This window comes from Sorghum bicolor, chromosome 5, assembly GCF_000003195.3.
Source record: "Sorghum bicolor cultivar BTx623 chromosome 5, Sorghum_bicolor_NCBIv3, whole genome shotgun sequence".
NCBI classification, from domain to species: Eukaryota; Viridiplantae; Streptophyta; class Magnoliopsida; order Poales; family Poaceae; genus Sorghum; species Sorghum bicolor.
Genome location: NC_012874.2, coordinates 59,083,793 through 59,211,487, shown reverse-complemented (window position 1 = coordinate 59,211,487; position 127,695 = coordinate 59,083,793). Strand labels below are relative to the sequence as shown.

At 42.8% G+C, this 127,695-nt stretch overlaps 6 protein-coding genes, 1 long non-coding RNA gene and 1 pseudogene across 8 annotated transcripts in view; 3 read left to right on the top strand and 5 right to left on the bottom strand.

The window, feature by feature from the left end:
• Positions 1–4,579, top strand: part of LOC110435973 (retinoblastoma-related protein 2-like) — a gene marked incomplete at its 5' end in the record, with an annotated part of 10,485 nt that extends 5,906 nt beyond the window's left edge. The window contains 2 exons of the mRNA XM_021462098.1: positions 1,108–1,223; positions 1,323–4,579. Of these exons, the coding sequence (XP_021317773.1) occupies positions 1,108–1,223; positions 1,323–1,476 (270 nt within the window). The remainder of the gene's footprint in view (positions 1–1,107; positions 1,224–1,322) is intronic.
• Positions 6,171–9,270, bottom strand: LOC110435304 (nudix hydrolase 13, mitochondrial-like). 2 transcript variants are annotated; one of them, XM_021460749.1, is made up of 6 exons: positions 8,859–9,270; positions 8,613–8,782; positions 8,139–8,259; positions 7,852–7,935; positions 6,730–6,879; positions 6,171–6,620 (listed from the first exon to the last, which is right to left on the bottom strand). In XM_021460749.1, exons 2-6 carry the CDS (start codon positions 8,720–8,722, stop codon positions 6,429–6,431), a joined length of 657 nt encoding a protein of 218 aa, XP_021316424.1. In that variant the 5' UTR covers positions 8,723–8,782; positions 8,859–9,270; the 3' UTR covers positions 6,171–6,428. The 2 variants fall into 2 exon arrangements, with proteins under 2 accessions (XP_021316424.1, XP_021316423.1); XM_021460748.1 differs by having other exon boundaries at positions 8,613–8,770; positions 8,859–9,253.
• LOC110435538 lies at positions 26,138–28,745 on the bottom strand. The gene is made up of 3 exons (XR_002453259.1): positions 28,336–28,745; positions 27,281–27,412; positions 26,138–26,454 (listed from the first exon to the last, which is right to left on the bottom strand). It is a non-coding gene; the product is annotated as an uncharacterized LOC110435538 (long non-coding RNA).
• Positions 38,701–46,230, bottom strand: LOC8056977. The gene is made up of 3 exons (XM_002449573.2): positions 45,694–46,230; positions 40,852–41,502; positions 38,701–39,672 (listed from the first exon to the last, which is right to left on the bottom strand). The coding sequence occupies exons 1-3, from the start codon at positions 46,036–46,038 to the stop codon at positions 39,193–39,195; spliced, it is 1,476 nt and encodes a 491-aa protein (XP_002449618.1). The 5' UTR covers positions 46,039–46,230; the 3' UTR covers positions 38,701–39,192.
• Positions 51,845–58,025, bottom strand: LOC8064823. The gene is made up of 3 exons (XM_002449572.2): positions 57,605–58,025; positions 54,090–54,512; positions 51,845–52,735 (listed from the first exon to the last, which is right to left on the bottom strand). The coding sequence occupies exons 1-3, from the start codon at positions 57,977–57,979 to the stop codon at positions 52,214–52,216; spliced, it is 1,320 nt and encodes a 439-aa protein (XP_002449617.2). The 5' UTR covers positions 57,980–58,025; the 3' UTR covers positions 51,845–52,213.
• Positions 60,119–62,105, top strand: LOC8064822 (annotated as a pseudogene).
• On the top strand, positions 65,109–66,361 carry LOC8064821 (putative F-box/LRR-repeat protein At3g28410). The gene has a single exon (XM_021461789.1). It carries the CDS (start codon positions 65,380–65,382, stop codon positions 66,127–66,129), a length of 750 nt encoding a protein of 249 aa, XP_021317464.1. The 5' UTR covers positions 65,109–65,379; the 3' UTR covers positions 66,130–66,361.
• Positions 99,604–100,344, bottom strand: LOC110435972. The gene has a single exon (XM_021462097.1). The coding sequence runs from the start codon at positions 100,342–100,344 to the stop codon at positions 99,604–99,606; it is 741 nt and encodes a 246-aa protein (XP_021317772.1).

The following is a 127,695-nucleotide window of genomic DNA, read 5'->3' as shown; positions in this document are numbered from 1 at the left end:
GCAGCTATGGCAGTGGGCCCCATGGCCGCGTCCAGGGTATCGACTGCGGACATGGCACCTGGTGCGTCCTATTCTGCGATCGTGGCGTCTTGTGCGGGCGCAGGATCGGAGGTCCTGCCCACAACCATGGCGGTTTGGGCAACGGAGGTCTGACAGACCATAGCTCCCTACGGGCGCAGGGCAGGGGTGGTCGACCCCGGCGGGCGGCCCCTGCGGGCGCAGGCCGACTAGCGCGCTCCTTGCATCCGCAGGGCAGGGGCAGGCGGTCCCTGCGTGCGTCCCCTGCGGGCGCAGGCCGCGCGCGTCCCCTGCAGGTGCCCCCTGCGCGAGCACGCCAGACAGCGGGAGGGGGCCAAGGACGGGCGGTGCCGTCCCGTGCGCACCAGCCGCCGGCGGGCGAGGAGCCATGGCGGCGGCGGCGGCAGCGAGCTGCGCCCAGGTGTGGGTGGTAGAGAGAGGGGGAAACTGGTGGAAATAGGAGGGGGGAGGAGGGGGAGGAGGAGGCCGGCCGGCCATGGAGGTCCGGCGGCGGCGCACGCCGGCCAGGCAGTGGCTGGCGGCGGCGGCTGGTGAGGGAGGAGGAAGGAAGAAACCCTAATCTGATACCATGTTAGAATGTCTGTTTTTTCATAATTGGGCTTACCCTAACCAGGGTGGCCATATAGTTAGGGATACATGGGCCTCATGGGCCTAGCCTCATGGGCCTAATACTCATATACTCTAACAGTCCCAAGTATGGGGCAGGCTAGAGGTTAAGTCTCACAAGAGCCATAACACAGTAGTGTATTGTGTTGATGAATACCCAGAATTTTTCTAGGCCACTCCTTACATTTCATTAAATGCTGGGAATAATTCTTGAGAATCGGGATGGAGATTACCTAAGTTCCTTAGGGTTGGCATACCTTTCAATACTGCAGCTTGTTGTCACCACATTTCATTTTATTGTAAGTTATTTTAAGACTAGTCAATGCTGCTTTGAGGGTGGGTGGTATTGCTTCCACCTTATTGTCCACTTCATATCATAATAGTAATGCTGTTGAATCATTATCACTTAACTGTTTACTGCATTCCCTTTCCAATAACACATTCCTCTATGCCACTTTTCAGATGGATTTACTTCTGTCACCAAGTTCCAGGAGTTTTTATGCATGCTTTGGTGAAGGCACCCATGCTTATCAGAGCCCATCAAAAGATTTGGCTGCTATAAATAGCTGCCTAAATTAGTACGACTCTCAAAATGACACTTTCTTTTCTACAATATGAATATGATTTCATGTCTACAACACTAATTTATACCACTCTATTTCATGTTAAATTTGCAGTAGCGGCCGGAGATTAAGCAGTCGATTAAACTTTGACATGGTGAGCGACTCAGTGGTAGCTGGTAGTCTGGGCCAGCCAAATGGTGGTTCTACCTCCTTGGATCCTGCAGCTGCATTTAGCCCCATTTCAAAGAAGAGAGAGCCAGATACTTGATCAAATATAAATGGCGACCTCTCGTATATAGCTCACAGATCCATGCTCCATAGCAGTCTATTCTTCTGAATAAGTGGGTTAACTGGAGTGATTTAACATGTATGTGTTAGTGAGAAGCAGCAGTTTATAGGCAGCAAACTGTTTCAAGTTAGCTTTGAGGTTGTATCACTATTTCCCTGCTGATTGAACATATTAGACTGTAACATCCGCTGTGTAGAATGCTAATGAATCTTTAGTTTTCAGTGAGTTGACATAATAAATCCTTATCCTAGTTGGCTGGTTGTTGGGGAGACATTCATGATTCATCAGGGTTATATTTGGTTGTCAAATAGTACTGTATACTTAATTCATATCTTTCATATTTTTCACTAGCATTGACAACCCCAAATTGCTTTCCTGAGTAGGCTCTACTCTTCACAGGTATAAGTATGCCAAGTCTAAACTATTTGAATCCTTTCATATATTTAATTTTTTAATTACTCTCTGTTTCTGCTACTTTTGTACTGTCTATTTCCAGCTTCTCTATCAGACTGATGATTCCATATTCAGTACGCTGCAAGTGATTTGACATATGTGGGTATGTCTCATGTTGACTTCGTTGCTTTTGTATTGGTACTGTTGACTTCATTGCTGGTTACAATCAACCTTTACTGCTTTATATTGGCTTGCACAGCCAGGATGGTTGGTTTTCTGCATCAATCAATCCTTTTCTCAGGACACAAGATAATTCTTGTATGCTACACTTTCCAAATTGCAATTAATTCAGAAGTCTACCTTCTTTCATTCAGTTAGTTCTCAGCAATATTGAATGGATATGAATCAGTCGTTCCAATAGATGTTCATCTGGTTATTCCAAACAATCTGACATCACATCTCTTTCTGCAGGTGAGATAAGGAAAACCCGAAACGCTATCATCATTTAAAACATTGGCTCCTGGAAGTTCAGGTGATTAGTAAAGCTCCTTCATCTACATCTGTCATTGGCATGTACGGTAGAGTCCAGCAACTCATGTGATGACAGGAGTCGTCCTTAAACAGCAGCTGCTGTCAGTTTGTTCAGCGCTTCTCATATCTGATTGTATTGACCGAGAGCATCCACCTTGCCTTTTGGTACCAACTGAATGAGCTGCTGATGCCGATTCATCTACCCTACTAATGCACCAACATTTTCTCTTCTATGTCCACACCAAAAAACGTCTCCCGCTGAGAAGCCCCCTCTCCATCCACCTCAAAAGTGTACCCAAGAAAACAACTTTTTTCAAAATAGACTGTCTAGATTTAGTCTAAGTATTCTCTCTCTTACTCGCTCAAATCCAAGGGTGCAGATTGAACGTATCATCCTCCTCCTTCCTCCCTCTCTCGCGCCCGCACTCAGACCCCACGAACGCGGCCCGCGGCTAGGGTTTGATCCCTCACACCTCAGGTTTTTTTTTCTTTTCCGTCTCTTCTTTCCTCAAGCGAGGTGCACCCAAGCCCTTCCACCGTCCCTTGCGGTCATAAGTATGGATGCCCGCCATGGCCCCCCAGGCGTGCCGGCCGCCGCGTCCCTGGTCGGAGATCCGCCCCTCGTCAGCACCGCAAGGCCGAAGATCCAGTCTGGCAGCTCCATGGCGGATCCGCTGCCTCTTCGCCTACGAGTGGGGAGGTATGAGGGGAGGGGACAGCGCAGGCAGAGAAGGGCCTGCACTTATGGGCGAGGCAGCGCCACGGCTGTGCGAGTCCAGGTCTCCAGGAGGATGAAGAGCACGCCGCCCGTGCAGCCACCGTCGAGGAACGCTCGTCGCCCTCCTGCGCCAGCCTCAACGGCGAGGAGACCTAGGCGCACACTAGCCTTCCCGCGCCCGTTCTCCACCGGCAGCTGGATACCATGACCGCGCGACGGCAAACCTGCAAGGGTGCGCCTTCTACATCATCTTCACGGACAGCAAGCACCAGTTGTTCATCCATGCATAATTGTGAGTACAAGCCTTACATGTTCTTCCCTTGCTTGCATCTCCATCTCATTCGAAAGCGAACCACACTGCTCTGTGGGATACTGGGATGCCTATGTTGGGGTTGAAAAGGGAGCATATGTTTCTAATTGGGTCTGGCCATTATCGGGTGATTTGGGAATATGAGGTCGTTTGAGGGATTCGTTCTATCTTCTATGAACTGCTTTTCAATAGGGATGATGGGATAGTTCAGGACTCTGTCAATTGTATGAGATGATTGTAGAAATGTGGACTAAGCAGTGATTTTTGCATGATCAAAATATTTTGATTCAAAATCAGAAGGGGCAACAGGATGGTGCTAATGACTTAGAAAAACTGCATGAGAAGTGTTTGCAAGTTCAGACTTCTCTCCATCAATATTAAGGTACAGGTAGTTGCATTATTTCATCTCAATTCGTTCCAAAATGAGGAACAACAAACGTGTTTTGACTTTTGACACAGTAACATTAACTTGCAAAATAATATACTAGATATAATCAGCCAAGAAATGGCAAAACTGTGAGAGTTATTAGATTAACAAGGGAGAAATTGGATTCGATAATCGATACCTGATGGGTTGTTGGATTATAGGCTAAAAGGATTGCGCATCTGCCACTCTATCAGGTTGTTATTTCTTGTATCTTTCTTCATTTTAAAGTGAAATTGATCTACGCATTGGTAATAGTTGTTTTGGTTTCAGAATATGCAGTGGAGCAGATAGATGCACGAGATGCTGTGTGCTGGAACCGGAAGGCACTTGTTAATCAGATATATGCATTGGAATAGAATCTCTCTAAACTGAAATCTGTATGTGCATTGGCTGATGGGTGAATGATTTTCTTGTGCTTGCGCTTCCATAGTGGAATTGTGATTTTTTTTTTTTGGTTTCCTATGTTCGTTGTCTAGCTTGGCAGGTGATGTCTTGCTCGAGTGATCTAATTCCTTGACTGGGAAGACTTGGAACATAGGTGCTGGCTGGCATGTTTCTATTAAATTTTAAATCCATCGAGGATGCAGCTTAACCTGTATACTGAGGTGGCCATCCTACAAGCAGAATCCTTTATGCCCACGATGCAAGGGGCCATCTGAATTTATGCAAGCACCACTCTCTATTGATGGTGGCTCCATGCTTATCTAAAACGGCTTCTTTCATTTCTGCAGTCTAGATAGTGCTCTAACTATAGCTTTACGAGAAATTCTACTTAGCCTTTCTTTTGTCACAAAACAAAACCGTCAAAATATACCTGGTGATATTGAGATAATAAGGGCTGTCATTATTATATTTTACGATTTTTGAGAGAATTAATGGATAGGGTGATTGTGAAATGAAAGATCATTCTTAGTTTGGTTGTGTGGGCTTGTCTATTTTTCCATGAGTGAGATGACTAATATCTGCGAGACAGTGAATTTAGTTTTATGATTTATTTTTTCTAGATGCTACTGTAGTGTTAGCATGGGCAATATACTAGTCTGCATAATGGCAGATTAGGCATGGCTGTAGAATGAGATGCTTACCCATCTTTACGAGCTCAGGCCATGATTCCAGCAGCACTGTGACCTGCGGTGTAAATGTGAAGGCCCAGCAAGCACTTTCCAGGCCACATCAATCCTGCTTGCTTCTTGAAGATCCATTTTTCCTATGGTGCCACCTAAATAAAAGCCATTCTGACATGTCAACAGATTAGTGTTGGGTTGCCGTCATGTGGTGTTTAAGTCTCCGAGAAGGCGAGAAGTCATTGCTGCCAGCATTGTGATCGTCAGGCACAAAAGTACTCAAGTGAGAGCGACTTGTTGCCAGCAAATGGAGAAGGGCGATATAGGTTGATAATCAAGTTCAGTTCTCTGTATACAAGCCGCAGATTTTGTTTAGAGTTAGCTTTTGAGATTCATCATTTCATTCTTCTGAGATTCATCCTGTCATTTCACAGCTGTTTCTGTGTATTGTAACTCCTGAGTATGAGGAGAAAATTAGAATGCTAACTGACCTTAATTTTCACCGTATAATTTGCTATCATTTTCAGTATGAAGTCCTTGTCCTAAATTTTGGAATGTATCTGTCATGGGTATATTTTGTCTTAAATACTTGTCCTGCTGGTTTTATAGCATTTGATTTTTTTACATATTTTTAGTTTTGCACTAGCATTTTCTCTACCAAATCACATTTCTTGCTTTTGGAATGTGTTCTGGTTTTATAGCACTTGTCAGTTGTCACTGAATAGTGCATTGGATTCATGTGCTTCTAAATTTCCTCTTGTATTGTCTAATGCTCCTTTTGTACTGTATTCCATCAACTTGTGCATGGGACTAACGATTTCATATTCAGCGCACTGCCGTGATTTGACAGACGAAGCTTCTCCATCAGTTATTACACTCATGCCCTCGCCCGTGTTTTTTGGATGAGTATGCTGTGTTTTTTTTTGGACGAGTATGCATTTTGTATGTCACGTTTGAAATTTACTTTTACGATGAACAAATCTAGTTCATTGCCATTCAGTTCATTGTCATCACACAGATAGCTGAGTTGGAGAATATCATCCAGTATGCACTTCTTTTTGCTTGCACTGAGCTATTTTGTATTGCCCTGCGTATCCAGAGCAATCTATTTTCTTTTCTGCACCATTCAGTTGTGCTCTCAGGACACTGCATAATGATTCTTGTAGGCTTCAAGAACATGGTACAGTTTTCAAAATTGTTTTCCATTCATATAATAATGATAAAAACAAATTCCACAAATAGAACTTTAAATTTGTTAGCTTGTTTCTTCCAATTAGTTCTCAGCAACATGAAAAGGTTATTAATTAATTAAACACTAGAATTTGTCCTGGTGATTCCGCAAGGTTCTGACACTGCAACTCTTTCTGCAGGTGGGATTTGAAGCCTGAAACACTGAAACCATCATCGACATCTGAACCATTTGGCTCCTGGAACTTCAGATGACGAGCAACTGCCATTGGCGCGAGATCATCATCATCATCATCGGCATCAGCACAGCGCTACCGCCCCTTCGGCGGCAGCCGGCGGCATCACCATGAACAGGCTCGACGAGTCCACCAGCTCTGGCGATGGCAGAGGCCTGAATTCGTTGCTCTCGAACAGCAGCTGCTCCTTGAGCTTGTCCAGAGCTTCCCTCATCCAGTCGTACCGGCAGAGACCGTATGCCTCCTCTACGGGTACCTGAATATACATATGTGCAAGAACTGCATGAGCTGCTGCTATGAGATCAGAATCTGTGAAATGGCGAGCTGCAAGTTGCTGCTGTAGAATGACATGCATTCATGCTCACCCATCTCCTGCCGTGGGTAACCTGCTCAGGCCAGATTTCAACTAGCTCTGTGACTTGTAGTCCGAACATGAAGCCCTTGCAAGCCCCCTGAAGACCGCAGCTGTTCTGTTTGCTCTTGCTCTTGAAGATCCATTCTCCCAGCGGCGTTGCCTGAATGCATGAAAGCCATATTATTCAGCTGTTAGCTATTTATTTGTGCAGTACTGACAGTCCATCTCATGATTTTTCAGTCGTTAAATAAACTACTCAAAAGTAAGAACAATGCTGCTTGTTGCCAAGGAATCGATCGAGGAACAGATGTCTGTATTTTTTTTTACCAAAAAAAAAAAAAATCCAACTATTGATTCTCTTCCCATGCTCTCATTTATTAGTTATATATATCTCTCTTTCTCTGAAGTACATGTGAAGTACTGCTGGCAATAATGCTGATTATCCCCCATGTCAGCACATGAAACTCATGAGCACGGATTAAGCATGATGGTGGCCGTGCAGCTTATGGGCCCGGGGTTGTTGGCCACCTGACCATGCCTTGCCCATTGGTGTATTTGTTCCAACTGGATGTAGCAAAGAAAACTACAATTTTGGCCATGCTCATCCTGCTGAGCATCTTTTTCAATGGTTTGAAATCTTACACTTGAATAGTTGATGAAGCGTGCAGCACATTTTTTTTCTTCACCAAGAAGAAAATTTCCTTGCTACACAAAAATACCATTAAAGAGGTATAGGCGTGTAGCTAGCAATCTATGGTCTATGAGCTATATATAGAGGAGCACTAGCTTGAGGAACTTTTCTTAGGTGTGCTAGCCACTTAAAATTGACCGTTCTATCGCGTCCATCACATACCAAAATGACAGGCATGAAAATGACTCGGAAACATCCTAATCCTACTAGTCTACTACCATGCATATCTAATCTGATGGTCTAGAATGGCAACAGCAAAAATCCAAACATGCCACGGCACTAGAGCCAACAGAGTCCCCTATCAGCATGCATGATGCAAGCATAGACAAAATATGTCTTATGCTCTACTAATCCATCAGCTATAATGATATAATAGTATAAATTAATAAATAAACTGAGAAAACATGGCCACGTCAAGATGGAGTAGGTCAAGGCACCCACGCTGATAATGCCCTTGACGCCTGCTTCCTCGAAGGCCTCCCTGCACGCAGCTTCGTCGATGCTCTCGTCGTCCTCCCATCCACCCTGCAGCAACAACGAGCACCAGCCAAAACGACGCACATGATGTTACATATCACAAATAAAAACTTTTCATTTAATTTGCTCCTGATCTGACGAGAGCTTATATTCAGCATCATATGCATAATTGAGCAATTGTTCGTATTCTTTACATGCATGATTGATTAAAAGGGCGCGTATGGTATGGCCATCTGATCTTGCTGTCTCACCTTTGGGAAGATGAGATCGCTTCGCTTGGGCGTCGAGATCATGAGCACTTGCAGCCTGCCTAGCACGCCCTGCTGGCAGCTTTTCTCCCCAGCATCCTCCTTGACCACGTAAGGAACGCATCTGGTATAGGAAATCAAAAGAACATATATACATGATTAACTAATGTAACAGGATTACTACTATTTCATTGCATATACGAAGAGAAGTCCTTGTAATGTTGTTTGTTCATCATCGTCTACTCATTCTTGACCAAGCATTTATATTACATCTTCCGTAGCAAGTGAAAGCCTATATTTACATGTTCGTTCTTTCCTGTCCTTAAACTGTCCAGTTGTGATTTCATGTGACCCCTGTGAGTATTGGAGAGATCTATATATACCTTCCTGCCAAATTGCTAATCAAATGCTTGTAGAGCATGCTTAATAACAAGGTGTGCGTGCGTGATGTATATAGCAAACTAGTTAGTTTAGTACCCTGAGACAAGGCGGTAGCATCCTTCGTAGCGCTGCCGGAGCCGTCCCTGCCTTGCGCAAACCATGGCGGGCGTCAGCGGCGACGGCGACGATGATGCAGGAGGCGCCATCTTTTCTCTTCTCCACAGGAACAATCTCCTTGTTAACTGAACAAGAACCTACGCACACAACTACAAATCCAGGTCACAATCTATGCATAACAACCTCAAAATTAACATATATATCTATATAGGTTAGTAAGCTCACCTCAAGAAGACGAATCCAAGAACGATTCAACCTCTCCCTCATCACACCCAGAGCCTGCAGAGAATGGTATCCTTCCTGATGATGATGCCACAAGCTTCTCCCAGCTGCATGCCACTGACCCAAAGAATCTCTCCTTTTGCATTAGTCCACTAGCTCTGATGCTATTGGAGACTCTAGATTTGGGAGATATATACGGCTTCAAGATAAGCCACCCAAATGGCCAGAGGAGAGACTTAAGTTGATGGTGTATGTGTAATTGGATCGGAACCCAATTCTCCTGGAATCTAATCCTTCTATCTACTGATGACCTTAATTTATATAGCTAGATACCAGCTAGAGCTTTGGAATCGAGCCGATAGGGATTATATACAAAGTACCCAGAGGTGGCCTTCCTTCTTGATTCTACTGGTGCTTAGACCTATTTATAAGGAGAAGATGTGGGGCATAATATGCTTTGAACCCCCTTGGCTTCTTTGTAATCTCGGACTAATCCCTGCTTTTTCTTGTGTTTCCTCAGCTGGTCAATGGGTTGCAGGGATTTTTCGTATTGTGTCAACCAAACCATGTTACTAGGAAACCACCGATATGGACGAAGGATAGATCTTGGTCATATTGGTCATATATGTTGTCCGTTGGAGTTTATTACGGCTCTTCATTTGTACCTAGAACATCCATTTCCCTTGTCCGTTGCAACTAATTCTCCTATTATAAACAGAGAACGAATAGTCAATATGATGACCTTTGTTTCCACTAAACTACGTACCACACACCGTTTGTACATTAATGTGTATATTCTGAGTTACCTACCCAAGTAGAGCGTTACTTTACACTCTGAGGTTTCATTTGATAGCAATTTTGTATGACTTCCGTAGGAAAGTGTTTAGTTTTATGTGGGGGCTTGGCCTGGGTGGTCACCAGCAGCGTGGTGAGGGCAGCGGCTAGGGCAGGGGCAGTGACATAGCGGGGCAGCGACGTAGGGGAGAAGAGGGGGCAGCGGCACAGAGAGAGAGGAAGAAAGAGAGAGAAAGAGCTTTTGCCCCAAGTATTTATAATCTCTATGGGACTTGACTAGCAAGCAAACTAGGAGATCCTTATCGAACACGAATTCTGCTTTCCATCTTATTAACTCTCAACTTTCTATATTAACAAACTCTTTTTAAAATGATTAGAACTAGATATGGTAATCATAGATGATATGGAAGGAAACGACGGTGGCGGTGGCAGCGGCTGCACCGCCTCCACCTCTTGGGCGTGCCCCCCTTAGGGCAGGCCACAGGGCCCACCTAGAATGGCAGCTGGGGCGGCAGCACCCCCCTCCACGGGCCTTGGCCGGTGAAGGGTCGAGATGGCGGACTAGAGGGGGGGTGAATAGTCCTTTCTAAAACTTATCGCGTCGGCTAACCGAAACAAATGCAGAATTAAAACTATCGGTCTAGCCAAGACTACACCCCTCTATCTAAGTTCTCTAGCACCTTGTAAAAGATCCTAAACAAGCAAACAAGGTGCTACCTTAGCAAGAGCTCACCTAACCAATTCTAGAAGCAAGGTCACACAAACCTATGCCACTAGTACTTTGCAAACCGGGGAGCTCCTTCACAAACTAGTGAGGCAAAGCGCACAAAGCCTAAGCTCACTAGCAAGCTCAATAACAAGGCAACTAATGCCAATTAGAGAGCACAACTTACTTAGCTACACAAACTAAGCAATGTGACTAACAAGGTTACACAAACCAAATTAGTCACGCAAGGGAACTACTTCTAGCTACACAAGCAAGAAGGTAACTAGCAAGCTACACAAGCTAACTAAAAACAAGAGCAACTACACAAGCACAAGTATATGAATGTAAGAACAAGCTTGTGTTAGGGACTTCAAATCAACGGGAAGAATAATGTTGACACGATGATTTTCTCCCGAGGTTCACTTGGTTGACACCAAGCTACGTCTCCGTTGAGACAAGCTCCAAGGTTGCCGCCGGTCCTCTTGCTAGTGGTGACCCGCAAGTCACACTCTCCCACGTGGAGTGCTTACCACAAGCTCTAGCACTTGACCCGGCCGGACCACTTGTTGCTCTTCACGTCTCGCTCAACTAGAGTTGCTCTTCGCGATCCCCGCGGGGTGAGCACTGTACCCCTCACAATCTCTTCTCCGGAGCACCGCACAATCTCCTTGCGTTCTTCGACGGAGTCACAAGCCACCAAGCCGTCCAGGAGGTGGCAACCTCCAAGAGTAACAAGCAACACCGGCTTGCAACACGAACACCTAGTGCCACTCGATGCAATCTCTCAATGGAACGCACTAGAATCGCTCACTCACACAATCGGATGATCACTACCAAGCATATGTGAGTTAGAGGCTTCACTAGCACTCCCCAAGCATGGACACTAAGTCCCAAGGGTGCTCAGCACAAGCCAAGGCCGGCCACCACTTCTATTTATAGCCCCAAGGGCTAAACTAGCCGTTGCCCCTTCACTGGGCAAAACACGTGGGCACCGGACGCTCACAGAGAGCCACCGGACGCTCAACCCCTAGCATCCGTTGCTCAGGCGTCAGCCACGTGTCACTAGCCGTTTGAACATGACCGTTGCCGCCAACGGCTACTGCGCACGCGCGCCAGCACAGCACCACCGGACGCTCTACTGCGTCACACCGGACGCGTCCGGTGCACACCGGACTCGTGCGCAGAGAGCTCCGTAAACTCGCACGGTCACCGGACGCGAGCCACCGGACGCACCCTGAGTGTCCGGTGCTCACCGGACTCATGCGCAGAGAGGTTCACCAAACCGCCCGCACACCGGACGCTGAGCACCGGACTCACTCCGGTGCGTCCGGTGCACTCTGCGCCACAGACACCACACCAGACGCTCTGGACCAGCGTCCGGTGCTGCCAACACCAGCGTCCGGAGAAACACTCCCGCGACTTCTCCAAATTTCCCACCGGCGCAATAGAAAATATACACTTAATTTTCTCAAAAGCGCCGAATCCCGCCGAGCAAGCTCGGCGGGAGGGAGAGAGGAACCCACACCCCTCTCAACCCTAGGAACTCCACCTCCTTTGAAAAAGTGCCAACACCAACAAGTGTAAACCACCATGTGCATGTGTGTTAGCATTTTGTCAAACATTTTCCCAAAGGAGTTAGCCTCTCAACTTACCACGCCACTCGATCCTAACACGTATGCAAAGTTAGATCGCTCAAGTGGCACTAGATGACCGATATGCAAACAAGTTTGCCCCTCTTGATAGTACGGCCATCTATCCTAAATCCGGTCATAAACTTCTCTACACACCTATGACCGGTGAAATGGAAATGCCCTAGGTTATACCTTTGCCTTGCACTTTCCATTCTATCTCCCTCCAATGTTGATGCAACACATGCACCAACCAATCACCAAATGATATGATCCACTTCATATCATCACGTGACTTTATTGGTTCATCGATCTTGACCTTACTTGCTCTTCACCGTTGCCTCGGTCCATCGGCGCCAAGTCTTGCTCAAGCTTCACCGTCACACGTGGTCCCTCGCTTCAAAGCCTCTAACTTGCCCTTCACTCTTGCAACCGGTCCATCGAGCCAAGCCTCATCTTGATCTTCTCCACCTTGGTCACATGACTCCATGTCATGTCTCATATGCAATGAGCTCCTCCATCATCACATCATCACCTGTGGACTAATCTCCTGTGTATCTCACATAAACACTATTAGTCCACCTAAGTTGTCACTCAATTACCAAAACCAAACAAGGACCTTTCAGCCGGCATATTCTCGCCATTGCTGGTCACAACTGTATTAGGCGTGTGACAGAATTCCCCCCTTCTCTGCTCGACATGTCCTCACAGCGAAGTGCGACCCACCCGTTGACGCCATCGGGTGGAAGATCATTGTCTAGCTTAACAGCCTCCAAGTAGCAAGCCATGTGACCGTCGAGAGGGTTGGCGAGGATGAGGTTCGCACGTGTACATAGTGGTGCGAACTCGAAGCAGTACTGGAGGTTGCCGATGTAGCTGTAGAAGAAGTAGAGGATGTCGCCCATTCCAGAGCCACACGTGTCTCCGCATGTTACAAGAAGGAGAGCATGTGGTACCGAAGTCTCAATGTCAAATCGAAGCATTACCCATGGAGGCGCGAAGAAGCCATGAATATGGTTGTTGATGTCGAAACTGATGGAATTAAGCTGGGACTTGGTGCCATTATTGTTGAAGCCGAGCGTGTTGGCGGAGATGTTGTGAGGTCCAGCATGGAGCCGAACGTGCCCAAGTCAAAGACGCCTAGCGAATGGTGCTGAACGTTGGAGCCTGGGAGAAGGCCAATGTTGATGTTGTTAACATGGGCGAGTAGACAACCGAGGTTGTCAATGAAGACCACCGTTGCCACTGCTATAGGGTGCTAGAGCTACTGGGGATGGCCAAACAAGATGTGTGATGGCATCTCGTTAATCTGCTCACCTTGTGTTGGTGGTAGGTCGCTCCTAATGCCAACAATTGTATGTTGGCTGGGCTCCCACGATGGATAACTTGCAGAAGATCTGGTAGCAATGTTGATGCCGCCGGTAAGTAGAAGCGCCTGTCAAAGCAGATGAGGCCGTGGTCGATGGAGCAAGCCCAGGCGGCTTGACCCTCTATGATGGATATGGCGACCTAGTGGAGCTCCCACTGCTCCTAGATGGCCTGGCGGATGCGCGTGAAGATGATGGCATCCGAGTCATCAATGTGGTCGAGGGCGTTGGGGAGGCAAGCTCTGTGCAACTTGTTAATCATAGTGCAAGGGGAATGTGGTGGAGAAGGGTCTGCTGTGTGTACCACTAGGGGACACCGGGAGAGCAAGCACCATCGCAGGCGCCTAGCAATGTCGGGCAACATGGAATATGCGCAGATGCCCATTGTGGAAGTAGAGTATCTCCATGTTTGTGAAGTCCCAAGTGACACGCTCGAGGCTTGCTAGCAAGGTGTGCCTAACACCACGTCTGTTGTTGCTGATGTCAAGGAGGGTATCTTGAAGGAGGCACTATGGCATGGGACTGCGTTTTTGCACCCAACAAGTATGGTGGTGTCGATGCACTATTCCTAGAGGCTAATCGAGCGAGCGATGTTGATGTCGATGACGTTGTGCGTGGAGCCTAAGTCTACTAGCACCAAAATGCCTATGCTGTTTATCACCCCCTCGAGGTACATGGGGGAGGTGCCTTGGACTCTCGATTGGATCTTGTCAATCATCATCATGAGGCTGCCATCAGCCTTCTCTGGGTCATAGTCGTTGATGATGGCCTCTTCAAAGAGCATCTTGCACTTATGGCCGCATGCAAATGGCTCATCACAGTTGAAGCAGAGGCCGAACTGATGTCATTCTACCATCTCCTCAGCAGTTAAACATTTGAAGGGTTAGGGTTGGACACCGCAGCGCCTACTAGTATCGTCGTAGTCATCGTCATTGCGGGTGTCATGGCCATCTGTGGTAGAGGAAGGCACCCTAGCTTGGATTGTTGCGCCTTGTTTGCCTCAGCAACGATCGCCAAGCATTGCTCGTATGCCTGGGTGAGAGACAAGGCTGTCTCCATGTCCTGAGGGTTGAGTAGCTTGACATCTATCTTGAGTGGGTCCAATAGTTCGATAGTGTAGATGTTGACTGGCTTTCGTCTAGGTTGTCGGCACGAGCCACATGCGCTAGGAAGCGTTCCCTGTAGTTGTCGATGGTGCCTATCTTTCTCAAGGAAGCGAGCTCACCTAAGGGGTTGCATCTGGTCAGGGAACCGAAGTGCTCGTTGAGTCATGTCATTGTCCTACGAAAGCCTCATGTAGTATTGTTGAGCAATACTTGTGAGATGGTAAGACACATACCATGTTTTCTCGCTATCAAGAGTTCGCTATCCTTTGAAGAATTGCTCACATCGGTTGAGCCATGGGAGGGGATCCTCCTTGCCATCACACATTGCGAAGGCGAGCTTGTGAGGGTGTATCTCCAAGGTGGGGAAGGCACCGCTCCTCCGGGCGTGATCTTCGGTTTGGGCTCATCGTTGTAGAAGAGTTTGGCCTCCAATCTAGCAATGATTTATGCTATGGATTGTGTGCCGACCTTTTCGGTCTGCGTCTTGATGAAGTCACGATCGCCTTTCTCTATTGCCTCCTTGGTGGTCATCTCCAGTTGGAGTGCGAATAACTCCTCGCGCTCAAGGTCCGCGGTCATGTCCTTGGTCGAACGTCCCGTCTCCATGGTTGTGAGGTGGGTGTTGATGTCAGCGAGCTGTATGTAGACGGTGTCAATCTTGGCGAGGACGTCCTTGAGAAGTCGGCGAAGAGTTTCTAGATCTCTACAACGTTAGCCATTGCAGCAGCATAGGGATCGACTTGGATTCGTGATACCAGGTGTTATGGGCTTGGCCGGGGTGGTCACCGGTGGCGTGGTGATGGCGGCGGCTAGGGCAGGGCAACGACTAGGGCAGGGGCGGCGGCATAGGGGGACGGCGGCGCAGGGGAGGAGAGGAGGGCGGCACAGGGAGAGAAAGAGAGAGAGAGAGAAAGAGCTTTTACCTATCTATTACCTAATCCATATGATTACATATTTCCTAGTATTTATGGTCCCTATGGGATGACTAGCAAGGAAACCAGGAGATCCTTATCAAACACAGATTCTTCTTTCTATCTTATTAACTCTCAACTTTCTATCTTAACAAACTCTTTTTAAAATGATTAGAACTAGATATGGTAATCGTAGATGACGTGGAAGGAAATGGCGGTGGCAGCTGCGCCGCCTCCACCTCCTGGGCGCCCCCCTTAGGGCAGGCCATGGGGCTACCTAGGGTGGCAGCCGGAGTGGCGGCGCCCCCTCCACAGGCCTTGGATGGCCCGTTCTCGCCATTGCTGGTCGCAGCCCGTATTAAGCGTGTGGCACTTTTCAAAACACATATAAAAACAGAAGTCACAGGCTAATACTCAATTTGATGGAACACAATTCTTTTATTTGGTGGATTGATATTCATCAATTTGGAGGAAAACAAATTAAACTAAAATATGCAGTGATCTCTTATATGCAAGTCATCAGCAAGTCATTTTCTAAGCAAACAAGTCCACTATTCTCTGCCGTAACTTTTTACTAGTCATGCATGCATGCCAGGTGCTTTGCTAGTGAAGTGAAATATTTTATCTTCGCTGTTAATTTAATGGAGGAGGAAACTACTCGACACCTTCTTGCACCCCATTTTTTTCTCTTTTACCCATGCAAGCCAGCCACTAAGAAGTTGCAGAGGCGGTTATATTTAAACTCTGTTGTGCTCTCTGATCCCTTCATATTCTACTATCGGACCATTAGTTGGGAGCGTTCATTACTATTCCTCCCCACTAAGTTCAAGAGATGAATGACCAGGTTGCTTCCTTGCCTCATATCAACCCTGAATGTAAAAAATGGAGGGTCCAAGTCTACATATAACGTGACAAGAAACGCACATTGTGCTAATCAGATTGTGTGATCCCTTGTACCAAAATATGATTAAGTTTGTAGTCTTTCCCCAGACCATTGTTCTAAAACACTATTCATATAAAATATCTGAACTGTGTTCTATTTCAAAATAACATGTTTCTGTACTGTTGGTCAAAGTGTCATACCGAAGACTGTATGTAGTCAATACCCAACACAATAATAATATCTACGGTTAGTTATAACTCTATGCCTAGGGGGTTAACAATGTTTAGTTTAAAACCACATTAACCTGATTGAGAGAGACTTTTGGCTAGATGGCTATGATCACCTGACATTTTTGAGCAACCTTCAAACTAATCGCCACTCTAATTAAGGCCTTCTGTTTTGGTATAGTTTTGAACGACTCTGGCTCTTTGATATAGTGGAGGAGTTAGAGCCCGCGAAGTAAAAAATAGTGGTTTTATAATTAGCTCCTAGTTCATTTCGAGAAGAGAAAAAAATAGTTCTTCTCTAGTGTGCACGTGCACGGAGGAGCCAGACTCGTCCGGACATACCTAGACGAGGGGCATCATGATAATAATTTTAAGTGCCCCATTATTGCCACAAGAAGATCTACCTAGGTTTGAGTACATATGTTGGGGGTAAATGTTTTTTTTTGAAAAATTTGGGGGTAAATGTTGCAAGCAAGTAGATATATATCTTCTCAAACCAACATCCACCATATGTGTGCAGAGGCCATCTTTTCAGGCAGTGCAGCGCTGGCTCTCCCTCTCCCTGGAGAATAAGACACGGAGACGCAAGTCACAACGTACAAATTAACCAGGATGGATCGATGGAGTTGGTGCCTGCTGCAACTTGGCCACTGCTCGGCAAAACGGCGGTTCTTTTGACGGCTTCTGGCTGCTGGTCCATCCACTAATCCGTCTGCAGTGCACCCTCCTCTCACTTGTCCTCTCGTGGTGTGTGTATGCTTTGACTGCCTAAAAAATTGTCCTGGAACGGACAGAGGATAGGCTTGGTGAGAAATTTCGCGTGGCAGACCGGTTCAACCCAAAACCCATGATGTGCATGGCTCTCGATCCCTCTTTTGAATTCATCTGATCTACGGCGTTCCCCTTTGGTGTATGTTGCAGCACATGGACAGGAAAAGGACACAGAGTTCCTGCCTTTTCTTGAACTTTGGCTAGCTCTTTGTCACACTTGACAGCAGGAAAGGGACACCCTAGGGCGTCCACAATGTTACGTAGCGAGCTTACGTGGAGGTGAGAGATAAAAGCAAAGATTATTTTATATATTTTTATTTTTTATATATTATTGGACCCACATGCTTCATTCTCATATTTTTGGACTACGTTAAATAGATCAGATATTTATTCGTTATTAGGGGCTAGTCTCTTTCCTACCTTTTCCATATCCATGTAGCCAAATAGCAAGCTGTGGATGCCATTAGGGGTCTAACACTGTAGCATTTTATACAACTGTTCAGTTGAAGTGACAAGAGAGGATGAATAATGTGCTAGTCAAAATATACTCTTTGTCCGTAAAAAAATGCAATTCTCGCTTTTGAGAAGTCATGCTATTTGAACTTTGACTGAATTTATATAAAAAAAATATACTGATACAAAATAAATAACATTAGATTAGTTATAGTCAAGACATTTGAATTTTGACCAAATTTATATTAAAAATATTAACATTCATGATACGAAATTGGTACCATTGATACCATCAGATTAGTTTAGTTATATAATATATTTTCATAATAAATTTATTTAGAGATATAAATATTAATAATGTTTACTATAAATTTAGTTAAACTTAGAATAGTTTTTACCGATATGGTTTCTATAGAGGGAGTATATGTTCTGTCAATTCCTCGATAGATGTTCTGGTGGCCTTGTGCCCAAACGAGCTTATCTGCTTCCAATAGCAGTAGGGCCAAGAGGTCTCTGGTCTAAAAGACTTCTCACAATTAATCATCGATTTTCATAAAAGCCTTTACTTAATCTAGGAATCACTTTTCAGTGTAGTGGCGATATGATTCATATGTACATCAGGATTCAAATTCTGGTGCCCACAATTTTAGGAATAATTGAGTGTCTCAAATGGTTATTTGCAGTCGTTGCATTTTTTTCTCGAATACAAAAAAGGTTTGTGCATCTTTGTATTAAAATTGAAAAATAATGAAAGTTACAACGACGTGCCACGAACATGGCACACTAGAGTGTGTGTTGGGTTGTTGGAGGGGGGGAGGGGGGAGGGGTGTTAGTGTTATACAATTAGCTTTGCCCTCCCTAACGTAAGAAGATTATAGGGTACATTTCAAACTATGCGCACTATTAAACCGCACTTCCAACTGTGTGCATTCATTCCAAATATAATGAGAACTAAGATTCTTAATCCAACTCAATCTATCTTTCAAATTGAGTATATGGGTATGTTGATGGTGCTGTCGGCGTCATTCTTACCATCGAACCTAAGGCTACACATTTTGGATAAAAAGTATTTTTAGAGTATTAATACCGGATAATAATATAGCTTTACAAAATACTTTGTTTTTTTTAAAGATGTTGGGTGTTTAGATACAACATGCATTGTAGTTTTTAAAATCACGGTTTTGTCAAAAACCATAGGTTTTTTTGGAGTTTCTAAAACTCCACTCTCGACCTCCCTTTTTTTAAACCACGTTTTGTATGTCTCTAGATAATAAAATCATAATTTCGTAATGTCACATTTTCTAAAACTATATCCATCCTAATATGCCCTAAATGTGTAAAGAAAAAGCAGGAGTTTGAGGTAGTTACAAAACATTCTGTCTTTTAAATATTATTATGTTTTTTTCATATTGGAATGTCTCGCACTCGGAATTTTGAAATCTACATACCATTGGTGGCGATTTCTTTTTTAATTAAAAAGCTTGTTACAACCAGAAATATGAAATTGTGGTAAAAGGAAAGAAAGAAAATGTTGCATATGTGTATCTATCAAGAGAGTACTGTGCCACGTGTGCGTTGATACGCCCGCCCAACAAGTACGCAGCAAGTTCATGCTTTGTTCCCACTTCATGATCTGACGACGGGGAGCCAATAATAGAGCTCAAGTTTTCTACTCCACTTTATCTCTGTCTGTCCTGCTCACTCAAGATCGAGGATGAATTGAAGGTGACTAGATGATGGCTCAGGGATGTTCTTCCTTTACAAAAGGCCCTTCCATTTTCTACATATTAATTCCACATTGAAGCTCAGCTGCTCTAATCTTCTCTCGCACCTCCTGCATGCTTTTTTCAATCTCTTTTGTCAAGTTGCAGAGGATTGAAGATAAACTGCAGCCGCTCCTTTTTGCAGCCATGAAGTTTCCAAACGAATATGCTAATAATGCTGGTGCCATAGTCCACCTATACTGCAGATGATAATATTGTTTCTAACCAAGGGAAAAGCCCCTCGCCAAGGTTCCTTCAGTATCCACAAATAGAAGGTGTAAGTTGGTGACAATATTAATGTCATGTATATCCAACCATAGTTAGGTGCTGACAAGGTTCTAGAGCCTCATTAGTAGTTTCGGAGCCCAGCCTCCTAATAGCATCTCCAAGAGTTTCGAAAACACTCCCAATCTTGATTTTTTATTAGCAAGATTAAAAAACCATTGTCCAACAAATCCCTATCTTAACTCCTTATCTTTCCACACTTGGTAAAATTTGACTCAATTGCGTGGAAATATACCAGCGCATTTTTTACTGAAGTCAGCAAGGAAACTCTAGCCTATTTTTTTCATTTTTAATAATGCAGACCTGTTTAAATTCGTTTCCACGGGGAGTCGAACCCAGGTCTGCTGGTGCTACTTAGGTATTCTAACCACTAGGCTAAAGGCCCTTTCGCATATACTAGCGCATTGATCAGCCAGTTTGCAGGGTGGAAGGATGTGGGAAGAATATGGAGTAGGACAAGATTCTCAGTGAAAATATATAAGAGAGATTGAAAGTATAAAAGTGGTTAGAATGATTTGAAAAAAGTCTGGGATTTATGCAAAATTGTCTCCTATATTTTAGGAGCTAGGAAGCCCGAAAAATGTGCCACCAACTCTTTTTAGCCACTTGGAAAACTCATTGAGTTACCATTTATTTATTTATTTATTTATTTATTTATTTATTTATTGTACTGTTGGACAGATGCTCTAAAACTAGTACCTTGAAGAAAGGACTAGTAGTATCCCTTTTATTTTCATTTTATTTTCCAAATAAAGAGAGGGAGTACGTTGCCAAAACGAAGATTAAAAAAGAAGAGTAATTATAAAGGGAACCATCGTTGTTTGTTTTTCAAATGAACCTCATTAGCATTAGTTTTGTAAGCATATGGGCTCCTAGGTAAGTGGTAAGTCTTTCAGTGATTAATAACAACGTAGTTATAACTAACAAATTTATTCTAAAGGAACAATTTGAGTTAGACCATAATGGTATTGGGTTTGTAAGTAGGGATGGAACAAGCCACCCTAACCCTCGTGTGAACAAGGGAGCCCCCCCCTATCACCCACCCACCCACCACAACCCCCTCACCCAACAATTTTTTTCTGTGTATGGAGATGGGGAAGGGGAAATGGTAAAGAAGAAGAGAAAGAGGAAGAAGAGAAAGAAAAGACTATTAGTGTGCATCGGATCATTCGGTGCTCAGGTGTTTCTAGGATTTTTGGTAGTGACTACTCTTCAACTTCGAACCTACTTATTAAGTGACTCTTGGCTACCTGAGCAATACTGAAAGGTCCTAAATGGCTAGGGGTGAATAGTCAATAAAAATTCTCTATAAAACACTAGAGCAAGTTGTTAGTAACCTAAATGGCAAAATGCAAATTTGCTCTAGCTGTATATGGGTTGCAAGCCGCCTACACCAACAATTCTAGTTGCTAATATCACTAGGCACAAACAAATACTATGCTAGTGTTCTTTACAACTAGTGAACAAGCTAGCAAAGATAAAAACAACTGGTTGCAACTACGCTAAACAAAGCAACTGGATACGGCTAGCTGTAACTAAAAACTGCTAGTTACAACTAGTTTGCAAGAATATAAAGATGTGAGTGATAATTATACCGCAGTGTAGGGGATGAACCAATCACAATATGAATGCAAATTCATCATCGGGAGAATACCAATGGACAAGAGACGAGCAATTTTTCTCCCGAGGTTTACGTACTTACCGATCATCCTAGGCATTTGGTACTTTGGTTCGGTTTAGTACTTCGGTTCTTATGGAAATTTGGTTCCTCGGAGAATAGGTACCGATCGATTCCTTCTAAAAATCGGGACCAAGGAAATTCGGTTTCGGTATTTACCAAAAAATACCGAATTGGTCACATAAACATGTAATAGCAGGTTCAAAAGCTAATTTTGACATAATTTAGAAATGATTCATACAAAATAGTAGTGCCAAATACATACATATACAAGTTTACAAGATTATATGAGTAGAGTACCACATATACAAAATATAATAGACTAAAAATAGTGCTATTAATAATATAACCACAGTCAAACTTAGTACATTTTGGTAAACTCGGTTCCCCGAGGTAAAGTATTGAATTTACCTTGGTAAATTTGGTTCATAAAAATTAGAAACCGAACAAGGTACCGAAAAATTCCAATGAATCATAAAAGCTCTTAAATAAGGATTGGAAGCATGTTGAAGAACATTTTCAGAAGAAGTTGAATTGTTGGAGGAGTAAATTGTTGTCAATAGGAGGAAGGCTAGTCCTACTTAATTCTGTTTTAAGTAGTCTTCCTTTGTTCATGCTTTTCTTTTTCGAATTACCAAAACAGGTTCTAAAAAAGTTAGATTATTTTATATTCCGTTTTTTTGGTAGAGCAATGACCACAAGAAGAAATATACATTGCCTAAATGGGAGGTAGTCTATACACCGAGAGATCAAGGGGGGGGGGGTTGGGTGTCTTAAATTTAGATGTTCAAAATAAGTGTCTCATAAGCAAATGGCTTTTAGGTTTCTGAATGAAGAAGGGGTTTGGCAACAACTACTTAGGAATAAGTATTTAAAAAATAAAACCCTATCACAGGTTCAACACGTGCCTGGGGATTCTTAATTTTGGACTGGCCTTATGAAGGTCGAGGATGAATTCCTTTCATTGGGCAAGTTTGAACTAGGTGATGGCTCTTAGGTGCAATTTTGGAAGGATGCGTGGATAAAACCACGCCTTTTAAAATCAATCTTTCCAACGTTATTTAATATTGTTAGGAAAAAAAGGGCATTTGTAAGGATGGTATTATCTATAATACCGTTAAATGTGGCCTTTCGAAGATCCCTGGTAGGTGTTAATTTTACAAGCATGACACGAAGTGGTTGCTATGGTGGCTAATGTACAACTAACAAGCCATACGATATGAAGTTATACCATATAACACTTTAATATGGAAATTGAAGCTACCTCTTAAAATCAAAGTTTTCTTGTGGTATTTGTACAAAGGAGTTATTTTAAAAAAAAATAATTTAGCGAGAGAACAATGGCAAGGAGATAGGAAATGTTGTTTTTGTTCTTCTAAGGAGTCGATACAACATCTTCTCTTTGATTGTCATTTTGCAAAATTTGTTTGGCGAACTATTCATATCTCCTTTAATTTACCTCCTCCAACTGGTATACATAATACGTTTACAAATTGGTTACATGGGTTTAATAGAAAGTTAAATTCCAAAATTCTAGTGGGTGCGAGTGCAATCTGCTGGGTGTTATAGTTGACTCAAAATGAATTGGCTAGCATTTTTTCTAGATTTCTTATGGAATTTAACGACATTATTTTTCAGTGGTAGATTACGTATGCGGAGACAGCAGTGTATCTTTGGTGGTTGTCATTTTTTTCGAAGGTGCACATAAGAGTAGCTTATGCGAGTGCATTTATAGAGGTGAAGTGTATGCGTGTATAAGTGTTGCTGATTCAAAAAAAAAAAGATGATAATTAGAGGCAAAGGGGAGTAACTTTTTGGGATCGCAGAAGACAAAGCCGGGTATTAGTAAAAAGAAGTGCTAAAATGCAAAACAGTGATGGCCTTGTCTCACGTGTGAAAGGATCAAGAAAGGACCAAGACCCATTTGTTCTTTGGTTCGTTACAGGTAAAAGGTTCTATACCTATTTTTAGTCTTCTCCAACAACAAGACCTAAAAGACAACACTCTCTGCAAATGAGTCTCGATGAGAGATGATACCTAAATTTGGGTTATGTCTCTCCTAATACCTAAAATGAGTCTTCTGTATGGGTATTCTGTTGGAAGCTAGAGTTATTGTGTTGGAGATCTATTTTAGATTTGGGTTCCGAAATAGGTCTACTGTTGGAGACAGCCTGCACGTGCCTACACTTTTCATCGACATGTCCCCACCCAACTGAACTTAAAAAAGGTTTTGGATTTTAATACTGTAGTATTTTTGTTTTTATTTGATAAATATTGTCTAATCATAGAGTAACTAGGCTTAAAAGATTTGTCTCGTGATTTACATGTAAACTGTGTAATTAGTTTTTGTTTTCGTCTATATTTAATGCTCCATGTATGTACCATAAGATTCGATGTGATGGAGAATTTTGAAAAGTTCTTGCTTTTTTGGGTGAACAGGCCTTGTTTAGTTTCAAAAAAATTTGTAAAATGAATACTGTAGCACTTTCGTTTGTATTTGACAAATATTATCCAATCATAGACTAACTAGACTCACAAAATTTGTTTCGTAAATTACAAATAAACTGTGTAATTAGTTATTTCTTTTATCTATATTTAATGCTTCATGTATATGCCACAAGATTCGATGTGATAGAGAATCTGAAAAATTTTGCAAAATTTTTTGGAACTAGGTCTTGTTTACTTCTACCCAAGAACCCAAAATTTTTCAATATTCTCCATCACATCGAATCTTTAGACGCATGCATGGAATATTAATATAAACAAAAATAAAAACTAATTGCACAATTTGGTCGAAATTTACGAGACGAATCTTTTGAGCCTAGTTAGCCCATGGTTGGACAATAATTACCACGAACAAACGAAATTGCTACAGTGTCACGAATTTTTTTCTTCTACAACTAAACACGGCCAACAAGGCCTAAATAAGGCCTTAGCATGCAAGGCGTTTTAAATGTGACGGCGCGTACGACACTTGTTTAGACAAATGTGCTGCATTTGTAGATCGTCATGTCTGAAGTCTGATGAGCATTGGCTAAAACGTGAAAACTTCGAAGCGCTTTAGGCTAAAAATTCAAGTTCCTTCTTTTTAGATCCTGAAACTTTCACGAAAAGAAACCTCGCTCCTGTCTAATCATCTCTATTTGAAGCAGTCGTATGTTAATATTAGCTAGTTCAAAGTAAACTGAGATGGTGCTTTCAACCCTGAAACCAAGGTGGACGGCTGGGGCTTATTGTTGTTCTCAATGGTGACGCCAGACAGCGAGGTTCTGCTCTGGTAGGCAGAGGATTGAGCATCTGATTATCGACGCCTTGCAAGCATAAATCATTGCAAGTCAGCAATTGACAGGCTCATTATATTGTCGAGGCTGATGACTAAAGTGAAGCAGGCGATGAACTCCATGGACTGTGATTTGCATCCGTCGGACAGGTTCATCAGGGAATTCAAAAGGATCGGAGCAAATGTCAGAATTTCTTTTCTTTGTGCTTCCTCCTTGTCCTTAGATCGTGTAATGTAGCGCATGTGTTAGCAGAATAGCAGCGCCTGGTTGTGCATTAATTTCGAAAGATCACATCACATACTCCCTTTGTTCCTGAAAATTTTAATTCCTAGAATATGAGTAAGTCAATTTTTTTAAAAATTTGATGAATGTTATATAATTTGTTTGGCTGATAAGCCATGACAGAAAGTATTATTAGCTGATTTATTATGAGAGAAAAATATTACTGAATGGCTTGCAGATTCGGCTGATAAGGTCAAACGAACAAACAATATCTATGACATAAAATAATTATTTTATAAAAATATATTATATAATAAATCTAATGGTACTAATGTGGTATCATAAATCTTAGCGTTTTTTTTCTAGAAATTTAGTAAAAAGTTAAAAAGTTTAACTTAAGATAACTTTAGAAATTGAAGATTTTAAGAACAGAGGTAGTAGTTTCTTTATGATATTTAGAGTCAGATATGGGTAATGTTGGATGCGTCAAATATTGATAGCTATATCATAAATGTACTAGAAATTCAACTTTGAGTACTCGGTATAGATATAGTGGATGTTAAATGTCTGAAACTATATCGGCTTATTCAAAGAGGGTTTCAACTCTTTCGGAACGCACAGATATTTGTCCCATTTTCATTTATAGTCCCAAAACTGAAAGCATAACACTAGCACGGTTCGCACTGATGACAATAGTACTAAGGCCAGTCTGGCCTGATGCATATGGTCATCTGTAGGGGAAAAAAATGCCATCCAGGAACGACATTATTGTCGGCTATGTACATTTTTTAGACGAAAGAATCACTACTACAGTCAAGCACAGTAGGGACGGTTAAATATGCTCTGTAAGGGCGGCTGGTCTAACCGCCCTTATGCAAACGCTCTTACAGTGTATTCCACTGTAAGAGCGGTTCAACACCAGCCGCCCTTACAGTGGTCCACTGTAAGGACGGCTGGGAACACCAGCCCTTACTAGTGACCACTGTAAGAGCGGCTCGTGTTGAACCCCCCTTACAGTGGAATTCACTGTAAGAGCGGCTCAATCTAGAGCCGCCCTTACAGTTAGTTTTCAGCATTAAAAAAAATAAAAATTATAATAATCAAATAGAAGAGTCATATGCTGACTGCTCTATTTGATTATTGTAATTTTTATTTTATTTTTTGCTGAAAATTAACAAATCCAATCTAACCATAACACAACATATATATAATATCAAAGCTGACCACATCACAACACAAACATCAAAATCAAGTTCCATCATCAAATTTACAAATTCAAAAGTTGTATCATAACAAGTTCCACAAGTTTGTCAAATCCACAAGTCCAACAAGTTTCACTCTTTGTACAGATCTAAAAATCCATGAAGAAATCTATTATACTAGCTAGCTAGATTTGCAATCAAAATCCATCACTGAAGAGCAAGAAATAAGATCCTTGCCTTACAAGCTCAGGCTTGTAGAAGATCAATGGTGGCCTCGTCCTACATCTGGCTCAACTCTAGCAACAGTAGATCTCTGGCTTCCTGTGTTTAGAGGTGCAAAGAAATAAGAACTCAACAGTAGATCTCAAACAACCAAATCCTACTAGCATTACACAATGGATGATTCCATATGCTTGTTACTACATTAAGATGAAAATATTGTGACATGCTCTTTCAGTTTGCACTCAGAGGCACCAATGAATATGCGCTCCTAAGTTCCCTGTTTGATCCTACCTAGATGAGATAAAAACTTTAAACAAATACAACCATTTGATGATATCGTCTAAAACCAAGTTGACAAAGAAAGCAGGCAGTATGTGCTTTCCTAAAAAGCAGGGCATACCTTTATATATAAAAAAACAAGAATGTAGACAAATGTAAACATGTAATAGCCAAGAGAAAAATAATGGAAATATGCAAGTTAAGTAGATGAATGCTAGTATATGGTAGTTAACTTTCTAGAAATTTTATTTGAGCACAATGCAACTGAAAAGAGATAGCTGATAGTTGCAAGGCCTCACTACATGGTCAATTGCAGGGTCGGATCCAGGGTACATAGTTATTGATGTCACTAGTGTTAGAAACATGATTATTAGTATTGTTTTCTCATAACTCAATAGTAATATAGCCATGAATTTGTAGAATTTAATGCTGTCAAGTGAGAGCACAAAAAGACCCTGGTTCTGATGCTACTCAATTGCACAGAGATGCTTACTTAAATGGCATCACAGGAAAAACATGTTGTCCAACAAAATGTAAGAAACAGAAATAAATCAGCTTTAATTTTAAACATGTGTTAATGCTTCAAAAAACCTGGCAGTAAACTAAAAGCATCGCCTGTGCTCCAAGCAGTTGATCCTGAATATACCTCATATGTCACTATCCCACTAGAGGTTGCTGGTTGACGCAGTGTTGCCGTACACAGAGCGCCGTTTGCTCAAATTATGCATGTAGTGTGCGGGCCTTGTTGAGAAAAGGCCATAATTTTGGACGCAACATCCTGAAAATACAGAGATAATTTCGTGCATAATCTCTCATTAGATTGTCAGTGATACAGTACAACAAAATAGCAGGCTCAAAAAACACCAAGCCATGGATGCCAAGATAGAATCTACAGAACATTCTCCAAAATTTGTAAAATTATCCACTGAGCAATATGTTATACTTACTATACTAATGAATTCTGTAATATGTTGAACAAATGTGTCCTAATTTATTGATGGAACCGAAAACATGGGAAGTTTCACAACAGTTAACAGCAAGAGAAAAAGGTATAAAAGGATAATGCTAAAAATGCTGAAAAGACCATGCAATAAATGTTTTGAGCTTATTCTAGAAGGGAAAAAAGGCATATGGCTCTCTCTTGTTGCTCCTTTATTAGATACAGGCTCTCTCTTGTAGCAACAGCTAGATAATACACAGTGAATTTCTTTGACTAGGCCATGACTAGGATTAAAATATTGCAGGAAGAGAGTAGGGGTCTTGCCTCCATCGAAGTAGCAGCCACTTAGTTCCTGGCTCTTCACTCAAAGTTGAGGCCTTAGAATATTTGGTGAGGTTCATAGGGACACATTAGAATATTTCTTTTCCCTCTACTAAAAACACAAAGCCCCTTCCATGAGAAGAACCTCTGATTTGCTCTAGAGCAGCACAACAATTAGGTGCTCAATAATATTTTGGGCCAAGAAATATATGCTAACTATTATCAGAATAAGAACTAGCATTCCTTCTTTAGTAGAAAGCTACAATTGAAAATACTTGAGCCTTGGCTAAAACACTAACACAGGAACCTGTAAATCTAGAGCACATGAGCACTAAGGTATATATCTTTGAGTTACAAAGTTGCAGACTAGGTTAAAAAAATAAAGAAAGAACAGGAGGATGTGAGGGAGAAGGGAAAAGGGAGAAGGGAGAAGAACTCACTTTCAGATTACGGAGGGTTGTTGCTGGAGTCCAAATCCCCACACATCAGCATGCTCGGGCCTCCTTGGCTTGCCTGGGCGCCATGGCTGCCCAGCTCTGCACATCAGTGGAGCACGCCGTCGCCGCCACCCAACCTGCACACATCACATAGAAAGAAATCGATCGGGGGAAATCAATATATATCAACCATACTCCGTATAGATTGATTCTGGAGTAGAAATTCTTGGAATCCCCCAGCCACGGTTGTCGATCTGGTGGGGATATCTTGAAATCCATGGATAGCAGAAGGGGAAAAGAAAGAGGAAGAAGATTGAGAGATCACACAAGACTAGAGGGGGGGCGGCATCGTGCCTTTGAGATGCAAGGCATCAGGATGCGGCAGTGAGAGGTGGCGCATGACGGCAGGAAGATGGATAAGACTAGGGAGGGGATTTAGGGTTTGGGGCTGTATATATACGTCCCCAGAAGTTGAGTCTAGTGGGCCGTCGGGTTGGGCCTGCTGGGCCGGTTTAGTAGCAATTGGTATATATATATATATATATATATATATATATATATATATATATATATATATATATATATATATATATATATATATATATATATATATATATATATATATATATATATACCAATTTAATATAGGATATATTTATATGCCAATTTAATATATGATATATTTATATCATAATTATAAACTATTTCATATATATATATATATAGTTATTTTTATGATATATTTATATATGTAATTTCAAAGTTTATTTTTTAGAAAAAATATAAAAAATGCATGTAAAATATTTGATTTGGTCAAACAATGAAAAATAAAACACTAAATGACCTCAGATAATTTTTTTAGTATTTACAAAATAAAACTCATCAAGATCTAAATTTTTGTAATTGTCAACTTTTTATTTGACAAAGTTTGAACCATTCAAATTTTGAATTTTGAAATTTTGACACCTCTAGACCAGTTTTTGAAACCCTAGATGATATCAACTCGAAAAGTCATAAATATCAAGATTAGTCCATTCATTAAGATCTACATTTGATCATAGATCATTTTTGCATTTGCCAAAGTGTTAGGAAAGTGTAGTTCTAAATCCACAAGTCTCACATATAATTTCATAAAGTCTATATGTGATTCAGGACTTTGCGACTAGTGTTTACTAACACTTTCTCAAATGAAAAAATGAGTTATGTATCAAATGTAGATCTTGATAAGTTCTAACACCCTTGTATTTAAAAATTTTTCATTTGAAGTCATTTAGTGCCTCATTTGATCAAGTTTGACCAAGTCACATCTTGAATTTTAAAAACAAGTGACTAGAGTTTACTAAAACTTTTCCAAATGGTAAAATTAACTATGTATAGAATGTGGATATTAATGAGTTCTAACACCTTTGTATTCAAAAGGTTTTCATTTGAGGTCAGTTAGTGCCTCATTTGACCAGGTTTGACCAAGTCAAATCTTGAATTTTAACAAAAAGACGCTTTGACTGAACCGTAGATGATCTCAACTACAAAAATAGTGAATACAAAGAATGTACAGATCATCAAGATCTACATTTGGTGTAATAGCCAACTTCTCATTTGACAATGTTTGGACCACTCAAATTTTGAATTTTGAAATTTTCACAGCTACATGCCAGTTTTTGAAACCATAGATGGTCTCAACTTGCAAAGTAATGAATACCAATATTGGTCCACTCAGCAATATCTATATTTGATACATAGATCATTTTTGCATTTGACAAAGTGTTAGGAAAGTGTAGTTCTAAATCCACAAGTCTCACATATAGTTTCATAAAGTCTATGTGAGATTGACTTTGCGACTAGTGTTTACTAACACTTTCTCAAATGCAAAAATGAGCTATGTATCAAATGTAGATCTTGATAAGTTCTAACACCCTTGTATTCAAAAGTTTTTAATTTGAAGTCATTTAGTGCCTCATTTGACAAGTCACATCTTGAATTTTAAAAACAAATGACTAGAGTGTACTGAAACTTTTCCAAATGGTAAAATTAATTATGTATAGAATGTGGATATTAATGAGTTCTAACACCTTTGTATTCAAAAGGTTTTCATTTGAGGTAAGTTAGTGCCTCATTTGACCAAGTTTGACCAAGCCAAATCTTGAATTTTAACAAAAAGACGCTTTGACTGAACCCTAGATAATCTCAACTACAAAAATAGTGAATACAAAGAATGTAAAGATCATCAAGATCTACATTTAGTGTAATAGGCAACTTCTCATTTGACAAAGTTTGGACCACTCAAATTTTGAATTTTGAAATTTTCACACCAAATGCCAGTTTTTGAAACCCTAGATGGTCTCAACTTGAAAAGTCATGAATACCAATATTGGTCCATTCATCAAGATCTACATTTGATACATAGATCATTTTTGCATTTGACAAAGTGTTAGGAAAGTGTAGTTCTAAATCCACAAGTCTCACATATAGTTTCATAAAGTCTTTGTGAGATTTAGGACTTTGCGACTAGTGTTTACTAACACTTTCTCAAATGCAAAAATGAGCTATGTATCAAATGTAGATCTTGATAAGTTTTAACACCCTTGTATTCAAAAGTTTTTCATTTGAAGTCATTTAGTGCCTCATTTGACCAAGTTTGGCCAAGTCACATCTTGGATTTTAAAAACAAGTGACTAGAGTGTACTCCAACTTTTCCAAATGGTAAAATTAATTATGTATATAATGTGGATATTAATGAGTTCTAAAACCTTTGTATTCAAAAGGTTTTCATTTGAGGGAAGTTAGTGGCTCATTTGACCAGGTTTGACCAAGTCAAATCTTGGATTTTAACAAAAAGACGCTTTGACTGAACCCTAGATGATCTTAACTACAAAAATAATGAATACAAAGAATGTAAAGATGATCAAGATCTTCATTTGGTGTAATAGGCAACTTCTTATTTGATAAAGTTTGGACCACTCAAATTTTGAATTTTGAAATTTTCACACCAAATGTCAGTTTTCAAAACCCTAGATGGTCTCAACTTGAAAAGTCAAGAATACCAATATTGGTCCACTCATCAAGATCTACATTTGATACATAGATCATTTTTGCATTTGACAAAGTGTTAGGAAAGTGTAGTTCTAAATCCACAAGTCTCACATATAGTTTCATAAAGTCTATGTGTGATTCAGGACTTTGCGACTAGTGTTTACTAACACTTTCTCAAATGCAAAAATGAGCTATGTATCAAATGTAGATCTTGATAAGTTCTAACACCCCTGTATTCAAAAGTTTTCCATTTGAAGTCATTTAGTGCCTCATTTGACCAAGTTTGGCCAAGTCACATATTGGATTTTAAAAACAAGTGACTAGAGTGTACTACAACTTTTCCAAATGGTAAAATTAACTATGTATAGAATGTGGATATTAATGAGTTCTAACACGTTTGTATTCAAAAGGTTTTCATTTGAGGGCAGTTAGTGCCTCATTTGACCAGGTTTGACCAAGTCAAATCTTGGATTTTAACAAAAAGACGCTTTGACTGAACCCTAGATGATCTCAACTACAAAAATAATGAATACAAAGAAGGTAGAGATCATCAAGATCTACATTTGGTGTAATAGGCAACTTCTTATTTGACAAAGTTTCGACCACTCAAATTTTGAATTTTGAAATTTTCACACCAAATGCCAGTTTTCGAAACCCTAGATGGTCTCAACTTGAAAAGTCATGAATACCAATATTGGTCCACTCATCAAGATCTACATTTGATACATAGATCATTTTTGCATTTGACAAAGTGTTAGGAAAGTGTAGTTCTAAATCCACAAGTCTCACATATAGTTTCATAAAGTCTGTGAGATTCAGGACTTTGCGACTAGTGTTTACTAACACTTTCTCAAATGCAAAAATGAGCTATGTATCAAATGTAGATCTTGATAAGTTCTAACACCCCTGTATTCAAAAGTTTTCCATTTGAAGTCATTTAGTGCCTCATTTGACCAAGTTTGGCCAAGTCACATATTGGATTTTAAAAACAAGTGACTAGAGTGTACTACAACTTTTCCAAATGGTAAAATTAACTATGTATAGAATGTGGATATTAATGAGTTCTAACACGTTTGTATTCAAAAGGTTTTCATTTGAGGGCAGTTAGTGCGTCATTTGACCAGGTTTGACCAAGTCAAATCTTGGATTTTAACAAAAAGACGCTTTGACTGAACCCTAGATGATCTCAACTACAAAAATAATGAATACAAAGAAGGTAAAGATCATCAAGATCTACATTTGGTGTAATAGGCAACTTCTTATTTGACAAAGTTTCGACCACTCAAATTTTGAATTTTGAAATTTTCACACCAAATGCCAGTTTTCGAAACCCTAGATGGTCTCAACTTGAAAAGTCATGAATACCAATATTGGTCCACTCATCAAGATCTACATTTGATACATAGATCATTTTTGCATTTGACAAAGTGTTAGGAAAGTGTAGTTCTAAATCCACAAGTCTCACATATAGTTTCATACAGTCTATGTGAGATTCACGACTTTGCGACTAGTGTTTACTAACACTTTCTCAAATGCAAAAATGAGCTATGTATCAAATGTAGATCTTGATAAGTTCTAACACCCTTGTATTCAAAAGTTTTTCATTTGAAGTCATTTAGTGCCTCATTTGACCAAGTTTGGCCAAGTCACATCTTGGATTTTAAAAACAAGTGACTAGAGTTTACTAAAACTTTTCCAAATGGTAAAATTAACTGTGTATAGAATGTGGATATTAATGATTTCTAACACGTTTGTATTCGAAAGGTTTTCATTTGAGGTCAGTTAGTGCCTCATTTGACCAGGTTTGACCAAGTCAAATCTTGGATTTTAACAAAAAGACGCTTTGACTGAACCCTAGATGATCTCAACTACAAAAATAATGAATACAAAGAATGTCAAACTCATCAAGATCTACATTTTTTATAATGGTCAACTTTTCATTTGATAAAGTTTGGACCACTCAAATTTTGAATTTTTGAAATTTTCACAGCTACATGTCAGTTTTTGAAACCCTAGATATTCTCAACTTGCAAAGTCATGAATACCAATATTGGTCCACTCATCAATATCTACATTTCATACATAGATCATTTTTGCATTTGACAAAGTGTTAGGAAAGTGTAGTTCTAATTCCACAAGTCTCACATATAGTTTCATAAAGTCTATGTGTGATTCAGGACTTTGCGACTAGTGTTTACTAACACTTTCTCAAATGCAAAAATGAGCTATGTATCAAATGTAGATCTTGATAAGTTCTAACACCCTTGTATTCAAAAGTTTTCCATTTGAAGTCATTTAGTGCCTCATTTGACCAAGTTTGGCTAAGTCACATCTTGGATTTTAAAAACAAGTGACTAGGGTTTACTACAACTTTTCCAAATGGTAAAATTAACTATGTATAGAATGTGGATATTAATGAGTTCTAACACGTTTGTATTCAAAAGGTTTTCATTTGAGGGCAGTTAGTGCCTCATTTGACCAGGTTTGACCAAGTCAAATCTTGGATTTTAACAAAAAGACGCTTTGACTGAACCCTAGATGATCTCAACTACAAAAATAATGAATACAAAGAATGTCAAACTCATCAAGATCTACATTTGTTATAATGGTCAACTTTTCATTTGATAAAGTTTGGACCCCTCAGATTTTGTTTAAAATTTTGACAAGTTAAGACCAATTTTCGAAACCCTATATGTTCTCATCTTAGTTTTTTTTAAAACATGTGACTAGAGTTTACTAAAAATTTTCCAAATAGTAAAATGAACTATGTATAAAATGTAGATCTTGATGAGTTCTAACACATTTGTATTCAATTTTTTTCATTTGAGGTTATTTAGTGCCTCATTTAACCAAGTTTGTCCAGAACTAATGTAGGGGCGCTAGTGATTGAGCCACCTTGTGGCTAGTGTTTACTAACACTTTCTCAAATACAAAAATGAACTATGTAACAAATGTAGATCTTGATGAGTTGTACAATCTTAGTATTCAAAAATTTTTTATTTGAGATCATTTAGTGTCTCATTTGACCAATTTTGTCCAAAACTACTTTAGGGGAGGCTGATGATTGAGCCGCCCCTACAGTGGTTAACTATAAGGGCGGCTAGTGATCCAACCGCCCTTACTGTGACCCACCACTATAAGGGCGGCTGGTAACACCAGCCACCCTTACAGTGGTCACTGTAGGGGCGGCTGACCAGCTAAGGCCCACCCGAGCCACCGTAAGGGCGGCTCCAAAGCTAGCCGCCCCTATAGTGAAAGGGGATGGCGTTCTTTTAGTGCCTTTTTCACGTAGTGAATAATTGTGTATTAGATAATAGCTAAGTACATCATCATATTGTAAGTGCTCTGAAATACATTAAATATATCTAGAAAGTGATTTTCATTTAAATTGTACACACGCTGTGAATAACTCCGATGCAAATCTTGAATCCAAACCTATACGACGCTTTGTATGGATGACCGCACAAGCAAACACTTGGCAAAAGACCTGAGAACAGATATCCAACGTATGACGACCAATATTATTCCTACAGTCGGAGTTGAGAAACTTCTTCTTTCTTATATATCTTCCTCCTTCTTCTTCTTCTTCTTCTTCTTCTTCTTCTTCTTCTTCTTCTTCTTCTTCTTCTTTTTCTTCTTCTTCTTCTTCTTCTTCTTCTTCTTCTTCTTCTTCTTCTTCTTCTTCTTTTTCTTCTTTTTCTTCTTCTTCTTCTTCTTCTTCTTCTTCTTCTTCTTCTTCTTCTTTTCTTTCTGCCACTGAAGAGTGACGAAGACAAATTTAAAATTTATTCTCCTTAGTCTTTCATTGTGGCCATTATCTAACCACAAGAAAACAGAGAAAAGACTAGAGAAAATTATTCCATGGCGGCGATATCATCTTCGCCTTGATGTAATATTCGAAAAGAAAAGTCTCCATGTCGTTATGTCGATGAAGTTGCTGATGCCGTAGTTGTCGCCCTCATCTTCCATAGTGTTGCCATAGAGAAAACCATTCTACCTAGCCTCTCGCCGTCATCCTAATGATTCAATCTACTAGAAAACTTATTAGAAATAATGGATCCACTCCCTTCGACATCCGACGAGATACCGGAGGGGGAAGAGAGCAGGACCAGCAATGGTAAAAGACAGGGCGGCGGTGGCGCTAGGGTGCTATAGGTGAGTCGTGCGAGGGGCGTGAGCCGTGAGGCCTTGTGGGCACGACGAGAGCTTGGAGACCTTAGCACTAAGTAAAGTTGAACCAAAATTTGGCAAGTTTTGAGATCAAGCTGATTGTCGGCCATGCACTATGAAACCTCGATCTCTCCTAACTGTTGGATTGATTTAGAAAGACCATGACCAGTAGATACGTTAAGAACGACGTATATAAACGCCCCTCCAATATCTTCCCCTCCTCTCTCTCTCTTTCTTCGTCTTGGCAGCACAAACGCGCGACGTCGATCGGTGGCCCAAGCATGTTCTGGCGATGTGCAGTGGCATGGGCCCGCAGCTCGGCCAGGCTCGTGGCGGTGACGTAACCGTCAGCGTTCAGTGTGTTGTGCTCCGATCCTCATCTCTCTGTCACTGGATAGCGTAACCTTTCCGGTACTACTTGACACTCGTCTACGCACGTGCTCGTGGAAAGGTCCTCATGTGTGAAAAGTAGGCACGCTTGCTTTATCTGGTACGGTACCTCTTTTGCAAGGAACGAAATCCGGCCCAATAGTAGCAGCTGTATAAGATTTGGACATAAACACGGTCTCTACTGTATGTTTTCAAACTCTACTTGTTATCCCCCTATTTTAAAATATATAAATTTAAGTTATTCTAACTATTTCAAGTTTGGCCAAACTTATATAATACAACACTAACAGTTATGATATCAAATAAGTAGGGACTCGCTACCGGCGTTGAAGAAGGGGGGCAAGACAGACGTGCTGCTTCCTCACCATCACAGCCATGGAAGCCATCGAGGCTAAGGAGGACGAGGGTGGGCCTCCATGAACTCACACCACGAGTCGTTGCACGTTGTCGCCTACCAAGCCGACCGCCACAGTCACCGCGTCTAGGGCTATGGCCGACTTCTGCACGGTGGAGGCAGCAGCGACCACCATGGGAGGTGGAGTCGGGGAGGTTAGAAAAAAATAAAAATATTATGTTTTGATCCACTGACATATAGGGTCTACCTATAAGGAAGAATAATGGGGTTAAATTATTGAGGAACTGTAAAAGCATCTCCCCTTTAATCATGGAAATGTTATTGGGGTAGCCCCATAACTATCATATATCAGGGGAGTTGGAATTGAAGGTTGATGGAGATGTTCTTAGGGTTGAGTATTAGGATTTAGACAGCAGCAGGCTCAGAGTAAATGTTTGTTCCATGTAAAATTGAGGCCACTACTCATCAATACATTTCTAATCACTTGTAGTCCCCCTATAGCTTTTTTAGAGCCAAAAGGAATGCATGCACCACCTTTTCTCCCTCTCTCTTCTCCCAATGCGCTTTTCCTATAAATGTTTAATTATGAGACCACTATTCTTTATAACATGAAATTAGACACATGCATAGTTGGACGTTGGGGCAGCACACCATTGTATTGCGTTGGGAAAGCACTTAGGGCTTTGGATTAGGAGCTATCGAGGGTCCTCAAAACTTGGGGTGTCCTCAATAACCTGATAAAAATAGTAGCGACGAGGAAATAAGAAGTTAAAGAAAACGCAAGCTGCAAAAGAGACTAGGAAGGCACACGTTTGGAGGAGTCCTATAATAGCAATTATCTCGCTAGGATGTCAGAGAATAATTTTTTTGAATACCATACGAGCTGGTTGTTTCAGATCTCGGTATTCTCTCTTTATAGAGAAATATAATTTATGCTAGCTATTTGAGTCCTTGTTGGGGACACTCTTAAAAGAGAGAAGACGATGATGGTGGTGGGTTGGTGTCATGGCAGATCTAGGACTAGGTCGGTCAAGGCATCAGCCCCCGCACGTCGCCAGATGTATGGGGACTCTTCTAAGTCCTCGCTACAAATTTGTACTACTAAGCTTATAAAGATAAAATTAATAGAAAGAGCAAGAGGGTCTATCCTGTGTAGCAACGAGAGTATACAAGTCAAGTCAGTCCAGGCATCTCATCTCGTCTCATCTGCTAGGTCTTATTTAGTTGGTGAAAAAATTTACAAAATACTAATGTAGCACTTTCATTTGTATTCAACAATTGTTATTTAATTATAGACTAACTAAGTTCAAAAGATTCGTCTCGTAAATTATAGACGAACTATGTAATTAATTATTTTTTATCTATATTTAATATTGTACACATGAATTTTGCAAAATGGTTCAGCAAGCCTGAAACGCATCCGCCTGGCATTTTTGGCCTTGTTTAGATGCGAAAAGATTTTGGAGTTTGTAGCACTTTCGTTTGTCTGTGACAAATGTTATCCAATTATGGACTAACTAGGATCAAAAGATTCGTCTCGCGATTTACATGTAAATTGTGCAATTAGTTTTTATTTTCGTCTATATTTAATGCTTCATGCATGTGTCGAAAGATTCAATGTGACGGAGAATCTTGAAAACTTTTTGGTTTTGGGATGAACTAAACAAGGCCTTTGTGTGGCACGGGCGCACGTGTCTACAGAAAGGGCCCAGGTCATCTAGTCTTGGTCCACCAAAAATTTTGCAAAATTTTTCAGATTCACCGTCACATCGAATCTTTAGACGTATGCATGAAGTATTAAATATAGATGAAAATAAAAACTAATTGTAGATTTTGGTCGGAATTGACGAGACGAATCTTTTGAGCCTAGTTAGTCTATAATTAGACAATATTTATCAAATACAAACGAAAGTGCTACTATTCCTATTTTGCAAAATGGCCTTAGCTTCAAACACATATGTGGGCGTACGGGTACGAAAAGAAATTCAGAGTCAAAGCGGCGAAGTTTCCAGCCGTCCATCGCCCAGCTCCAGCTCTGACCATCTCCGGCAATTCCATGGCGCCCGGCAGCCTGCACATCTCCAAACGCACGCGCCAAGCCACCCGTCAGCTCGATCGGCTGAACCACCAGACGACAACGACGACGACGACGACGACCATCCGAGTCGGTCGGGGTCAAGTCCGAGCCCGCCAACGTGCACATGCTCGTCGTCTGACCGTCTCTGACTAACTGACTGACTCAACGAGCCGGTGACCGCGTATCTGAAAAACTGAAAGAATTCAGAGACCGCATCCATCCTCCGACTCAAGGACCGTGATCCCCAGCGCTTCAGAAGCGGCCAAAGTTCAGTCGCAAGGATTTGACCAGGGCTTGGGCAATTTCTGTGAAAAATCGCGGCAATCCATCCATCAGAAATTCAGAATTGCCCAAGAGCTGGAAACACATATGCTCCAGAAAACCCTCCATTCAGTAGTTCCAACACAAACACCAGTTGCTAGTGAAGCAAGAGGGGTCACAGACAGGACACAAGCAAAGAACAAGCAGGGATTTTCAAGGATGCACCTTACAATTAGTTGGTCCTCAGTTCATCCCATTCTTGAAGGGTACCATTCAGAGTCGTGGTTCTGTTCATCGCATTCTTGAAGGGAACCATTCAGAGACGTAGTACTTACTGCATATGTACAATAGATACCACGACCTGTTATTAACTAAATTAACTAGACTAGGCAGATGATGGGCCCAGTTACAGACCCTTTTCACAGTTGTCCCTCCTTATTATATACTAGCTACCATGCCAAAGCTGATTAAGGTTACTAAGCAGGAACATTAGCACTGCCTCCTGAGCCCTGATTGCTTATGAGGCACATAGCCCAAATCAGCATGAGATGGAGATCATCAGTTCACCCACATGGTTCTAAGACCCTCTTCGCTTGGGACAACTGGCCTGCCAGTGACCGGCCATGCCGCAATGGAAACAGCCATTATTTTGGGAAGATCGTTTAGGGCAGGAATTCCTCCAGTGCCCTTCCTCACCACATTCGAAGCAGGTGTTGTTTGGACGCCGGGTCATGGGGCTGGGGCGGCTACCAAAAGGCGTCATGGGTGATGTCGCGGGTGTTCTCGCCATGGCAATCGGCTGGCGCGGCGTGCCTGGTGAGTTCTGGTGGACTACAGCACGGACCGTTGCTTGACCTGTCGGCACGATTTCATTGTTGATGATTTCAAATGGCCACTCATCGTCATTAGGTTGAGCAGGATTGGCTGATCCATTCGCATTGTTGTCTCCTATTCCAACTGCAGTGTTCCCATGGGCTTCCATTACATTGTAGTCTCCGATCTGTGGTGGTCCTTTAACAGCTGTTACTGGCACCTTGAAATTGCATGCACCTTGTCCCTGCAGAATAAACAGTAATGCAGCTGATCAATTGCATGTAGCTGGAAACATAAAGTTAAAAGTAGCTTAGAGACTCCAACATATTGGATTGTGATCCCAACATCAAGCTACTAATCCAGACTATGGAAAAGCTAAAAAGTCAAGACAGTATCTCAGAATCAGATAGAAGGAACTGAACCGAGCTCAGTTGGTGGAGGGGTGGGTGTACACTCCTACCATCAAGGTTCAAGTCCTGTTTAGCTCAAATGTGTGTGCTTATTTCTTCTTGTTTCCAACGCCAACTTTTTCCTCCTAGGTTGGCCAAATCTCAGATGCAAAGTTGCGATTTTGAAATGGTTTAACAATTCTTCACTTTCATAAACAGTAATTTGAGGGAATGTGCACACAATAGTAAACAAATCAAAGGGGCAAAAACAGATGATTTTAAGAAAAACTACCTGCCAATTACATCTCAGAAATTATTTCAGAGATAATGTCCGTAATTTAGTAATTTATTTTCTTGATGCTGTCAACTACATTGGACAAAAACTGGACTAAACTTGTAGGATGCTTAAGAAGTTTTTTCAACAGTATCTAACTTGACTATTATAACAGTGCAAAAGTCTTAGGATTCAGTACTGATAAATAAGAAATAAAGTATAATATTGTAGCATTCCTATTGGCAGAAAACATAAACTTCTCCTTAAAACAAAAATGGATAACAAACTATTGTAATTTTGTTGCTCTCGAGTAATGAAATTTGGTTCGTCCGTGGTGGAAAAAATAAAAAATGGATAGGATTTCTGGCAAACATTCCTAGCGCTCAAATCTGAGTGGTTGGGTGGGGAGATAGGTTAAACAGGCTCTCCACCACCTAGATGCTTACTTGCACGTTATGCTACATTGTGCAACTGTAGGATTGCTGGAGCAACTTCACTGAAATAAATATTGCTAGGCTGCTAGCAACTTATCTATCTTCAAATTCTCACAGGAAGAGAATCATTCATGCTTTTCTCATTATTTATTTGACTTCTCTCGGGACAAATAAACAAAAGAAAAAACAGTATGATAGTATGATCTCAGGAGCTAAAATATCTAGTTAATAAAAGAACAGCGTACCTTATCATAGTTACACAATTTAACCACTAAAACATTTCAAGAGGAACAAAAAAAAAGAACAATTACCACAAAAAACATTACCTTGGGTATAGGACAAACATAGCAGTCTTCGTTGTCCACTCTCATTTTTTTGCACTTCCCTGCTGTACACTGGCAGATTAGCTGTCCATCTTTAGATCCATGCCATCGGGGACTAGCTTTAACTGCTGCTGCAGTGCCTGCACCTTGTGGACTAACATGAACTGGAGTCATAGCGCCTGCACCTAGTGGACTAACATGAACTGGAGTCATAGCGCCAACACCTTTCGAAGTGTAATTAAATGGAGTTGTAGCACAAGCAGCCTGAGGACTGACATTAACTTTAGTCATAGCGCCTGCACCTTGTGGACTAACATGAACTGGAGTCAGAGCGCCAACACCTTTCGAAGTGTACTTAAATGGAGTTGTAGCAACAGCAGCCTGGGGACTGACATTAACTGGAGTCGTAGTGCCAACACCTTTCGTGTAATTAAATGGAGTTCTAGCAACAGCAGCCTGGGGACTGACATTAACTGGAGTTGTAGCACCAGCACCTTGGGGACTAACATTATTAATTTGCATTCTAGCATCATCCACAGGAGTCCTTGGAATGCTGAACGCACAAGGATTGCTTGGTTTAGGATCACTCATAACAGCAGGCGGTGATTGTGGATTCTGATCAACTTCTTCACACATGGCAACATGTTTGCACTTCTGAAAAGCCATGTTCAACAAGTAAATACGTTATCAATTATATGCTTGGGAGTCAAAAATACTTTGCAAGTTAGTTGAAGTTCATTGCATAATGAAGAATAAAACACTCAATTTGTAGATGACTAAAGAAGTAAACACAATGGGATTCAAAGAAACATGCCTGAACAGTTGATGAAACTTGTATACACAGACAAAACTTGCTGCTTCGGGAAAGGATATAATGCAAAAAAACAAAAAGGTGAATGCACCCAGAAAGTCACCAAAAAAAACCATTGTCTAGGAAAAATAAGGTTATGATTGCATTTTCCCTAAGTTTTGTGTGGGAGCATATTGTAGAAAATGTGAGGATGGTTATGACACTAAAGCTGAAGTCATATAATGTGATGACTTATGGATGCCACTGAAGCAGTACAAACTTCAAATTAAGGTTTAGGGATTGATTTGTAGTCTATACACTGGGCACATAGAAAACTTGCATTAAGTTCTAGGGTCTACAAAGACATATTCGGCTGATTTCTCCTGCGTGTTCAATAAAAACATATTTGGCTGATTATTACTGCTTTATGTGCATTACATGACTACGGCAATGCCAAGCATCTATCACATATACATATGGTTGGGTAGTGGTTTGTTAGATGACCTAATATTCAGTGAACAGTGCCACATGTTTTGCTATTTATGGGGCTATTAAGCTTCCATGAGAGGTTCTTACAAAAATAGACAGGACAGCACTAGAGACTACTCCCTGTATTATCTTTTCTTAGGCGCACACTGATTTCTCAGTTTTGACTGTATATTAGGCGTGAGGGTACGTACCGAGGTTGGAATCCAAACTCAAGTGTCTGCAATTACTCATACCGTGTAAATACGCAGCAAACACGAAGCGTTTTTGGGCCATGAGCAAACACGAAGTATGCTTGATTGGTTTAACCAGGGGTACCAAACCTCTGGTGCATGCATGCATTGATGGATAAAGGCATAAAGCACAGCGCCCAGCATTTGTTAATGCTCCACCTAACTATATCAAAATTTTCTTGGTATATGTAAAACTCTTCACCATGCCTAACAAAAGATAATGGAGGGAGTACATTTCATCTAACAATATACCATATTGTTGGTTCTTACGCATACTAGAAGCCTAGAATGTCTCCAACATATAAAAATGATACTCCTTTTACTTCATATTTTAGGAGTAAAAATTTGATGTCATGTTATAGAACTGCAAGAGACTGTTAGAGTACATAAGAGGCCTATTGGGCCTGGGCTAGCTATATGGCCTGTTAGTGTTAGGGTTAATTAGAGATAATGGTCATTTGCTTAGGGGTCAAGTAAACCTCTCTATATAAGTCAAGTAAACCTCTCTATATAAGCAGAGGAGATGTATCAATCTAATCAAGCAAGAATTAACAAGGAAAACCCTTCCCTCTTGCCCGGCCATGGGCAAAGCCCCCGGCCGGCCTCCTCTCACCCTCGTAGCCCTAACCACCGCCACAACATCCGGTGTGAACAGTACCCGCGGGTACTGTAGCAGCCTAGCAGCCGCTGCTTCCCCATCTCACCCCTCTCAATCCTAGCTGCCAACATAACAATGATGTCAAGTTACGATGAGCTGCTGCCGGTCACTCCTCACCGATGACACCAAATCAGTTGACTGCGGCCATCACTGATCTCGCCCGTTCCATCGCCGACATCCAGTCCTACCTCGGCATACCACCGCTGCAACCGGCCAGCTGGCCACTACCACAATCGGCAGTGGCCTCTCTGCCACCGGTTTTCCCCTACGGGATGCACGGATACGGGACGACGACGTTTTTGTTCCAGGGCGTGTAGACGGCCGCCCCAGTTCCCATCCACCAGCTGCAGATGTCGCATTCTCCTTCTCTGGTTCCGTCTTATGCTCTGGCATTGACGATAGGGCCGGTGTACACGATGGTGAGCGCCCCGACAGCCACGACGACGGTTGCCCCAGAGTCCACCGGCGCCATTGTCCTTCATGGTGGGCTGAACCTCCAGCACCCATTCAATGATGGGATCTTCTATAGGGGCGTTGGCGTCGGCGTCTGGCAGATCCAAGACACGGGCGAGAAGTCACAGCAGTTTGAGCAGCCGACGGGGAAGATGCTTACCCACCAGGAGTCGGCGATGGTGCGGCTGCAGGCTGCTGCTGCGCGGCCTCCTAGCGTGTCGGCGGGTGCGGGTGATGCACGATCTGCAGCTGATTCAGCCCTGCACCTCTTCGCAGCTCCTCCAAGTTGCTCTTCACCGCGCGGAGGACCTTGATCTTGTCCACTGTGTCGGGGATCTTGGGCCAGCAGTTGCCCCCACGGGCGGTGGGCATGCTGTTTGCCATGCAGGTGGCGAACTCAAAGTTTTCGGCGACGGTAAGAGAGGCACTCCCCTCCTTATCGTTCTCCATCAAAAGCCCTCCACTCTCCTCTTTGCGATGCAGACCAGCAGCCATGCAGCGGGGAGAAGGCATGGGAGCGCACTGCCTAGCGTTTCCACATTCCGCTAACAGACAGCACGAGGGTGTCTTCGTTGGTCGCTGTAGCAACCACTTCCTGGGGGCCATACTCATGCAGTCATGCAACCCTTTCATCCAGATGGTGTCCATGGGATCCAAGTGGCTATACACGTGCAGGTCTAGCATGCAAATGGTGTCCACCTTATGTGCAGAAGTCAAAAATAAAGCGTCCCAGTCTATTTCAGGTTGAGAATAATAAAATAAGCCAAAGATGTAAAAGGCTTGTTTTTAAGTGTTAGGTTTGTGTCGAGTCGACTCATCATTAAAAGTTGGTTTGGTTGCAGCTCGAGGATGAGCTGCATGTCTAGGTTGGTTAGGTGAGCTGCCTGTGCTCCGCCACAACATCTGGCATGAACAGTACCCGCGGATACTGTAGCTCTACGGGTACTGTGGCACGCCAGCAGCCGCTGCTTCCCCCATCTCACCCCTCTCAATCCTAGCTGCCACATAACAGAGACACTGTCCAAAATGCTTGGGACTGGGTACATATTAAACTACTAATACAGTGTCTCACGAGACAGAAATGTGCTCAAATCAGTCAGTACGATAGATAGTTCCGGAGATAAATAGATAGTTCCGGAGACAAACAATTCTGATGAGTTAGCAAAAGACAAAAATTCAGTAGGGCCATGCATCTTGTGATGTGCTGCTGATAAAAAATCTCTTCTCTGAGCAAAGATTCCATGTGGTCACAAGCAATAGTAACAGATTCCAAATCTTCTGTGATGAAGTCATAAGAGGGTACGGGCATTGACACAGGAGGCACACAAGGAGTTCTGTTCAATGAGTATTTTAAAGTTACCTTAGGTTGGTTAATTATGTGATGCAGTTTCAGTGTTTCACCAACTTGACTGCTATACAATAGACATGACAGACAAATTATGATTTTTCAGCCAGAAGTATGAATAATGTAATAGCAGACTTGTAATAATAGCAGAAGAGACAACAAGAACTTCCTCCATGCTAAAGTGACAGACTCTTGCTAAAAAAAGTGCCAGACAGTTAGCTGGCCAAACGATCCTTTGCTAAACTTAGTAATAACTATGGTCACAAAAATGGTTGCCATAATCTGCACAAGAAAAATTACTCTATCCAAGTAGTATATTGAAATCACTACACTAGTACATAAAACGGGCCAGTGATGGTGTGATGGATGGTTAAATTCTCCATCAGGCTGAAAATCGCATCTGAAGTTCTCTTTGCAGGCAACTGGGAAAACCTGACCCTCAATTAGTCAATTTCACCCAAATTGGCCGAGAGCGACAGGTTACTACCAAATTGGGGCCAGGCAAACTGCAATGTCCCCTGGAACCACTACATTCCATACAAGTCATCAACCAAATGAAGCAGCTTGGACATGGTCAAGCCAAGCAAACCCCTGCAAGAACTCTGGAAGCCAAAACATGGTCCCTGCAATGCAGCATTCAACTCCCCCAAGACTGTAACATTTTCAAATCCGCCTCTTCTATTCTAACACATTTCACTAACACGATTCAAGAACCGAAATTTCTCCCATCTAAACCGTAAAATCGTCCGCATACGGCTTTTCCCAACCCAAAGCACTCAAAGAAACCATCTTCAGCACCCACACACACCCCACCACCAAAAAGGAAAAAAAAAGCTAGAAGCGGAGAAAAAAAAACTTGGAGGTGAGTGGGGAGGCTGACCGGCTGCGATGAGCAGACGTACATCCACCGGCTGCGCTTGTTGTCCCGCTGCACCGCGCAATCGCCGCGCCCGCAGACGCACGGCGGGGCGCGTCGCTTGGCCTCGTTATAGCCCCGCTCAATGTCATCCACGGCGCTGAGAACGAAGTCGTCGTAGTCGTCCAGGTCGCCACCGGCGCCGGCGCCGGCATCGGCGTCGGCGTCCGCGAAGTCCAGCTGCCGCCTCACCGGAGCGCCGCGGAGGGCCGCCGCCGGCGCCGGATGAGGGGGAGGGGAAGCAGGAGGGGTCGGAGGGCGGCAGGAGCCGACGCTCTCCGGGTAGGTGTCGGGGGTGGTGTTGCTCATTGTTGCGTCGCCGTGGCCTTCTTCTCTCGCCCCCGCCGCAGACGATCACATCTGCCTCCTCTCTCTCTCTCTGGGAAACTGTCCTCTCTCTAGCTTGTTGCCGTTGGGAATATGCGCAAAAACCCATTTGGGTTTTCAGGGTTTTTTTTCGTTCTTATCAGCAACGTCTATTTTTGTATACTTGTTCGCTTGAGCTCACGTGACCACATAACTAATTATATAGATTACCATTACTTTACAAGATAAATCTTTTAAGTTTAATTAGTCATAATTTGACAATAAAATACTATAATAATAAATATGCTAATAACAAATTAATTAAGCTTAATAAATTCGTCTAGCGGTTTACTAATAGAGTCTGTAATTCATCTCGCAAATTACAAATAAACTATATAATTAATTATTTTTTAATCAATATTCAATGTTTCATGCATATACCGCAAAATTCAATGTGATTGAAAATTTTGAAAAAAAAATTGATTTTTGGGTGTAACCAAAGAAGACCCGGACATGAGCATGCATGCCGCTTGAGTCACTCTGGGCGTTCGGTCAGAGTGAACCGAACCGATCAGTTCCTCGGTCATTTTGTAAGTTTAGTCATCGGGAAGCAAGGACCGATCGGTCGGTTAAAAAAATAAAGACTAAGCAATTTCGGTCTCGGTTAGTTCAATTTGGTCTCGGTCACGACCGAACTAACCGGACTCATAGTTATTAGAACCGGACCGAACATCGAACCGTTGAAGGCTTCGGTTCACGGTTTGATTGGTCCAACCGGTTTAACCCGGTTCAAATAGAGTGAAGAATAATATAAAAACACAACTGATTCATATCTTAGTGGTGGAGAACTTGCTTCCTAACCTTAGAGGTTAGAGTTCGACCCCTTCATCCCCTCCCCATTTCTATATTGAAATCCCACCTGCAGTTGTTTTCCCATCATTTCTCTCCTCTCCTCCCCATTCCTAAGTTGAAATCCCACCTGGACCGGTTTTCCACGGTACAAAGTCCAGATATATCGGTTTCGAAGAAAAAACGGTCGGTTCACCGACCGGTCAAGGCTTTGGTTCAATCTTTTACCGGTTCAACTGCTGGTCCGGTTCAAATAACTATGACTGGACCAGCTTAGTAGCCAGAAAAATATTAGAATTTATAGAAATTTTTAGTAGCATGTTTGCACACAATAATACAAAATGTTTTGGTTCTCTTATTGCCTTGTTTAGTTGGCAATTTTTTTAGATTTTGAAGATTGTAACACTTGTATTTGTATTTGGTAATTATTGTTCAATCATGGACTAGCTAGGCTCAAAAGATTCGTCTCACAAATTACAGATAAAACTGTGTAATGCCAGAAAGTAATGTTGGCTGATTTATTCTGAGAGAAAAAACATTGTTGAATGGCTGGCAGATTTCGCTGATAAGCTCAAACGAACAAAACCGCATCAGCAAGACAAATCTTTTAAGTCTAATTAGTTCACGATTGTACTACTATTTCTATCAAATACAAACGAAAGTACTACTATTTCTATTTTGCAATAAATTTTGGAAGTAAACAAGGCCTATGGTTTACGTATATAGGCTGATGGGATATGCTTCTTTCTTTAGGCTTTATCAATTGCTACATAGAACTTCGGTTTTCTGGGTTAGTTTAGGCCTTGTTTAGTTTCTCAACGAAAAAATTTCGTGACAATGTAGCACTTTTGTTTGTTGTGGTAATTATTGTCTAACTATAGACTAACTAGGCTCAAAAGATTCGTCTCGTTAATTCCGACCAAATTGGGCAATTAGTTTTTATTTTTATCTATATTAAATATTCCATGCATGCGTCTAAAGATTCGATGTGATGGGGAATCTTGAAAAATTTTGAGTTTTTTGATGGAAGTAAACAAGACCTTAGGTAACTGACACCTATACCCAAACTAGGCCAATTTTTGTGTGTTTTGGGTACTGTAGCACTTTTATTTTTATTTGACAAATATTATTCAATCATAGACTAACTAAGCACAAAAGATTCATCTCGTGATTTACAGATAGACTGTGCAATTAGTTTTTGTTTTCATCTATATTTAATGTTTCTTGCATGTGTCGCAAGATTCGATGTGATGGGGAATCTTGAATTTTTTTTAAACTAAACAAGGCCTAACCATATAAAGTTTGGTTAATTGGGCCTTGTTTAGTTCCGAAAAGTGAAAAGTTTTTGGTACTGTAGCACTTTCGTTTGTTTGTGACAAATATTATCCAATTATGTACTAACTAGGATTAAAAGATTCGTCTTGTGATTTACAGCTAAACTGTGTAATTAATTTTTGTTTTCATCTATATTTAATGTTTCATGCATGTGACACAAGATTCGATGTGACGGAGAATCTTGAAAACTTTTTGGTTTTTAGAGTGAACTAAGGCCCTGTTTAGTTTCCCACCTAAAAATTTTTCATCCATCCCATCGAATCTTTGGACACATGCATGAAACATTAAATGTACATAAAAAATAAACTAATTACACAGTTTGGTTTGAAATTGCGAGACGAATCTTTTAAGCCTAGTTACTCCATGATTAGCCTTAAGTGCTACAATAACCCACATGTGCTAATGACCGATTAATTATACTTAACCTGACGAGCTATGTAATTTGTTTTTTTATTAGTTTCTAAAAACCCCTCCCGACATCCTTCCGACATATCCGATGTGACATCCAAAAAATTTTCATCTCCAATCTAAACAGGGCCTAAACAAGGCCTTGGAAGCAGGACCGAACTCATGATCGAAAAGTTTAGCCTGGGTCAGTCGGTTAAGAAGGTGTTTGGTTGGAGCTGTTAAATTTTAACAATTACTATAGTTTTTTCATCTTATTTAACCATTAGTATTTAATTATGAACTAATTAGACTTAAAAAATTTATCTTACAACTTAATCTAGTACTATGTGTGTAAACATTTTATGCAGGGAGTGACGCTTGAGATGGGCCGGCCTGGCGGCCTCCGTCGGGGCCCCCACCTCCTGCCGCGGGGTCTCCTGCCCCGGCCACTCGCAGTCGCAGGGTTGCGTGTGCTACTCCTAAAGCCTGTACGAGCTGGCGAGGGACACAGTGCCGAGCTCGGTCACGTCACCGCCAGTCGGCCACCACGGTCTCACATTGCCGAGCTCGGTCACGTCACCATATCGTACGTATACGGGCATGTTTGGTTTAATGTGATTATTTTTATCATGTATTCTCTCAGTCCTACAAATAAATATATTTTTTTACTCATACAATTTATGTTTGATCATTCATCTTATTTAATTTTTTATATAAATAATAAAATAAATAAATCATTATAAAAATATATCTAACAATAAAATAAGTTATTAAAAAATAAATAATATTTATTAAATTTTTTTAATAAGACAAACGATCAAATATGAATTGTAGAAGTCAAAGAAATGTGTTTATTTGTGGGACGTAGGGAGTATCATATCGAATTTTTATACATATGCATAAAATACTAAATGTATACTATTTTTGAAACTAAAACAATAGCTAGAAAATAATTCACGAGACAAATCTTTTAAGCTTAATTAGTCCATAATTAGACACTAATTGTCAAATAAAAAATAAATAAATTTATTAAATTTTTTTAAATAAGATAAATGGTCAAATATGAATTGTAGAAGTCAAAAAAATGTGTTTATTTGTGGGACGGAGGGAGTATCATATCGAATTTTTGTACATATGCATAAAATGCTAAATGTATACTATTTGTGAAACTAAAACAATAGCTAGAAAATAATTCACGAGACGAATCTTTTAAGCCTAATTAGTCCATAATTAGACACTAATTGTCAAATAAAACAAAAATACTACAGTACTCCCTCCATCCCAAATTGTAAGTCGTTTGACTTTTTTTACCCAAAGTTTGACCACTCGTCTTATTTAAAAAATTTATACAAATATAGTCAAATTTAAGTCATTCTTGAGGAACTTTTATTAATAAATCAATACACAACAAAAAAAAGTGATATTTTGTACAAAACTTTGAATAAGACGAATGGTCAAACTTGATATTAAAAAAGTCAAACGACTTACAATTTGGGATGGATTGAGTACCTGTTAAATTTTATCACCCCCAACCAAACACCCTCTTAGCCCTGGTTCCTCCTGTTTTTTACACCTATCACATCGAATATTTGGTACTGCATATAGACCTTGTTTAGTTTCTAAATTTTTTTTTGGTTCGGGACAATGTAGCACTTTTGTTTTTATTTAGTAATTATTGTTCAATCATGGACTAACTAGGCTTAACAAATTCATCTCGTGATTTACGAGCAAACTGTGTAATTAGTTTTTATTTTCGTCTATGTTTAATGCTCTTGATTGGACAGTTTACCCAGTTTACTTGTAAATCGCGAGATGAATCTTTTAAGACTGGTTACTTCATGATTCTTTGTCAAATAAAAACGAAAGTGCTACAATCCCAAAAACCAAAAGTTTTCAGAACTAAAGGCCTTAGAGTTTGGAGTCTCCGAAAAATATTATAAAAATAATAGATATACTTAGAAAATATATTCTATTAATCTTTTTTATGATAGAGTACAAGTCTCTAACAAAATCATTTAGACCAAGGACCTGGTGGCCTTGCTTTGCATAAAGCATTATGGTCTTGCTAGGATTACTAGCTTTACAACACAGAGTTCCAACAAACAAAAAAGCACCGAAAGGAACTGAAGCTGACTCAGTTATAGATCTCCCTGTTTAGATTTGAAATTTTTGCATGCGCTAGCTACAGTCACTGTGGACACGGGTACTTGCGTGGGCAAGGCCTTGTTTACTTCCAACCAAAATCTAAAAACTTTTTAAGATTCCTCGTCATATTGAATCTTTAGACGCATGCATAGAGTATTAAATATAAACGAAAATAAAAACTAATTATACAGTTTGATCGAAATTTACGAGATGAATCTTTTAAGCCTAGTTAGTCCATGATTAGACAATAATTACCACAAATTTCGGAAAGAAACTAAACAAGGCCTTGGATGAGGTGTCAAGGTATGCATGGTTGGTTGCACGCGAAAGTTGAATGGTTTCCTCTTGGAAACCCTAGGGAAAAATGATTTTGACGAAATGTTGGACATGCAACTAGCAGGCATGGATAAATGATTCTCATTCTTCATACAGTTCTCATACATTTCTCAGTAAACACATGGCTAAAAAGTTGACGGCGCCCAAACCTATTATTACTGTCAGCACTTCTCAATTAGTTAGGCCTTGTTTAGTTCAAATTTTTTTTGAAAAAATAGACACTCTAGCACTTTCGTTAGGCTCAAAAGATTCGTCTCGCAAATTATAGATAAATTATGTAATTAGTTATTTCTTTTATCTATATTTAATGCTCTATGCATGTGTCTTAAGATTCAATATGAAAGAGAATCTGAAAATTTTGCAAAATATTTTAGGAACTAAACAAAGCCTTAGTGGTGCATGGATCGTTCAAAAATTGGAATTGTCAGTTTCAGTTGGTACTGGACGGCGCTAAATCCATCCGCCTGAAACTCTGAATGCTGAACCAGAATAATTCAGAGAACCCAACCGCCCGAAACTCTGCTGCTGGTGATTGAAGTGTTTCAGATGCTGCCAGAACAGTGGAAACGATTTGACCAGAGTTTGGGAAATTTTTATGAAAATAGCAATGAATCATCCATCACAATTTTGCCAGGACATGTTTTAGCAAGTTGGAAAAACCTTTTCTCTTGCAGAAAAGCCGGATAAATATTCCAGAAAGCACTCTGTTTAACAGTTCAACACCACAGTACTAAACTAACGTCAAGCGAACAGGCAGTTGGAAAAACCTTTTCTCTTGCAGAAAAGCCGGATAAATACTCCAGAAAGCACTCTGTTTAACAGTTCAACACCACAGTACTAAACTAACGTTCGGCCAAGCGAACAGGCAGGGATTCAAGGATACATCCTATAATTAATCTGTCCTCAATAAGCTCCGTTCTTGAAAGGTACCATTCATAGACATATACGTACAATGATATTATGAATTATAACCTACATTAAGCTATTAACTAAGCAGGTAATGGGCCCAAACATATTGCGAACCAGGTTGAGTACTTTCCAACCACCATAACAAAGCTCCTCTATATTGTATATTTCACTACCATGCCAAAGCTGATTACGGTCAGCAAGCAGGAGCCCTGACTGCTTATGGGGGACATAGCCCAGAGCAGCATGAGATCATCAGTTCACCCCATGCTTCTAATATCCTCCCAGTTGGGGACACACGGTTTTCTGAGCGTGGATTAATGGGACTGCTGGTATCATAAGGTGGCACGGGTGCTGTGGGTGCTTCTGCCATGGCAGTCGTTTCACACTTCATACTTGGTGATGCCTGACGAACTTCAGCACTGGTCGTTGTTTGGGCTGTGAGCACAATTTCATTATCGACGACTTCAAATGGCCATTCATCATCAGATTGAGAATTGACTGATCCATTTGCACTGTTGTCTTGTGCTTCAACTAAATTGTTTCCATGAACTTCTTTCTCATCAGGTTGAGGAGGATTGACTGATCCACTTGCATTGTTGTCTTGTGCTTCATCTAGATTGTTTCCATTATCTTCCTTCTCAACAAGATTGTCCTTCAAATGCTTGTCCCCACTTGTTCCAGTTTCTGTTGGTTCATTAACAGCTACTACAGGTGCCATGTAACTGCATGCGCCTAATCCCTGCAGAATAAACAGTAATGTGACGAACATTCATTCCTAACAGCAACACCACACGGGATATTACTGTAGAGGTCCTACAGTGGGTTCTGATAACAAGCAAGCCAATGCAGATTTGGTGCCTAGGGGCTATAGCGCCCTCGTTAGCATATCGTGTTGTTCTGTTTCGAAAAATCATCACAAAAGCATGTATGTCGTACTGATCATCCGATTAATCGCGATTAATCGTCCTTATCGGTCTGTAGCACTCGATTAGGGCCTCCGATTCGATTAGAGCGATCAGAAACCTGATCGTCCGATTAATCGTCGATTAATCACGATTAATCGTCCGATCAGGTCTCCTGACCGATCAGAGTTGACTAGCAGATGGTCTGCTTTTGGCTTGGGATATATTTAATTGGGTCAGGCCCATTAGGGTTTCCTTTATAACTTCACCCCCACTCTCTTCTCAGTCCTCACTCCCACTCCAGCCATCAGCTACTGAGCTCCTGCTCCTGCTCGTGCTGCTTGCTGCTTGCTTGCAGCTTCCTCCTCCCTCTTCCCTGCTGCCTACTGCTTCCTCCTCCCTCTTCCCTGTTGCTTGCGTCTTCCTCCCCATTCCAGCTCCAATCCAAGTAGCCCGCTACTGCTTGCTTCCTCCTCACTCTTCCCTGCTGCCTGCTTCTTCCTCCCCCTTGACCTTGATGCTTGATGTCCATATATAAATATATAGAGTCAAATCTCACAGGAAAGTAGCCAACTAACTAGAAATATAGTCTTGATGCTTGATGTGTACTATATAAATATATAGTATATGGTATATATACCATACATATATGATATATACTTATATAGTCCTGCTTTATGCTGGACGATTATATGGACGATTAGACCGATCAAGAGTCAATTAATCGTCCTGATCGGTGCCAGACCGATTAGAAACGATAAGCCGATCAGAAAACATTGTGTCGTAGTATACACAAAGTTAAGTATAGTTGCAACAATTCAGTTGAAATTCATCCTAGGGCACCACCAACTGTTAGCTGGCTTGGTATGCTATGTTATGCAATATGATCACAGGAGCAACTTATACTTTGCTGGTAGGCAGCATCACATGTTACTTGAAAATTTCACAAGAAAACAAGCATTTGAACTTTTTCTCACAATTTAGTTGACTACTTTTTTTTGGGTTGGGGGGGGGGGGGGGGGTGACTAATACCAAGTTACTAGCAAAAGAAAAAATGCATTATATATTGTATAAAGTATCTAGTTAATAATGGAAAAGTATATCTGACCACTATTGAAAATAATATCAAGGTGCACTAAACCATTTCAAGATAAACAGAAAACTGAATGTGTTTACCATATGAAACATTACCTTGGGTATAGGACATACATAGTAGTCTTCACTGCCCTTTCTCAATACTATACACTTCCCTGCGTTACACTTGCAGATTGGCTTATCATTAGATCCAGCCCCTTGGGAACTAATTTTAACCACAGCTGTAGCACTTGGACCTTTTGGACTAACATGAAGTGGAGTTGAAGTACCAGCACTTTGGAAGGTGGAATTAAGTGGAGTTTTAGGAATATAAATAGTAGCCTGGGGGCTGATAATATTTGGAGTCGTGGCACCAGCACCTCGGAGATTAACATTATTAATTGGTGTTCGAGGTTCAGCTACATGATTGCTTGAGATGCTGATCACGCAATTATTGCTTGGACTAGGATGGCTCCTAACAGCAGGTTGTGATCGAGGATCAAGACCTACTTCTTCACACACGGAAACATAGTTGCACTTCTGCAAAGTCATGTTCAACAAGTAAACACTTTGTCAGCTATATACATGAAAATCAGTGTAGTTACATGAAAGAACATAAATATTTTGTGAGTCAAAATAATTTTTAAGTTAGTTGAAAGACATGGAATAACTGAAGAATGTAAACTTCAATTTAAAGAAGATAAAGAAAAAGTAAACACAGTGGGATTCATACAGGAGCATCTCTACACAATTGAACAAACTTGTACAACCTTATATAAGGAATAAGCCTGCAGATTCAGAAAATGATATAATGCAAACAAAAGGCAAATTTATCCAGAGATATCAACAGAAAGCTATTTATCTTGGAATGGAGGGAGTAGAAGATGTGTCGGGATGGTTATGACATCAAGCTTGTAGTTATAAATTTATGAGTTTTGAGCAACTGACATTATGATTTGGATGTAATAGGAGCACTACTGTTGCAATTAAGGATTGGAGGGACTGATCTGTAATGAACAATATAACAGGAGGATGGGGTAAACAGAGAACTTTCATAAGTCACCATAGAGTCTACATTGTATTACTTGACATCATTTTTGTTGTAGTTGTCACAAAACCTACTACTTTATGTGCCCTACATAAGTGAAGCACACCAAGCATCTAGACTAGTGCATATGGTTGGGTGGTGGATAGGTTACCAAAATAGTTATTGATCTAATATTTTGCTGGAAGGAAGAAAGCAGGTTAATGGTGGCTGCTGCTTGGTAGCATGGGAAAAGGTGACAACCAATTGATCTAGGTGACCTGGGTATTCCTAATTTGCATGTTATGGGCTGGGCATTACAGAGGAGATGTCTATGTTTGAATAAAACTGAGGAAGGGCGTCCCTGGTGAGGTTTGGACATCCAATTCAGCCACAAGCTAAAGAAATGTTTGCAATTTCAGTGACTACATATGTTGGGAGCAGCACAAGCACCATGTTTTGGACAGATCGGTGGTTGTGTGGCAGTTATTTACTTGATCTTGCTCCAGCAATAGTGGCTTGTGTGTCCAAAAGATCCATAAATCTTCATACAGTTGCAGAAGCTTTGAAGAATTAAGTTTGGATTAGAGACATTCAGGGGGCTTTAATATTTTCAAGATTGGCATGTCTAGGAACATGTGAATTTAACAAAGGAGGCTGAACAACAGGTTTGGAGGCATGAGGCAAGTGAGTACTTCACATCTAAATCAACATATAGAGCTTTCTTCTATGATTCAATCACTTTTGAACCATGGAAATGCTTGTGGAAATCCTGAGCGCCACAAATATAAAATACTTTTATGTATTGCCATTTGGAACAAAGAATGGACAATCGACCAACTAGCAAAAGAGGTCTACCAAATAATGTGTTCTATATGTGCTATGTGGTTAGCCATTTTTGACTCATGATGTACAAGAATGCTTCTTTGTCCTAACGTTGAGATGAGAAGATTGTTTGTAAGGGACTGTTATTTCTTCTCTAAATAAAGATGTGCACCTCTCTTTCGCGTTCGAGAAAAAAAAATGATCCAGTGAACAGCACCACACGTTGCAGTGAATGCGAGCCATTAAATTTCCATGATAAGTGATTGTTCACTGGTCAAGGTTTTCTTTTTGAAAATAAAATGGTGAAATCTGGGGCCACATATATTTCTAGTAAAGAGAAAACTTGTATCATTATATTGGTTCTTACTGAAAGCCTGGAATATCTTCAAATTGTGCACACGATGAGCATTTTTGTTTATCATTTAGGAGTGAAAAGGTGAACTTTTTATTTGGTGTTATAGGATCGTAAGAAGAGATATGGGTATGTCTTTCTAATTTCTAAAGTGCCTTTACCTGATTAGTTGTATACTAAAAGTCTAAAACAATGTCTTACATGATGCACAGACCACAGATACTTGCTCAGGTCACAAAAACAAGATGTTGCTTGGAGGAAAATGATTGAGATGCATTAAGAAGTCAAATGACTAAGGCAAGGACAAAAATTTAGTAGGGTGATGTGATCATCTTGTGCTTTTTCTTAATATAAGTGTGCAGAATTCATGGAAACAGAACACCAAGGACAATGGTACTTTCCCATTAGAAATCTCTGCGTTGAGCAATGGGGTATACAAAATCATGCAGCAACGGGCAAAGGCAACACATTATCAACATTCTAGGAAGAACAATTAGTCAAAGCAGAGCACAGGCACAAGAGATGCATTAAGGAGTTTAGGAAGTGTAGTAGTTTAAATTAGGGAAGGCTGGATAATTACGACAATGTAATTTCACCAATTTGACCACTATGCATTAGACATGAATCGGAAAAAAAAAATGTAAGAACCAATTTTTGAACTAGAAGCATGAATGTTCATACCCTCTTGTAAACTTGTAAGAATAGCAGAAGGCATAACAAGAACTTATTCCATATTGAAGTGACAGACAGCTAGCTCTAGCTGGCCAAACACACTTGAACCTTCGATAAACGTGTTTGAGACCTCTGCTAAACTTAGTAATAACTATTGTCCTAAAAAAGTTGCTATAATCCACATAAGAATAACTACTATATCCCACGTGTACTCAGTAGTACAAAACAAACATGATGATCAAGATCCTCTAAATTTCCTTGTAAACAAAATTACTAGATTGATGGTAAAAATTCTGCAACAAACTGAAAATCACATAAAGGAAGATCTATTTGCAGGCAATTGGAAAAATATACTATCCCTAAATTCCATCCAAAAGCGACATGTTACTGCCAAATTGGACACGGACAAACAGCAATTTCACCGGGAAATCTGGAACCACTACAATCCATTCCATCCAAGTCGTCAACCAAAACCAATGCAAAAACCCCTCCAAGAGCTTTTGAACCCAAGAAACGCTCCCTGCAATCCAGCATTCTGCTCCCCCCATATTCTCTAGCATCCTCAAATCCGCCTCTTTATTGTATAGCAGTAACAGGTTTCACCGCTGTGCTTCAAGAACAAAAAAAAAATTCCCCATATAAACAGTAAAAGCCTCCCTGTGGATTGCGTTTCCCAAACCCAAAGCAGTAAAGAAACTATCTTCACTTTAACTAAATACATTGATGGGAATCTTTACGGAGGTGAGTGCGGAGGCTCACCGGCTGCGACGGGCAGACGTACACCCACCGGCCGCGCTGCTCGTCCCGCTCCACGGCGCAGCGGCCGCGCCCGCAGACGCACGGCTGGGCCCGCTCAATGTATTCCACTACGCGGATGAAGTCGTCGTCGTCGTCGTCCTCCTCCTCCTCCTCTTCCTCCTCCTCCTCAGGGTCGCCGCCGGAGCTGGCGTCGGCGAAGTCGAACCGCCGCCTCAGTGGGGCGCCGCCGTGGATGGCCGACGCCGACGCCGGATAAGGGGGAGGAGGTGGCGTGGGAGGGTGGCAGGAGCTGACGCTCTCCGCCGGGTAGGTGCCGGCGGTGGTGCTGCTCATCGCCGCGTCGCCGTGGGCTTTGCTCTCTCCCCCTGAATGCATGCAGCAGATGATCTCTCTCTAGCGCCTAGCGGAAGTGGGAAAGTCTTCCGTCTCTCTGCTTTGGCCTGTTTATAGCACTTTTGATTTGTTTGTATTTAATAATTATTATTTAATTATAAATTAACTTAGATAAAAGATTTATTTTCTAAATTATAGATAAACTGTATAATTAATTATTTTTTATTTATATTTATTATTTTATAAAGTGACGAACAATCTTTAAAAATTTACAATATTTTTGAAAACTAAATAGCCCTTTGTTTGCAAATGGACGGAAACGCTAGTACACAATAGTAGTAAAAAAATATACTTTCCGAAAGCTTATAGTTCGTCACATGGCCTACTTTCCGAAAGCTTATAGTAGGCCACATATCGAATCTTGTATCACGCTCTTCAGCTGATTATCCATAAAACAAAGGGCTTAAATATACTTTCCGAAAGCTTATAGTAAAAAATATCATATCGAATCTTTCTGTGTGAGATGTCGCGTCACCAACGGCCACTTTGTGTACTACATACAGTACCTTGTAGAAAAAGAAGCAACACAATTGATTCAAATTAAAAAAAAGGTTCACATGAACTTTGAAGTATAGAAAAAAGGTTCACATGAAAAAAGGCAACACAATTAACTCTACATTATTTATGTCAAGTAGTATAACACAATATTTTGCCAAAGGCGCAGTACGAAGAGAATTTTGTTCTTGTATTGTAGATAGAATGCGGGAAGGAAATAATACGCATAAGGAAGTCGTGTTTGTAACGTGGAAATTTCGCATAAGCTTGTTCGCTTGAGCTTATCAGCCACAATAGCCTTGTTTAGTTCGCAAAAATTTTCAAGATTCTCCGTCACATCGAATCTTTGATTGCATGCATGGAGCATTAAATATAGACGAAAATAAAAACTAACTGTACAGTTTACCTGTAATTTGTTAGATGAATCTTTTGAGCCTAGTTACTCTGTGATTGGACAATGTTTGTCAAATAAAAACGAAATGTTACAGTAGCCAAAAACAAAAAATTTTGCGAACTAAACAAGACCTAAATCAACGAACAGCTGTCATAGCTTATCAGCCAAACGATGATATACGTGTGAGGTGGCATGTATTTGCAATTTTCCATGGCCTAGTAGAAAAGAAAGGATACATTAAGTGGTGTGTATTTGCATTTTCCGCTAACAGTCTATTTGGATCATTTTATTTTGAAGAAAATTAGACACAGTTTTTTTGGTTTAGCTACTGTAGCATTTTTTTTTGAATTATATTTAGCAATTATTGTCCAACTGTGGACTAAAGAGGCTCAAAAAATTCGTCTCGCAAATTATAGATAAATTGTGCAATTAGTTTTTTATTTATATTTAATGCTCTATGCATGTGTCTAAAGATTCGATATGATAGGAAATCTTGAAATTTTTGGGAACTAAACATGGCCTTAGAATATATTTTATGGATTAGACTATTTAGTTTGGAGATATTCCAAAACTTTTTGAAGTTTAAATATAAGCTCGCCTTAAATTCACATGGTGAGAAATATAAATGAATTATGTCTATCTTCATGCTCCGTCTCTGCCCGTCGACTTGTATCACGCTCTTCAGGTCAATCAGCTACAACAACGATGTACTCCCTCCGTCCCAAAACAAAAGTTATTCTTGTTTCCTGAGAAGTCACCTTTTAAACTTTAACAAACTATATATAAATATATATTAATATTTATAATACATAAATATTACCATTAGATAGATCGTTAAATATAATATCGTAATAAGTTTATTTAAAGATATAAATGTTGCACATATTTTTATAAATCTAGTCAAAGTTGATAAAATTGACCTGTACGTATTCTATAACGTTATCTATTTTGAGACGGAGGGAGTAGCACATAAGCATTTCCCTCATGTGGCCAAAAATCAGTGTATACAAATACAAATACGTTTGTATAAATTGTGAGTAATAAATTTCAATCCAAAGATTCAAATGGGTTCTAATATTTATCAGTATTTATATAAGCAACGGAGAGAAAAAACTTTCGAGACCATGTTGATGAGGTCTCAAGCCCAATACTAACAGGCCATGTTGTTGGGCCTGAACGACGTGCGTAGGAGGCAGAGCGGCTGAGCCCAGCTGGTCCATTGAATGGTAGGGATGGAGCGACTGCTGGATGCAGTCACTAAGGGGTATTTGGTTGGGGTAAGTTTTATTTGATAATTAGTTTCTAATCATAAATTAATTAGGTTTAAAAGATTTGTTTCTCAAATTACTCTTTACTTGTGTTTTTAGTTTCATAAATAATCTCTATTTAGTACTCTATGTATGTGTCTAAACATTCGATGTGACGAGCGGTAAACTTTATCGAGAGCAACCAAACGGGGCCTAAGGTCAGACCCATTTCTCTACCCCCCGACTCGTTCTGTGCAACCACCTCTTGTGGCCTCCGATCTCTCGCTGGTGAACTTACTGCGGCAAAGCAAGGTAAGATGGTACACCACTGGTGATCCACCACATCCACCCGCCGCTGCTCCTCCTCGCCGTCATCAGCAGGGTCTAGACCAAGCCCTCTTCATGACGCAGGTTCGAATCCACATCCATCCATGGTAACGGGATACTGCTCACTGCTGCTTGCCAGTAACATTATCTTACAGTGCTGTTTCTTTCTGGTTTCTCTACTAGTACTGTGTTCTTGCTCTGACATTGCCGCGGCTGCAGGTCAGTAGAATGTCAAATGCTTGAAAATACTGTATGTTTAGATCTCCGCAATAAACACTGACATTTAGTTCACAGTGAAAAAATAATACAACAGATTATTGTTTCTCGACAAGAAACTGATTAGGATCCCCCTCCTCTACCCATCTGTGTGAGCTTGTGATGAGTTGGTAAAATCTTTTCACTTGAATGTTTGAGTGGTGACTGGTGATTGGGTATTTTCGGCAGGCTGCCGATCCAAACACCGGACACCAACAGAGGTGAGGAGCAATGGGGTTCGTGACAGCGGAGTGGTGGACTCTCAGCATCAATCCAAGTGAGATGCTGCTCTGCTCTTTGTTGCTTCCTGCTCCATCGATTGATTATTCTCAGAGTTTCAGACTTCAGAGTAGCAAGCCTTGCCAACAGAGAGTAGCTCATGTTGCTGTGTATCCATGCATCCATGTCCACATCGCAGCACCGAGGACATGGACATCGACGAGTCGTCCGCGGAGGGCCTGTGCAGCGCCAAGAGCTACGCCAAGGCGAACCCGCTGCTGATCCAGGTCCCCGTGCTGGGAGCAACAGCCAACAACAACAAGTTCTGGCGGCTATCCGACAAGGCCACGAGGATCACCCGGAAGCTCGTGCTCATCCTGAGGAGCCACCACGCCGTCGGCAAGCACCTCGCCGCCCCGCTCCAGGTGTCCAACGTCTGGATCGGCAGCGCCGCCGGCGGCAGCGTCGTCGTCAAGCTACGCGGGGTCAGCTTCACCGCCAAGGGCTTCGGCATCGACCGCGTGAGAGACGACTACCAGCAGCTGTCAAGGGTCCTGCTGGCGATCATCAGAATCTCCTCCGGTGGCGACGCCGCCGTCGCCAGCAGGCTGCCGCCGGACTACCGGGAGTTCCTCGCGCTCCTGGGGAGCGACACCCTCGCCATGGACGACGAGTTCCTCATCGTCAACAACGCCGCGCTGCTGCCCATGAAAAACCGGTGAGATTTCTGTCTCCGACGACTGCCATCTTGAACCAAAAACAAAAAGGACTCATTTTCTGCTACTTGTGTGATCGTGTCTGCAGCACGGAGGTGTTCCTGATGCTGCACGACAGGATCGTGAAGCACCTGGGGCGGACGGACCGGGCGAAGAAGAGGAGGATCCTCGCCGGGCTGCCGTACGAGGACGACTGGCTGGAGACGGCGAGGGCGAACGCGAGGATCAACCAGTGGGTGGTGAACGTGCGGCACCACGAGTACAGGAGGACGCAGTCCGACCTGCTGCGGCTCAACAGGAACGTGAGGAGCCACCTGCACGAGTACGGCGACGACGCCGGCGGCATCGAGGAGGCCCTGTACTGCGAGTGGCCCGAGCTGCTCATGGCCATGGTCAAGATGCTGCACCTGGAAGGCGAGCTCCAGGCCACTGACATCCAGAACAAGTTCGGGTAGCCAGTCCAGCGTCCTGCTGCAGAGGCAAATTAAACCTTCGTCCCAAAATAAATATCGTTTTCGCGTCTCGAGAAATAACTTTAACTAAATATATAGTAAAAAATATTAATATTTATAATACATAACTAATATCATTAGAAATATCTTTAAATCTAGTTTTTTAACAAATTTATTTAGAGATATAAATATTACACGAATTTTCTACAAATCGAATCAAATTTTTAGCACGAAAACATAAAACGGCACATTTTTGGGGACAGAGCAATAGGTAAAGTTACTTTCTTGAATTCTCTCGGCTTGCGTTGAAGGAAAAAAAAAAACTTGGTCGACTTTATTATAAAATATTCTCCGAAATGTTGCCTTGAAACTCAAAGATTGCAATAAGGTCAGTTTTAGTGGAAGTTTCACCAGGATGTCATACATTTATTAGAGCGTCATGTCAGCAAAACTGCACTTTTTTGCATGAAACGAAGAGAAGAGAGAAGGAAGTAGTTTCACTATGGTGAAACCCCGCGGGCGTTGTTTCCCACGCAATGAAACGAGATGAAATCCCCACTGAGGGCTAAATCGTTTCACCATCTTGCATGTGATCCAATCATTTTGCAGTAATTAAATGCTTTGCCTAGCCTAGGAAACGTCAAGGTGAAACTCATACATTGTGAAGGTTATTTCATTATTCGTTTTATTGATACTATCAACAGATTTATTTTGAAAACAGTATATGGAAACGGACCACTGAGGGTGGCCTAACCGCCTAACAGATGAAAGTAATAAAGCCAAACATAAATGAGGCCACGGCAATCAAAGAAGGGCCTTGTTTAGTTTCTACTGAAATCCAAAAAGTTTTCAAGATTTACCGTAACATCGAATCTTGTGGCATATGCATGAAGTACTAAATATAGATGAAAATAAAAACTAATTACACAGTTTATCTGTAAATCACGAGATGAATCTTTTGAACCTAGTTAGTCTATGATTGAATAATATTTGTTAAATAAAAAAAATACTACGGTGCCGAAATCCGAAATCTTTTCGGAACTAAACAACGCCCTACGCATTTTCGGGGACGCTGTCGAGCTGCACAAGCCAATGCTCATGCCCAAAGCCAGTAGTAGCTCGCGGCGTCGTCGAGGCTGTCTGTCCAACGGCCGCCTCGTTTGGATCAAGCCTGTCCTGTTTGCAATACTATCTCGTCGACAGCAACCATGGATGCGCAAAGAAATTGACGCAAGAGGATTTGCCGTCGCTTCCTTTGGACGGATTCCAAACGCTCCGTTACAGGCCGGTGAATAGTGGTGTGGCAAGCTTGCTGCAAACAGACATGCAAGGACCATTAAATGCAGATGAAAAAACTAATTGTTTAGTTTGTTTACAAATCGCGAGACGAATCTTTTAAGCTCAATTAGTTCATGATTAACCATAATTGTTACAGTAACTCATATGTACTAATGATAGATTAATTAGGTTTAATAAATTTGTCCCGCAGTTTCCAAACAAGCTATGTAATTTATTTTTTATTAGTATCCGAAAACTCCTCTCAGTGTTCCTTCGATATATCTTTCCCTAATATATAATTGTAAAAATTTTAGTCCACCATATTTTTATATGTTTGTCGGTCTAAAGATTAATCAAACGATGCTCCTCTTGTTCGGATCTGGTTTTCTATTACTTTTAGCTTATTTTCTATTTATGGCACGATGACTTCCTGGTCCAATTGGGTTAGGGAAAAAAAGAAAGTTATAGGCTGAATCTAACTTTGAAGCCTAACACGAGTTTCAACTAATTTTAGACTGAAACAAGTGGATAGTTGGGCTCGATCGAAATCCAAAGAAGGAACTGCAGATTAGGACTTTGACTTTTCTTTTGTCTCCGATTGACATCTAACTAAATAAAGAAAGCAGAGCAAAATAAAGAACGTAATTCTTATCCTTTTATATTTGACTATTAAGAGTTCTATTTAGAATACTTAGAATGTGAGGAATCTATTTATATTAGGACTCCTACTCCATATTGGTTTAAATGCAAGTTATCTAACTCTTATGAGTACGGGTTATATATAGATAAGTTCAGATAAAAGAAACTCTCCATCTGTCGGTAGTTAGAGGAAGACAGATAAAAAAATAGATGGACGAAAAAAAGCCTGAAATTTTAGCTCTTTATTATGATTTTTCAAAGATTCAGCGGAAATAAATAAAAAAGAAAAAGACAAAACCACCCTCTAAAACCACTTTAGGGGGTTATTTGATCGGTTTTGAAAGTTCAGGGGGGTAGAATATCCGGTTTTATACTTTGGGGGATGAAGTATTCCACCTTAGATAGTTTGGGGGGTTATGTAGACTTTTTCCTATAATTAGGTAATAGAAATATAGATATAGATTTGATAGCTTTTTTTCTTCCATTAAAAAACATGGGTATTTTTGTTAGTCTAATGCCTTGTTTAGTTCGTAAAAATTTTCAAGATTTTCCGTCACATCGAATCTTTGGTCACATGCATGAAACATTAAATATAGACGAAAATAAAAACTAATTGCACAGTTTACCTGTAATTTGTGAGATGCTAGTTACTCCATAATTAGACAATGTTTGTCAAATAAAAACGAAAGTGTTACAGTAGTCAAAAACCAAAATTCTTGCGAACTAAACAAGGTCTAAGATAATGGCAACATATCATATGCAACCCAACTTCGTGTGCAACCTATGCAATCACCAATTAAGGCCACATGATCTAGATCCAACGTCTAAGGTTTTTTTCATTTTAACCCCTCCACCTGTGGATTTAAATTTAACCCGTATATATCAAGATGGAAGGGTTTAAGTTAAAAAAACTTCAGACGTTGGATCTAGATCTTACGGCCTTAATTGGTGGTTGTATAGGTTGCACACGAAACTGGGTTGCACAGGCTAAGATAATACCTGAATATTTTCTTTTGGCGAAAAAGACCTCAATGGCGGAATCCTTGCAGAAGCAAATAGAAGACCCCACAGAGAATTTTGCGCAAAGCCCAGTCCAGCAAAGCCCACGGACACATGGACGGCAGCCAAGTGGTGCTGGACCGACGCCGCTCTACGCGGTGACGAGTGCAAGCCCCAGTCCCGGCGACCTCCGCCGCCGCTGGCAGCCGCCGATATGGCTCCACCCTAGCCCCAGTAGCCGCGAACAAGCGCTCCCCGCAGCAGCTCCACCCCAATTCGTCCGCGCCGCCACCCGCAGAAGCCCCAAGCTGCCCCGTGCCCAAATCTAGCAGCTCGCCCCCGTCACCTCCTGCCCGTCGGAATGGCTGCCGGTAAAGCGCGCAAGAGAGCACGGCAAGCAGCTCCGGCGAGCGACGGCGGCGACCGCATCGGCGCCCTCCCGGACGAAACCCTACACCATGTCCTCTCCTTCCTCCCCGCGCAGGAGGCGGTGCGGACCTGCGTTCTCGCCCGGCGGTGGCTCCACCTCTGGAAGTCCGCGACTGGCCTTCGCATCGTCGGCGCCAACGGGGAGGCGCCGGTGCCTTTCGAGGAGGTCCGGGAGTTTGTCGACAGCCTCTTGCTCCTCCGTGGAAGCTCACCTCTGGAGACATTTGAGCTCAGGGTCGCCGGAGACGATATTGACGTTCGCCACGTGAGGCTCTGGGTTAGGTACGCCGTGCAGTGCAAAGTCCAGGTCCTGCGGCTCAGCTTCCTTGGGAATACCCATGTAGGTCCTGTGGCTCGGCTGGGGCCGGATGACCCACCCCTCACCTCCAGGCACCTGACCAAGCTAGAGCTTCGCGGCCTAGTGTTCAACGATGATTTTCTTGACTTCTCGAGATGTCCTGGGTTGCAAGATCTACATATTCAAGACTGCAGCTTGGAGCATGCCGAGAGGATCTCGTCCCAGTCCTTAAGGCATCTATATATCAGAGGCGCATTCAACCAGAGTTCCCGAGCAGGAATTCTTGCCCCAAATCTTGCTTCATTGGTGCTAGAAGTCACTTTTGGCATGACCCCTGTAATTCAGAAAATGCCCTTGTTGGTTAAGATTCCGTGGGCTTTGTGAAGACTTATGTAGCAGTCCTGCTCCTAACTATGTCAGCTATGTGGACTGTGATAAGAGCTGCCGAGGTTGCATACGAGATGGCAGTGCCTGTGTGATTTTGTGTGCTGTGTCCCAAGCAGAGGATTTGGTGTTGATAGCTTCCCCTGATACGGTATGTTGAGATCTCAAATCATCATGTTCATGTTCGCCTTTTTCAAACATTATGTTTTATAGTAAAAGTTCATTGACCTGCTATCTGGTTGCTATCTGTCCAGTTCATTTTCAGAAGGGTTTTGAAAGGTTGTCCTACTTTTAATCGACTAAAGTCTTTGTGTCTCGATGAAAACTGGTGTGTGCCTGATGAGTATCCACTATCATGTATTCTTGAACATTCACCAGTTTTAGAGAAGCTTGCTTTTATTCTATATTTCAAGGTAAACAGTTTCTAAATTGGCAACTTCTGAATTATAGAACTTAATGTAGATTGTTGGTTGAACTTGGTGAAATCTTTATGATAATGCAACTTATGATAATGCAGATTCACCTACTTGAAGCTAATGTGCAAATTAAAGGAAGGTTCAATCCAAAGGAGCTACCACCAACAATATCATCACACCTTAAGGAAGTTGAAATCCTTTGTGGAGGGGTTGATGGGAACGTTCTTAAAGTTTTGAGGTTCCTGAGCAAACTTAACATCAGTAAGTTAGCGCAACACACTCATGCTTTCTATATTTCTTTTGTTTGGCTTAACATATGGGTAAATTAAAGTGGCAAGCAATGAAGAAACTCTATATTAGTTACTGAAAAAGCAGTGATTTGGGTATACCAAGTTATTGCGGAAATGAAATTTTTGCACGACATTTTGGTTATGGAAGTGGAAAGTACCATTATCATCCGATCCATTTTATTAAGAACTGTTTGTATACATAGACTCACTCTCCATGCTTCCATATTGCAATTGTTTATCTCTACATGTGGGAAAGATAAAGCAGCAAAGAAACTCCTAACTTTAGGAATGTGAATGAACTCAACTAGAGAAAAAGAAAACATGTGCACTAATTTTTGGGGCAGAGCAGTATTATAATGTCTTAATTATTTATGTACCATAACACAAATATGTCCATATGTCAGTATTTTAATAACTCTGCTGTATATGTAATTTCTAAGTTGTGCTAACTGTTACTTTCAGAAGTTCAGTTGATAATCCCTTCTTTGTTCATTGAGGGTCTCTCCCCTCTCCCTGCCTCCCTCCCTCCCTCACACTCACTAGGGTATTAGTGTCTTAGTATAATATTCTTGTCTGTCTCCCTCCTTGTTTCATTTTCTTATTGTTGGGTTAACCACTATCATACTTTGGACCCTTGAATCTGTTTCACAATACTTTGGATCCATAGACCTGAGAATGGATGCACATCCAAAATCCGAGCTTAGGAATCCAGCAGAATATGGACTAAGCCAAACGCCCCTATCCAGTCCAGTCCTTATAATTATTAGAAACGTCCAATCCAATCTAGTCCGACTTGACCTAAGTCCAATCCATCCAACACAATCCAACTAACTACCTGTTTGCCACAGACGCATGCACAACCTAGCACACCTTGGCAGTCCAAATACTAATCGAACTGATCTGTACTCTTGGCAGTCCTCATAATTATTGTTGAAGTGATGCCTTGGCTGATCTGAACTCTACATGGCATCTTATTCTTGCTGAAAAATGTAACCAGAAAAATGATTTCCAACAGGGAATGTTCTAGTATGGTTCGATGATCTCCTAAGAACACTACTGTCAACTAGGTTGGTTGTTAACATCAACCAGTCTAAACATAAAGACCATTAGAAAAGTGAAAAAATAAGAGAAATCTGAACCCAAAACTGGAAATGCAGAAACAAATATTTGCCCTTAAACATACCAGGCATTCATCATCCATACATCACAAGTTGCAAGCAAATACAGCAAAAAACTTTAAAGCAACTGATATATCTTTTTTAACTTAATAACTTAAGCTAAAGCTGTATATGCTAATCAATACATCTTTTTGAGAAGCAAATCGGTAGCCATAGTATCTAACTTAAACAGAAGAATTTAAGCTGTAGATGCTAATATATATGGGTATGACGATTGACAAGCAATGAGTATGGGCAAGCTGTTCAGTAAATCCTCGCATCCATGCGGTGAGAAAGTAGAGAAACTCGAGCAGTAGTCACTTCTGTCACAGTTCCTGCAGCAAAAAATGAGGTGTTCACAGGCATTCACATTCCCAAAACATTTTTATTTTCACAGCAGTAACAAGATATGTAATCATAGAAACAGGTTATAACTAGGCATATCATCAAATGTTAATTGCATATAAAAAATGTTTTACCATCTTCATTTTCATCATCTGTTAGGTAGACTTTGAGCCAATCCTTTGCACATATGAGTGCTTCCACCGTTTTTGAACTTAGATAATTGCGATATTTTCAATTATTATGCCAGCAGTGCTGAATGTTGATTCAGAAGCAACAGTATACAATGGAATGGCTAAAAAGTCGCTAGCCATCTTATCTAGTATAGGATACTGATCTTGGTTTCTTTTCCACCACTTGAGCACATCAGATTCTTCACCCTCCCTTGAAGCAACCAGTGGATCATCTAGGTAAGTATCAACTTCTGATCTTCTTGATCAATGAGGCCTTCTTTGATGCCTAAACATTGCAAATTCCAGCCCCAGCTTGCGTTTTCCAGATAACAAAGAAAGTGTACTTGCTGAACCACCCACTTCGGGCGATGAAGAAGCATTACTCTGTGAACTCCTTTGCAGCATGCTCTCGTAATGAGAATAATACGCTTTAAACCAAGTAAGAGCAGCATTTGCTTTGCTATCACCACTTCCTCTTCATAAACTTTCATGAGACAATACTTCAAAAAGAATAACTTGTACCGTGGATCTAACAGCGACGCAACCAAAAGTGATTTTGTTAGGTTCATCCCAGTATTTGTCAAAGTCAAACTCTGACTTCATGTCATCACACAATACCTTCTAGAATTTCTCACTCATGTTTTTTTCATTGATTTGTAGTTCCCTTATCCCCCAAACTTCTTCAACACACATATGTGAACTAGGAGAATTATGCTGTGAGAAGACTTTGGTTGCATCAGCAAAGTTTTTCAAAAATTTGCAAACTCTTTCTGCCAAGTTCCATTGCTCAAGGTTGGGTCCTTGAATGTTCTGCAGATTAGCATAGTGGGTCAAGGCATCCTTATACCGAAGAGCTTCTTCAAGCATGTCATAAGTAGAGTTCCACCTTGTAGGAACATCTAGGGTGAATCCCCTCTTAGGTCGAAGATTAAATTGGTGCGGAATGGTATTAAAAATCTGCAACCGAGAGCTAGATGATGAAATACGCTTAATGACATTCCTAACAGGCTCAATGATATTCTGTATGGTTTGCATTCCATCTTGGACAATCAAGTTCAGAATTTGAGCTGTACACCTCACATGAAGATCAACACCTTGGAAGGGCATACGTCTCCAAAGAGTGTCTTTTAGCTTTTGTACGGCTCCATAATTTGAGGTGGCATTATCTAGAGTAAAAGCTTAAGCTTTGTTGGATAGAACCCACTCATAAAGGCAATCCATGATAGTAATATGAATTGCAGCAGCATTATGAGGATGAGGAACTTGTTTAAAATTGATGAGATGCTTGTGCAAATTCCACTCTTCATCTATAAAATGTGCAGTCAAACATATGTATCCAAGATTCTGAACTGAAGTCCACATATCTGAAGTGAAGCTAACACAAGAACCTATATTGGAAAAACCACTAGCTATCTTTTTCTTCTCTTCTTGATACACTGACATGCAATCGCTCTTGAGTGTATGTCCACCATGAACTTTAAGGCTTGGATGGGCTGATTTAATCATTCTCTTAAAGAATCCATTTTCTATCTTTCTGAAGGAGATATTTGTTGTGATCCAAAATTTGGTCACAAAATCCCTGACTATCTTTAGGTCCAATACAAAACTGCGAACATCTAGACCAGACACAACCTTTGGAAAAATCGAACTGCAATCTATATCTAGAGGAAGTTCTTTGCAGGCAGATGTAATATGGTTCTTTAGATGTGATATGATATGCCAATTTTGATCTACAATGGATGCAGATGGCTTTTCCCTCATTTGGTAACTCTTCAAAATAGTTCCTTACTGGAGATCTTCTCTTGCTTCTGCGGCCTGAATTTTGTACGGCTTCATCAGGACCCTCATCAAGTAGTGCCAAACTTTCACTATTGGCATCCTTCCAGTTGACCTATAGAAAGAAAAGTACTCCCTCCATACCCATAAAAGAAGTCGTTTAGGACAACAACACAGTCTCCAAAGTCTAACTTTGACTCCTTGTTTTTATAAAAATATTATCAAAAAGTGGTATATGTATACTTTTATGAAAGTATTTTTCAAGACAAATCTATTCATATGGTTTTCACATTTCCAAATTCAACAACTTAAAAGTTATTCATGATTTATATTCCCAATGTTTGACCCAAAGCTTGTCCAAAACGACTTTTTTTATGGGTATGGAGGGAGTATGTGATCAGATCGCAGAGTCAATAACCATTCTCAAAACAAAAGTGCTATGTTATGCAGGATTGCAGTTGGAAGCTAACAATAAAATCTGCATGCATATTATTCAGAGGGTACTAACAATAAAAACTGTTTGATATATATAAAATGCAATAACTGGAGCCACAAAGAACTTCATGCTACAAGTTACTAAAAGAACTATGGCTATGCACTCTCTTGTTGCCTTGTTTGGTATATATAAAACCTGCCAGGCATCTCTTTGCTGCTCCAGCAAAGAATCCACATACATACACACCAGTACAGCAGGCATACTATAATATACACATTACTGTATGAAAACATCAGGAGAGACAAGGCCACTGCTAACTGTGGACCATCTACAGATAACTTTGACCTCTACATAAATTTTTACAGATAACTTTACATACTAGCCCCTCTACTCTATAGTTTTTTCTGCTGCATGCCAACTTCCAAGCAGATTAAAATTGAATGTAGTAAGAGGAAATGGATTGCTCAGGTGTTTCAGTCTATACATCAAGCAATCATTGTTGCACATGTCCACTATGATCCACAAGAAATCAACACTGGATACTGGTAGTACGATTGACAAGAACTATGATTTGGAGGGGTAGGGGTATTTGAGGGCAGCAAGCATATGGGCGGAAGTTGTTCGCCCTTGAATGCCTGGAGACCAGCTGGGGGACGTTCTGGCCAAGTAGAACACGAAGAAGGCTACGGTGCAGCACTGACGGAGCTGGCCACGAGAGCGCCCACCCTGCGACAGCTGCCGCCGCGGCAAATTCGCTGGCTGCCCCGAACAGGAACAGATGTCCAATAGAACTTGGATTACTCTGTTTTATTTATCCGACATAACCTAAAGGTATTGGATGTAAATGGAATGGATGTCTTTTATCCAACTGAGTCCAAATCCAATTAAGTCCAGGTGCCAAAGTCCAACTGGAATTTGGACTAAGGCCAATCCATTCTCAGGTCTATGGATCCAGGTGCTGTTTGAACAGTTATGAGAGTAGATGAGTTCTATGCAAGGATGCGATGCCCAAATCCATTTCCATTTGACTATAATTTCTCAGCTTTGCTATCCACCTTATCATCTAGGATTCTGCATTAAGGGCTCTCTGCCTCTAATGAATATCTTGATTTTCATCGAGCTGTGTTTGTAGTGAAGATGTTACTTCAAAACTAATGAAAATACTGCTTCCATCTATAACTATATATAAAATAATGTTTAGATTGGTCAGTGGTCACTCATTCTACAATTCTGTGCAAACTTTTTTATTTAAAAGGTGGCAATCAAAATTGCACGTTGAAAACAAAAACACAATAGTATACCATGATACTTATTTATGTAAAATTCAAAGCTGCATGTCAAAGACTTCCATGTCCTTGAACATGGGAAGTATTTGATTAAGGTTTCTACTGTACCTCAATTTTAGCTGTCTCCAGCTTTTGAATATTCCAGTTCAGTACAGTTTAGTCAAGTGAAATTTCATATGCTAGTCTTTTCCTGTATCTCATGTTTACTTGCCTTTTTTTTACCTCTCAATCATTTATAAGATGATATCCCTTGGCACTGAATATGGTTTTTGATCTGTATAGGTTTTAGTTTCCCCCCTATATAGAAGCTTAAAGCTGAAGACGGATTTTTCTGCCACTTAATTACATTAGGAAACTAAGCTTAAAGCTGAAGACGGATCTTCTGCCACTTAATTACATTAGGAAACTAAGAGCCACAGACAGCTGATATCACTAAGAATGATGCCTTCTTCCTGTGGGGTTGTTTTTACTTCCTCCACTTGTTGTACCAAGTTAAGATGATCTACTTGAACCTGATAAGTTTCATCCGGGAAGCACTTTTCGGCCAATTGAGTAAGCATCATGCTGTCTTTTGTCTCTAGGGTTGTTTCCCAGTTCTACCTGTGTACTGCCAACTTTGCTGGACCTGGTTTACCGTGATATGCTGTTTCTTGCAACCTTTCCTGTGCAGCTTACTCGAGGTGCCTAGCTGTTCATTTCTTGTTATGTGCATGTCTATTGCCTTGTTCTTCCTAGATGAGACAGATATGTGGACCGGTACTAAATGCCCATGGATTGTAACTTTGATGTGTAAAATGGCGTTCAATGATTTCTGAGTTCTGACTTAAGAGTTTGGAGGTTTTTTTTTTAACGTGAAAGTTTGGAGTTTTGTGTGTGTGTTCATGTTTTCCAAATAATCTCATGACTAATCTAAATACACAAACTGCAATGTTAAATCACACAAGCAATTTAAAGATGACTAATCTAGGGGGGCCGTCTCGAGGTTGCTCCAGCTCTCCGGCTCTCAAAACACTACGTAACACTGTTGGGTACTGCAGCATAATGTAGAAGGAAGAAAACTGGCTCTGGCTCCTTTAAGAGACGATGGCAGCCATCGGATCCTAATCCTACGGCTCAGAAGTCACCTTCAACCTCCTCCTGGCCCTCTTCTTCCTCCACCCTCCTCCTTTTCCTTGCATCCGTCGCCGCCCATTGTGGGCGTGCTGGGTTTTGCCAAGCGAGACTCTAGCATGCCTATGATGGCTTCCTTCTTCCCTCCCTGACATTTTGCAGCAAGCTTCGGCCATGGACGCCTCCACTCGGACTTGGCTTGGCCGCCTCCGCGGCCACCAGGACCCTAAGCCACCCTCCTGCTCTCCCCACCCTGTCAGCCTATCTCCCTCGAGCCACTCTCTTGTAAGCCCACTGGAGTTGGAGAAGAAGAGAGGGAGAGTCGGAGAGAGAGGGCACTGCCATCGCCACGGGAACCCTAACACCGCCACCGTCTTTGTCGTCTCCAGCACGGTCGAACGCGGGCACGACACATGGGAGGAAGAGCATGTGGATGGATGACTGATGGAAAAGCAAGATTTTAAGCGACTGCAAAGGAGTAATTCTGGAAACTAAAAGAAACTCCAAGAAGTGCTAACAAACCCTTTTATAACCAGTTTTGCCTAAAAAAGACATATCTCTATGAACTCGAGAAACTCGCTTCCCCTCTTTTCACGTGACCCAAAACCACCGTCTTCTCACTTTGAACTTCTCCCCTACGTCTCGCGGGGGCCTTTCTTCTTTGTTTCCCTATTGATCATGTCAGTCTTGGCCCTCGCTACATGTTGCCTTGGGAATTGTATACTCATATGATTTGGACTAGTGCCTACCAAATTTCCTTTGATGCTTAGAGCAACTTCCGTAGAGCCCCTACTTAAGCCCCCATAGTTAAACATGGGTGCCCAAGCTAAAAACAACACTCAGCACTCCAGCAGGGCCCCTACTAGAGCCCCCAATTTGGGGTGGGCACCCAAATCTCCCCTGCAGACCCCATTTCTGTTGGCCCAACAACCCAGCCCCCATCCCGCGTGGTGTGGCCATTACCTTCCCACACCATACAGACGTAGCCTCGCCTACCTCCCTCCAACGTCGATCTTCACTACCGCGTTCCCTCCCTCCACCGCTTGGCAGATCCGCTGGTGCGCGACTCTGGCGTGGCCCCATCCCCGCCACGCGGGCGCTGTCCCGATGTGCCGAGAGCTCTCATCTCCTTTGCGTCCTCACCTCTGTGTGGAGGATGTGAGGAAGAAAGGTTTGACCCAATGACAAGTGGGTCCCATATGTCATTGTCTGCCAATTTAGATTTTAGAGCCTTCATTCGGGTGGTGCTGTTGGAGTGGAAGCAAAAATTTTGAGCATCTAAAAGTAGGGGAGCACCCAAATGAAAAGTAGGGGTCCTATTTTGGGGCTACTGCTGGAGTTGCTCTAAGGAGTCAAATCACTTGTCGTGGAGCATGATGCTTTGATGGTTAAGGCCTTGTTTAGTTAAGATTCTCCGTCACATCGAATCTTGCGACATATATATAGAACATTAAATATAGATAAAAAAATAACTAATTACTCCGTCCATACCCATAAAAAAAGTCGTTTAGGACAACGACATGGTCTCCAAAGTCTAACTTTGACTCCTTGTTTTTTTAAAAACATATTTATCAAAAAGTGGTATAGATATATTTTTATAAAAGTATTTTTCAAAACAAATCTATTCATGACGGGCTTAAATATGAATTATGAGGTTGGCGTACTCTCCATCCTTGAACTTGAGGTTGGCGTACTCTTGCTTTAGTAGCTGGACCGTCGCCTTCTTTGTGCAATCAGACCCGACGCACATCGCAGCAATGGCCTCTCATGCCTCCTTAGCAGTCTTCTTTGCCCCTAACGACTCCGTGTACTCCGTCGGCACAGCAGCGAGGATAACCTCCATCGCTGACATGTCAACTTTTTCATTGTCAGCGCCATTGTCAATGGCATTCTAGAGCCGTTGGGCTCTGAGCTTGACCTTCATGGTCACTGCCCACTCATAAAAGTTGGTACAAGTCAGCGTCAGCCAACTTGTGCTGCTGACCTCTCGCACGGTGCGGATAATGACCTCTTGTCGTGGTTGGGCAGCCTCAGCCGCACTGCTGCTACCAGCCATCTCTGAGCCAGGTGCCATCGCCAGCGGTTAGTCCAGCGATGTAGTTGTATGGCTCCGCTTGTTGGTCTTTAGGACCCCAGCACAGGTAAGCAATTAGGTTACCAGCAAACCCACACACTCACTATGGCTAGAGATAGAAGAAGGGGTTGAGCTCAAGCGCACACACACATAGCACAAGCACCAGCACTGGCCAGAGCTCTGCTCTTTTGTTTGTGTCAACTAAACTAAAAATTATATTACTAGGGCTGCACTTATATACACAGAGGGGTAGTTTCAGTTTGTGTATGAACTGAAACCAGAGAAGGTGGGCTGCTGTACTACAGCAAAAGTCACATTCATAGTCACAAAGCTGCAGCTTGATTGAAGATTGGTCTGCAGTTGTAGATTTCTGTGCAAGACTAGCAGCAAAATATTCAACAATTCTTTTCCTAATCTTGCTGCTCTTGCTTAATTTCCACCATTCCAATCTTGGTCCTTAGCTCCATGAACCGAAGATAGCCGAGTGGCTTGATGATGATGTTTGCGAGTTTTCGGGTTTCGACAAACTCTAGAACAATCTGTCCTCCATCGTTACAATCACGGATGAACTGAAAACGAGTGTCAATGTGCTTGTTGCGGTCATGGAAGACTAGATTCTTTGTAAGGGTGATGGCGGGCTGATTGTCCACCATCAGGGCTGGCGGGTGAGCTTCCACACGAGTCAGCTCGCCCAGCAGCCGACACAACGAAACAGCCGGCATGCCACCGTGTCCGTTGCGATGTACTCCGTCTCACAGATTGATAGCACTACAATCTTCTGCTTTAGCGACTACCAAGCAATGGGAGCTGCTCCAAGGAAGACAAGCACACCGGAGGGGCTCCGTCGACCATCGATGTCGCCCGCCATGTCTGCATCGCTCAAGACAGTGAGCTTCGGCTCACCGTCATTGGTCTTGGGAGCTACCTCGCTGAAGACCCTCAGCCTCAACCCACCTTTTTTGTTGTAGAATGCTATCTCCTCTGCTAAATTTTGTTTGACATTTATGGAATGAGATAGCACTTGAAAAGGGTTGAAAGAGGTGTTTCTGTCTGACATAGTTGGGCTAAGAAGAGAAATGCTCAGGCCTTGCTGCCGTGCGAAGCAGGCCTATCGGCCTGTTACCAGCTGGGCCGGCCTGTCGTAGCCCAAGTGGAGAGCATCGTAGGCACTTGTGGCCTTTGGTCTGGCCTGTCGACACGCATGCAAGGGAGCGCATGATTGGCTGGGTGCGCTGTTGCGGCTGCTCTGTGGAGCGTCTGTACGAGAGCCACCCGTTGGGGCGCATCGTTGGGGGGCTCGGGCTGGGAGAGTGGATAAGGCAGGGACGCATCCTTTCCTTTGCGGACTCTGGCTCATTTCCCCAACTCTTATATAGTGAACCAAGAACATAGACCAAGCTCTCTCTTTCTGATCTCTCACTTTGAGCGATTTATGTTCCATTCAAGTGAGAGATCGAGCTCTAGGTTCAAGAGAATCTCCTTCCTCTCCTCACCTTCTCTAAGCGTGGTGCTTATTCTTGAGAGGATTTGAGGCCAATCCTAGTGTGTGCATTTGAGGTTGCATATTTGGTGGCACTAGGTGATTGTTATGATTGTGGATTTCCTATTACTCTTAGTGATTGTCGTCACCTAAACGGTTGGTGATTTGTTGATTTGTAAGGGGATTTGGTGATTGTGTCCATCCTTAATCAAGGATATATTTGCGAGGGGTTCTTAGGCATATTCCCTAATGAAGTGCCAAAATCCACTTTAGTAAATTGCTTGTGTCATTAAGATACCTCACTTGTGGGTAGGTTCTTGAGGTGCCTATTTATTGAGCTAGGTTTGTGAAAAACCTATTAGCCACCGAACCACCAGGTGTTGGTTGACACAACGAGACTAGTGTGTCGGCAAGCACGTGAACCTCGAGAGAAAAAGCTTGTGTCATTTGTGATTGGTATTCTCTTGGTGATTGATCGATATACATATTGTGATTGGTTCATTCTCTATACGGTGGTATACATCACCTACTCACTCCTTTACTTTATTACAAACTAGTTGTCAAGCTCTTTAGGGTAGCTAGTCGTGAGAGCTTGTTAGTTTGGTTAGTATGGCTCTTTTAGTTAGTCCTCCAAGAGCACACTAATTCAATGAGTAGCAACTTAGCTTGTTGTATGCCTAGAGATCATAGAAACTAGAATTGTTGGATAGGTGGCTTGCAACCCTTGTAGAGCTAGAGCAAAATTGCATTACACCATTTGTTGTATTAATCCTTTGCCCTAGTGCTTTGTAAATTTTTAAATAGTCTATTCACCCCCTCTAGCCATATGTGGACCTTTTACCGGTACTGCTGCTCCCTCGTGCATTGTAGGTAGTGGTGGAGTTGACAGCAGAAGCCCTCTATATTTTTCAAGTGGACTCACATGAAAGGCATGATGTGAATATGTAAGGGAGCTCAAGGGGTTATGCTACAGAACCAATTTATTCATTGATCTTATACGGGCCAAAATATTTCAGAGATAACTTGCCTTTTTGTAGTGTTGATATGGCTACTGCTAATTATGCCATTAGTTTCAGTCGGAGATTAATTTCTGCCATTAGTTTCTACTTACCAGGTTTAATTGTAGCCGGGTAGTTTGTTTACCCATAGATGTTGTGGTGTTGTTGACAAGAGAGAAAACTTTATTAGCTAGTCTTCAGCAAATTACAATCGACTCTAAGGAAGGATAAGGCGCACGCAGGTCCTCGTCCTGACCAAGCCGCAAAATGTTTACATCGTCTAGCTAATAAACCTAATGCGTTAGCAACTTGATTGCAATCTCTCTTTACTAGGGAGCACTTCCAGTCTCTCATTAGTTGGACCAGTCCACTTCCCTCCTCCATGATTGGGTCCACCTCCGATCTATCCACCGTTTGGTTTCTGAGGGAAGCTAAAATTAAACTTTTGTATAATGCCTCCTCCATGATTGTTGACAAGTGTTGATCTTGAATATATTTGAGGCTGTAGTGATATGATATAATTGTGAAGGTACATCCCCATAAATAAGGTCACCAATAATGTTTAACTGTTGTCACTAACCCCATTAATTCCCTTACATATCCTGTTAGTTTGTAGTGTCACGGCACTATACTTTGACTGAAGAAGGCTACGGCGCCTGTCCCCTGGTGTAATACTACAAACCTGCTTGATGAGGCATCACTATTCTTCTTCTTCTTGCGAGACCCAGCGTATCTTTGAGCATCTTTGAAGAACTGAGTGAAACCGGAAATATTGAGATTGGCGAAGTCATAATGAATGATTTATCAAAGTCTAGCAATTGCATAATTGGTGTTGTAGATAACTCTTGTTTTAACTGCTGAAATGATGACGAGGCTGAGTCCATATAAACCCATATTTCTTGAGCAGTTGAGTTGGGTTAAGATGTGCAACTATTTCACTTCTGTTTGTAACGAAGAAGGCTGTGAAAGAATTTACGGTAGAACCAATTAATAACGATTATGTGCAAAGAAATAATGTTAAAAGTGATATACTCACTCCTATCTTTTACATGTCACATTAGATTTGTCCTAAGTCAAACATTACTATATTTGACCATTGTTTTTTAAAAAATACTTCTAGTTTTACAACATATGAATTATATATTATGGCAATATATTTTTATAGTGAATCTAAAAACATAAATCTAATACGACATGTAATTAAAAATGGAGGAAGCAGTGATGATATACGTGTGAAGTGGTGTGTATATACGTAATCACTTGTGTATATCCATCTCTCTGAGTAATTACACATGGACGAATTAATTATCGTTGTTTTTTTAATGGGCAGCAGAAAGCAAGTGTGCCGTTATTATAGGAGAACCAAAGAGATTCCGAAAATGTCATTTTTAAGTGAAATGAAGTACAAGGCCACCATAATGAGCTGCACTTCATTTCAAGCCCAAATTTCACATGAAAACAACAAGCTTCCTCGGCCTGATGGTGATGGGCATGAAAGCTGTACTACAAGGATATGGGGATATCCACTTGGAAAAGGCCCAACTTAGGCCTGAGTGATTGTCTGAAATTGGCCCAATTCTAACTCAAAACTAATACGTTTAGTTATTTCACTTCAGTTTGTAGCGGTGTGTGGTTCCTAAACGATGAACAACCACCTACCGTTTAGTTGTTATACTTAAACTAAACATCCATTTAAATAAAAAAAGTTGATTAGAACTAACGTTCTATTATGTAGCATTTTGACAATTTTTAAACTGATGCAATGAATGTCTATGTAAACACTCAATTCTCTTTTTTTTAATCTTGCTAGGGCCCACTCATTTCCAACCCGAAACAGTCGAACTGTTCTAGATCTACAACCATTCAATACTTTGTACTAGGTTGAAAACGTTCCTGACCATTTTAGACCGAGAACACCTAAGGCCTTGTTTAGATACGATTTTTTTTATTTCACTACTGTAGCACTTTTGTTTGTTTGTGACAAATATTATCCAATTATGGACTAACTAGGATCAAAAAATTCGTCTCGTGATTTCCAGCTAAACTGTGTAACTAATTTTTATTTTCGTCTATATTTAATACTTCATGCATGTGCCGCAAGATTCGATGTGACGGAGAATCTTGAAAACTTTTTGGTTTTTGAAGTGAACTAAACAAGGCCTAATTGAACGGCCCTAAGGCATAGGGCCCAAAGCAGAGACGTCTTCCTCGCTAACCCTATGCTAGCTACTTCGTACACAACAAACCAGTTAATCAGATCGGGCAGCGACACAGCAAATCGAAGCAGGATGCAACCTACAACGAGCAATACTATTGTAGCATGTTGTTGAAGATAAAAGAGTCGATGGTGAACCAAGTCGTTTAGTTAGGTATTTTATTTACCACTTTCAGATTTTCATCAAGTATATTGCGTTTTTAAGAATAAAATTGAAATATCATCTAAACATATACATTTATGAGCTGTTCTTGTTTTTTTCTATCGGTATTTCACACCTGTGCGAGTAGTATATGCTCTTTGATGGTGGCCCTAGACATGAAAATTGACCAGCTCTGCCACTACTTGCGCCTTTAATTTATGATTTCAAGAAATAGTGCTCATTCCTACTAGAGGATATGCTTCCCTTTGTGGGTCTGCCCCTTGTTGTCCTATTTATTTATTTTTGGATGAGAATGGCAAAGTTTATCAAAACTATCTTTGCTTAATTTAGTTGCCTCTATCCAAGAAAACTGTGGTTTCGGGGTTAAAAAATTGTGCTAGAAAACTTGATATTTTTAGCTCTTATCGGCACTAGGTTTTGGTTCACCTTCCATGTAATTAGCACCGCCTGCGATTGTTCCCTGCATACATTTATGCATTCCTTTTAATTAACGACTTATTAATGGTAATTTAGCTTGGATCATCTTTAATAAATAACAGCGTATGGGTAATTTTAACAAAGCACTAATATATCCTAGCTAATAAATAAAAAACCTAAAACATCAAGTATATTTTTATGTGAGGGAGTGAAAATCAAAACCTAAACTCGAAACTCTAGATATTATGGGAAAGCATCACAGACAGTCCAATTCTTTGTACTACGTTTTCCCTTTCTATATTAAAACAAAGGATCAGTTTTTGTATTAATTAAAGCATCACGTCTAGGAGTCCATCACATGACAATTCATCAGTGTCACACCCAAATTTAAGGATAAATTTGAGTACAATAATCTCATGTGCGCCCCAGGAATAGTCGCGCACACAAGTCGACAAATTACAAATGTATCATCACAAGTGTCTTACATAACGATATTACAACACAAATATATCAAAGTCTGCGACAAACGGAAAATATAACTCATAACTAGCTATGATATAAAAGCTCCAACACAGAGACGACCGACTGGGGGATCGCCAACCTAGAAGTCCTCAGGGAATTCCTCGTAGTAGCTGTCATCTGTTACCCATCCGGGATTTTGTCCAAAAAGAAATGTAAAGACAAGCGTGAGTACATCTCGTACTCCGCAAGCATAACATAGGATTTTATGCGGCTCAAAAAGGTCAGACACTGGCTACTGCAGTTAGCATTTTAATTGGTCAATGTTTTAATCCTATTTAATCATCGATTATGCTTAAGCTCCCAATTAACCCAAATGAGCACATGATAATAACACCGTTAACCTTCACGGCTAACACCATCACCATCACGGTTAAACCACATTAATCATCACGATCAATGCATCAGATTTTCATAAGTTATTTCCCATAACCATCCACACCCAACTATTCCGTAAGGGTCCAAGGCCGCTCATGTCCGAGTGCACGGCTAGTATACCAGTTTGATCAAACTCTGCGCAGAGGTGTGCACTTTTCCCGTAAGTCGTGTTATCCATATGCCCGGGGTTTGCAAGACCCACTAACACTGCCAAGGTGAGCGGGCAGGGAACACTATGAAGCCTTCCATAGGCCACGTTTAGGGCCGCGAGGTTTCCTCGGCAGGCAGATATAGAGAACCCCCTTTCCCATGGCACATTTCCATCACGGCTATACACATAGGAACAGAAGCAGTTCTATACCCAAAGTGGCAAGCCCCTCTTGCGCCCTTTCGGGTAACCTCTAACCAGCTAGATGAGATCCTATTACTGAACTAAAGTTAGAGCCATATAACCATCACGGTTGCACTGTAAGTCCCGGATTGTCGCTTACAGAGAAGTCCTTACGGAGGGTCTAGGTCAACCCGACCGAAGTCAATTGCACCATAGCCCTTTTTCCCAACATTTATCATCATATTCATTAAAGTCAGAGTGATAATAAAATCTCAATTAATTAAAGCACTAGCAAAGCTACCACATGCATTCTTCCCAAAGGTGTCATAAGTATTTAGTCAGGTAGCTAGGATGTCCTTGGGGTTATCAAAATTAGACACATGCAGATGCGTAATTAATTAAGTGAATAGGTGTACAAGGGAACCCATGTTATACTTGCCTTCGGTGAAGGGGAACTGCTGCTGGTCCTGCTGCTCCTCGAAGTAAAATGGATCACCCACGGACACGTCACCGTCTGCGCTCGATCGGTACCACACAACAACACGCATCCAGGTTCATTCATACAAGCAAACAATCATTTAATTAGAACAGTACACCAACAGATCAAAAATGAATAAAATATTTAAAAACAGAACCTACGTTTCGCTACGATCACATAGATACGAAGATTACGAAAATCAGAGCTAAAACGACCAAGTTACGACTTTTCGGCGATTTCCTATAGGTATTTAATTAATTAAAGCTAACCCTGAAAATAAAAAGTTGCAAACTACAGAAACAGTAGTACTATCATGTAGAGAATTTAATTACGAACCTAACGCAATTCGAACGGGTCAAATCGGAGTTATAACGAATATTTTATGGCCAAAACACTGCAGTGGCAAATATGTAAATAAAGCATATTTAAACGAATTTAAATAAATATAGAAATTCTGGAATTTCTCTGGCCGAGGACTGCGGGGCAAAAACATAGTTTTAGGGGGACTCTTTAGCAATTTTTCCCCCGAAGGGGTATTGGGCGTCTCTGGCCGTCCAATTAGAAATGGACGGCCAGGATTAGATCCTGGGAAAAGAGAGGGAGAGGAGGGGGCCGGCCGCCGGAGGGGGAGGGGACGGCGGCGGCGCCGCCATTGCCGCGGCGAGGAGGTCGTCGGAGAAATCCGTTTAGGCACTACGGGGCGAGGTTTTGTGATCCAAAGACACCGGGAGAGAGAGAAGGGCAAGGGGAACTCGATCCCGGCCTCGGCGTGGCCGGGGAGAGCCCGCGCGGCCCGCTCCATGGCCGGCGGCCATGGAGCTCGCCGGAGCACACGGCCAGGGGGGGTTAGGAAGCACGAAACTACAACGATTCGGTCGAGGAGAAAGCGGGGAGGATGGGGAAGCTCACTGTCGCGACGAAGTCGGCGAGGACGGCTCGGACGGCGGGCTTCGCGCGGAGGTCGCGGCGGCAGTTGGGGGAAGAAGAAGCTGACAGGCGGGCTCGGCCTGTCAGCGGGAGAGAGAGAGAGAGAGAGAGAGAGAGAGAGAGAGAGAGAGGGGAAGGGAGGAGGCCGGCTGGGCCAGGCCCAAGAAGGGGCGCGGGGGGGGGGGGGGGGGGGTTTGCTGGGCCACCAGGCCGAAAAGAGAAGGGGGAGAAAGATTTCCATTTCATTTTTCAAACAAATTTTCAATGCATTTTCCAATTGGATTTTTAATCAAATTGACATTTGTTTTCAAAACACTCATCACATAAAAGAATGCTCCAGCATGAATGCAACAATAAAGTTTTCTCTAAGCTTATATTAAATTTTAATTTCTCCAAATTTATTTATTTTCCTATATTGAAAATGCTCACAAAATAAATTCATTTAAATTCATTTCATCTATTTAAAAGAAATAAAATTTTTGGGTGTTACAATTCTACCCCCTTAAAAATAATCTCGTCCTCGAGATTGAGACGGTGCTTACTCAAAGAGGTATGGATAAGATTGTCTCAGCTCATCTTCTCTTTCCCAAGTGGCTTCTTCTTCTTTATATCGGTGCCACTGCACTTTGCACATTTTTATAACCCGACTCCGGGTGACTCTTTCCGCTGTTTCTAAGATCTTGATTGGATATTCCTCATAAGTTAGATCTCCTTCAACTGTGAGTTCCTCCAATGGAATTTGTTCCTCAGGCACTCGCAAACATTTCTTCAGTTGCGACACATGGAACACATCGTGAATACCCGACATACTCGCAGGCAACTCTAACTGATAGGCCACTTCTCCACGTCTCCTAAGAATTCTGAACGGTCCAACGTACCTTGGTGCCAGTTTACCCTTCATATTAAACCTCCTGACACTTCTCATAGGTGACACCTTCAAGTACACATAGTCGCCTATCTCGAATGCCAAATCTCTTCTTCTAGTATCCGCATAACTCTTTTGTCGAGACTGAGCTACTCTCAAGTTGTCCCGTATTTTCCGCACTTTTTCCTCTGCATCTCTAAGAACATCAGGTCCAAATACTTGACTCTCACCAGTCTGATTCCAAAACAGAGGTGTTCTACATTTCCGCCCATACAATGCTTCAAACGGTGCCATATCGAGACTTTTCTGGTAACTATTATTATATGAAAATTCAGCATATGGTAAACTAGTGTCCCAACTGGTACCATACTGTAACGCACACGCTCTCAACATGTCTTCTAGAATCTGATTTACTCTTTCAGTCTGCCCATCAGTTTGGGGATGATACGCGGAACTAAAGTTCAACTTTGTTCCCAATGATTCATGTACTTTATGCCAAAACTGAGATGTGAACTGTGTACCCCGATCAGACACGATCTTCTTCGGAACTCCGTGCAGACTCACGATTCTATCCATATATAACTTTGCCAACTTTGCACCATCATAGTTGGTCTTAACGGGCAAAAAGTGAGCAACTTTAGTGAGTGGATCCACTATTACCCAAATTGAATCATACCCACGCTGAGTGCGGGGCAATCCAGTGATGAAATCCATACCTACTTCTTCCCATTTCCATTCAGGCACTTGCATTGGTTGCAACAACCCTGCAGGTCTTTGGTGCTCGGCTTTCACCCTCTGACAAGTATCACATAACGCTACATACTCTGCCACATCTCTCTTTAATCCATACCACCAGTATTTTTCTTTAAGATCTAGATACATCTTGGTGCTTCCGGGGTGAATTGAATATGTAGAGTCATGTGCTTCACGCAGGATTGCATCTCGGATGGATTTCACTTCGGACACACATATTCTCTTCCCAAACCATAGTGTACCATTTTCATCTAACTTGAAACCCGGTGCTTTTCCAAGCACTACATTCGCTGAAATTTCTTTTAATTTCTCATCTTCCAACTGACCTTTGCGGATTTCTTGCTCTAGGGTGGGCTCCAACTCCAATTCAACAGTGTTGTTTACTAAACCCAAATTGAGATGCTCTATTTCAGCTAACAACTCTGTGGGAATGAAGGTCAATTGCAGCCCATTGGCATAGCTCTTTCGACTAAGTGCATCGGCAACAACGTTTGCCTTTCCGGGATGGTAATGCACTTGCAGGTCATAATCCTTTATTAATTCTAGCCAGCGGCGTTGCCTTAGGTTCAGATCTGACTGTGTGAAAATATACTTCAAACTTTTGTGATCTGTATAAATATCACACTTATGTTCAATTAGATAATGCCTCCAAATCTTTAGAGCATGAACCACAGCAGCTAGCTCCAAATCATGAGTAGGATAGTTCAGCTCATGTTTTCTCAACTGCCTGGATGCGTACGCCACTACCCTTCCTTCTTGCATAAGCACACATCCAAGGACTAGGCGAGACGCATCGCAATAAATAGAGAAGGTTTTGCTCAAATCTGGTAAGGTCAACACTGGGGCTGTGGTCAACCTTTTCTTTAGCTCCTCAATATTTTCTTGGCACTTATCTGACCAAATAAATTTGGCACTCTTCTCTAGTAGGGCTGTCATGGGCTTTGCTAACTTGGAGAAGTCTTCAATAAATCTCCTATAATAACCAGCTAGTCCCAAAAAACTACGGATCTCACTAGCATTGGTTGGAGGTTTCCAATTTAGTACGTCCCGCACTTTGCTGGGGTCTACGGCTATTCCACTGTTGGAGACCACATGTCCCAAAAATGAGACCTCATCCAACCAAAACTCACACTTGCTTTTCTTGGCATACAATTTATTCTCTCTAAGCTTTTGCAAGACCAGCCTCAAATGTTCAGCATGTTCTTCTTTTGTTTTGGAGAAGATTAATATATCATCAATGAATACTACCACGAACTTATCCAAATACTCCATGAACACCTTGTTCATCATATACATGAAGTATGCAGGTGCATTGGTCAACCCAAATGACATGACTGTATACTCATACAAGCCATACCTTGTGGTAAAAGCTGTCTTAGGTATGTCAGTTGCACGGATTTTCAACTGGTGATATCCAGATCTGTCGACGAAAGCTGGTCGGCAGTCTACCTTGGGGTATACCCACGGTAGTAGTTTATCGGTAGACGGTGCGCAAACTACGAACTCGATGGTGACGCAAGACACGGACAAGCTTTTTATCCAGGTTCGGCCGCCGAGTTGGCGTAATACCTACGTCCTGCGTCTGGTTGTATTGATTTGTGTTGAGAGAATATCTTGTCCTAGGGGGGTCCCTTGCCCCTCCTTATATAGTCTGGAGGGCAGGGTTACAGATCTGGAAACTAATCCTAGTCGGTTACAATTGCCATGGATAATTCGATATCAATTCCTATTCTAACCGACCAGAATCCTACTTGATCTCCACATCTTGTTTCCTTGCGCGAAACTCCAAGCTGCCGGATCAAGCCTCGAACTCGTCTCGTAATGGGCCAAGCCTCCTGGCCGAAGTCTAGCCGTAAGGATATAGGGGTTTATACCCCCACAGCTAGTCCCCGAGCACCATGTATTGTGATGTAACACGCCGTCTTGAGCTTCTTCGATCAGTGAGACTTATCGTCTTCAATAAGCGAAAAAGTCGCCCAAACAGTTGCAACGGTTTTTTGACCAACTCAAAAGACAGTCGATCAACATTGACATCGAAGAAACGATTTGTTCGAAGAATGCATGGTGCTCTAAATTAAAAAAGATTTCTTTCCTGGTGAAGTGTGCCCACTTTACTTTTTTGAAAGGTGTAAACCTCAAAAAAGCAAGCATATTCACCGCAAGGTGAAGTGTGCCCACTTAGTCCCCGAGCCTGGTAGTAGGTGACGTAGGCACGTGGTGCCAGGGTCAAAAGAAAAGTCCTCAAAGAAATTCTGAAACTGAGATGCATCGCCAGATGCATCGTACCGATGTAGTCCCCGAGCTTGCTGGAAGGCGAAGTAAGAGCCTTGTAGCAAGGTCTAAAAAACTGAATTCACCAGTCCGTCTGCAATTGAATAGACTAATCGACCAGTCCCCGGGTGTATAATAGTATGACAACCAGTCCCCAAGCACCAAATGCGCTCCTTAGAATTCTGCGTTGCTATACTGTACGACCAGTCCCCGAGCGTCGAGTGCTCGGTGGTCGGTGCAGTCCTTGAAGTTCCGAGCTAATAGACTGGGCGACCAGTCCTCGAGCGTCGAGTGCTCGATGGTCGGTGCAGTCCTTGAAGTTCCGAGCTAATAGACTGGGCGACCAGTCCCCGAGCGTCGAGTGCTCGGTGGTCGGTGTAGTCCTTGAAGTTCCGAGCTAATAGACTGGGCGACCAGTCCCCGAGCGTCGAGTGCTCGGTGGTCGGTGCAGTCCCCGGATTGTTGACTCCCTGCCATATTAGTCTTCTTGCTATTGAAAAGATCTTTCCAGTTAAAGTTGACATGACGAGACCTCCTGACGGGGTGTCAGATGGATGCATGAAAAGTTGCGCCTGGCAACTGTGCAGCCGCCCTTTGCATGGTTTGAGAAAAAGGAAACCATCAATTGGTACGAATTCTCCGCCGCATTAATTGTCTATAATCATTGTAAACCGAAACGCCGCATCTGCCGCATGGTCCGCCCACTTCCCGAGAATACGGGAAGTGGGAAAGGTGGAGTTGCGGGTTATAAGAGCTTGACAGTTCCGCCTGTACTGCTTACCCTGCCATTGCCTTCAAGCCTTCCACTCTCGCCTCCTTCAATCACCTTCATCTTCGTAACCCAAGTCCACTTCCTCACCTCCAATGGCGAAGAGCGACTCCAAGAAGAGGGCCGAACTGATGGCTAAGGAGTGGAAGAAGTCCCGCAGCACCGCCAAGTCCCTCGGTGACCTCGTCGACATGGGACTCCTGCACAGCTCGGAGCTCGGCGGCTGGAGAGCGCCGGAAGGAGAGAGCTTCCCCGACCCCCGTGCCGGTGAGATCGTCGTGTTCGAAGATTTCATTAAGAGGGGCTTTGGGGTTCCTGTTCATCCTTTTCTTCAAGGTCTTCTTTTGTATTATGAGATCGGGATTTGCAATCTGCACCCGAACTCGATTCTCCTTATCTCCACTTTTATCCATCTGTGCGAGGCCTATGTTGGCATAGAGCCGCACTTTGATCTCTTTCGTTATCTTTTCTGCTTAAGGAAAAAGGGAGCAGTTGGAGGCTCCAAGATTGCAGGTGGAGTATACCTCAATCTCCGGGACGGGATGAAGAACCGGTACCTGAACTGCCCTTGGAATACCTCTCTTACCGAATGGTATAAGAAATGGTTCTACGTCAGGGAGGAGCCGGGCAGCTCCACATTCTGTGACGTTGGGTACATCCCCGAGAAGAGGGTTAGTTGGACCGACCGCCCAGAATTCGACGGACAAGTAGCAGACCTGATGAAGCTGATCGACTGGTCGCGCTTGGACGGGCTAGGGGTGGTCGGCAACTTTATTTGCCGCCGAGTGATGCCCTGCCAGAAGAGGGTGCACTCGGCGTACGAGTACGCCGGGAGCCAGGACCCGACCAGGATGAGGCCTGAGGTCCTGGAGAAAGAAGAGGTGCAACAGTTGTTGAACGAACTATTCAACTTTGCTGACGGAGGCTTCATCCGTGGTAGTGATCGGGTGCAAGCTTTCAAGCTGGGACGACCAGCCCCTAAGGTAATGTCCTTTACTTACTGTGACTCCTTTGCATTTGTTATATTGTCGGATGCTGACTTGTCTGTATTTCTCTTTGTAGATCGGAGATGCAGACAGGTGCACGGTGTATGTGTCACTGGCGCCTGGGATGGAGGATCCCGCAAGGGAGGATCCGCTGGTAGAGGATGCTGCGCGGTGTGATCGGTACACCAGCAGTGAGGAGGACCAGGCCCGCCCCGTCCCGACCACCGAGAAGAGGGTAGCGGGGAAAAGGCCATTACCGGCAGATCCTTTGCCGACACCGACATTGCCGGCAGATCCGCCGGCGGAGAGCAGCCAAGCGCCAAAGCATCGTCGGCTCGTGCGGATCGTTGACGACGACCGACGAGGAGGCGGCACCGTCACTAGTCCGACGACCTCGGAGCCGCCCAGATAATGCGCCGGCCGCTACTGATCGGGTGGCCAGCGACCCTCCTGCTCCGCGAGTTGTCGAGATGGGGGCGCAGGTGCCGACCGGCCGGGCGAGGAGGAGGTTCACCGCGACCCACCGTCGATCGGACCTGTAAGTGTTCGACTTACGTATTTTGGCCTCCTCCTCTTTTTTTTTAAATTGCACTTGTGTTCCTTTAGCGCGGCGTCGGATGTCGACCCCGGCCATGCTGCCGGCCAGGGGACGGGTGAGCGTGTCTGCGCCGCTGAAGACGCGACACCGCTGACCTCGGAGCAGCCTACGGCTGCAGCCGTGCCTGTGAGCACCGAGGAGCTCCCGGCCGCGGCACCGACTTCGGAAAGCGGCCCGACCAGGGCTGAGGAGGCTACGGGGACACCTCCCCCAGCTGATGCCACAGAAGGGGAGGGGAGAGCCCCGACCCCTCCTCCCGCCAATGAGAGTGAAGTCCCCACGCCACCCCGAGCAGGGGCCGCTTCGACTACAGGCTCCCCGGGTCTCGCCCGGGGGCCAGTAATGCCTTCGACTGCTACCGGGGGCAATGCGACGACGGGTGAGGAGGAAACCCGGGCGGCCTCCGACGACGAGGTGGAGGAAATTGAAAGTCGTCCCCGCGATGGCCGCCAACACGTGTATGTGTGGCGCCAACGCAGGGATCACTTCATCGGGCATGAAGAGCTCGCCGAAACCGAGGAGGCCGCCAGGGTGGAGCGCGCGGCTAAACGCCTCGTCGACAAAGTTAAGGTAAGCGGTTCTTTGCACTGTTATACATTCTGTGCGTTGTCTTGTTTGGTTGTCATATGTTCATTTTGTAGGGCGCAATGAAAACGGCGAAGTACCGGAAACGGTGCTGCTTTGACCAGATAGAAGGTGTTGTGGCCGAGAACAAGGCCCTGGCTGCGGAGGTAGACCGGCTGCAGTCGGAAGTCGGAGAAAAGGTAGCCGAGATGAACGCCCAGGAGGAGCGTCATTTCGAGCTCACTCGTCGCTTGGCCGACCAGTACCGGCAGCGAGAAGGTTAGTCACGCGCTCCGAGCAGCTTTGTATAGCTGTATAGTTTGCTTTACTGACCAGGTTATGATTCACGCAGACTTGGAAGAGGAGGTGGCGCGCCTCCGACAAGAGAAGGAGCAGCTCAGCCAAGAGCTCGCCGGTGCGCTGGAGTCCGGGCGCCGAGCAGGAGAGGAATTGGGTCGGAAGGACCGGGAGTTATCTGGTAATGGGTGCCGCCTCGTTATCTGCCGCTTGTCGCCCCTTTAGTTTTTGATATGCCGAAAATAACGTCCTGTTTCGTTTGCAGTTCTCAAGGTCAACGCCAAGAAGCACCTGGATGAGCTGGTCAAGGACCGGGACTCCTGGAAGGTCAACTGTTGTAAGATCTGGAAAGGAGTATCCCCGGTCCTGAACCTGATCAGTCCCGAGCTCCCGGAGAGCCAGCCCCGCGCGCCGAAGTTGACCCCAGTCGAGAAGGCGCAACGAGCGTGGGGCTGGCTCCAGCAGTTCGTAAAAGACGCCGGGGAGTTTGCTGGCGCGCATGTCCTTAGCATGGTACGTGCCCATTACCCCCTGGTCGACTTGACCAGGCTGGAGAAGGGGTACCCCAAGGAGGTCGGCCCATAGGAGGCGGACGAGCTTCGGGGTGGTCTGCTGGATTTGTCATCGACGGTGATCGGCGACATCAATCTGTGCGGAACGGCCACTCCCCCAGACCAGCCGGGTTCAGATAGGTCGGCCAGGGAGCTGTCAGGCGCGTCCATTGCGGGAGATGGGCGGTCGACGCCTGCGGTCTCGACCAGCCAGGCGCCGGTGGCCCCGACCCCTTCGTCCGGGCAGCAGGGCCAGGCGGGTGATCAGCCCGAGCAGCTAGGCCAATAGAGTAGTCTGTAGGAATAGACCAGTGTTTGCCCGTCAGGGTATTTATTGTAAACTTTGTATGTAAAGTTTGTAATAAAGTTTGCTTTTTGTCATGACTGTCGTTTTGAGCGCTGTATAATTGTTAGAGTGACGTGTCACCGTATTCGACTTTGTAGTCGCTAAGAGCTTCCGTTGCAGAAGTTTTGCCGAGTTCTGCGTGCAACAAAGTATAGGCAAAAAATAGAAAATTTTATTATTGACAATTATAAGATACTTACAAAGGAAAGTTATTAAAACTTTATGGATAAAATCGTCGCAGTTTGTCTATGTGCCAAGAGTTGGGCACGCGCGTTCCATCTGGGTATGCCAATCTGTAGGACGTGGGTCGTGTGACCTCGGTGACCACGAAGGGTCCTTCCCAGGGAGTGGATAGCTTGTGCATTCCCTCTTGGCTTGTTCTCCACCTAAGTACCAGATCGCCGACCACGAAAGAACGGTCCTTGACGTTCCTGTTGTGGTATCGCCTGACTGCCGCGAGATATTTTGCTGTTCGGAGACAAGAATTCAAACGCTTTTCCTCCATGCAGTTGATTTCGAGTTCTCTAGCGTTGTCGGCCGTCGCCTGGTCGAAGTGTTCGATCCTAGGGGATCCGAAGGTTATGTCAGACGGCAGGACTGCCTCGGAGCCGTACACCATGAAGTAGGGAGACACTCCTGTGTTTCGACTGGTCTGAGTTCGGAGGCCCCAGACCACTGCCGGCAACTCTTTCATCCATCGACCGGGTGCTCTGTCGTTCTCGGTGTACAGCCTTTTCTTTATGGCATCAATGATCATTCCGTTAGCACGTTCAACTTGACCATTGGCCCGTGGATGAGCCACTGACACGTATTTTATGACTATGCCCCTGTCGTCGCAGAAGTCCCAAAATGTGGTGCCAGTAAACTGAGTACTCAGGTCGGTGATTATGCTGTTCGGGATGCCGAATCTGTGTATGATTTGATTAAGGAACTCCACAGCCTTCTCGGAGGTTGCTTTGACCAGAGGCATGTATTCGATCCACTTGGAGAACTTGTCGATTAACACGAAAACAAACTTGAAGTTGCCCGGGGCTGGTTTAAATGGCCTGATCATGTCAAGCCCCCAGCAAGCAAAGGGCCAGGACGACGGGATGGTTTGAATTTCGTGAGCAGGTACGTGGGTCCTCTTAGCGAAAAACTGACATCCTTCACAGTGTCGAACCAATTTTTCTGCGTCGTTGACCGCGGTTGGCCAATAAAAACCTGCCCGGAAGGCTTTTCCGACCAGCGTTCTGGATGCAGCGTGGTTGCCGCAAGATCCAGCATGTATGTCTTCTAGGAGCTTGATACCACCATCTTGGGGTATGCACTTGAGCAGTAGTTCGGAGCTTGCGTTTTTTCTCATGAGTTTACCATCGACCAGGATGTAGTTCTTTGACCGTCGAATGAGGCGCTCATTCTCTGTTTTGTCCTGAAGGCCTGTCCCGTCCGATATATACTTGATGAACGGGGTACGCCAGTCACGACTACCGGTTGTCGGAGTGGCATCGTCCATGAGCATTGCCTCGGTGGGTTGCTTGTCGACCAGGGTGGAGCCTACGCTTGGCTCGTGAATGTCTTGGACGAAAATACCCCGCGGAATCTGGGCCCGAGACGACCCTAACTTTGACAACGCATCTGCTGCTTGGTTCTTATCCCGGACCACGTGGATGTACTCTATGCCGTAGAAGTTGGTTTCCCATTTGCGAATTTCTTTGCAGTAGAGATCCATCTTCTCGTGGGTTGTGTCCCACTCCTTGTTGAGCTGGTTGATAACCAAAGCGGAGTCGCCATAGACATAGAGGCGCTTGACTCCCAGCTCAACGGCTAGTCTTATGCCCTGCAGGCATGCTTCGTATTCGGCGACATTGTTTGACGCCGGGAAAAGGATCCTAAGGACGTAACGCAGTTTGTCCTTGTTGTGTGACACGAACAATATCCCAGCACCGGCACCGTTGATGTTCAAGGACCCGTCAAAGAACATTGACCAGTGGTCGGAGACATCGGGAACGGGAGGCTCGTTGAGATCCGTCCATTCAGCAATGAAATCGACCAGGGCCTGAGACTTGACTGTGGTGCGACTCTGGAACTCCAGGGAAAATGGGCATAATTCCATCGCCCATTTCACGATTCTGCCGTTGGCGTCTTTATTGCGCAGAATGTCCCCGAGAGGGAAACTGGTTGTTACCAAGATTCGATGGCCGTCGAAGTAGTGCTTCAGCTTTCTTGATGTTATTAGAATGGCGTATATAAGCTTCTGTATTTGTGGGTACCTGGCCTTGGACTCATTTAAGACCTCACTTATGAAGTAAGCGGGTCTCTGGACCTTATAGGCATGATCTGGTTCATCTCGCTCGACTACTATTGCTGTGGAAACAACCCTGTCGGTTGCGGCAATATAAAGAAGTAGGTCTTCATTGGGCTGGGGCGCTGTAAGGACAGGTGGCGAAGTGAGGAAGGTCTTAAGCTAATTGAATGCGGCGTCAGCTTCCTCTGTCCAAGAAAATTTTTCCGACGCTTTCAATAGTTTGAAGAAAGGGAGGCCTTTTTCTCCTAGCCTTGAGATGAAGCGACTGAGGGCGGCCATACATCCGGTGAGCTTCTGAATATCCTTGACGTTCTTCGGTGGTCGCATGTCGAGTACTGCTTTTACTTTTGAAGGGTTTGGTCGTATGCCGTCACGACTGACAACATTGCCAAGCAGTAGACCGGAAGGAACGCCGAAAATGCACTTCTTGGGGTTGAGCTTCCACTTATACCTATTAAGCGCCTTGAAAGTTCGGTCTAAGTTGTCGATTAGGGTGCTCGCGTCCCTTGTTTTTACGACCACGTCGTCTACATAAGCCTCGACGAGGTCATCACGAATCTCGTCGTGGAGGCACTGCTGGATGGCCCGTTGATAAGTGGCTCCGGCGTTTTGGAGTCCGAATGACATGGTCGTGTAGCAGTATGCGCCGAAAGGAGTAATGAAAGATGTTTTGATCTGATCTTCTTCTTTTAGCGAAATCTGGTGATAACCAGAGTAGCAGTCTAGAAAAGAGAGGAGTTCGCATCCGGCCGTTGAGTCGACCACCTCGTCGATGCGAGGGAGACCAAAAGGATCTTTAGGACAGTGTTTATTGAGATCAGTGTAATCAACGCACATTCTCCATTCATTATTCTTTTTGCGTACAAGAACCAGATTGGCGAGCCAATCGGGGTGATACACTTCTTTTATGAATCCGGCTGGTAGAAGCCATGTTATTTCTGTCCTAATAGCCTCCTTTTTGTCACGAGCGAACCGTCGTAGCTTTTGCTTGATTGTTCATGCGGTCTTCGAGACATTTAAGGAGTGCTCGATCAGGTTTCGTGGGACGCCGGGCATGTCTGCGGGTTTCCATGCGAAAACGCTCACGTTGTCCCTTAGAAACCTGACGAGCGCGTCTTCCTATTTTGGATCCAGATTGGCCCCGATGAGGGCCGTCTTCTCGGGGCTGCCGTCGACCAGTTGTACTTCTTTGTACTCTTTGGATTTTGAATTCTTCCTGGCTGTCTCCTGCTCGGGTAATCGTAGCTGGTCGGGAGGCAGCTGTGCGGCCTGAGTTGCTGTTTCTGCCATGCGGATTGAGAGGTCGATTGCTTCGGTGATCTTGAAGCTCTCCTCTTCGCAGGTATACGCGGTGTAGATATTGCCTCTGACGGTTAGGACACCCTTCTCCGTAGGCATCTTAAGGACCAGGTATGAGTAGTGCGGGACTGCCATGAACTTCGTCAGCGATGGTCGGCCCAGTATAGCGTGATAGGTCCCGTCGAAGTCCGCGACCACGAAGTTGATGAACTCCGTCCGAAAGTGGTCGGGTGTGCCGAATTGGACAGGCAATGTTATCTGTCCGAGGGGCACTGAACTCTGTCCTGGCAAAACCCCCCAGAATTGGGCATCATAAGGTTTTAGTTGCGCGGGAGATATCTTGAGAGCGGGCAGGCTGTTGCGGAAGAGGATATCAATGGAGCTTCCCCCGTCCACGAGCACGCGCTCGAATCTGATGCTGTTGATGCAAGGGTCCAGAATCAAAGGGAAACGACCTGGCTCTGGAATAGCGGCCCACTGGTCCTTCCTGCTGAATGAGATCTCCCTGTGCGACCACGGGGGAAATTTTGAGTCTGCAATCAGCCCGTCCGTGCTGTCTATGTTGAGGCATGCTCTCTTTAACAGCTTTCTTTCTCGCTTAGATTCGATGGAGACCTTGCCCCCAAAGATGGAGTGGACCACGTCAGTGGGGCTGACGTATTGGTGCTGGGGGTCCCTATCCTGGTCCTCATCCTCATCTTCGTGGTCGTGCCCGTCTCGTTTGCCGTTTTTCTTGGCGGAGTCGTCTTGGGCGGCTCGCCGTGTATAGATGCTTTTGAGGACGCGGCACTCTTCCATGGTATGATTAGACTTTGGATGTAATTGGCACGGTCCCTTCAACGTTTTGTTGTAGTCTTCTTGGTAGTCCCGCCGCCCGCTAGGCCGCTTGACTGTATTTACTTCGTTGTCGTAGTCGCGGGGGCGCTTTCCTCTGAAATCGTCGCGGTTGTCGCGCCGGCGATCCCAACCTTCTTTGTGATCACGGTTGTCGGGGCGGCGGTGGTTCCTATTGTCGTAGCGACCACGACCGTCATCACGCCGGGAAGGCTGGTCGGGACCTCTCGCATCGTCTCAGATTAGTTTTTCAGCGTCGTCGGCGTCGGCGTAATTTTTGGCCGTGGCGAGGAGCTCCGCCACGGTTGTTGGCCGTTTACGCAACAGCTTGTTCCTCAGCGCTTCGTGGAAACGCAGGCCCTTGATGAAGGCAGAGATGGCCTCGTCGTGGGAAATCTTCGGGATCTTAAGGCGCATATCCGAGAATCGTCGGATGTAGTCGCGCAGAGGTTCGTTCTTCCTGTCCCTTATCCTTTCGAGGTCATACTTGTTCCCAGGCTGCTCGCATGTGGCGATGAAGTTGTCGATGAAAGCCTGGCGTAGCTCTTCCCAAGAGTCGAAGGAGTCCTCGGGCAAGCCAAGAAGCCACTGATGACCGGCCTGGTCGAGGACTACGGGGAAGTAGTTGGCCATGACGTGCTCATCTCCCGCTGCTGATCGGACGGCGATTTCATAGAGAGTGATCCAGTTCTCTGGATTTTCCTTGCCGTCGTATTTCTTAAGTTTTTCGAGCTTGAAATTGCGGGGCCACATGACCTGGTGGAGGTGTGAGGAGAACTGTCTTAGGCCCGGGGGGCCGTGTGTTGCGTCGTACTCGATACGGCGCAGGTTTTCGTGGACTGCTCTTTCTGTGGCGCGCTTGTTAATGCGGTCCCGAGCATCTTTGGGAGGGATGTTGTGCCGGAGATCCCTGTGCTGGTTTACTTCTTGACCGTGTCTGCGGTTCTGCTCGCGGTGACCATCAGTATCCCGACGACCATCGTCACGCCGTGAGTCTTTTCGGCGGTTGTCGGGAGAGCGGCTGTGGTGACGCCTGCTGGGAGGTGGTGAGGTCCGGCTACGATTAGTCTGGTCGGAGGTGGCTTCCGTGTAAGAGACGTCCTGGACTCTCTTGAGCAGAGTGGCTGTCTGTCCCATTGCGGCGATCAGGTGTGCTCGGATGCTGGTCCGGACTCCCTGGCACTCGGGGGTATCAGGGAGCCGATCTAAATTAGCCATGGCGACAGCCACGTTAGCGCTTGGCGTCTTGTAGACTGGCTGATCCCCGACCATGTCAAAAGCGTCGTTAAGATTATGTGGTGGAATTTGTTGTTGTTGCTCGTCTGCGCGTCGTCGGGCGCGATCGGCGTTACGCTGCTCGCGGAGTTGCCTCTGCTCATCTGTTTCTCCATCAACGACCGGTTCGTCGGCGCTGACGTTGAAGAAAATATCTCCTCGCCGGGGGGAAATACCAGGAAACGAGGGAAACCCGGTGGGTGTGAAGGCAAATCCAGGTCGTAGTCCTCGTCTTCGGTGTTTATAACTTCGGTGGGGACGGAGCCGGTGCTCGAGTTGGTGCTGGAAGACTGGCCGTCCTGTAGTTCTCGGACTGTCACCATGTTGACGTAGTGACGACCGTTTCTCTTTGGGGACCAACCCGCTTCGCTGAAAACGGATTGGATGTGCCGTGAGTAGAGAGAGGCCGAGTTGTTCAGGCCGCAAGGATAGTCTCCCTTCTTGAGCTTGACAGACCGTCCTGAGGGAGTTGAGGTTATCGTCAGAGACGATCCCAGCCGTTCGTGTGTAATGACACGAGTTGGCCGACGGGATTTGAAAAAATCCGTTGGATCCGTTTGATCAGGCTGGCGCAAGATTCCGTCCACTAGTTGGGAGGCTTCAAGTAGCTTGGAATCAGCGTGGTCGAGTGCTTGGAGAAGATCCGAGCAGTCGATGTTCTTTCCCTTGTATAGGGATGAAAACGGTACGGATATTTTCCGACCGTATTCGAGACCGAATTCGTTTAGAGGGATTTAAATCTATCCGTATCCGAGTCCGAATACTCAACATCCGATACTGTATCCGTATCCGAATATTTAAATTATATATTTATGATGTCGACATCTAATTCTATCTTATCCGATATGATTGACACTATCCGTATTCGAATCCGAATCCGACCAGAAATATGAAAACAAATATGATATCGGTAATATCCGTTCGTATCCGATCCGTTTTCATCCCTACCCTTGTAGAGCGGGAACGGTAGTCGGGCGCTCGGTGTCGTCACGCGAGTGGTCGGAGACGACGTGTTCTCAGATTGGATCTGAGTTTCTTTCGAAACCGTGGTCGTGAGGCCGCCGCTGAGCGTCGTCCACGTGATCTGGCCGACGGTGAACGTGAGGCCTTCAGGCACGCCCGCGGAAGCTGGGATCGTGACCATCTTGTTCGTCGGAGAAGTTGCACGCACACCCCCTACCTGGCGCGCCACTGTCGACGAAAGCTGGTCGGCAGTCTACCTTGGGGTATACCCACGGTAGTAGTTTATCGGTAGACGGTGCGCAAACTACGAACTCGATGGTGACGCAAGACACGGACAAGCTTTTTATCCAGGTTCGGCCGCCGAGTTGGCGTAATACCTACGTCTTGCGTCTGGTTGTATTGATTTGTGTTGAGAGAATATCTTGTCCTAGGGGGGTCCCTTGCCCCTCCTTATATAGTCTGGAGGGCAGGGTTACAGATCTGGAAACTAATCCTAGTCGGTTACAATTGCCATGGATAATTCGATATCAATTCCTATTCTAACCGACCAGAATCCTACTTGATCTCCACATCTTGTTTCCTTGCGCGAAACTCCAAGCTGCCGGATCAAGCCTCGAACTCGTCTCATAATGGGCCAAGCCTCCTGGCCAAAGTCTAGCCGTAAGGGTATAGAGGTTTATACCCCCACAAGATCGGAGGTCAATTTTGGAGAATACACATGCTCCTTTCAGTTGGTCAAATAAGTCATCTATTCTAGGCAGTGGGTACTTGTTTTTAATAGTGACTTCATTTAATGACCGATAATCCACACACATCCTCCTAGTGCCATCTTTCTTATCAACAAAGATTACCGGTGCACCCCAGGGTGAAGAACTAGGACGAATAAACCCTTTTTGCAATTCCTTAAGCTGTTTCTTAAGTTCCTCTAATTCATTTACCTCCATTCTATATGGCCTTTTTGCTATGGGTGCAGTTCCAGGTAAAAGCTCAATAAGAAATTCAATGTCTCGGTCTGGTGGCATACCTGGCAACTCGTCCGGGAACACATCGGGGAACTCATCCACCACCTGGTCTTCTTGATTACCACCACTCAACTGATTCACTGTAGCAGTCGGCTGAGGCTGCACTGCCACATCCACACTTATTCTATCCCCACCTGGTGATGTCACCACCACAGACCTCTCCTGACACTGAATTACTGCCCCATGCTGCTTCATCCAATCCATACCAAGTATGAGGTCAATTCCCATGGTTCTTAGCACAATAGGTTTCACCTTGAAATCTACCCCCCTTAGAGATATACTAGTGGAGGGGCTCCAGTAATTAGCTGGCATGGTGCCTCCCGGTGAATTTACTAGCATGGAATTTTTCATTGCACAAAGTGGGATGCTATGCACTCTAACAAAAGCTTGGGAGATAAAAGAATGTGAAGCACCAGAATCAAACAGTACTGTAGCGGGGATGGAGTTGATGTTGAACGTACCCATCATAACCTCAGGTGCTTCCTGAGCTGTGTCAGTGGACACATGGTTCACTTTCCCAGAGAACGGAGGTCGAGCAGATCTCTGATTGCTGTTCTGGTTTTGCTGAGTTGGTGGATTCTGCTTCTTGGGGCACTGGTATGCATAGTGTCCCACCTCTCCGCAGCGGTAACAAGCATTGGGATTTCCGCTGGGTGCTGCACTCTTGCCAGGAGCATTGTTGGGCGCTCCTTGGCGTGGTGCCTGGTTGCTGACCTGTTGCTGGGGGCGTTGCTGATTCTGGTTGCCATACTGCTGCTGGGGACGTTGTTGGTTTTGGTGGCTGTGCTGCTGGTGGTACTGGGGACACTGTGGAAACTGACCACGGTTTCACTGATTCGGCGGTCCTTGACTACGCTGAGGGAATCCCTGCTGAGGGTACGCACGTGGGCGAGTGTTGCTGCCCGATGGTTGTTCCAGGAGCTTTCTCTTCTTTGCATCCATCTCCTTGCGCTTGTTGTCGATGACAATAGCGTGGTTCACCAATTCTTGGAAACAAGGGTAGGTGTTGCTCATCAGCTGCAGCTGCAGTCCATCGTACAGACCCTTCAGGAAGAGACGCTGCTTGTCAGAGTCCCTGGCCACCTCATATGGAGCATATCGGGACAGTTGAGCAAACTTGTCACGATATTCAATGACTGACATCGATCCCTGCTTGAGAGACCGGAACTCTTCCGCTTTCAGTTCTATCAGGCCCTCCGGAATATGATGGGACCTGAACTCTTCAGTAAACTCCTTCCAGGTGACTGGCGGAGCATTGTTCGGGCGTCCATATTGATAGGACTCCCACCACTCCTGTGTAGGTCCTTGCAGCTGGCTTGATGCGTACAGCACTTTCTCTAGGTCGCTGCATTGGGCTATGTTCAGCTGCTTCTCGACTGCTTTTAACCAGTCGTCTGCCTCCAGTGGATCAGAGGCATGGGTGAACACCGGGGGACGTCCTTTCAAGAACTCCCCACGCTTGTCACGGACTTGAACCGGCGGGGGTGCTGCTGCTGGTTCATTGTTCATACGGTTCATCATGGCTTGCATCAGATTAGCTTGCATACCCATGAGCTGCTCAATAGTCATCGGCGGCAGTGGTGGTGGTGGATTCTCAGGTACACCACGTCCACGGCCACGACCACGGCCACAGCCACGTCCACGACCAGCGGCTGCTCCTTCGGCATCCATCTGCTTCCAACAAAGATTCACGGCTTTTAGTGATCTTCCAAAATAATTATTCATCGCTTATAATGAATAAAAACAAGTCTAGCAGTTTTCTGGACACGTTTCAAACTCAGCAGGTAAGTAATCTGTGCTTATCTCAGAATCTGTAGATCCAATAGGAACATCGTATACATCGTTGGAAAGGTTAGGAAATTCTCTACAAACTTTATTCAGACCACATTTACTGATTCCATCAGTAACATAATCAAATTTGTGGTTTATCAGGTTCTGCTCTGGTGCTCAGTCTACGCAGGTACAGCAGATTAAAACGGACATATCTCATAGATCCTAACAGATAATGAGGTGATTCCAGTTGGAGATGAAAGATATACCAGTCTAGTTTTTACCATAAAAATTTTGTAATTTTTGACTGAACCGATAATGAGATACTGAATAAACATCACAGACTGCTCCAGAAACAGCATGACTGAGACAAGATAAAGTAACCCAACCTCGAATTTAAATAACATTTACTTCTAAGATTAAGATTTAGAAACATACGGACAGGCCCACATGTTTCCACAATCAAACAAAACTCCAAATCATAATTGTTCATCAACACAAACAGCAACACACTAAAGTTCACATGCCACACATTACTGAAATACTCGTGCTAGCGTCTGACTAGAAGGTACTGGGAAATCTAGGGAGCTCTATCCTGCAGAACGAACTTGCGGGGCTTCTTCTTGTAGATAGGTGGCTGTCCAAGCTGACCATACAGCTCATCCACCTGGCGCTGGAGGCGCTTCCCCGCCTACTGTGCAACACGCAGCTCCTGCCTTAGTGCCACATTCATCTCCTGAATAGCACTAACGTGTCTCACAGTCGTAACCAGGGTAGGGTCACCGGCAGGAGGTGCCAGGACATGCCATGTCCTGCCATCTGGGTCGTTGCGAGGAAGGAACCGGTACCTATCCTCCTGCATGGCCTCAAAACGGCGGCCATGGTAGTGAAAGTACGCGGCCTGAGCTGCATCCTCCATGCTCTCGTAGGCGGAAGCACGTCTAACCCTGCTCTCGTGGATGGACTCCACCTCGTTCGAGTTGTCGACGTTGTTCCGAGCTGTGATGATCACCTCGGCCTTCCAGTAGGTGTTCTCCAACGGGTGCTTGTGCTCCGAGCAAAGATAGCGGACGGTGGCAGCAAACTCCGGGTAGTAGCTCGCCAACACACCCGTGAGCAGAGTGTGGTAGTGAGCGTCCTCGTCCGCCTCCATGAACTTGTTCCTGGAGATCCATCCCATCTCCTGAACAACCTGTGGGTACTGAGGTGTCGGTGCTGAACCCGTCGACGCGTGGGGTGCAGGCGCAGGTGGTGCAGGTGCAGGTGGTGCAGGTGGAACTGGAGCGGCAGCCTGCGGGATCGGTACCGCCAGTGGTGTAGGAGCTGAAGGTGTAGGCGTAGGGGACCCCGTGTCCATAGGCTCCTCCTCCTCGCCGCCACCAGAGGCGACGACCTCGGGCTCAGGTACGGGTGCTGATGCTGGTACAGGTGCAGGTACTGGGGCTGGTGCTGGTGCAACTGGCGGAGCACGGGCGGCGATGAAGAGGGCACGGTACGCGGCTGCGCTGCGACGAGGCATCTATAAATTTTATTTTAAGAATTAGAATCAATATGTTTACATAAATAGAACAGTGGCTAAGAATATATAATTTTAATAAAATAACAAGAAAATAAAGTGAGCAGTGAAATAAATAAAGCAAAAATAAAAACCCTAAAATCGACTGTTTCTACCTAGGTTTGCGTCCTACAGTCAGCATTGCTTTGATACCAATTTGTCACACCCAAATTTAAGGATAAATTTGAGTACAATAATCTCATGTGCGCCCTAGGAATAGTCGCGCACACAAGTCGACAAATTACAAATGTATCATCACAAGTGTCTTACATAACGATATTACAACACAAATATATCAAAGTCTGCGACAAACGGAAAATATAACTCATAACTAGCTATGATATAAAAGCTCCAACACAGGGACGACCGACTGGAGGATCGCCAACCTAGAAGTCCTCAGGGAATTCCTCGTAGTAGCTGTCATCTGTTACCCATCCGGAATTTTGTCCAAAAAGAAATATAGAGACAAGCGTGAGTACATCTCGTACTCCGCAAGCATAACATAGGATTTTATGCGGCTCAAAAAGGTCAGACACTGGCTACTGCAGTTAGCATTTTAATTGGTCAATGTTTTAATCCTATTTAATCATCGATTATGCTTAAGCTCCCAATTAACCCAAATGAGCACATGATAATAACACCGTTAACCTTCACGGCTAACACCATCACCATCACGGTTAAACCACATTAATCATCACGATCAATGCATCCGATTTTCATAAGTTATTTCCCATAACCATCCACACCCAACTATTCCGTAAGGGTCCAAGGCCGCTCATGTCCGAGAGCACGGCTAGTATACCAGTTTGATCAAACTCTGCGTAGAGGTGTGCACTTTTCTCGTAAGTCGTGTTACCCATATGCCCGGGGTTTGCAAGACCCACTAACACTGCCAAGGTGAGCGGGCAGGGAACACTATGAAGCCTTCCATAGGCCACGTCTAACCAGTTAGGGCCGCGAGGTTTCCTCGGCAGGCAGATATAGAGAACCCCCTTTCCCATAGCACATTTCCATCACGGCTATACACATAGGAACAGAAGCAGTTCTATACCCAAAGTGGCAAGCCCCTCTTGCGCCCTTTCGGGTAACCTCTAACCAGCTAGATGAGATCCTATTACTGAGCTAAAAGTTAGAGCCATATAACCATCACGGTTGCACTGTAAGTCCCGGATTGTCGCTTACAGAGAAGTCCTTACGGAGGGTCTAGGTCAACCCGACCGAAGTCAATTGCACCATAGCCCTTTTTTCCAACATTTATCATCATATTCATTAAAGTCAGAGTGATAATAAAGTCTCAATTAATTAAAGCACTAGCAAAGCTACCACATGCATTCTTCCCATAGATGTCATAAGTATTTAGTCAGGTAGCTAGGATGTCCTTGGGGTTATCAAAATTAGACACATGCAGATGCGTAATTAATTAAGTGAATAGGTGTACAAGGGAACCCATGTTATACTTGCCTTCGGTGAAGGGGAACTGCTGCTGGTCCTGCTGCTCCTCGAAGTAAAATGGATCACCCACAGACACGTCACCGTCTGCGCTCGATCGGTACCACACAACAACACGCATCCAGGTTCATTCATACAAGCAAACAATCATTTAATTAGAACAGTACACCAACAGATAAAAAATGAATAAAATATTTAAAAACAGAACCTACGTTTCGCTACGATCACATAGATACGAAGATCACGAAAATCGGAGCTAAAACGACCAAGTTACGACTTTTCGGCGATTTCCTATAGGCATTTAATTAATTAAACCTAACCCTAAAAATAAAAAGTTGCAAACTACAGAAACAGTAGTACTATCATGTAGAGAATTTAATTACGAACCTAACGCAATTCGAACGGGTCAAATCGGAGTTATAACGAATATTTTATGGCCAAAACACTGCAGTGGCAAATCTGTAAATAAAGCATATTTAAACGAATTTAAATAAATATAGAAATTCTGGAATTTCTATGGCCGAGGACTGCGGGGCAAAAATATAGTTTTAGGGGGACTCTTTAGCAATTTTTCCCCCGAAGGGGTATTGGGCGTCTCTGGCCGTCCGATTAGAAATGGACGGCCAGGATTAGATCCTGGGAAAAGAGAGGGAGAGGAGGGGGCCGGCCGCCGGAGGGGGAGGGGACGGCGGCGGCGCCGCCATTGCCGCGGCGAGGAGGGCGCCGGAGAAATCCGTTTAGGCACTACGGGGCGAGGTTTTGCGATCCAAAGACACCGGGAGAGAGAGAAGGGCAAGGGGAACTCGATCCCGGCCTCGGCGTGGCCGGGGAGAGCCCGCGCGGCCCACTCCATGGCCGGCGGCCATGGAGCTCGCCGGAGCAGACGGCCAGGGGGGTTAGGAAGCACGAAACTACAACGGATTCGGTCGAGGAGAAAGCGGGGAGGATGGGGAAGCTCACTGTCGCGACGAAGTCGGCGAGGACGGCTCGGACGGCGGGCTTCGCGCGGAGGTCGCGGCGGCGGTTGGGGGAAGAAGAAGCTGACAGGCGGGCCCGGCCTGTCAGCGGGAGAGAGAGAGAGAGGGGAAGGGAGGAGGCCGGCTGGGCCAGGCCCAAGAAGGGGCCCGGGGGGGGGGGGGGGGGGGGGTGTTTGCTGGGCCACCAGGCCGAAAAGAGAAGGGGGAGAAAGATTTCCATTTTATTTTTCAAACAAATTTTCAATGCATTTTCCAATTGGATTTTTAATCAAATTGACATTTGTTTTCAAAACACTCATCACATAAAAGAATGCTCCAGCATGAATGCAACAATAAAGTTTTCTCTAAGCTTATATTAAATTTTAATTTCTTCAAATTTATTTATTTTCCTATATTGAAAATGCTCACAAAATAAATTCATTTAAATTCATTTCATCTATTTAAAAGAAATAAAATTTTTGGGTGTTACAATCAGTTGGACAGCATTAGCCATTAGTCGAATTGAAACCTTGTCCCGTTGAAATTTTGGCAACTTCAGCATGAGATTTGGCTTCCGTCGATCATTACAATGCAAGGAGTGCTAGCTCATTTGGTGCACATGCCTTTTCGTCTCTTATCTGGCGGCAGTCTGAATCTTGACCAGAATCTTGCATTGGCGTAACCCAGAGAAAAATTAATAAAACCCAATGTGCCAAGCAAGATGCTATATTTGTGTCTAGTTTTTCTTTGCAATATCACATGCGCTGACCACATGTCTGTTTACCAATACCAAGACCAGCCTCGTACTTGTAGGCCACTCAGCAACGATGGCTACTACGGGGGGCTACAGCGTGGGCAAGAGTAGTCAGTAGTGCATGCATGCATACAGCCAATTCGCGGACTGCAGAAGCTGCACGGCTACTTCCCGCCTCGATCGATCTTAGTGGGTTGGTGGCGTCGAACTAATGGTCGTGCCATTTGAGACGGCCGGGTGAAAATTTCTTTCAACTTGATGCGCTTTACAAATGTTGAATGCTGCCGGTTTTTCCTCTGGAAAATCCAGGGACGTACAGGTCACGTCTAGGGCTCCATTATACACAAACAATCCATCAGATGAACGGCATCAATTAGGTCTTGTTTAGTTACACCTAAAATCTAAAAATATTTTCAAGATTTTCCATCACATCAAATCTTGCAGCACATGCACGGAGCGTTAAATATAGACGAAAATAAAAACTAATTACACAGTTTGTCTGTAAATCGCGAGACGAATCTTTTAAACTCAGTTAGTCCATGGTTAGACAATTATAACAAATACAAACAAAAGTGCTAGAGTGCCAAAAAAAATTCAGCCAGGGGACTAAATAAGGTGCGAACTGAGATGCTAACCACTGTAGATTGATGCCGATGGCAATGCATTATTTTCGCTTGAAATTGAAACGCTCGGTTTGATCTTCACCGCAACGCTAATCCACACACATGTATATGACCATTTACCGAAACGTGTTTGTCACCTTCTAAACCTCGTCGCAGCTGGTACGGCTAAATGCGGCGAGACTTGTCAAGCACATGGGGTTGGCTTTTGCGACGAACTCCTTTTTGTTTACATGCCAAATCCGCGGCCGAATGAATCATAATTTATTGCCGTGCAGGTGCAGCTAGCGCGTCCACATCTATCATGCATCATCCTACTAGTGACTGTGGCGTCGAATCGAATCGAATCGAATACCGACTCCTCAGTTTCTTTCGACTTTGAAATACAAAAATTTGAATACGTGTTTCCTCGCTAAGCGTGGTAAATGCTCTCTTGAGTGTTGACGGACGGGTGGGTAGGAGTAAAGCTGGCGACGGGTGAAATGGTAAGGTCTTCTTTAGAATGCGATAGTTTTTTTTTTGTTTTCTATATTTTTTTTGACAGGTTCTATAGTTTTTTTGGTAATAAATGAATTGATTTTTGTGAAATTCTTATATGATTTCTACAAGATTTTTTGCATTTTCAATGTGCCTCGAAGCAAACTCGTAGCCGCGGCTGCTCGATCGCAGGATATGCCATGTTGCGTGGCATCTCGATTGGATCGCTGGATGTATGGAACACTCGAGAGGATATAAAAAATGTCTTTAATTTGTTCTCTAACCTATTGCGGCTGATTTTTATCTTTTAGGCCCGTCTCAATGCATGTTTCATAAAAGTGTCATGCACATTAAATAGGGTACCACATAAGCAAAATTTACTGACTTGGCAAGGTCATTAAATGAAGGAGTTTCATCATATGAGAGAGGAGTTTCATCCCCATAAAACTCCTATGGCTCGGTTACCTAGTTTATAGTCTTGGTAACTGTGCCATGAAACTATGCATTGAGACTGGTCTTACAATGCTTTTATTGGGCCGAGCTCTAGCTCTAAAAAAAACATAGATTTTTTGGAAAAAGACATTTGTAGTTTTAAGTAACCTGAATTTGGAGCCAGAGGTATAATAAGAGAGCACTAAGACAACAATAAGAAATGTATGGTATACATGTAAAGTATCGTGTATGTATGCGCATCTTCCACTTTCAGTATAATAACAACAATAATTATTATACTAGCAGTAGTAATATACATCGTAAAAGAAATAATAATAATAATTATTATTAAGTTTTCACACATACTGTTTGCGCTACTTTTAAGTGGGCCACAGCTCACTAGGAACGGAAATCAAGTGAAATTATTGATAGAAGAATCAAACTATTGAGAAAAAAAATGCCATTTTTATTTATTTATAGAAAGAAGGACAACATCTCAAGCACAAATTTCACATGATAAAACATAAGGATTCTTCTCATATTAGTGGGCTTGAAAACTATACAAACAAGTAGTAAGCCCAACTAAGGCCTTATTGACTGTGTGCCTGAATTTGGACCAGTCAATCTCGGGACTCAAGATGTCCAATTATTATACCCCAATTTGTAACGTAAAATTTATTTTGTTTGAGGGGTGTAACGTAAAATTTCTCACACACTGACCTCTTCTTTTTTTACTACCAGTAACTCTTCGCTTGAAAGCATGGAGTGGAGGGCGTGTTAGCGCACGAAGGACACAATTCATCAATTAATCTAGCTTTACAGATTTATTTATCTTTTGATTGAGGAAACATTTTATTAACTTAAGATAATTGCATCGAGAATAGGATTTATTTAGGAGTACTAATAACAAACAAAACATAACCTAATTTAATTTTTGGTAGAGGGAAAGCATCATAAAATGGCTAAACACGTACGGTTTTTCCTTTTAAATTTAAACATGGGTCAATTTGGAGGATTAATAAAACGTCACGTGAAGGAATTCCGTTGCCACAAATCCTCGGATGGATGGCATGAGTGCGAATTGAAATGCTAACTACTGTAGATTGATGAGGATGTTGGTATGCATCATTTTCACTCCAAGTTGGAAAGAGACGATCATAATTGATCCCGTTCTCTGAATTGTCGTCTTTGCACTTTATGCTAGGGTTAATTATTCATATCGCCATAAATTACAGAAAAGGTACTATGACTATGACCATTCCACACGGAGCACAAGATTCTAACTACAACTGTAAACTTCAAAAGTTGATTATTACAGCACTCCTACCTCTACCTTAGACTACTAGCTAGGGTAGCATTTTGTTATGGTTCCATCTTAGGCCTTGTTTACTTTCCCAAATATTTTACAAAATATTTTAGATTCTCTGTCACATCAAATCTTGCGACATATGCATAAAACATTAAATATAGATAAAAAAGATAAGTAATTACACAGTTTGCATGTAATTTGCGAGACAAATCTTTTGAGTCTAGTTAGTCTATGATTGGATAATATTTGTCAAATACAAACGAAAATAGTACGGTTCACATTTTGCAAATTTTTTGCAAGTAAACAAGGCAATACTCTCTTTTTTTTTGCGCGAAGGATTTGACACTCAGTTAGAGTTGAAGCTACTAGGAACAGTATTTATTTATTAAGGTTTTGTTTGTCATGATGTTGCTTGGCTTCTTACTACTGAGCTGGAGAAGCCAAAAATATCTGGTTTCATCGGAGATATATGTACTGATGACCGCACTCACCGAGTCAAAAAAAAAAAAAAAAAAGAACCGTGGGCGTTCGTTGGCCATGCGCTTGGACCATCGTAAGCTTGGGCCTTGGGTTGAAGTGTCCACGTTTGGCTCACTTAGCTATAACCAGAGTCAGCCCAAAACACATGGTAGTACCGGCGACGATTTCTTCATTCTTGGCCATGCCATGGCGTGCAATTCTTTTCCAACCCATGTGGTTGGCTTTTGCGACCATGCATTATTTCTTTGTTACAGTATGGTGCACGCATCCAATAATGCAAGTTGAGACACACGACACGATCCTTTTCAAGTTCCAGCATACCAAAGTTCCAGCTTGGTCCAAGGCCGGCAGATAAAGCAGATGACTTGGCGCACCCAGTGGATTGGACATGCTAGGTACTCCCTCTGTCATATGATAGAAGTTGTTACGGTGTAATATTTTTATATATTTTTAAATAAGTTTCTTAGCTTTGATTAGTAGGTTTGTAAAAATACGTGAAAAAATTTATATCTCTAAATAAGTTTATTATACGAAAGCATATTGAAGTATCTATTTAATAATACTAATTACGTATTTTAAGTACTAATGTTCTTTGCATATAATTAGTAAAAGTTAAAAAAGTTAAATTTTTAATAAATGAGAATGAATTCTATTTTGGAACAGAGGAATATATAAAATTAACTACTCCCCGTACTTGCCAGTCGCAATTTGTTTGGGTTTAATTATCTATATTTAAATGGGAAAAAGGAAACGCAAACGTTCGATTCGTTGGCTAATCAGCTATGCACGTGAGCAATTTGTTTGGGTTGACGATGTCTACGTTTAGCTAGCTAGCGAGTCCAAAGCCCCAAACACAAAGGTCTGCTTCTCGCGACTATCTTTTGAAATTGATTGATGCCTTGGTCGCAATTTCCGAACACATGGGGGGTTGCTTTTGCGACAATTAGTTGCTTTTGAGGCGTTAATATAATGCTGCATCCAATCCAAGTTGAGGCACAGACGAGCGATCGAGCTGAGGATTCTTTTCAAGTTCGATCGATTCAATTCCTGCGCATACAAAAGCTGAATATAATGCTTTCCATTCCAATGATGGCGTGGCGTTCCACGGACGGCAAAGAAAGCAGATGATAGACTCGCTCGTTGCTAGGGTATCCTGATATATAAGCTTTCAAATGATGCTGGCGTTCCACGGACGGCGAAACTTAAAAAATGTATGCAATTCTCACTTATCGAGGAGTCAATTAATTTGAGCTTTGAAGTTTACTACACCACAACAGTAAATTAACATACAAAATTAGTATCATTAGAGTAGTTGTAGAATATATTTTCATCGTAAATTTATTTGAAGATGTAAATGCTAATGTTATTTACAATAAATTTGGTTAAAATTGAGCTAAGTTGACTGACACGGGTCATATAATTGCATTCTTTTGTGAGTAGCTATTGGTGTATTCTTGCATGGTATGGGACTCAAGGAACGACAAGGCAGTGTAATTAGGTTGCTAACTCTACTTCCTACTGACTCCATTTATTTAAAATTATCTAGAGAACTAAAAGGATCTATTGCATCATATGAGTTTATTATAAAAATATAATTAATAAAGAAGCTAATGATACTTATTAGTTGGTATCATAAATATTATTATTTCATTATATAAATCTGGTCAAACTTAGAACACTTTGATTCTCCAAAAGACTTAAAATGACTTATAATTTGAGATTGAGAGAATACTAATCTGATGATGCATTCATGATTGTAGGTTTATAGTACCTAAAACCAGTCGTCGCTATACTAGCTTGGTTGATAACTCTCCCGAGTAGGTGAGCGTAAAAAATATATATGTAAAAGAGAAATATTTATACTTGATTCCTCTTATATTTCAGGATACCCTAGCTTCCCAACAACCTAAAATTGGCAACTTGTATGCAAACAAGGAAGTTTATGAAGTGTACGACACTGCTCAAGTTGCAATATAATGCACTTGTTTTTGTCGGCGCCACTGTTTTTCTTTATTTCTTTCTTTCTAATTTGACCCAACAATATATTAATGTCCGATCCGGTGGCCAACGATACGGTGAACGCCTCTCTCAGGATGGGATCGGGAGCCAACCTAAAGTTTGAAAAATTCTAATTCTTAGATAAAATCAAGCAAATAATAGATAAGGTTTGAGATAAAACCACCATTTTAAAAGACGAGGGATAAAACTGAGCTTTGAGCGGTAGATAGGAGACTAAAATGACTATCTGCTGGACTAAACTAAAACACTGATTTTTATAGTTCATACATGAAACTGCCTGAAAAGGTAAAGTTTAAGGGCAAAAATGCCACTTTGATAGTTCTTGGGCGACGAGGGATGATAGTACGAGCTTGAGCTGGATGGCAGAACAACTAATCTTGCTGCTTTACTCTCAAACTTCATCTTTGGACTCAATTTTATCTCGGAAATATTAATTAAAGTGTTCATTTTCGGTCTCCAAACTTTGCTTTTTATGCTAAATTTTATCTTAGAACAGTTAAAGTGGATATTTTAGTTCTCAATCTGTTTTTTACTCAAGTTGGTCCTCTTCTTCTACGTGGCATTCCACCTTGTTTTTTTTTTTGAGCATGATTCCACCTTGTCAGCTCCAGGACACCTAGAACAAGAAATGCATGGTCGGTCGCCATTTGGAGGCTACGATACAGAACTTGTGATATGGCTAGGTCGATGACCACGTGGAGACACCACACGAATGTCAATTGTCTGAAGGTGACATGCGATGAGATGGGTGCATGAGAAGTTGACAACGATGGGGTGGCATAGAGTTGTAGGTGACGCGGTTTGCGCCCGGCCATATAAAAGAATTAAAGAATAAAATTGAGTATGTGACGACAAATAAGAATCCGAAATGAATATTACCTACGTTTGCAGAAAAAGAAAAATACGAAGACTAAAAAAAGCACCACTTTTAAATCGAGGAAGCATTAAAAACCTCGGTAACTTCTTTGCAATTGCGCAGTATAGTATATAAAACAATAAATATACAGGCTAGTTCCCACCAACCTCAGCAACTTGTTTGCAGTTGCAACTAAGAAATTTATTATCGAATCGTAAGATCGACACTGCCCCGCGCTTATCTTTATTTTTATTTTATTTTATTTTATTTAGTTGGCGTTTCTTGCATTGCATTGCACTGGTAGGCGCCGCCACTGCTTGTTTCCCGCTTTTTTCTTTCTTTCTTTCTTTCTAATCTGATCCAATAATGTTAATGTCCATTCCAGTCGCTGGCTACATAACGAACGCTTAGCAGGTCAGCTCGTTGAAATTCCGCCTTAATAAAGGAAAAAAATACGAGCAAAATTTCTGTCTATACCCAAGCTATCTGCGTGTCGGAGAAGTATAGTAGTATGTAGTAGGTCCATCTGGATTCCTACAACAGCAAATAACAATGTCGTTCGTTCCTTCCCTGCACTTGAGTAAAGATGTGCAACGGGCCGGCACGGCCCGACACGGCACGGGCCCGTGCTAGGCACGGCCCGTTAAGGCACGGGCCCGCATGGCCCGCATGCCGCCGTGCCGTGCCGACACAGGACACCGTGCCTAGCTAACGGCCCAGGCACGGTCCGTGGGCCGTTTTACGTGCCGTGCCAGCCCGTTTGGCACGCGGCCCAGCAGGTCTTCGGGTCAGCCCGCAGCCCACACCACTAATTTGACAAAACAGTTTGAATGTCAAATTTTAAAATACCAGATTTGATCAATGCCGCCTCATTAAAAACTTTTCTAGGTAAAACTCACACCTCGTGAGATAAAACCCTAGAAAGGAAAAGAGTACGGCCAGCTCATGGAAATATTCAATCATCAAAGTTTCAAGTATCAAAGTTATTACAAGCCAACATTCGAATGTTTTTAATGTCTCTCATCTCACTACCTAAATCATCTTAGGTCTTTGAAACCTCTGTTACTTCGGCATCTTCATCAAGGAACTGGTTCTTCATGTAGTCTTCTAACTCTTTGTCCACCACAGTGTGCTGTCCATGCTCCTCGCCAAGCTCCCAGTCCTTGGTGCAGATCAGCATCTCCACAGTGTCGACGCCCAAACGCCGTCGTCGCTCCTCAATCACCCTGCCAGAGAGACTAAAAGTAGACTCCGAAGAAGTAGTTGATACAAGAACAGTCATAATGTCTTTAGCCAATAGACAGAGAACTGGAAAGGTCAGTTTATGCTCATGCCACCAGTTGAGAACATCAAAATCATCATCATAGGCAACAACATTGTCACTGTCAAGGTAAGCAATGAGCTCAGATATGCCAGGAGATGAAATAGATGAAAATGATGAACCATTTGGAATAGATGTTCCAGAAGAAACCGATCCTCCAAAAATCCTGCCCCATGCCTGTTTCCTCTTACCTGTCAGGCCAGATGGATGTGTAGTCCTAGCTGGCCTAGCTGCACCAAATCTAGATTCATACTTGTCATACAGTGCATGCAACTCAGATTTAACCTCAGCAAGATAAGCAATGTAACTGATATTGTTACACTGAGAAAGCAAGTCAAGCACATTTTGCAAACCTCTGATCTTAGCCCTTGGGTCCACAACAAATGCAAAAGAATATAACAAGGGTATTTTTTCCAGTACTTAAGAAATATAGTTTTCATTGGCACAACAACATCACCAAGCTGGTTATCATTTTCATAATTTCCCAGGTGGGTAGAAATCTCAAGAATGTGATGCAGTACTAGTGGACTAGTGGGGTAGTACACACCAGAAAGTGCAACAGTTGAATCATAGAACAATTCAAGAAACTCCAATACCTTTTCAGCAATGTACCAATGTTGTTCATTCAAGAGTGCATATCTAGATTGAGAGTTAATGAAAGCAGAAAAGACAAATCTATATGGCATCAGATGTTTAAGCATAAGATATGTGGAGTTCCATCTAACATCCATGTCCAAACAAAATTTACATGGCCTGATATCCTTAGCAAGACAGTAGTTCTTGAATTGAGCAACACGATGATTAGATGAATTTAGAAAATTAATTGCAGTTCTAAAAACTTCTATGTAAGGTTTAAGCCTTTTCAAGCCAGATTTGACAATCAAATTAATTATGTGGCAAGCACAGCGCTGATGCACAACATGATATATTTTTTTAGCAGGATCCCTAGGATCAACATCATAGCCCAAGTAACCATCAAGCATAGGTGTCAAACTACTCGTAGCAGTTGTATTAGCAGAAGCATTATCAAGGCTAACAGCAAACACTTTGTCAATTAGGCCCCAATCTCTAAGCACACAAGAGATAACTTCAGCAATGTTAATACCACTGTGAGTCACTTCAATCAATTTAAAACCAATGACAGATTTTTTAAGTTCCCAATCATTAGTTATATAGTGTGCAACAACAGTTATGTAATCTTCCTTAGAATTTCCAGACCACATATCAGATATCAAACAAACAGAGCTCACATAAAAAAATACTTCATTTTTAAGGTGCATTATTTTCGCATTAAAAATCTTAGACAGGTCTCTAGAAGTGGTATATCTAGACACTCTCTTATATCTAGGATTGTGAGCATGCTGGATATACTCATCCCAAGCATTATTATCAGCAACAGAAATAGGCAGATCTAGTCTAGCTATCAAACGACAAAGCTCAATCCTAGCAACTTCAGGTGAATACTCCCAATTTCTATAACATCCATCAGGGTTTAAAGCAAGCCTAGTTTGAATCATACTAGCATGATCAGATTTCTTTTGGCATGATCTATGATGGCGTTTTAAGTGACCAGTTCCATTAGCAGAAGTAGCAGACAAACGAGACATACAGAGTTTGCAAACAGCAAAACAACGATCCTCACCATCAACAGTATCATGAACTTCATCGTAGTGTTCCCACACAGGAGATCTACGCTTACTGTTGTTGGCAGATGATGCAAGAGAAGCAGCGTCGCTAAGAGAAGGGGCAGTAGAAGCAGGAGCACTAGGCGCTGCCACTGCAGGAGCGCCGGGCGCGGCCACTGCAGGAGCACCACGGCCTCGGCCAGCAGCACCAGCACCAGCACCAGCCGCATTGCCACGGCCACGGCCACGACCGCGGCCACGTCCAGCACCAGTCGCAGCAGAAGCACGACCAGCACCAGAGGTAGCCGATGGCACTGCACCGAACAAAAGGTCAGCGACATCGGTCATGTCGTCCTCGTCTTCTCCGGGCATCCCACAATCCCTGAGCTCATCGGCCAAGGTTGGCAAGTACGAGTAGCCGTCCTCACCATCGTTGTTCGCCATGGCCACCACTCGGCACCGTTCCTCAACGCCTCCGGCGGCACCAACTTCACGCCGACGACCTGCGAACAGAGAAACAATAGGTTAGATGGATGGATCTAGGGTTTACTCGAAGAAGGGTAACAAGAAGGCGAGCGGTCGTGCTTACCTGCTCGGAGACGGAGCCCGGCGCCAAAGAAATAGAGAAGAAGAGCGGCGGATAGACGGGGAAGAGTTGAGGCAGAGCCCGGCGATGAAGAAATGGAGGAGACGAGCGGCAGAGACAGAGAACAGTGCAAGACGAACGAGGATCTTGTAGATCCGGCGGTGGAGAACTCGCCGGAGTGCAGAAAGACGACCGGTGGCCGGTGGGGAGCGGCGGCGTAGGCGGAGATTAGGGTTTGGAGCAGGGTGCGGAGAAGCGGCGCGGGTGGGGAGGGGGAGCGGCGCCGAATGAGATTAGGGTTAGGGCGTCCCCTCCCCCGGCCGCGGCCCTCGGCTTATATACGGCACGGGCCGCTAACGGGTCGGCCGTTGTTTGCGGGCCGTGCCGTGCCGCCCGCCGTGCCGAGGCATCGGCCCAGGCACGGCCTGCTACGTGCCGCGAGCCGGCACGCGCCCGTTTCCAACCGTGCCGGGCCGTGCTCGGACCAGGCCGAATTGCCGTGCCACGGGCCGTGCCTCGGGCCCACGGGCTGCATGCACATCTTTACACTTGAGCCGCAGGTTGTGTAATTTTTAGGCCTTATTTAGTTTTCGAAGAAAAAAATTTCGCGACACTGTAGTATTTTTGTTTGTTTGTATTAATTATTGTCTAACCATGGACTAACTAGGATCAAAAAATTCACCTCGTCAATTCCGACCAAACTATGAAATTAGTTTTTATTTTTATTTATATTTAATACTCAATGCATACATCTAAAGATTCGATGTGACAAGAAAATCTTGAAAATTTTTGGATTTTTGGGTGAAGTAAGCCCCAATCTAAACTCGAAACCACTACTACTGGTCTCTTGCGTGTTGCGTCATCTTTTGATTTGATTTGATTTGATTCGCCGCAAGGATCCGGATAGATTGCGTGTTGCGTCTACCTGATGATTCCAGTCGTCGCTCGCTGCTTCGACATGCATGGTTCCTGTCCTGGTTGATACTCTCACTCTATTTTTTTTTTTTGAAAAATTTGATAACTCACACACTCTTCTGTCAGCAGGTGTAGTATAGTACTCCCTCCATCTCAAATTGTAAGTCATTCCAAGAATCTTGGAGAGTCAAAGCATTTTCACATTTGACCAAAATTATAGAGTGAAATACTAAGATTTATAACGTAAAGTGAGTATACTATGAAAATATAATTAAAGAATAATCTAATGATATTTAGTTGGTATCATAATAATTATTATTTTATAATCTAAATTTGGTCAAACTTTGAAAAGTTTGACTCTCCAAGATTCTTGGAATGACTTACAATTTGGGATGGAGGGAGTAGTACAGTAGTAGTAGGTGCGCACGAATTAAAATGGGTTTTCTTTCTATAACGAAGATTATAAATACAGTATAGGCGGCTAGCTTCCCGCCAACCTCGGCAAATTGTTCGCAAACAAGGAAGTTTATTTATCAATCGATCCGTACGATCAACACTGCACTTATTTTTGCAATATTGTACTTCCCCCCTCCTTTTTTTTTTCTCTTTCCATTTGACCCAATAATAATGTTAAAGTCCGTTCCAGTCGCTAGCTACACCCCAACGAACGCCTATGTCAGCTTGTTGAGATTCCATTCGGGTTTGGTAAGCATTTTTTTTTCAAAAAACACGAGCAAATTTAATTTGTGTCTAATCGCCTCTTGCGTCTTTTGATTCGCAGCCAGGATGAGGATAAATTGGCGCAGCAGCATCAAAACGCTATAGAAATAAATACAATGCTACTCCCTTTGTCTTAAAAAAACTTTCATACTCGTTTATCAAGAAACAAATTTAACTAAATATATTTAAAAAATATTAATACTTATGGTATATAATTAGTATCATTAGAAAGCTCTTTAAATCTAATTTTTAATAAATTTTTTTAGAGATACAAATATTACAAAGTATTTTTTATAAATTTAGTTAAATTTGAGATAGAAAAAAAACTTATTTTAGGACGTTGATGATAGCGCTCTTGCAACAGCACGTCGGTAGTCGGTATTGCGTAGATATGTGCGGATATGTTTTCTTTCTTGTCTCAACCAATGCAAGTCTGATGATGCAGACCCATCGTCTCTTTCATCGAAACTCTGTCGAGAGCAGATAGATAGATAGATGTTTCTATAAAAACATGTTTGAGCAAATAATACGTACTCAATCCATCCCAAATTGTAAGTCGTTTGACTTTTTTAATATCAAGTTTGACCACTCGTCTTATTCAAAGTTTTGTACAAAATATCACTTTTTTTTTTGTTGTGTATTGGTTTATTAATAAAAGTTCTTCAAGAATAACTTAAATTTGACTATATTTGCACAAATTTTTTGAATAAGACGAGTGGTCAAACTTGGTGTAAAAAAAGTCAAACGACTTACAATTTGGATGGAGGGAGTATATGATAATCCTCTACGGTGGTTAATTCATTCATTCATTCATATATATAACTGGCACAAGCAACCTAATTAGAGAGGAGACGTGACGTGCAGGGGCGAAGCCACATTGATATTGCCTAGCTGGTTCCCATGCACCAGAGTAAAAAAAACTTACCACTAACTATATAAATTTTCACCATATATTGCTACGAGACTATGCATATCTCCTTAGTAGTGCACCGGCATGAATTTAGAGTTGACTTGGACACGGCATTCCTCTAATTTCATACTCGTGCAATGGTGAGCCAAGGTCGTAGTAGGGTACTAAAGAAATACTTATTAGGAACTAATTATCATGGGTAGACACATCCCTTGTTTAAATATATCTATCTATCAACAAAAAAGAATTTGTTAGGGAACGGTTAGACTGGTGTTAATTAAAGTAATAATTAGAACCGTTCAAACTGTTACTTATTTTTTTCTTGATGTCGTTTTGTTTACTTTCTCTGATATATATTTCTAGTTCAGTTAATTAATTATAATTATAGATCTCGTCAAAACTGTCGAATAGTAAACGTTCCTATATAAAACAAAAAATAATATATATTTGAAGAGGCGCTGTTGGTACGGTATTCCTTCCATAGCTGTGCAAACGTAAGGTGGTATAAAGAAATTGGAATTGTTATATTGTACACGAAACCATGTATTGTTTTTCTATACACAAAATAAATTACGCAACAGCTACTGACATCCGATATATCTCAGGCTAGGTGGTTAGATTGCAGAATTATTTATGTATCCTGCAAAAGAATTTATCTAAAAAAATAAACGACAAGGCTGAGCTATCTATGTAACACCCGGCTCAAGGCTTAATAGAATTAATAGAAGACTCATACCAGCAAGTTGTAACTTTTTTTCCGAAAACCCATCTCCGAAGACAAGACTGAGCTAGAGAAATTTAGGGATGGGTGATTTAGGGATCGGTGACTGACTGGGAAGTACTTTTCGTGTCTGCACGAGTGAGGACAAAGTGTGCAGAAAAGACTAGTGTTGGTCTGTGGAAACTAACTATATCCTAGAAAAGCTACCAGATGTGAGCGGACCCGGCCTCGTGGATGCGGGACGTTACGAATTGTATCAGAGCCGATCCTAGAAAAGCTATCAAATGTAAGCGGATCCGGTCTCATGGAGGCGGGACGTTACAAAATAGTATCAGAGCCGATCCTAGAAAAGTTGCCAGATGTAAGCGGGCGCGGCCTCGTAGAGGCGGGACGTTACAGAATGTTATCAGAGTCGACTCTCGCGGTTTCACGGGCGCGTGTGTCGTAGTTGCGCAGGCATGGTGTGCATGGCTAGTGTGGACCTAGAGTGGTCACATAGCATGACACATGCGCTGGCACTGGATGCACGGACATGGCCAAGAGGGGACGTTCCTGGCTTGGGGTTGATCGACGAGGACGTTGATCTCTTAAGAGGGTGAGGTTGTAACACCCGGTCCAGGGCTTATTAGGATTAATAGGAGACTCATACCAACAAGTTGCAACTTCTTTTTCGGAAGCCCATCTCCAAAGAACTCTAAGTTAAGCGTGCTTAGTCTAGAGAAATTTATGGATGGGTGACCGACCGGGAAGTACTTTCTAGGTGCGCACGAGTGAGGACAATGGATGGGTGACCGACGATGGGTGACCGACCGGGAAGTACTTTCCAGGTGCGCACGAGTGAGGACAATAGATGGGTGACCGACCGGGAAGTACTTTTCAGGTGCGTATGAGTGAAAACAAAGTATACAGAAAAGACTACTGTTGGTCTGTAGGAACTGACTATATTATAGAAAAGCGGATGTAAGCGGGCTTAGACTCATGGAGGTGAGACATTACAATCTACCTACTCACACACCCTTCTGCCGGTACTTGTTGTTGCATTGGAATATTGGATATATTTTATTAGCCAAATGACGCATGCATGGCCCCGGTAGTCGGGTCTCATTTCTATTTCTGGATTTTCGAAGTAGTATTTCAATAGGTACACTACTGTAAGTTCGGGCATTAGCACTGGTCGCGAAAGGTCTGTCGCCCCGGTTCCCGAGCCGGTGCTGCCCTTCCGGGACTAAAGGCCCACCCTTTAGTCCCGGTTCGGGGAATCGGGGCTAAAGCCCTCTCTTTAACACCGGTTGGTAATACCAACCGGTTTTAAAGGGTCCTGCCAGGATTGCCACGTTGCAGGACCCTTACCAACCGGTGTTAAAGGATTTCTTTTTTTTTATGGTTCACTTCTTCGGTTCTGTTTATTGTTTTTATATATTAATAATAGATTTTTCAATACATATTTTTTGCTGATACAATAATATATTTATATTACACGCATATTAAGCATATATAAATGAAAATTAGAGGCTTAGCTTTATAATTAAGCTTTGCCTATAATAAAATGAATAGGCCACATCAAAAATTAAATAGATATGTACAAAGCTTTATATATAGTTTTATAAGTACAAAATTCGTAACACATATATACATAGAGTTTTTTCTCCCAATGTCTAAAACCGATACAAATGATCATCGTTGTTTGGAATAAGAGTTTCGTTGCCGTTGAAGTGAAACTCGCTGTTTGGATTGATCGCTTGCTCGCGGAGAAATCCTGCTATCGTCTCTTGGATAGCTTTGATTCGGTCTTTTTGCATGACCTTTTCCCTCAACCATTCCGTCTTTAATTTGAAATAAATAAAAAAGGTATTAGTTATCTAAGTTATTCAATATAAATCAGGAGATAATGACAAGAGACATGTAACGTACTCTGAGCGTCTCTATGGGTGTTTGATTGACTTGTGCCATCATGAATTTGCACACGTAATATGCATATAGGTTGTTGCCCTTCTTGTCTTAAACACCACTATACGATATGTATATAAAAAATATTTACGACCACGACAATAAGAAGGCTAAAAGTTAGCGAAAGTTTGCTAGCAGTAAAACTTACTTGTGGATGAATTATGTTAAGCGGCGCTTTACATCCACTGAGATGTTCACGGTCAATAAATCTTTCCCAAACCCTACACACAACCATTGTGGATCGTGAACGGATAATTACAGAGTCATATTATGATATTCTTCTAGCTGAGATCGACATTATGTATCTTTGAATAATGTTTACCATTTGTTGATAATTTTTTTGTGGTTTTCTCATTGAGTCAAAGATTATCAACCGGTTCTTGGGAATTTTATTGACCATGAGTATCCAGTGAAAGCCGTTTACACACACATATATATAGTCAGGCCTATATATAACTATATAAAACTTGTCTCAAGTAATAATAAGTAAAATAAAATATGCATGCACTTAATAACTATATAAGTCACTCGAAGTTGAAGGGGAAGAGTATTTTTTGTTTTTCTTTTTGGTCACAAAGAACCTCATAAGATTGGTGCAGACTTCTGTCTCATGAGATGCTGTCCACACTGCCTGCGGAGCCTTGAAAACAATATAAGGGTCAACGAACCCAATACTATTGTCATTTCTGATTCTAAGCTCTCTCATTTGGTGCCTGCATATATACATACAAATCCTAAGTGTGTAAGGATTATATACATGTAATGAAAGAAGTTAGAAGTTTAATAAAAAGAAAGAAATACTTATAGACAAAAGCAGCTGACAAGAGATTTGTCGAGAGCGTCGAGGTGACATAATTGGTGCAATTCTTCGAACTGCACGTATATGAGGTCATCTCCACGGAAGTAGTGATGTTGTCTAATACGAACAGAAATCCAATTGTCTCCCCATTTAGACGCCTCAATGCACCACTTGTTTATTGCAAACATTTGTGTGCCGAGCTCATATAAACGCTGAGGGTTGAATAGACTCCTGCCCGGTTCATATCTTGCCCTCCATTGATCAACTACCTCAGCTTTTTCAAATGTTTGACATCCAATATTTCTTCAATATTTAAACCGCTCTATCCAAAGTAATGCTCAAGTGAATCTAGCTCAGACAACGCTAAGGATTTCTTTGGCATCAAGTCTTCATCAAGTCTCCGAGCTGTGGGACCCCCTTTCCTACTCTCTTTCTAGGCTGTGAAGACTTGACTAGAGACCGCTCATAGTCCGAAAGTGCTGGCTTCTTCTGAGCTTCCCGCTGCTTCTTTTGCTGGTCCGCCACCTTCTTCCTCAGTTCCTCTGGCTTTACATAAAAGTACGGCTTTTCTGGGTTTAGCCGCTTTTTTCTTTCCTCCTTCAATTTATCAAAAAAATTATTTCACCTCAGCTTTGGATTCAGCAATTACCTCCTCTTCACTCTTTTCATAAGGTAATTTTTCTGGTGTCTTAGCTCTCTTTGCTGAGGCAGCCTTCTTTGGAGGTGGGACCGATGACTTCGATCGTTCTTGGGCGGCCGCTTCTGACTATCTCGCTTTGGAGGCGAGGGGACCGACCGTGTACTCTTTAGAGAGGGCGCTGCAGGCGGTGGGGCCGATCTTTTTAGTGTTGGAGAACGCGGTGGAATAGTTGGAGACCTCGGTGGAGGAGGTGGAGACCGTGGTGGAGACGGTGACGGGGTCGGTGTGGCCGCCACAGGTGTTGGAGGAGATCCAGCATTGTCACCGCCCGCAGCACTATGATGCGCTGGGAAAGAACTGGACTTAGGTTGGAGGAGTCCCTGCAAAGAAAACAATTACAAGTTTTGTGAGCAAACTTTTTTTAAATTCAATACATAATAAATAATATAAGAAGTAAAATCACGTACAAACCTATGGTGAGGAATAATTATGAAGTGCTTGCGCCAACAAATAAACGTCTTCTCAGCTTCACCTAAGGTCTTCTCTCCGTCTCCCCCTTCTATTTCTAGAGGCACATTGGCACAACCTTTCTCAACCCTATCGACCGAGACGCTAGCATATCCACCAGGTACTGGTCGATTATGGATTCTTGGAGTTCTCGTTCGGTCGATAGGGTTGACAATAGCGATAGCCACCTTTTTTGTTGCATTCCCATCTGGTACATGCAGCTCATAGTTAGTAAAAGCCTCTGTGACATCATCCATGGAGAAGTGTAGCTTCGTGTCATCCTGAATGGTTGGTACTTCCGTGGATGCGCAGCTGCTTTTCAACTGGCCTAGGGGGCTAACGTTGACCTCAGGCTGTGATGTACCTTGCCCTTTCGTCATTTGACTAAGTGCTGCTTGCACTTGCCTTTGAATCTCCGCCTGCATCCATTCTTCACGAGCTTTCTCGCGCTCTTCTGACTGCAGAACAAAAGCTTCCAGCCAACGGATCCGCTCTGCGTCCTCATCCTTCTTTCTCTGGCGGCTTCTGTAGGTATCTTGATCAGCTTGGAATGATTGCAGCCACGGAACTGCCCCATAGCCTGTCGTACGCACACCGTGCTCAGGATTTTCATGTGCATAGGTGAGTTCATCCTTCTCCATGTTAGGCCTGAACTCACCAGACTGAACCGCCTCTCGTGCACGGACTAGTCTCTCTGCTGCTCTAGAGATTTCTTGGCCCCAAACTAGCGCCCCAGTGTCTGGGTCCACGCTTCCCCCATGACCGTAGAACCAATGCTTGGAGCACTCGCTCCAATTCTTTGCTATTATCTCGGGTGTGACCCTCCTAGCAAGCATCTCTTGTTCCATTCGGTCCCACTTGGGAAGAGCACTCTTATAACCACCTGATCCCATATGATGGTGGTATGCCTTTTTACTTGCATTCTCTTTGTTTCTAATGGCTCATTCCTCGCCCTCTTCTGATGTTTTGTACTGCACGAAGTCATCCCAGAAGGGCCTCAACTTTACATATTGCTTGAGGTTGAAATTTGGAGTCTCGTTTTTCTTGACAAATTTATTGTACAAAGACTTCTTCCAATTCTGGAACAGTACCGTCATCTTTTTCATAGTCCAGTCATAAATTCGCACCTTCAACTCTTCATCGTTGGTGTCGAAGGTGAAAACGTCCGTGACGGCTTTCCAAACTAACTCCTTGTCACGATCAGAGACAAAACTGATTTCAGGAGCACCTCGCTTCTCTCTCCATTCATGAGCACTAATCGGTATTTGATCTCTCACAAGCTATCTACAGTGACTAACATATTTATTTGCATGTTCACCAAGTGGTCTGCCTGTAGCTATCTCAAACTTGGAGATTACATAGCGGCCCTCCAACGGCTTCTTTGGCCCTCGTGGAGGTACGCTTCTCCCCGTAGAGGTCGATCCAGAAGGCTATACGTAGATATAGAAATAAAAATACTAAATTAATAACCAAGTAAGTCTAAAACCTAATGTAAGAGATGCATTAATTATATATGTTTACATTTACATACCTCACCAGTATTTCCTTCTTGTTGCACGACAAGTTGTTGCTCAGGCGCATTGCCCTCTTGTTGCTCAGGGGCATTGCCCTCTTGTTGCTGAGTCGGATTGTCTTGCATCATCTCGTTGTAATCAATAAAGTACTGACTACCGTCGTCGATTATATTTTGAATGGCATCTTCCATATAATCAGGATCATCATGAGGACGGTCAGCCATTTCTATGTCTGCAACCATACATATATATATATATATGTATTCTATATAAGATAAGAAATACACTAGAATAATATATTAAAAAAATAATACTAACAATAACACTAGAATTCATAATATACTAAAACTCTAGAATTCATAATATACTAAAAATTCTTTTAAGCCAAGTAATACACTAGAATAATATACTAAAAAAATAATACTAAAAAATAATAACAATAATATATACAAAATACTAGAATTAATAATATACTAGAATAATATACTAAAAAGTCTTTTAAGCCAAGTAATACACTAGAATAATATACTAAAAAATAATACTAAAAATAATACTAGAATAATAGTACAAACAATAATATATACAAAACACTAGAATTAATAATATACTAGAATAATATACTAAAAAATAATACTAGAATAATAGTATAAACAATAATATATACAAAACACTAGAATTAATAATATACTAGAATAATATACTAAAAAATAATAGTAAAAAATAATACTACAATAATAGTACAAACAATAATATATACAAAACACTAGAATTAATAATATACTAGAATAATATACTAAAAAATAATACTAGAATAATAGTACAAACAATAATATATACAAAACACTAGAATTAATAATATACTTGAATAATATACTAAAAAATACTAGAATAATAGTACAAACAATAATATATACAAAACACTACTGGAATAAATTTATGATAAACAATTGTATATATGTATATATATCATAACAATTCGAAACACAATATATATAAATCTATATATGTACATATATATAAAAATATATATTTATTATATACATTTATTATATATATACATATATATATACATATATTATATATATATATATTTATGATATATATATACATTCATTCATTTTGTAGATTAGTTAGCCGGAGTTCGATCGATCTAGTACATAGGAGCGAGGAGACGACCGGAGATCGACGTAGAAGAAGATGGTGGCCGACCGACGCTGGTGGGCCGCTGCGGCGGCGCTGGTGGATGGCCGCGGCGACGGCGCTGGTGGAGGGCCGCGGCGGCGCTGGAAGAGACGGTCGCAGCGGCGAGGGAGATGAAACGACGATGGCGAAGATGAACGCGGCGGCGCTGCTCGACGAAGACGAAGACGAAGGAACTGCCGGATCTAGGGCAAGTGCTCGTTTATATAGGGGCGTACCCTTTAGCACCGGTCCGTGGCTGGAACCAGTGCTAAAGGGTCCCTTTAGGGTCCCTTTAGCACCGGCTGGTAACACGAGCCGGTGCTAAAGGGTCCCTTTAGGGTCACCCTTTAACACCGGCTCGTGTTACCAGCCGGTGTTAAGGACCCTTTAGCACCGTTGCCAGCCACATACCGGTGCTAAAGGGTCCATGCGCGGGCTCGGGCGGGGTCCTGAAATTTTTTCAGGACCCTTTAGCACCGGTTCCCACTATGGGCCGGTGCTAAAGGCCCTGTTTTTTAGTTTAGGGTTTTTAAAGTGTTTATATATACACTATATATTATAGATTGTATAGTAAATTAAATATTTTGTATAATGTTTTTTAAATAGTGACATATATTGTAATTTTTTTTAATGTACACATGAAAATTTTTAACCTTAAATATCTTACAGTATTTTTTTTAATTTGCAATAATTTTGTAAGGAATGTTTAGTATTTTGTTAATGCAAAAATATATTATTCCAATAAATTTACAAAAACTATATCCAATCAACTGGAAATCTATTTTCACATTACATTGACGTTAAACTTTTTATTTTTGTTATTTATTACTCAGAATGCTAATAGGGTATATTTTTCATCAAATAAAAAATCTATTTGTCATTTAAAAATATATATCTTGATGAACACACCCTTTGATCGAACCCTACATGGTCCCAAATGGAAAAGTCATGAATACAAAGTTTTTTACACTCATCAAGTTCTACATTTAGTCTAATGGTCAACTTTTCATTTGGAAAAGTTTGAACCACTGAATTTTGAATTTTGAGCGAATTCATAGCCACGCAGCGGTTTCGGAACCCTAGATGGTCTCGAATGGAAAAGTCATGAATACCAATATTGTTCCACTCATCAAAATCTACATTTAACATATAGATCATTTTTGCATTTGACAAAGTTTTGGGAAGGTGTAGTTGAAAATCCACAATTGACACATATAGTTTCATATAGTTTGTGTGAGATTCAAGATTTGGTGGGTAATGTTATGTCGGTGTCTAGACTCGTTGTCTAGACACAAACGAGTATAAGTATGCATGTTTTCCTAACCCGGGTGGTGATGCAAGTGGAACACAGAGAGTTTATACTGGTTCGGGCTAAGGATGCCCTACGTCCGGTGTGAGATCGGGGGTCTGTATTGCCTTGCACCCAAAGGTACTTGTAGTAGGGATGTACAAGCAGGTTGCGAGAGAGGGCTATGTCCCAAGTCTTGGCTTTGTGTGGTGGACAGAGCGCCGCTTGCTACTCTGTGTGTGAACTCGCTTAGAGTTGTGGTGTTTGTGTGTTGCTTGGCCGTGTTTTGGATGTGAGCCCTGGTTCCCCTTTTATAGTCTCAAGGGGGCATAGGATTTTACATGTGTGATTGGTGATCTTCCTCCGGTGAGTGGTGAAGCTACAGCCCCGACCCTGTTGAGACTTGCCCATCCCGTCTTTGAGGTATGGTTGACAGTATGGTTGCTCCTGTGGAGGGTCACCGAGCCCTGTTGAAGTCGTGGGGGTCGGATCGGTGACACTGCAGCTTGTCCTGTAACAGTGGGAGAAGACAAAGCTTGTCCTGTAACAGTGGGAGAAGACAACTAATAGTGACACTGATGAATCTCTCCCATGCCTCTTTTACTATGAGGCGGTACACCACAGTGAAAAAGGTAAGGTTTGCATAGTAAAAGAGGTAAGGCTACAGTGGCCGGCGTGGTTGGAATAGTCGCCACCATGCCCTGCCGTGGTATGGAGGTCACTGCGCCTGTCACGTCGTGGGTACGGGCGCCGTGTTTTGGAAGCCCGGCTCCGAGACGGGGGCTCGGGCGAGGCAGCGTTGGCGCCCGAGCCCAAGAGGGGTCGGGCGAGGCGGAACTTGCGCCAGAGGCCAAGGGGTCGGGCGAGCCGTGGCTTGCGCCCGAGGCCAAGGGGTCGGGCGAGCCGGTGCTTGCGCCCGAGCCCTGGTAATCATGTATGGTTTGCTTTGTCTTTTGTGATTTTTATTATTCTGATTTGGGTATCCCTTTTTATGGTACCCAACAGTAGCCCCCGAGCCTTTGAAGGGGTGAACGCACCCTTCCAAAGGTTCTCTTTTAAGGGACCATTTTTGTTGACTCGGAGCTTTTTACTTTCTCCGGAGGGTGCGCGCGAGCGCACTCGCCTGGTGAAGCCCCCGAGCCTTTTGGAGGAATGGTGTTATTCCTTCAAAGGCTTTTACCCCTGAGTACTGTAGTCGGGAGTATTCGAGGGATATGTTGCGTGTTCTTTACACGTAATGCCTGTTCCCGTAATGCGAGGAAGCCCCCAAGCCCTTTCCCCACAAGGGTCGATCAGGTTCTTTCTCGTCTTGTAGTCACGTCCCTCATTCATCCTTTCGCTCGAAGGAGGGGTGGGTAGCACCGCACTACCCTCGATGGGCGAGTATCGACGTTTCTCGAGAGCTACAAGCGGGTAAATCCAAGTGGATGTCCGAGTTCCATTCGATAGGGGTCGGCTAGTGGCCTTATGGGCACATCTCAAAATACCCAAGGGCAGTCACGGTGGATGTCGGAACCGTTCGCTAGGTTCCGAGGGATCGGTGCCTCCCTCGATGGGATCCCACTCGC

What these genes read in the sequence shown, in the direction of transcription:
- LOC110435972 (XM_021462097.1), bottom strand. Translation starts at nt 100,344, where the DNA reads ATGACTATTGAGCAGCTCATGGGTATGCAAGCTAATCTGATGCAAGCC.
- LOC8056977 (XM_002449573.2), bottom strand. Translation starts at nt 46,038, where the DNA reads ATGAGCAACACCACCCCCGACACCTACCCGGAGAGCGTCGGCTCCTGC. An exon ending in ACGTCTGCTCATCGCAGCCG is followed by an intron (nt 41,503 to 45,693) that starts GTCAGCCTCCCC and finishes ATGGCTTTTCAG; the next exon opens with AAGTGCAAACATGTTGCCAT. An exon ending in ATGTTTGTCCTATACCCAAG is followed by an intron (nt 39,673 to 40,851) that starts GTAATGTTTTTT and finishes TTTATTCTGCAG; the next exon opens with GGACAAGGTGCATGCAATTT.
- LOC8064821 (XM_021461789.1), top strand. Translation starts at nt 65,380, where the DNA reads ATGGCTGCCGGTAAAGCGCGCAAGAGAGCACGGCAAGCAGCTCCGGCG.
- LOC8064823 (XM_002449572.2), bottom strand. Translation starts at nt 57,979, where the DNA reads ATGCATTCAGGGGGAGAGAGCAAAGCCCACGGCGACGCGGCGATGAGC. An exon ending in ACGTCTGCCCGTCGCAGCCG is followed by an intron (nt 54,513 to 57,604) that starts GTGAGCCTCCGC and finishes ATGACTTTGCAG; the next exon opens with AAGTGCAACTATGTTTCCGT. An exon ending in ATGTATGTCCTATACCCAAG is followed by an intron (nt 52,736 to 54,089) that starts GTAATGTTTCAT and finishes TTTATTCTGCAG; the next exon opens with GGATTAGGCGCATGCAGTTA.
- LOC110435304 (XM_021460748.1), bottom strand. Translation starts at nt 8,900, where the DNA reads ATGAGGGAGAGGTTGAATCGTTCTTGGATTCGTCTTCTTGAG. An exon ending in TGCTACCGCCTTGTCTCAGG is followed by an intron (nt 8,260 to 8,612) that starts GTACTAAACTAA and finishes TTCCTATACCAG; the next exon opens with ATGCGTTCCTTACGTGGTCA. An exon ending in TTACCCACGGCAGGAGATGG is followed by an intron (nt 6,621 to 6,729) that starts GTGAGCATGAAT and finishes ATGTATATTCAG; the next exon opens with GTACCCGTAGAGGAGGCATA.